Source organism: Ammospiza nelsoni, chromosome 1, assembly GCF_027579445.1.
Source record: "Ammospiza nelsoni isolate bAmmNel1 chromosome 1, bAmmNel1.pri, whole genome shotgun sequence".
Classification (NCBI taxonomy): Eukaryota; Metazoa; Chordata; class Aves; order Passeriformes; family Passerellidae; genus Ammospiza; species Ammospiza nelsoni.
Genome location: NC_080633.1, coordinates 25,070,966 through 25,192,861, shown reverse-complemented (window position 1 = coordinate 25,192,861; position 121,896 = coordinate 25,070,966). Strand labels below are relative to the sequence as shown.

The 121,896-nt window shown below is 39.5% G+C and overlaps 3 protein-coding genes and 1 non-coding gene across 10 annotated transcripts; 2 read left to right on the top strand and 2 right to left on the bottom strand.

Annotated features, from left to right (window-relative positions):
* The first annotated feature begins 1,203 nt into the window (after positions 1-1,203).
* Positions 1,204-34,059, top strand: SGCE (sarcoglycan epsilon). Of its 6 annotated transcripts, XM_059489284.1 has the most exons (13): positions 1,204-1,374; positions 9,466-9,570; positions 13,425-13,547; positions 16,203-16,360; positions 19,059-19,131; positions 19,940-20,138; positions 21,788-21,950; positions 25,136-25,347; positions 26,100-26,126; positions 26,828-27,016; positions 28,600-28,643; positions 29,465-29,499; positions 31,194-34,059. In XM_059489284.1, the coding sequence occupies exons 1-13, from the start codon at positions 1,263-1,265 to the stop codon at positions 31,242-31,244; spliced, it is 1,491 nt and encodes a 496-aa protein (XP_059345267.1). In that variant the 5' UTR covers positions 1,204-1,262; the 3' UTR covers positions 31,245-34,059. The 6 variants fall into 6 exon arrangements, with proteins under 6 accessions (XP_059345267.1, XP_059345226.1, XP_059345234.1 ...); XM_059489243.1 differs by lacking the exon at positions 13,425-13,547; XM_059489251.1 differs by lacking the exons at positions 9,466-9,570; positions 26,100-26,126 and having other exon boundaries at positions 1,263-1,374.
* Positions 34,060-35,003: 944 nt separating this feature from the next.
* On the bottom strand, positions 35,004-63,353 carry CASD1 (CAS1 domain containing 1). 2 transcript variants are annotated; one of them, XM_059489222.1, is made up of 18 exons: positions 63,135-63,353; positions 57,995-58,091; positions 57,195-57,315; positions 55,628-55,672; positions 53,437-53,499; positions 52,199-52,243; positions 49,446-49,569; positions 47,573-47,787; positions 46,197-46,622; positions 45,694-45,783; positions 45,015-45,134; positions 43,936-44,092; positions 42,410-42,489; positions 41,448-41,549; positions 40,025-40,165; positions 39,410-39,487; positions 38,326-38,418; positions 35,004-37,315 (listed from the first exon to the last, which is right to left on the bottom strand). In XM_059489222.1, exons 1-18 carry the CDS (start codon positions 63,265-63,267, stop codon positions 37,049-37,051), a joined length of 2,397 nt encoding a protein of 798 aa, XP_059345205.1. In that variant the 5' UTR covers positions 63,268-63,353; the 3' UTR covers positions 35,004-37,048. The 2 variants fall into 2 exon arrangements, with proteins under 2 accessions (XP_059345205.1, XP_059345214.1); XM_059489231.1 differs by lacking the exon at positions 63,135-63,353 and adding an exon at positions 62,352-62,376.
* Positions 63,354-68,824: 5,471 nt separating this feature from the next.
* On the top strand, positions 68,825-68,898 carry TRNAN-AUU (transfer RNA asparagine (anticodon AUU)). The gene has a single exon. It is a non-coding gene; the product is annotated as a tRNA-Asn (tRNA).
* Positions 68,899-76,800: 7,902 nt separating this feature from the next.
* Positions 76,801-114,816, bottom strand: COL1A2 (collagen type I alpha 2 chain). The gene is made up of 52 exons (XM_059481192.1): positions 114,633-114,816; positions 112,340-112,350; positions 111,713-111,730; positions 110,997-111,032; positions 109,299-109,382; positions 107,979-108,035; positions 105,833-105,877; positions 105,683-105,736; positions 105,336-105,389; positions 104,908-104,961; positions 104,350-104,403; positions 104,019-104,072; positions 102,447-102,491; positions 102,190-102,243; positions 102,040-102,084; positions 99,970-100,023; positions 98,752-98,850; positions 98,625-98,669; positions 98,421-98,519; positions 97,793-97,846; positions 97,586-97,693; positions 96,703-96,756; positions 96,501-96,599; positions 95,586-95,639; positions 95,109-95,207; positions 94,312-94,365; positions 93,632-93,685; positions 93,459-93,512; positions 93,306-93,359; positions 92,480-92,524; positions 90,674-90,772; positions 89,915-90,022; positions 89,034-89,087; positions 88,409-88,462; positions 87,788-87,841; positions 87,626-87,679; positions 87,417-87,524; positions 86,422-86,475; positions 86,275-86,328; positions 85,222-85,383; positions 84,406-84,513; positions 83,859-83,966; positions 82,851-82,904; positions 82,637-82,744; positions 82,381-82,434; positions 81,911-82,018; positions 81,191-81,244; positions 80,952-81,059; positions 80,313-80,559; positions 79,702-79,895; positions 77,807-78,049; positions 76,801-77,221 (listed from the first exon to the last, which is right to left on the bottom strand). The coding sequence occupies exons 1-52, from the start codon at positions 114,700-114,702 to the stop codon at positions 77,075-77,077; spliced, it is 4,095 nt and encodes a 1,364-aa protein (XP_059337175.1). The 5' UTR covers positions 114,703-114,816; the 3' UTR covers positions 76,801-77,074.
* Between the last annotated feature and the right edge of the window lie 7,080 nt (positions 114,817-121,896).

Genomic DNA, 121,896 nt, shown 5'->3' with positions numbered 1-121,896 from the left:
CACAGGTCAGCCTGGAGCTGGGACCCTGACCAACCCCTCCAGACACCCCACTCACAACTCCACCAGCTGCAGAACAGATGCTGAACACTGGAAAAAACAAACCAACTTTGTGTGGAGTAAGGATGTAGGCTTAAAATAGGGTAAGCTGTCAGAAAATTGCAGTTGCAAGGGCTTTTGCCGTGATGTCCTCCAAGAGCATGCCATATCTGTGTGCACTGGGTAAGCCTGCCAGGTACCCTACTGCTGGGGTCATAGAATCACAGAATTGTTAATATTGGAAGAGACCTCTGGAGATTGTCCAGTCCAACCCCCTCCCAAGACAAAGTCACCTAGGGCAGATCACATGAATGTGTCTAGGTAGGTTCTGAACCTCTCCAGAGAGGGAGAGTCCATGACCTCCTTGTACAGCCTGTTCCAGTGCTTTGCTGCCCTCAGCACAAAGTTCTTCCTCCTGTTGAGGTAGAACTTCTTGTGTTTTAATTTATGGCCATTGCTCCTCATCCTGTCACTGGGCACCACTGGGAATAGCCTGGCACCATCCTCTTGGCACCCTCCTTTGAGATATTTATATGCATTGATGAGATTCCCCTCAGTCTTCTCCAGACTGAAGAGGCCCAGTTCCTGCAGTCTCTCCTTATAAGAGATGCTGCAGACCAGTAATCACCTTTTTGACCCTCTGGTGGGCCCCCTCTAGTGTGTCAGGGTAAGGTGTTCAAAAAGCTGCTGTTGGGAGGTTTCTCCACGTTGTTTTCCAAGAGCACAGCACACTCCCGTGCACCAGGCAAGCCTGTGGGGTGTGGGACGCCGCCCTCCCCTGCTGGCTCTCCAAGGGACGGCGCGGGACAGGGCTGGGCTGGGCTGGGCAGGGCAGGGCAGGGCAGCTCAGCCTACGCCGCGCCCCTCCACCCGGGGCACCACGGCTTCGTCCCGCCACATCTGCACCGCAGGGCGAGCGGGACAGCCCAGCCTCCGCTGCGGCCACAGCCGCTCTGCCCCCGCCCTGAGGGGAGGGGAGTCCCGCGGAGCTCGCTCCCCGCGGAGCCCACATAGAGCACCTCCGCTCCCCGCGGCCACCCCGCCATGGCGGCGAGCGGCTCTTCCCGGCATGCCCGGCATCTCCCGGCCGCGCTGCCTGGAGACGGTGGCCGGGGCGGGGCGGGGCGGGGAGGAGCGGGGCGGGAAGGGGAGGATGCTGCGGCCGCCGCGGGGCGAGGCGGCGGCAGCAGCGGCGGCAGGAGAAGCGGTACTTGGCGGCGTAGAGGATGCGGCGGCGGTGGTGGTGTCGGCAGCAGCAGGCGGAGGAGCGGGGAGCGATGCGGTGCTGCGCGGCGGGGCCGTGGCCGCACAGCGCCCTCACCACGCTCCTGCTGACAGGTCGGTCACGGCGCGTCTCCCCGCGGCGAGCAGTGGCGGGCCCCGCCGGCAGCGGCCGGCCTGCGCCGCGGCGCTGCCTCTGCTCGGGCTTCGCGTCCCCTCCCGGCGGAACCACCCCCCGCCTCGCCCTCCGGCTGCTCTGGCTGCGCGCCCCATTCCCGCTGCTCCGTGCTCCCTGTCAGTGCGAGGGCCGGGCTGTCCCAGCATCTCCCCGTGCCGCGGCTCCGGCGGCTCCCGGAGGACGCTCCACAGGCGGCGCGGGGATGGCGGCCCGCGCGCCCCGGGACCGCCGCAGCCCCTCCCGGCACGGCGGGGCCCGGGCTGAGGGAGCCCGGGGGCGGTGGGTGAGGCCGGAGCGGGAGTGCCGGAGGGCGCGGGAGCCGGGCCTGGCTCGGAGCCGCTGGATGGCGCGGGAGCCTCCGCTCCCGGGGACTAGGCCGGGCCCGCTGCGCTCCTCCGGTGCCTCGACCTGGTGCCTGACGCGAGAGACGGGCTGCGGTGTGAACGGGGCTGTCTGTAGTGTTCTCCTTCTTCTCCGTTACTTCCCCTCTTGACCACTTAGTCCAACCGAGCCAAAATTAGGAATTCAGAAAAAGTCTTGATCCTGGTCCCTAAAAGCTAAATAATAGCTTTCATGCAGGTTCTTCACCTGCAGTGTCTTCACAGTGAAATACATTAAACAACCGACACTTAATAGCAGCCCAGCCACAGGGCTGCCTTTGTGAGGCTTGTTACACCAAGAGTAAGTTAACAGCAAGAGATCTGTTTGGGTTATTTTGAGTTCTGAGAGGTCAGTGGTGTGTTTTCTGCAAGCAGTCTGCTCTGTTTCCTTTTGAATAGTATCTAGGTACCCTCTTAGTACTTCTTTTACTTATGACCATACTTGTCATAGGTTATTAGCCACAGAATTGACATGAGGCACTGGATATATTAAACATATGATGAGAACTTAAGTGTGAATTTGTTCAATGTGAGGATAAAACTTCATTTGTTAGATGCAAGACAAGACTCCTTTTCCCTTACGAGGAAATTTTTCCTACCTCTTCTGCCTTCCCCTTCATGACTGATTATGGGATAGCAGCCAAGGAAGAACTAGGACAATTGAGAATAAGCTTTCAGTATCAACTGAAATAATGTATTTTACAAAGGTCAACTAAATGACCTTCTAGAAACTGAAATGTGAGCTTAATCCACAAGTCCTTTCCAGGCTACATGGTAAGGGAAGAGGTCTTTCATGATAACTTTTCCACTTAGACCTTTCTAAGGTTGGTTCAGTGAGATTTCATTAGTTAAAACAGAAGAATATGTGGTTTGAAACTGATGTAAAAAAGGAGGCATGAGCTTTAGTTCATGTTTCTTTTAGTTCAGTTACATTCTTTTAAGAGATATCTATATAAAATTTGTGGAGATCTGTCGTATGTTCGTGATCTGAACAAAGCTGTCCCAGGAGCTCACCTGAGCTCCCCTCTATTCTCCCTAAGTAAAGAAGTTCCAGCCTTGTCTGCTGCTCCAAGATGCATTGCCCAGCATGAAAATCCATTCTTTTGAATCCTGTAAACTTTACAGTACTGCAGCATTACTTAACAAGGCAAGAGATATCTGACAGACAAAATGGCATGTGAGAAGTAGCACAGGACTTGTAAATAGATTTCTTTTTGTTTTCCTCAACTAATATGGATTAGTTTTTTCCCCATTTGTGTTGCAGCACTTGATCTACCAAAGAAAGTTTACTTATGATTTTTGCATTTCTTAAAAATGCATGACAAAAGGCTTTCTGGAGGAAGATGACTGCTGTCAGAACTCAGAAGGGTTGTCTGCCTCTCACTTATCCCTATCCTCCTTGAGGCAAAACATTATTTCATCATCCAGTATTTCACAAGAATTAAGACTTTAAAGGTTGTAAGAGTGATTTCAGTTGCTCCTAGGGGTGTAGTATAGTACTCATATTGAAGCAAGCTGATGATGCTCCCCTGCTAGGAAAACATGGGACTTCATTGTGAGAAGTCATATATAGGATTAAGCATTTCTACTAGAAACTAGTCAGGTGTTCTTTGACTCTAGCTTTATATAACAGACTTCCTAGAAGTTTGCTCAGTTACACTAACAAGCTCTCTGTCATATTAGTTTGGCAGAGCAATGAGTTGCCCCCATATTGTGTATCTGCAGAGAGAGCAGTTATCAAAACTTCTTTTGAGTGACTGTGGCTGGTGGTTTTGCCCTGTATTTCTGCACTTAGAATTAATTGTCAGTGCCCATGTTGTCCCTGGAACCCCGGTTTATTTGTCGTAGAGAAATGGAATTGCATTCTCCTTTCCCTATAAAGGGGTCAAAATGAGGAAGAAGCTCATTAGTTCTCACTTTGCAAGCTGTGGTTATGTGGTCACATTAATTTGTCATAAGGCTGCACTGCTGCCAGAAAGCATTCTCCAGCCCTTGCTCAGCTAGGGATTATTTGCTGCTTTCCCTGGTGACAAATAAACTAGTACAGTGACAGTGTGGATTGGGTCACCTGGCTCAAAACTAGTTGACCCACAGGAATAGTTCACTGAAGTGTAAGTGCTGCCCAGGACTGGTTTGGGATTGTTTCCACTGGTGTGTGCTGGGTGATGCAGAATGTGCTGGGAACGCCCCTTTTGAGCAGAACTGCAGACATGCCCATTTAGAAGAGCTGTGAAATCACTGCCTGGGGCGGGACCCAGGAGGCTGAGCCCGATCCCTGCCCTGCTGTTGACGGCAGGAGTGCTGTTGGCAACGCTCCTCTGCTAAGCCGCGCCCTGTGCAAGGAGGCAGAACATCTCCCACATGCTCTGGTGTTCTCCAGCTAACAGCACAGCACACCTGCCCTTGTTCCTGTTGTGGTGCAAGCATAAGGGCAGAGAAGCAGGTTTCCTTCAGAGAGCCTCTGGAAGTCTGCCTGCCTATGAGGATGCTGCCTGCACTACTAATCTCAGCCAGGTCAATACAATCTACTGTCAATAGGTACTTACTTGAATAAGTAATTACAGGAGGGGGAAAGGTAGCTGTTCCATTAATATGCTTTTCATTACAGAAACATATTATTTATAGGCAGTACATGGAGACATCTTGGAGGTCCTAAAGCCAGACAGTAAGAAGTCAGCTTTATGGCAGGAGATGTAACTGCTCAGTGTGTAGAGAGGCTTATTTTTGCTCTTTAATGTTTTTAGATTTGGTTGGAAGTTCATTAAAATACTTCAGGAATTGCAGCCACTGAAGTAAAACCCTTTCTTTAGAAGAAAGATTATTTCCAATGAAAGAAAAAAGTTATTTAAAGCCTAGACAAGAGTATCTGTTTTTTTTCAGTATCTGAAGAGCTTTTGAATTCTTCCTGAATAGAGGGTGATAAATTTACAGTAGTCACTATGAGTGTAGAGTATCTTCATTGGCAGACTTCTAGATGAAAGAAGAGAGTTGCTACTTTTGATTACTTCCATAGGAATTTGAATCTGTATCTTGTATGTTGTTACAAACAGCCAAAATGTCTTTTAATTGTAGGTTATTTTAGTGACAGTCCAAACTATGAAAATGAGAAGTTAGAAAGAACAACCTACTGAGCAAGCAGAAATCTTAGTGTATTGAAACCAATGACTTTTCTGAATTCCTTGTCTTTCAGTACAATTGCTACCTCTGAAATCTGGAATGCAATTGCAGGGATACCCTGATAGTTCATATCAAAAGATAATAGAAATATGTGAGACATCCTGGAATAGCAGGCCACCAGGGTGGCGTGGTCATACCCCCTTGGTTACACTCAGGCTGGAACCACAGGAACTGACAATGTTTTCCTCACCTTCATGGAAATGCTAACCTAATTTTTCTCTTGTCAGGCCTGCAGTAGGAGGGAGAATGGTGATGGGTAAATGCTACTGTTAATAAATCATGAGGGTTTTGTTCTCCAAGTAGTTAATTTGTAGCATTCCCATGAATGCTAATGCTGAAGTTTTACCAGTGAGACTGATAAATGCTTTATTTCGTTACATTACTTCAGTGATTTAGGAGAAATGTTCAGATGTTGCAGTAATCAGTGGATAGCACTGGAACAGATGGAAAACCATTGCCTACTGAACAAAGATTAATAAGAATAGAGCTGAGAAACATTCCTGGGCTTGATTTGGACTTTTAAACAGTTTCAATGTAGAGGGACCTGAGCAATCTGTGGTGGAGAACTGATACAAATTAATTCCTGTTTCTTACATAGTAGCTGTTGTTGAAAAGGGTTAGAACATATCCGGTTTCAATGTGAATTTCCACTGAGAGAATCCCTTCTAATTAATAGTAAATTTCTGCCACGTTCTAGCTAGTAGGCAAGAGGACAGTGCGTGGAAGTTGGAAGAGAAGGGAGAGTAGGTGGGTGCTGCAACTTCTGCCTCCTTTAGTGGATGATGTGACCAGCTGGGCAAGTATCCAGTGGGTCCTCAGTAACTGCCTGGCTACAAGCTCTGAGTTCAGCTGTGGGCTATGCACCTTGCAGGTGGTTCTCTCTTCGCAGATGTTTCACTTCAACTTATGGTGTCATTTTCGAACTGTTCTGCTGTGTGGTTCCCAGCAGTCCTTCAGAAGAATGTGCTGTGTATGAATCTGCACTTCCAGCTCAGAATTCAGAGGAAGGAGGACTGAGCCAGATGGGATATACAGTAGAGGAGGGCAAGGGTAGCTTTTTGCAGTGGGGTTGTGCTGTAAGAGAGTGAGGGGCAGTGTAAGCGTGGCCAGAGGCCCTGGTCTGGGGCATCAAAGTAGCAAGCATGAGTTTATGTCACGTCCCAGGGCAAGGTGGAGGTGTAGGAGAGAGGGGAAGTGGCTGAGTTTGATAGCCTGAGCTGTGTGCTGCTTTAATAGTAGGAGAGATGGGCTTGAGATCCTACTTCAAAGAAGGAATAAGAGGATATGTGGAGGTGCAGGATACTGCTTGGAGGTCAGAGTGAGGTAAAGGAATGGGGAAGGTAAAATTGCTCCATGATACTTGTGTCCTTTTATGATTGTTGTGTGGTCAGAAATTGCTGTGAGTATCCACTCTGTTAAATATTTGGTTGTTAAATCTTATGCAAATATACTTTTAAAAGGGGAAGAAAAGAGCATAAATTAATACAAATGTGATTTTTATTTATAACCAACACAATTATAATTAATGTATAATTTAAAGAAAACATAATTGCAGAAAGAAGAAAAAGCTATGATATGCTTCACCTGGGCATATTCAAGTCCCAGGCACAGGGCTATGAAATGCTCCTGCTGTTGAAGGCAGTGGTGGCTTCTCCAGCAACTGTGGCAACATGTGTAACAGACTGAAGAGCCTGACACTATTAACATTCTTTTCATCGTGAGTACAAGGCTGGTTAAAATAATTCTAAACTGTCTGTTTGATAAAATGCATAGTTTGAATCCCTGCATTCTGTAGTATAAGGTCTCTTTTGTCATCTTTTAATCATATTCAGATCTTCCCAGAGCCTTCCTCATGTTGTCAGTTGCTTCTTGAAGGCTCTGCTAGACAGAGCATTTGAGCAGTGATCATATCTGTGTCAAGTACAAAAATAAAGTCTGCCTGTTCCTCCTTGATGTAGCTGTTCACATGTCAGCTGTTCTAGCCAGTGTTCTGGTGAAAGCTCTGTTCAACCTGACTTACATCTCTAGGTTGTTACCCAAGCTGAGATCCCTGAATTGTGTGCTCACAGTATGTGTTTGGCATGCTGATGCCTTAGTTCCTGCTGTGCAGTTACATTCTATTCTATTGAACTGCACATCACTGATCATCTTTTCACAGACAATGCAGACTCTTCTGTCATCTCTATTATTTGTCAGTCTCCTGGCCTTTGTTTTTACCTGCAAATTCTATCAGTATATTTGATACATACAAGTCATTCTTTTTCTCCCCATCTCTCTCCTGCCTCTCTTTCTTCCACCCCAGTTACATAAGGCTAATGCCAAAACTTTGTGATACCCACCAGAAAACTCATATAACAAATTAACTTTTTAGCAGCCCTATTCTCTTGCTTTTCACATCTGTCATTTGAAATCAATTCAGTGGTGATGTATATGAAAACATCACACTATAAACTCTAGGATCTGAAAACAAGCATACTGGTTGCTTTTCCACTTCCCCTATGAAATGCAGCATAGCATGGAGAGGTAGACAGGTGACTTCTTCAATCCACACAGCCAAACCTAGCACAACTTGGAACCCAAATGAAAGACTTACTGACCATTTATATTGAAAAACACATTGTGGAACTTGCCTTAATTTTTTTTATTTTTTTAATTGCATTTAAATGTGCTAAAATGATTTAGTATTTACTTTTCCAGTGAACTGTTAAGTGACAAGCTGTATAGCTAAGGGTAATGTTATTATTGCTGTCTTTATCAGGAAAAACTTGTGGGCTCACCAAAAGTGTCAAAAAAGATACATGAAATCCTTAGTGAGGATTAAATAAGGACTGTGATAAGTATAATAATTTTGACAACTCTAATACTATTCTCCATTTAATAATTCAGTTATCTAATCTTGTATTAATTGTTTTGTCTGGTACTGGTGCTGGTTTGTAGCTGACAAGCCTCTGATTGCCCAGCTCATCCTGTTGGAATAATGGAGCAACTTTATTTTATCTTTTTAGGAATTTCTTGAGTTTTTCAAGAATTACTAAAATTTATGCAAAGTCCTATGCAATACTAAATTTCATAGTCCCTAGGATGTGATTATATTAAGACTTGCAATATATGCAGATCAGTCCAGCAGGAAAAAAGTTGTTAGAAATGTTATTGTGTTGGTATGGCAAATATTGCATTAATCAAATTATTAAATTTAATAAATAAGTAAAATTAAAAGTGCATTAAAATTCATTTAATTACACTTCATCCTCAATTCAGTTTTAGATGTTTTGTGTGAATTATCAATAATAGATATCTGTCCTACATGTGTAGATTGAGTGTGGTGAATCTTTATTACTGCTTAAGCCAGATCTGTTTGGCCTCCTGAATTCTGTTTGAAGAATGTCTTATCACTAATTTAATAGTTGCCTGGTGTAGCAGGTCAGAAATTTCCACAGATATTTAGGCTTCTTTCATGTTCTGTGCATGTTTTCCAATAAGTGTTCATTTCTTCCTGCAGACTGGTGTATCTGTACACAGGTACTGCTCCTTTATATTTCTGGTATTGCTTTTTTTACAAGGGTATTAAGATGCTAGACCAAAACCATTTTTGATCCAGGGTTTGACATGAATTCTTACTCCCAAACTATTTCAAAACAAAAATACCTACTCATTATGGCCACTTTCCCTTTCCTAGCATCTGACTGCAGTTCCTTCCCTCTGCACTTTCAGCTGGCATGTAACTGTACAGCTGGCATACCTATTATTCATCCCAGAAGAGCAGGAACAAAAAGTGGGAAGTGAGGAGGGAGCTTTCTCAAGCACCTCTGCTGCTGGGGAGATGGAATCTTTCTGTCAGCTCCACAGCTGCTTTCTGTCTCCAGTAATCATTTGCTCCTCACTGCATTTAAAACTTCCACCTTCAGCTGCATGGATCCAGCTGATTTCAGGCTGTGTTCTAGTTGTGTGGGATGTAGGCAGCCATTTTTAATGGGTTCTCTTTTCAAAATTGATTATTGGTTGTGGCTGCAAGGCAATCAGCCCCATGTGTCTTTATATAAGCATCATTATAAAAGCAAAGCTTGCTTAGTTTAATTTTCCTACTTTAACCAAAAGATACCACTCCAGTGAAAGCTACTTTATATATTTTTGTCTGTATGTGAGGTTTTGTCTGTGCAAATAGATTTATTAGACAATGCTCTTCTTCATCTTTGTTATCAGTACAATTATGTCAGCAGAAGTGTCTGCAGAGATTTAAGTATTTAGTGTAGACTTAGCTTATTTGGAAAAATGGAGTCCAAAAGATTATTGTTAGAAATATTATTATATATTTATATACTCAACCACCTCTGTTTTTTTTTTACCTGTGGTTCCTAAACTTTGACTGAAACCAAAACATGATGTAGAAGGTGTCTGATCCCATCTGATCAGATTGTTTGTGGTAGTCTGTTGATCTGACTAATTTTTTTTTTGCATTTGTTTTATTGTGAAAAGCTATTTTGCTAAGCTCTGCTGATGGCAATAATGGAACTGTTAACTGGACGACTAAGCGAGCCCACAGTTATGTTATCAGCAGAATAAAGGCTGTTCAGAAGAATGGTGAGTTTAGGTTAAATACCCTGTTGGTTCAAGCAAACCTGCTTTTAATGTTAATCTTGCTTTTCCAGTCATGTCCTTGTTTTAGGAGTAGGGTGCTATTTTAAGGTAAGTAATTTGGAAAACTTTACATTTCTTCAATCTTCAAATATTCACAGACCTGTGTGTTCTTGTTAGTCTTCCCTGACTTTTCGTGTTCCTGTAGCTTTGCTTGAAATAATGGCTGTGTTTATACCTAATACTGCACATTTTCTTATCATGGCTGGTTGCTTGAAGATACCTCTGCAGTTTGCTTAATACAGTAACTTCTCTGTAACAATTAAAAAAAGTCTTCTCACACATGAATGTAAAAAGACTATTTTACTGTCATTATGCAAATACACATCAAATACTGTAGCTAGTGCACACTGGCTGAGGAGAAGCTTTGCACTGATTGCTCATCTTGGCAGGCAATCTGGATTGGCCTCCAAATCAAGTTATTTCTGGAATTGTTCTTCATCTGCTAAATATCGGTGGGGAGAGAACCAATTGAAATTTCTAGGAAAAAAACCCAAAAAACTTCCAGGTGAATTGTTTCCTAAGGATCATCAACATACAGGCTGCAACCAACATGGTGAAACTGCTGAAATTTCTGGAGTTAGGGGTTTTCTGCTTCTGGTAACAGGGCCAGGGCTGCAGGCTGATAAAATCCTGTCTGGATTCCTGGCTGTGCCTGTGTTCAAGATGTCTAAGGAGATCTTGGGATCTACAGAAAGTCCTCCAAGTGATCTGGAAACAAGAAAGAAGAAAGCAGTGCTGCCAAGGTAGCCAATTCTAGCAGGGATCTGATGTGATCCTGATGAAGATTTTTAATTTCCCATGATTAGTTTTACAGAAGCTTTTCACAGTCCCTGAGACTTTTATCTACCACAGGGAATTTGCCCAGACAATTCACAGCTGACAGTCTGCTGCATTAGATTAGTATCTATTTGTTAAGTGTATATGTTAAGTGTATAAGTAAGTTTTGTCCCTAGATCACCCATGATGATGATTACACGTTCATCTCCAGTCTGTCTCCTGAAAATAATAATGGGTTTTAAAAGCTCATGAAGAAAGTAGCATTTCACTTGTTTCATTATTGAAAAGCTAGTGATAGCTGTAGCAGACTGAAGACTCATCATTTTCCTTCTTTTTGAAGGTTTTGAAGAAACTTCTTGTGGGGAAAACAAGGAGGGCATCTCTGACAATGAGGGCAAGAACTTCTGAGTTTTTAATCACCATACTTGTGTCATTATGATGTGTTTGTCATTGCAAGATAGAACAGGTTTCTAAGATTTTTTCTTCTGGGAGATGTTTCTAGACTTCCACCAAGATCAGTGTTTTATAGCTGCATCAAATCCTTACTGATATACTTATTTCAGCAGCAGGGAATGTCTCATTGCTAGGAATGAGACAGGCAGGCATTTAGTGGTGGTAATAGGTTTCCTATAGCAGACAAAATAAGTGTTATATGTTTTTTTTTCAGTAACCGCTGATTCTATTATGCTTGTTTTTTTCCTGAAAGAATTGCTTACTGAGAAAAAATGCACATTTCTTTTTCACTGTTCTTCCTGTTTGAAATGGATTTGCATTGTAGAGGAAAAGCATCAGAAATGGAAAAATTATCTTTTCTAGGTATTTGATGCACCTTCAGCCAGCCACCATATTTTTGTCAGCTCTTTGTTCTATTAATGTTACTTTTTCAGCTTTTCTTGAAAATATTTTAAAGGAAATTAGTTAACTTCCTTGTGCTGTTTATGGCTCATTCACAGAATTGAGTACAGAGGTTTTTTGGATAATAATTTACTAATTTTAAGTAGGTAAATCAATGATCTTACTGTACATAAGTCTACATGATGAAAATGACACTGTTTTATTAACCACACAGAGCTGTAACAATTCTAATTTCAGGATAATTTTAATTTTGTCACTAAGATAAAATTATTAGAAAGATACTCTGTTCAGTATTGTGTTAAAAGTGGTTTTCAGAAAAGCAGATGCTGTGGAATGTGATCAGTAGTATATCCAGAGTTATCCATTCTGCAACATTAAGCTTGAAGAGTGGGGAGTATGTAAATGTGGAGTGGAGGTCTGCATTACAGATGTTTGCATCTCCTCTCAGATGCCTCTGCAGTCCATGGAGGACTAGTCAGGGTAGCCTGGAATCTAGGACATGATTCATCTCACTTTACAGGAGAAATCAAATAAATCAACCCCTAGAAGCATCTGTTTCTTCTCCACTGACTATAAAAGGAGCCTCACTAACTTAGTGGTGGATGTTGTTTCTGTAGGCATCTAAAATTAGGTGAGAGAGATTCCACTCAGAGTACGTGGTGTGAGGGCTGGAATGCCTGTGATTAATGCCTAATTAATGGTGCCTTTTTAAGCAGATCTCAAGTAAGAAAGTTGGTATAATTATAAGGCTGGAGAAGTTATACCAGGAATAAAAAATTACACCAGCATTGAAGAATTACATGGGCTTTATCCACATTTCAAATGTGTCCTGCTTATTGATCCCAAGTTGAAATTAGCACCTCTGGGACCTACAACTTTGTTCCTATCAGTTTGCTACAATGTCTCTGAAGTGTCTTTTGGAGTCTGTCTTCCAGTGACAGCACCTCCAGGCTGTATGGCCTATAATTTGCTTTTGGAGATGTGATTCCTCATGAAGTTTCTTCCAGGCTGGCAAGCAAGGCTGGTAGCTGTGTGTGGTTGTCTGTGGTTTACCATCTTTATCTTCTACATTTGTAATCTTCATCTCACTGACAAAATCTATTACCAGTGATCAATTCTTTTAGGGCATTAAATTAAAATTCAGTAGTAATAAAATTAGTAATATGAGCTACAATCAATCTTATTAGGACACCTTGAGAAATGCCTATTTAATCAGTGTTCTCTGTTTATACTTACATTTTGAGACTTGTTGATAAAGTGGCTTCTTATCCATCTAATTTATTGTAATGATTTCTTCATTCTTCTGATTCATTAAAATGTGTATGTAATCCTGCATCAAATGTGTTATACCTAAAAAGCTATGCCCTTGTCAGCAAATTTTGTACTAAATAAAAACCACCTTATTGCTTTCTCATATGCGGATTGTTCTGAATTTTCTTTAATTTTTTGATCCTCAGTCCTGTAAAACATGGATTCACTTTTTTGTTTGGAATCAGTTTCACCTGACTGGCCTATAAATCCCCTTCTCCTCTCATTTTATCCTTCAATACAAGCCCAACATCTTCAGTAAAGAGCTCTCTAACCAAAAGTTTGAGTTGTATTTTACCCTGGTGGTCTGAGAAAGTCTAGCTGTAAGAACTCATAGAAATCAGTTGAAGTGAATTGCTATGTCCTTTTCTGCACAAGAAGTGAAAAATCTGCCATTTCTGTTCAGTGGGGAATGACGACTGTTGATTGGTAAGGTTCCCGTGTGTTCCTCTGTTGCTTTCTCGATGTAAAATATTAGGAGAACATGATTGTGTAACTCATTTAATGTACTTTTATTAACGTAATATTAAAAATAAACCAACTATAAAATTACAATAGCCTTCCTCATTTTTTAAATTACTATAAAAATAAAGAGCTCGTACAAATTTTGAAATCTTGACATAGGCAGTTTTGTTTCTTGCAGTCTTGGAAAGGATCCTGTTGGGCAAAGAGAGGGTTTGCTCTGTGTTCTGTTCTTAAATCTATGTAACCTTTTAAAAATCTTATTAACAGGTGCCTAATATTTGTTGCTCTCCTTCTCCCAGATGCCTGCATTGCTGTTGAAATGCATGAAGTTACCTAGAGCATGTCTCATTTTTGCCTTTTTTCTGTCTCTTATCTCTCCTTCTGCTTTTCAGTGTACACAATTCTGTCTAAGGTGCACTCTGATCGGAATGTATACCCTTCTGCTGGAGTTCTGTTTGTTCATGTTTTGGAGAGAGAGTACTTTAAGGGGGAATTTCCTCCTTACCCAAAGCCTGGTATGAGATGCTAAGATCTTCCATATTATATGCAGATACAGAAAAAATATTGTTATAAAAAGTTGAAGTCTTATTTGGCAAACCTTGTGGTTCAACATATAAGGTTTTAGTTTCTACTGAAATATCTTAAAATTAAGTAAAATATGTAGTCCTACACTTCTAAAATATTCTAGTTTGTGATTGTTTGGGAAAAAATGCATATAATTGTATATTGTGAAAAAATGTACTTAATTTGGGAAGGTGTAGCAACCCATTATATATATCTGATATTAAGAAGTGTTTCATCGCTTTTGCATTAAATATGAAATTGTGGAAATTGACATCTGTTAAAAATGCTATTTATCTGGTTACTCTTTGAGACATAGTATGTATCAGGCTATATGAAGGAGCAATTTGAAAGCATATAGTAAATGTAAGACAAAATAGAAGATTAAATCAAATATGAGATTTCATAATACTGTTTTCTTTAATTTTTAAAAATAGTCCTTTGTCTTCAGCCTTCTTCCTATATTTAGAAACAGTTTAATTTTAATAAGCAGATTGGTTTTAGAGAAGGAGCTGTGATTTCCTAAGTATGGTTTTGCCATACACTAAAGCTAAAAGGCTGGTTGCCACAGGTTAGAATATGTGTGAGCAGTCTGGTAGGGGTGGGAAGAGAGAGTGTATTCAGCCACACATGCTTATCAACAATGAAAAGGAATAACTGTATCCAGTTTATATAAATATGACTATTTTCCTATAACAGGATAATAGGAAAAACCTATGCACAGTGCTTACATAATTAAAGCCTGTTTCACTAATAAACTTCTGAATTTTTTTGGGAGTGCTGTTACTAAGACTCACTTTAAAGAAAAAATAAGCTTCTGTTAGCATTGGTTAAATTTTGAGTAAACATGAGTAAACCCAAATGTTTTAAAAACTTCATCTCTTTGTAAAATGGGTGTTTTTCCTGACACAGATACCTGGGTCTTAATTTATGCCATGGTGACTGGCAGAGTGAAGTTTGCCTCTGTTCCAGTTTTCTCTCCATTTTGGCACATAGGTGGAAGGAACTTGGAAGTTTTACTAATGATGGCTTGTCTTACAGGTGCAGCCTCTTGACATTCATGTGATTCCAAGGCAATAGGAATCTGGTTTCAGATCCTTTGAAATTGCTGTTCCCACAGACAATTGTGATTATGTCAGAAATTCACTGTGAGGTCAGGTGTTGTCATGGTACTCTTATTTTTGTCTGCTGAGCTGGATCATTGTCATGGCTTACCTTGACAAAGGAAGGGCAAACCAGAATGTGTCACAGGTTGCTTTCAGAATTTTCCTCAAATCATTTGTGGTGCTGGGAATTTGTTTAGAGCAGGGTGCTGGTAATGCCAGGTTGTGGGTTCAAGCTGTACGTGCCATTCACTTAAGAGTTGGACTCCATGATCCTTGTGGGTCCCTTCCAACTCAGAATATTCTGTAATTCTGAATCTGTGATTCTGACTGCAATAGATTAGATTACTGGAATGTCCTGAGAGAATTGTGAGGGTAGTTGTGTTAGACCAAGTACTGGTTTGGTCTGGTTCTGGTTCATTTTACTCAACCAGATGTGGAAATGTGTACCTGGAGACTGGGTAACACATCTCAGTCTCTCTGTCCCTCTCTGGAGGAGATGAGAGCTGTTCATTCTTCACTGGGCTCGGTTTCTGCTTTCTGGGCCAGCCTGGCTGGTATCTCCTGTCATCACCTGTCCTTATGATGCTGTTGCCCTCTCAGAGGTGAGTTGGAGTGCAGGGCAGAGGTGTCTGTACAGGCTCAGAATGGATTTGTATGTAAGCATGTAAGCAAATATATTTTATTTGTATTAATTATTTGACTTGAGTTCTGTGCCTCAGCTGGACACTGCCTTGGTGGTGAGGATTTGGTAGTGTTCAGGCCTGATCTCATTTACAAAAGATAAAATAAGTAAAATACAGAAGTAAAATCCAGACATATAAGAGTATAAATAAGAACCACAAGAACCAATGTACTGGTTTGACTTGAGGGGTTTTTACAGCTGGACCACTGTACTTATTAGCCATCAGTGGCTCCAGTTCACAGGAATGTCTGATCCTTTTTTGAATTAATTTGTTCTCTAAATTAAAATGATTGCCAGGCTGTGGGTGCCAAAGACCTGTATGTGTATCCTAATGCTAACAGAAGCTTTCAGGCATTATTGATTACGGAGTACTCTCTCCAGTATGTTGAGTACCTGGATCCATCATTAAAAACATCAGTAAAAGTAAGTTGGGAGGGGAAATTAAAGGACTGAAACTTTTGTGCTTTTGTCTGTAAGGAGGTTAGATGCTTCAATTTGAGGTGGAACTGGGCTCTATAAACCAGACCCACTAGTTACTGAACATAAGCATCCAGTTAGCCAAAACTCTAGGAAGCACCTGCACATTTATGTCTGCAGTTGGTTACACTTTCCAGGTATGAATTTCTTAATACCTAGAAGTGCTAAGTAATAGTTCACTTATTTCTGATATGGTAAAGGTTAGCAATTTTTTTTTTATTTTTTTCTTCTTAGAAAGGTTCAGAAAACAAGTGAAAGCAGAATATGACGTCCTAGTTGAAAAATTAAAATCAAAGCATTTAACATTTTCTTGTAAATATTCTAATATAATTTCTCTTATCTAGGTGAAATAAGTAATGATCCTATAACGTTCAATACCAATTTAATGGGTTACCCTGACAGACCTGGATGGCTGCGCTATATCCAAAGGACACCGTACAGTGATGGAGTGCTCTATGGCTCACCAACTGTGGAAAACGTGGGCAAGCCAACCATCATTGAGGTACTTGCTTTCAAAAGTTCAAAAATACATATTTTGGTTTAGAGTGTAAGGTTCAGAACTGTCAACAATTTCCTCCTTGTTTTTTAAGAGTTAATTGCTATTTCATATTCCAGTTTTATTCAAAATACAGAGCAAAAAGAAACTTAATCATAACTTTGTAACATTCAACCTAAATGGGTTGAATGGGTCAGACTTTTCCCCACTAGATGAAAGTGTTCAGTCAATAAGCAGTTGTGGGTTTTTTTGCCTTTTAGTTTTTGTTTGCTTGATGGGAGTTTTTGGTTTGATTGTTTTGGGGCTTTTTCAATTATTATTCATCTAATGTCCCCTCGTTCATTATTAATATTTTTTTTTAATTTTATTTAGTACTTTTATGAGTTTAATTCATATGAGTGTAACAATGACAAAAGTGTATTTTTGAGAAATAGCTATTCAAATATTTTAAAGCACTAATTATTCATTGAGCAGCAATTCAAAAGGGAAAAGGGACAATGTTTTCTACCATGTATTTCATAGACAGCAGACTGAGGCAGGCACTGTCAGTGTTAAGAAATCTGCACAATAATTTGCTCCAGCCATTTTGCTGCTTCAGCAGTATATTTGTCTTAAACCCTTGATGAGTGTTTTTTTTTCTAAATTTCATTTGATGTAGTTTTTCTTCCTCAAAAATGATAGCTCTGAATATTAAATTATACTTCAGATAGTTTCACCCATGTTTAATTTTGTACCCATGATTCTGTTTTGATTTCAGCAGGACTAATACCATCTGAGAATTGATCATGTGCTGAAGTTCTTGCAGGCTTTACTTAGTTTTATTTAGAGGAAGCCATTATTTAAAATTGCCAGTTTTTAAATGGCATGTGCTTTTAGATTCTAGCATCTTTATCAAGACCTCCATTCTAAGCATGACCCCAAGCCAAATTTGAAGTAAATCTTGTCTAGCATACAAATTAATTCCTTGCAGTTCAGTCTTAGATGCGGCTTTTGAATTAATTTTGTGGTGTGTGACAAGGGCAGATGGCATTTGATCCTTTTCCTAGTGCCCTCTGAGAGGATTGATTGCATATTCCTGGCCTGAATAGAACTTCCATCATGTTATAATTCCTGAGGGGATGTCGTGGGGAGCTCACTTAACTGGAGGAGACCTCATGATGAGGAGAGCCTAGCATTATGCACAGCACTGCAGTAGAGCAGGTAACATTCTGAGCTCAAGCTCCTTTGAAAGCTGTGCAAGGACAGTTTGTGTCTGAATGAATATTCAGGACAAGGCAACCTCTGCCACGCTGGCCTGTGGTGTGTGGGCCATGCTGGAGTGCAGGCTCACAGTGGCTACTGCCCTGCTCCTGTACAGAGCTTGTATGACCAGGGCTTTGATTTTCTGGGTATTGGTGGTTCAGCTTGTGTTGAAGAAACCCTTTGAAAAATTAGCAGAATTAGAGCTAGTGAAATATCAAATTTATTTTCTGTTAATTTTATAATGAAATTGTAACGTTAAATGAGATCTGATTGTGTTGGGTAAGCTTTTCTCTCTCAACTGAAACAAACCTGCAGTAGATACTCCACAGCATTTTCCCTTTTCATTCAAATCCTTTAAAAGAAGTGCAACATCTGTTATTTTTTTTAATTATTAGCCAGTGTCACAATGGTTTGTGGTTCTGTTTGCTGAGAAGCAATATCGTTCTGTCACTATTGTCACTCCTCTGCCTCTCCTTTGCTCTTGAAATGAGTGAACTGAAGGCTAAAATTAGAAAGAAAATTAGTTTTTTTCCGTTTATTTCATGAAATATTTATCACCTTGCAGGCATAAAAAAGATAGAGAAGATAATACATAATTATACTGATAGCCAGCCTTGTTCTGTATTTCTTATGAATGATCACTTAATCATAGTACAGCCTTGGAGTAGAGTCACCACTGAGAAGTAACCACTTGCATGCATTTCAGGTATCCTAGATACTTTAGATTAGTATCTATTAGTACTAACTTTTAGATTAGTATCCTTGCTTATTTTATTCATGAAATTGTATGTTTCAAAATATTAGAGTCGCAAATTTTGCATCTACCTTCTAGTTTTCACTTCCCCTACATTTGCAGGTTCTAGAACAGGATTTTTTTTAAAACTACTTCTATTGGAGCATTATTTTGAATCCATTCGTGGAGTGAGACTTCACTGGGGCCAGAGTTAAAACTAAATAGCTGTCCCAAAGATGAGAATTCCTGGCATCACAACACTTTTTCTTCAAAAAAACCTCTCCATGTAGTTTATTTCCTAGGAGCTATCAATGAATTTAATGTTACAGTGTTGATGGAGGTGGGGATTGGAGGCTGCTTGGGGAAATGGAGAAACCAATCTGTCCTTGTGGTGGTTCTTAAAGATAACATAAGAGAAAGAATACACATGTATGGCAGACCACTTCTATCAGGACCAAAATATATTATTTTCACATATTCATTAATTTTATTTGGGTCTAGACTGGCCAAGAAAATTCCAATATCCTGACATGAGGGTAGTACTGCAATAAATAATTTGACCTTACCTTTAAATTTTATGTTAGTGAATGAATATTCACATGTTTCAAAATGAGGAGGCAAAGTACTTAAAAACTGATAAGTATTTCTAAGTTATCAATTTAACTTTCACTGATGTTTCATTTATATAATTCTCATTTTTGCATTGTTTTGTAATCTTTTTCACTCTAGATCACTGCGTATAACAGGCGTACCTTTGAAACAGCCAGACACAATTTGATCATTAATATAATGTCAGCAGAAGGTATGTACAGAATATAGCTGATTGTATTTTTAACTGAATCAGCAAAACCCTCTTATGGGCTCCTGCTTTTGAAGATAAACACTGTAAAATAGTTGTCTGGTATTCAAACTAAACATAGAGGCACAGGGGAGAAGTAAGAGAACTTTTCTTGCTTTAATTCATTTTGATTTTTTGATTCAGGTTATTTCTGTCATTCAGGACTTTTTTTTTCACTCACAGTAAAATGTTTGCATCTTTGTTTTTCATTAAAGTTCTGATTCCAATTTCCCTTGTCTTTTCAAAGAGACCTTACATGAAGGATTTCACTCTTTTTCTGTTGTTTAATTTTCTTAGTTCTATGTGTACCTTATGCAATGAACACATATGCAGGCAGAGTCAGAAAACAGCAGTTTATGGCATATATGGACATTTGGACTGTAAAATTAGTTCTCTTTGTCACATTTACATTCTGCAGTGTCATGAGCTGGAATCCATTGTTGCTGCGGATTGGTTTTGACCCCCAAATTAGCAGGAATGTAGTTATATCTGTTTAATGAAGTTTTAGCAACTGAGACTCTAGTCTGCTTCTTCCCTATTGTTTTATAAATAACTGAAGGTTTTCAGCTCAAGTAGCAGCTAATGGTACTCTCTATGGAATTTAACATAATCACAGTAGGTTCAAAATTGGCAAATTCAAACACAAGATTTTTGGGAAGGTGAATCAATCTTAAGTAGTATTACATTAATCATTACTCCAGATATTTTGAAGATTTATTTTTGGATTTATGGAGCCTTTGTTTAATGCAACACTCTTTTTCATCACGGGTAGATTTTCCTTTACCGTATCAAGCGGAATTCTTCATAAGGAACATGAATGTAGAAGAAATGCTGGCAAGTGAAGTTCTGGGGGACTTCCTTGGAGCAGTGAAAAATGTGTGGCAGCCAGAACGCTTGAATGCCATAAACATTACTTCAGCCCTTGACAGGGGAGGGAGAGTTCCACTTCCCATTAATGACATGAAGGAGGGGTAAGCATATGTCAGTATGATGGTTTTGCTTCACTTTTTTTTTTGTTACTCAGAAGCCCAATATTTTTTCAAGTTTTCTAGATACTTTGCAACTGCTGTTTTATGTTTTAGAATTAGATATGAAAAGTTTACTCATGTTTTGAGCCCCAGTTAGGAATTTATTGTGTTAGATACCACTATGACAGGGCACAGTTCCTATATATGGATGTTATAATCCAAGGAATACTAATGAATTCCATTAATTATAAATGAGTTGGTAGTAAATATGTTTTTTTTGTAATCCCAGTTTTACTTCTGAGTAGTCACTTGGCATGCTTTTCAAGCTTTTAACCTTTCCCAATTCATTAAACTCAAAATTTTGAAGGAAGTTATGATAGAGCAGAGACACTTCAATTTCTGAGAGCAGTTTGCATGTAACAGTGTAATTTTTAGCTGGTCTCACTAAGTGAGTTAGTTATTCTAGGTGTAGTGATTCAAGAGCACTGTTGACTTTCTTCTGAAAGTCGTAAGGTGTCTGGGGAGCTCAGGTTACTGAGTGCAAACTGCTGGAATGGACTGGTTCCAGTTGTGATTTGGAACCATAAATACTGTTCTGAACAGTAAGGATTCAGTTTTTTCAAATATGGTTCTGAAGGTGCTTTTCCCTGATGAAAATGAAGATGCTGGTTATTTTTAGATAATTTTAGATATTTTGGAGTTAAATAGTATCTAAGAAGGGGATGAAGGTTCAAAATACAAGATGTGTGCAGAAAATACTGGCTTTTTCAGAGCCCTTTGTATCTCTGAAGTTTTTGAGCATATTGAAAGAAGTAAAGTGACTTCTGTACTAGCCAGAGTAATAGCAGAGTCACTTAATACAAATGGCTACACTTCAAATATTTAGTTAGATAATGCCTACTGTAACAAGTGGCAACTGGGACTTAATTTCTGTTTCAGAATCCATTGGTACATTATAACCTGGTGCAGCAGCCGTATTTTATAGCAGCGTTCCATATACCTAAATATGACAATGAATAATACAATCAGTGCAGTAGCTCTTATTTTAGGTATGGTAATGCTAAAGCAAGTATTAGGTTTGCCTTCAGCTTTCAGTGTTCTGAAGCAAATTTTCTTGGCCATGCATAGCTACAGTGTGGAATGTTTCAGAAGCAGCTGGGGGTTAGCATGTTCAGATCTATATTAGGTTTAGCAGTAACTAGTCATTGTGAGTTTCTTTTGAAAGCATGGGAAGAAACTCTCTAAAAAGTCTATGATGAGTAAGATTAAAGATTTCCTTAAAACAAAATTATGTATTTTAATACAATTTTCAAAAATAGTGCTGATTTACTTACATGAGGAAGCCACACTTGGAGCTCTTTGACTTCATAGAAATTGGCACAGCTGATGGTATTGAAACATTTACATTAACAAGCAAACCAGAACATGTTGTAATAAGCTGCTAGGAAAGTTGTTTTGATTTCAATCTGTTACTTGTATGCTTAAAGAGATAAAAGTATACAGTGAAGGAAAATTATTTTAGAAAGTAACTTCAATCTTTAAATAACAGCTGAATGTTACTATGTACAGCAATAATATTTGGAAGAGTACATCATTGTCCTTTGGGGATTTGTGAGACATCCTGCTGGTCTGTCACTCATCTCTCTCTGCAGTGTGTATGTGATGGTTGGGGCGGATGTTCCTTTCTCTTCGTGTTTACGAGAAGTGGAAAACCCACAGAATCAGCTGAGGTGCAGTCAAGAAATGGAGCCTGTAATAACCTGTGATAAAAAATTTCGTACTCAATTCCATATTGACTGGTGTAAAATCTCTCTGGTGAGTTACTTTATTATTGCATAAAAGTGATGTTTGTAGAAGTACAGGTAAGAGTTTTGCCAGTCTGGTCAGACAACGTTGCCAATTCCACTTCATTGTGACTGATATTTTTTCCACCTAGCAGACACTCTTAAGATTGTGGAAGGATTTTGATATGTAGGCTAAACTCTGTTAGAGTTGAGCCCCAGTGAAACCACTGTATTTGTTCTCACTAGCAGTGAATTCTATAAATGGCCAGAGAACTCCAGGGCTTAAAAAAATAAAAGTAATGAGAGGTGTAGTTCATTCATTCAGAATGCTGCTAGTTACACTTCTCTAAAAAGTGTGTGCATACATACATGTTTTCTCAGATTCTGATTCTACACTGGCCAATTAATACTATGCTGTTAAAAAACTATTTCTGAAAAATGTCTAAAACATATTTTATGTTAAAAATTAAATAGAAAATGAATGAAAGTAATGCTGACTACTTAAATAATAAATAGGAATATTCTTCTCAGTCAAATGCAAGAAAAAAGATAACCAAACACTAGACTATTTGCCATGAAAGGGGAATAATTCCCAGAGAGGCTTTTTAAGGTTGTTTGTTTTTTAATTCCTGTAAGGAAAATCAAGAAATAATACAGTATTGGAAGATAATGTTGCAGATAAATCTGAACAATGATGGTCAAGGTATATAAAATAAACTTAGATGGTTGTTGAGCTGCTTCAGACATTACCCAGGAGGAAGCTGAAAGGGAGATATTAAGCACTGGATGGAAAAAAAACTTACTGAGTATAATGAAAGGTATTCATACACAAAACTGATTAGGTAACTTCCAGTCTTTCTACCTATACACTATAAATTAGGAAAGGTTCTAGAAGGTTGGCAAATACTTGTTTCAAAAGAATACCCAGATTATTTGCTTTTTATTGGCTTTGTGTTGAGAAAATTTAAAAGGCCCATGTTTACACACAGTACTACTTACCAGAACCTGAAAAATAGCAGAAGGCAGCTGGTCTTTGGCAAGAACAAACTATGTCTAGTCTTCAATTTTCTTCTACAAGGAAGAAGTAGAACCAAGGTAGAGCAGCAAATGTCATTTCTTCTTGGTAAGATTTTTTGATACTGTCTCACAAGCAAGCTCAGGAACATGGCCTAGGTGAAGCTAGGAAGAGCTGGTTGGTAGCCATGATCATAGCAGAATTAATAATAATTCCTGACCTATTCCTCATTAATACCTGGATGATGGAATGTGCTTAATTAGATTTGTAGTTCCCCATGAAAGTGAAAGGGTGTGCAGGTGCATTGAAGGACAGAAGGGTCTTGAGAAATTGGAGAAACAGTCTTAGAAAAAAGGATGAATTTTAAAATAAGGAGCAGAGGGATTGTGCACTAATGCAAGAACAGTCAGCTGTGCCCATGGAGAAGGAAAAGAAGCTGGTTAGGAGTACTTCTTCAGAAAAAAATGCCTGATAGTGGCAGTGGCTCATAAACTAATCAGGAAGCAGCATTGTCACGCTGGTTTGAGAGAAGCAGAGATCACCCTGGGATGTGTAACAGGAACAGGCTTTCAGAGAAATGTTATTTTCTGCAGCAGCTATAACACAACCTTCTGGAATGCAGCACTTGTTCTGGCTGTGTGCCACAGTAACTGAATTTAAACTGTCTTAGGGGTGTTTACTGTTGCCAGCAGCATTTCTGCTGGAACCTGCTGCATCAGAGGGAAAAGGGAGCCAAGCTTCCCTCTGTTTAATCAGTCTGCTTTTCACAAGGCAAGCTGAGAGACAGGAATTCTCCCCAGATCTATGGGCTGGGAGGGAGTTGAGCTCTGTTTCCTATATCCACAGTTTAAAGGAGTGATAGAAAACAGAGCCATCATATCATCATCCTGCCACTGTTGATGAGGTGGTGTTGGCAGTTAGCCCCCAGTCAAAGAGTGGATTTAAGTTTGGGGTTCCCACATTCTGCAGGGATGGGCAATGTAATAAATGCTCCACTTGAAGCTGCTCTCTGACAGCTTGTTCTCACACTGTGTATGGACTCCTGTCAGTCACATCAATAAATACATATTTTTGGTGCATTGTTAGGGTTTGAGATTCAGCTAAGCAGTCAGGTGGAACTCAGTGTACCTAACACAGAAGATACTCTGGAATTAATGAGCAGAGAATACATCAGTTTTTGTTAAACAAGCACTTACATGTATGTGTGTGTGTGTGTGCATGCACACATTTGAGGCTCAGCAGGGTTTCTGGAATTTCATAAAAATCTCTTCACCCATTGCCTAAGCTGTAATACAGCATTTTATGACTTGAAGTGTAAATAATAAAGAAGTGACCATCGTTTTCAAGATTTCTCAATGAATAGTCAGACAAAAGGTCAAGCATGTAAGCAAATATATTTTATTTGTATTAATGATCTGGAGATTAATGATCTTAAAGCTAGCACTGATAAAATTTGACAGTAACATGTAACTGAAGATTACAAAAGAAATGGATGCAGAAAATTAAGTCATCTGGGAATGGCAGTCAAAAGCAATAGGAAATTTAGCAGCAAAACAGGTTTGTATTTCTGGGATCCTTGGGTACAGACACACACACAAAAATTGTGACCAGGAACGCAGCTTTTGGAGGCTAATTGAATTTGTGTGAGGGAGACAATGAGCTGTCCTTGAAACGGCTCAGTTGATGGCTGTTGGTTTTTGAGCACTGGATGTAAAGTGTGATATGAAGGAGAAGGAGGAGGAAGAACACTCTAGCCATGTGATTTTTCATTTTTTGCCACCATTATACAAGAGAGGACAGTATTGTAATTTAGGAAGACTAGTAAGAAATGGATTAATTAATCAAAAAGAAATCAGAATCAGTTAATTAGTTTGCACTAAAGAGGTTTACCAAATCTTCACTCAAATACTGTTTGTGTGAGATATGCCTAAAATAATCTGTAAAAGACATTGTATCTCTGCTAGGCACAAAAGAGAATAGTAATATTGTAACATTACATATCACACTGATCAGAAGCTTCATAAAATGTAGGCTTCTAGTATTTTAAAAAAAGTGGTTGGATTAAATTGTCTGGAATTTGTAAAGTAAGTAATATGGATCTTTTTAGATTCTAGTTAGTTAAATACCTGCCTGTTTTTACTTTATGTTACTTTGTTATTTAATAGTCCTTTTTTCTTCTTATTTTTTTTCCTGGGTATTAGGTTGACAATACAAAGCAAGTTTCCACCTTTCAGGAAGTGGTTCGTGGAGAGGGAATATTACCTGATGGTGGAGAATACAAGCCACCTTCTGATACACTGAAAAGCAGAGACTATTACTCGGATTTCCTAATTACCCTGGCAGTGCCCTCGGCAATAGCACTGGTGCTGTTTCTAATACTTGCCTACATCATGTGCTGCCGACGGGAAGGAGTGTGAGTACTGGAACATTCTAATAAGTAACTCTTGATTTTTCTAAGATTTTAATGCATAGAAGGTTATTTGTTAGAATATCTCCATTCAGTTCATTATAAACATTTAATACAGGCCCAAAGATATCTGCTTGTAATACTGAACTATTTGACACTTAAGCACATGCACTGATTTCCAAGCAAGTGGATGTAGGGCCTTCAGTTGTTCTAGAAAGGGTTAAAATACTCAAATTATGCACAAAACTCCCCAAAATCTCCACAAGTGCACAGCTCTCCAAAATGCCTCCAGCAAATAAAATAGTAATAAAGGATCATTGCTTCAGGAGAATGTTAAGTAATTTCTAAAATGCTAACTTTCATAGTATAAACCTGGTTAAGGGAATTAACTGAATTTAGACATATTATCAAAGAAAAACACATAAAAGGAAAGCAGCAAGTAACGTGATTTCTGCCATTTCTTACACAAACTACAACTTCATTTTGTCACAGAATTTCTTTTAGCCAGAAGCTTGTTCTTTAACCTGCATTTTTCATTTCCCTGTGTGTGTGTCTGTGTGTGTCTGTCACCACTATCCCATCTCTCTACGTGCGTCCATCAAGGCCTCATCATAAACCCCGTTGCAAATGCTGCCAAGTTGCGTTTGGCAATAACCTTGTCAGCATTTCTACATCATGTACTGTTTTCATCATCAGATAGATTAATGTTCCAACTATCAATGCTATTATTTAATTCATAAATTTTGTTTTGTTTTTAGGGAAAAGAGAAACATGCAAACACCAGAGTAAGTGTCTTCTTTCCTGTTATTTTTCTTTTACCATTTAATTTTCATTCTCAGTAGCTTGCCATGCTTCATACATATGTGTCATAATCTTCTCTCATTCTCTCTAATTCATGGTTTAATTCATAAATGTGAAAGCTGCTTTTAAATCAGTCTTGGCAAGGATAGAAGACCACAATAAAAAGGGTTTGAAATTAAAGACTGTAATCCAAAATAAAATAGTGCTGTTAGAATAAATATGTTAACATGCAATTAATACTCCTGGTTATTGGGCTTTCCAGCCTGTCTCTTAAAGGCAGTGAGCAGGAGAAGAAATAGCCTGGAAGGTATCCAGTGCCTATAATATGGAGTGTTTTAAAATTAATTTACAAGCTTTTATGAATCTACCACAGGAATCAGGAGTTAACCGAAATTAAAATGAAACCAAATTGCAGCAAATAATTGCAACATCAGCCACAAACTGCACAGTCTTGAATCCTATGAAAAATATCTATTCAGACAGAAAAATCTAATGGAATAATTACTGCCTTAAAAATTAAATAAATATTTATTAATTTAACTATGTGAAGGTTGTAATTGTTGCACTGTAGTCTGTAGCATGCATTCAAAGTCCTTGTACTTTAATAATAATAATTGCAAACTTCTCTCTGTTTTGATAAAGCACTTAAAGTATGTATTCACTGTTTTATTTCCTTGTGACACAGCATCCAGCTGGTGCACCACAGTGCTATTCAGAAATCCACCAAAGAGCTCCGGGACATGTCCAAGAACAGGGAGATCGCGTGGCCGCTGTCCACGCTGCCCGTGTTCCACCCGGTGACGGGCGAGATCGTCCCGCCCCTGCACACCGACACCTACGACAACACCAGCATGCCCCTGATGCAGACACAGCAGTAAGTGTGCACACGCAGCTCTGGCTCTTAATGCCCTGCAGGACCTCACTGCAGGTCCCTGTGCTTGTCCTCCAAAATGTGTTCTTTGTGGGAGGATTCAGTAATGACTCTCCAGTTCAAGATTGCTCTGATGTTTGCATTTCCAGCAGGAAGAAAGGCCTTCTGTTAAAAGAATAAATGGCTGGCAAGAGGCTGCAGGATTGCAAGAGGCTTGGCATGGAACAGATAGATTTCTGCATGTTTTGGAGAAAAACTACTTTTGACAGAGGATTAAATTAAAACTGTTCTATTTTAGACACCCTTCGAGGTTCTGGTATAAAACTAACCACCAAATCTGTGGTAATTTTATACCAGAAAATCCAGACTTTGTAAGTGGTTAGTCATGTACCTGTCACACACGGTTTGTGTTTGAAACCTTGACATTGAACAGAAGAACATACTCCATTATTCAGATAATTCAGGCTTGCCAAGAAAATTGCTCCTAGCTCTCTCCTGTTTCCATTGTTGTCACTCACTTTCCACGACAGAAACCAGAAAAATAATTAATTCCTGTTCCTTAGAGTTCATTTATCAGTAACTTAGTGAAACTAGTGAGGCAGACCAATGCTTGCACATGTTCTAAATCAGATAACTCCATAGAGCTCTAGCAAAGAGGCATTTCTGGAAAGGTTGGGTTGAGGTACTGAGCAGATCTGAGGCAGTGGTCAGGAGTGGCTGGCATTTTCCAGTGCTGTGCTGTAACACCAGCTCCTGCTGGTGCCTCCTCTGCTGGCAGGCCTGCATGGCCCCAGTGGCACTGGTCCTGGACCAGCTCTAACTCAGCCCTGACTTGTCCTAAATCCCCTTCACAATGTAGATCCATGCTGCAGGAGTGTTTTCTTCTCCCTGTCCCAGAAGCTAAATTCTCCAGAAAGGACAGCTGTATAAATTATTCCTTGTACAAGTGCTGCAAAGTGCCCTGCCCCATCTTTTACAGCTTCTTCTCTATTCAGAATGGCAGTTTTTATGACTGGCGTGCCAAATCCTGTACCGAAAGCTTTCTTGAGTTGTACATAGGGTATTTATCTGCTTCACCTAGATTGTACCCCCTAATTCCTTTCTATAAAAACACCTCTATCTGATAGCTGTTAAAATGGACACTTAAGCAGGGCACAGAAATGCAACTTTGCCTTGATAAGTGAACTGGTCTGACACATAGAGGTGGCTGACCATTCATTCCACAGCCAGTAACTACATTGCAAATGCTGTCACCTTTGCTGTATCCATGGCATATGGAATATTCACTTACAGAAACCAAACTTTGCTGAACTTTAGAAAGCCATGGTGACTCTTGTTGCCTCTGGCATTTCACCAAGTCTGAGCCTTTGAACATGGCTGACAAGTGAAATAATAAGAACTACTTTAGCACTGATTGTCTTTATTTCATGGTCATGGCTAACCTTTGGACATCTGTATTTGCATAGTGAAAATAGATTATTGCTTCATAAGCAAAAAAAAAAAAGAAGTGTAAATACTGAGTGTTCACCATAATACACTTCAGACTTTGTATAGAAGCATTAAAGATATTAAATGGTTTTTTATAGGAACCTGCCACATCAGACTCAGATTCCACAGCAGCAGAGTGCAGGTCAGTACTCAGAAAATACTGTAATTATTAAGTGACCAGTGTGGAGGAAACACTAGTCAAAATGTATACAGTCTGTGGACAGTGGAAATAATTTTCAAATAGAGTAAAGTATTACAGAATTGTCATTCTAGAATTTTTTTGATACATCAGTGAAAATTTTGGCATGGAATTGATTAAACAAGGAAGAAATGCTATGTTAGGATTCTGCGTGAGAAGCTGAAATTTGGTTCAGCTAACTTAGAAACCTCATATAAAAAATTTTCTGTTACATGAAGCTGCAGCCAGATTCCCAAATGCAGTTACATGGTTCAGATTTTGACACTTGATAGTAAATGTAATTTTCTAATTCCCACCAATTTTAGTTAAGCTTTGAAGAAGGAGCTCTTTTCTGCAGTTACTAGACAAAGTGTTGATACTGGGGAATCTGTGGTGAGGCACATCCATGCTTCTGGTTTCCTCTGTTGTAGTCATCACATTTGTAACATTCTCACAAATGCTGGAGTACTGACTGAGGTCAGGAATTACCCATCAGACTGAGGCTGACTGTCCTCTCTACTTAGCATCTCAGGTTTGATAAAAACCTACAGCCATAGCCATGGGAGAGGGGGTAAAGACCACACAGGGAAAAAGTAGAGGCCAAGTGTAATTTTTAAATATTCAAAGAGATAGAAAAATCAAAACTCTAGAGAGATTCATATGTTTTGAACATAATATGGGAACTACAGCTCCAAGCAGATTTGTTTTAACTTAGGAGTTACATAAGCTACTCTTTCTTTTCATTGAAAATGCTTCTTCTTCATTACTGCTTTCGGGGATTAAAGGAGAATTTCGTATGACAACATTTCAAAGATTTGAGGCAAGTATATAATGGATGTTTCTCTCCATGTGGGTTTTGTTATGTGGAAATTAAAAACACAGGTATAAAAAGTCTGATAGCAGTTCTGGTAGCTTTGCCATTTGTGTTCTTCATTGTACATATGCTGGAAATAGTGGATGACTCTGGCAGTCAAACCCTTGATCCAGAGCCTCCAGCACTGGTTGGGGTGACATTTAGTACAGCTCTTCTCACTCACACTGTTTAGAAGGCAGAATCAAAGTGTTACACAAGTGCTGCTCTTCTGCTAAGACTGTTTCATTTCAAGAATTCCAGTCTGTCTTGCAGCAAATGAGATGCAAAATCACCTGGTAATACTGTACAGTGACAGCACTGAGGCTTTTTTGCAAAGGTATGAAATACAAGCTAGCACAGGTCTGTCACTTTTGAGTAGCATTGAAAAACTGCCCTAAAATTAGATCTTAAAAATTCTCCTGTGTCTGTATTTTCTGCAGTACATTATTTCTGTAGAATACAACTGTTCTTTCATATTCATCACAGATGCTGCCTGTGACAAGCTCTCAGAAATCCAGGGGGGTGGATGGTGGGATGAATTTGGGACAGAGGGCATTTCCTCCTCTTCCCTTGGTTTATAATGACACCGTGCTTTGTAGCTCAGGTGTGCAGGTGACCCTGCAAGCACTTCCATGACGTGATGGCATGTGTCTTTTGCAGCTTTTCTGAAAGGATATTCATAACTCCTGTTGCCAGAATGTTAGAATTTTAGAAAGTTATGATTTAAAACAAAATTCAGCCACTACTAAGAGTTTTTAGTGGCGTGAGTACAAACTTAGCAATTGATTTTATTGATCTGCTCAAGTAAGAAATTTAGAGAAATAGAACATCTAAGACAAAAAACCTTTAGAATAAGGCATTAATAGTTAAATTTTCTTCTTTTCCTATAGAAAACTCACAGTAATATACTTGGGGAATTTAACATACTGTCAGTCACAGTTGTGAATAAGAAATTTCTATTTTAAATCTTCAGTAGACCATATTTAGTAATTTGAAGAGCAGACCATGGATAATAACTGTTGTCCACTTCAGGAACTATTTGAATCCCCAGTAAGGAATAGTTTTATTTTAACCTTATATAAAAAGGCAGACTTAATAGCTGACATAATACTTGACTATTTCACAAAGTTAAACGTTAATTGGGAAAGAATTGTGTGAGATGTGACCACTCACATCTAATGTTTATTACAGTGATGAAAATTGCTACTGGTCTCCAGGATGAACAGATACATTAGGTTTTATAATTGTCTCTCTGTCAATAGGCAGAATTCACAAGGACTGTTTAAGGTGCTTGGATGAAAAAGCTTATAGGGTGTTCCTGTAGTATAAAAGACTAAGTACGGCGTGTACATCATGTACCTTTCTGCACGTGTACTTTTCTGTTTTGTGCATCAGCTTCCCTATGAAGTCTGTTAGATCCCAACTAGAAAGATAAATTTTAGTTTAACAATCTTTTCCCAGCCCTCTCCCTTCCCATAATAAATCTTTGTCATGTATATGTTGTCTTTTGATCCAGGTTGTACTTGCAGTGTTTCTCCAATGTGGTTGTTGATAAAGGAATAATAAATACTATTTATGTGCTGTCCTCATAGTTGACAGTTCAGTACTGTTGAAGCATCATGTGCCAGTGATGGATTATATAAATTCTCATCTCTTTGCAGGTAAATGGTATTCCTGAGGAAAGAAAACTAACAGAAGCAATGAATTTGTAATCAAAGAAGGCAGCAAATTGTCTCACTTCCTTATTTGCTCTGGTTGATGCATGAGTTTTTCTGGTGTATATTGTGCATGCCCACACTATTATGATGCTTTCAGTGCCAGGAGTACAATCACTTCCATATAACTGATGTACTGTATCCTTTTGTACTTTGGACATTTTTGACAATTTGTAAACACTGATAACTTTTTATATTTGTTACATTCAGGAAGTAATCTTTAATGTATATATATACATACATATATACATACATATATTTATATATATATATATATGTATGTATATATATATATATGTATTAATAAATATCAAGCTTTATTCTGTCTTGTGATCTCTCCTGAAAGTTTTAACAGGGAAATCAAACCTTCAAAGGATTTCAGACTGTTAATGGGATGATATACTTGCCTAACATTTGCACAGGAAAAGAAGTAGTGTACAAGCATGAAAACTTGTGCAACATGATGAGGCTCCGAAGTAGTATTGCACATATATTAGGTATTAATTTTTTAGAGATTACCAAATATAATGAGCAAAGTTATTTTTTGAAAGTAAATAAAGAAATAGCCCCCCAGAGAAAATAACTAAACTTTTCATGATAAAAATTGGGTTTCTCTTCTTTTAACAGATATTTATGCTATTTCAAAACTTGTAAGCAATAAAGCATTTAAAATCTGTCCATTCATTCACCTGGTTATGTTAGAAGAAACTGTTACAAGCTATTGAAGGCAAAAATTAATGTCTGCAAATAGCAAGGGTTTAATTTGGTACAGTAAACCTGGACTAACTCTTTAAAAACACTCTAAATTTTTTGTGGTATTCACAATAAAGAGCCCCAGTGTTGTTTATTTTTTATATCCTCCACATTTTTTTCTTTTTGGAGCACAAACTGTTGTGGGAGAATTACTTATCCAGTAAACCAGGGCTAACATTTTCACATCCTAAAAAGGACTTAATTAAAGGCATACTTTGCTGGGAGGTGGTTTCTTTGAGAGGCATTTGTCCATGCAGCTGAAGCAGCTGAAGCTTTTTATATATGGACTTTGCTAAAAGGATTTGAACTGGGGTTTCCATGTTTTTCAATAGACAACTATAATTCATCTACTGACACTTTTCACCAGCTTTTAAATGAATTTCTGATGCCTCTTTAAATCTTCAATTTAAGGACATTATACAGGACTTCAGAGTCTGCAGCTGTAACAGCTGACACCAAGAGTTTTTGGGGTTTTACCTCAAAGCATGGCATTGTTTTAAGCTGACACTTATGCTTTGTCTTTTTTCTGTAATATTTTCTCTTTCAGAAGCTGTATGCTCATCAGGACATTGCATTGTAAGCAGAAAACTGCGTCTGCTTTAAAATGGCCAAGTGCTGGCTACATTTCCTTAGCTGAGGTTCCTGAAGTCTCTGCTAAGAGAAATTTGAGTAATTTTGGAATTTAAGACTGAGGATAAAAGGAATCTCTACAATGAGGTCATTTTGTAAAAAGACCAAAGTAGTTGCTCTTGGTTTTGTGGTTTTTGGTTTGTCTTTTGTTTTTCTCTTTTTACAGTTATGACCCAGTTCTGTCAAAACACAGAACCTTGATTTACATTAATTTTTAAGCATCAATGATGTGTTTGTGGGCTCGGACCTGAATGCAGGATTTCAGCAGATAGAACAAATCCTGAGCTGCTTTTTAGACTAAATTTGAGCACCAACAATGATCACTGTGGCAGCAAAGTAGATAAGCAGTGCTCAGTACGTGGTACTATATTGTCAAACCTTCAGTATCAGTTTACAGAGCTGTTCTGCACGCTCAGCACAGCCCACAGCACGTGGCAGCAAATCCTGCTGGTGGCTGTTAGACCAGGAGAGGTAGCTCAAGCTACAGGCATTCAAGCTGAGAAATTAAAGGCAGTTCCCGAAAAAGGTGGAATAAAGAGCCATTCCTACTCACTTTTCGAGTGGCATCCATCATGCCTTCCTACCTCATCCAAAAGATACCAGGAAAGAGACTTCACCAGTAAATCAGCCTCCTCAGAGACACCCCCCTTCTTTCCAGCAGCTTGGATGGTTATCAATGAAAAGCAAATCTCAAAACTGCACACTGATGTTTATAGTAAATTAAACATTTTCATCTCTTACCCAAGCTGTAAAAAAAATTCAAGTACAATCAGCATTTGGCTTCTGTTACTTTATACTACTATTTTCAGATGTATCAGCTGTCAGGGTTTTGAAACCAAAATGAATGGAATGGATTTTAAATAATGATTTTTAATGCAATGTATGATTAAAGTTTGTAAATAATTCTGGGTGTGGATTATAGTAATTTCTGATAACTCCAGGATGAAATGACAATCAATGGATCTACCAGCTGAGCTGCTCCCACCTTATTTGTATTAATGTAACAGTGTCAATATATTTAAGGAAATAAATTGTTACATACGTGCATAAAGAATTCCTTTGTAGCAGTGCAGGCTCCACCTATTTTGGAAAGAATCTAATGGTGTAGGTCACTTGGGTATTAAGAATACCTGAACTATTTTATGATCGAAATCTTCATTTATCTGAGGTAAGTTTAATAACAAATTATTTATTTTTAATTATTAAAACAATTACTATGAAACATAGATTTATAAAGCTGGTTAAAGACACTTAATGGCTAAAGAATTAGTAATAATTTAGACAGTAAATTCACGGCCTCTTTTAACATTATATGATGGCAATATGAATGGATATTGTATTAAGTTGTAGCCAAATTAAACAGAAAGCCCTACACATCTCTTTGTACATACATGAAATGTATGATCTAATAAAGTGGAAAACACAAGTAGTGAAGTTGTTGCCTGATTATTTTACAAAAGGGTGCCTGAAAAACATTGTTCCAGCTTTTAATATTCCAGCCACAATACTGCATGGTCAGGTCTGAGACCTGGGGCAGAGCTAATGGTGCAGGGTTTGTTTAACTCGGGACTATGCCTAAACAGATATCCTAACTGGACAGGAGGGAGAGGATTTGCCACACTTAATATCAAAAGTGGACATGAACTGTGTCTCTCCCTGATGATAAAATCAGGAGCTTTCGAGAACAGAATCACAGAATATGCTGAGTTGGGAAAGGGACTCACCAAGAATCCAGCTCCCAGCCCTACACAGGACCATCCCCAGGGGTCACACCAAGTGCCTGAGAGCATTGTCCAAACACCTCTTAGACTCTGGCAGCTTTGGTGCTGTGACTGCTTCCCTGGGGAGCCTGTTCAGCCACCTCTGGGTGAAGAACTGTTTCTGATATCCAGCGTGAACCTCCTGACACAACTCCAGGCCATCTCCTTCTGTCTTGTCAACAGTCGCAAGATTAAAGAGATTGGTACTTCCTTTGCTTAAAGAACCCCTTCTACTGAGAGTGGGATTTAAGTAGCTCAGGTAGAATCCAAATTCCATAACTCAAGCAAGTCTTCAAGCTGGGCTTGGTTTCTTGATGTTGCCAGACCAAAGAGAAGCCAAGTCAGGTCCTGTGCTGTCCTGCAGAGCTCTGCTGCAGAGTTCCTGGCAGGGAAAAGTATCTGATGCCTCCACTGTGGAGTTCTGCTGAGAGCCCCTGAGCTCCATGCTGGCTTTGGCTGCTGGAGCTGGAATTTCATCAGAGCAGGGACAGGGCCACTTAGTGATGAGCAATTCCTGCACTGCATCTGCCTTAGTTTGATACAGTGAACTGCAGCACAGCGAGAGACAAGCAATAGAGTTGTTACTTAAATGATGCTGGCCCCATTACAAAAATAAGCATCCACAGCACTTTTATTTAATGTTTAAATTACTTCATATTTTTACATAACCTGAAAAGAAAATATATTTATCCCACATACAGTAATAGTAAACAAGTGCATTATTTCAAACATTAAAAATAAATCTTTTAACCAAGTCTGTACAACAGATAAATAGAGTTATATCTACAATAGTTATGTCGTGAAGAACAAAACAAAAATTATCCCTCAAGCTCACAGTTTCCTGCTGCTCATAATACTGGCATAGATGAAGGTTATGCTTGCTATTCCCCACTGTGGTGTCCACCAACACTCTTTCCTTCAGTCACTCAAATGTATTGATCAATGAGGTTAAATTCCCAAGCACTGTATATGCACAAAGCTGAGTATCTTTTCAGTATCTTGAAAACAGCTGTCAGGCTTAGTAAAATTGCTGAATTTGGGGGAAGTGAATGATTTCTCTTTTTTTTGTGATGAATGACTGCTCATTCTTTAAAAGAAACTGTTCTCCACCACACACAAAAAAAAGAAAATTGAAGTAATTATTTTCATAAATTTGTTTTGCATTCATTCATGGCTGCAAGATTGAATTCAATGTTTTACCTGGGATAAGAATAAAAACATGCATGTGACAGTGTATATGGTACAAATTAGATTCATATTGTTCAGTATCATACATAATTGCACATATGCTTGGAAAATAATATTGCTCTCATGTTTTTGACTGCTAACAAATAATCAGAAGAAGAATAAAATGAAAAAGCAACCAGAGGTCAAACTATTACTTGAACAAAACCCACAACCAACCAAGAAATGTCCATAACTTCACTGATTAGTAGAATGTAAACAACAGCTTGCCACTGCCACACTGAAGGACTGTTTCTTTCAATTTTAAGGTTTTTCTAAAGGAAGAAATTAGTAAGAAAGACTGGGCACTCCTGAAAAGGATGGGAAAAAAGTTTTCTCCAGACAGCTCCAATCTCATTTCACTTGTAATTCTGAGACTCAACCATCTTCATGCAACAAAGTGGACCACTCAATCCCTGCTCCTCATGATGCCAACAGACTGACTTGCATCCTCTAAAGTGAAAATGATATTACAGCATAGAATATGGCACTCTAGTGCTTAGTTCCCTAGCGAGACCTAATTCAAAGTCATCTACAAACACAGGGAGAGGGTCAAAGATCACCATTCCCCTAAGATCTGATGGAGTGGATATGATGGGATTTCATCTGACTGAAAAAGGTTGGAGAGTCTTCCACAAATTTCCCATCTTGAACTGAGTCTCTGAATTTTCATTTGTTTGTTCACTGGGATTGTACACAGAACTACACACAGTTAAATTAATTAGTGAAAAAATTTATGAAAAAGCAAACAATTCTAGGAAGAAAACCTAAATTCTCTTTATAAAAAAGTTTTGTTTCTGAATTCACCGTATTTGCTGAACACATCTTAAATTTCTAAAAAAACCCTCACAAAGTATTATGTAAACTTGTATATAATCTTCAACCACTGAACTGATGATTAATTTTTACTTCCACATCCCAAGGGTTTCATATAACATGTATTACTATTTCCACCCCAAACACTAATTTCTAACCAGCAAATGACCACTTTGCTCCAGCGCTGCCCCGGTGGGCTGTCTCGGCGGCGGTTCCGGCGGTTCCCGGCCGTGCTGGGCACTCCCTGCCGAGGCGGCAGCGCCTGCTCCGCGCGGCGGGCGCTGGAACAGCAGCGCCAGCGCAGCCCCCGGCCCCGGGCTCGCCCAGCCCGGCTGAGCCCCGGGACGTGCCCATGATGCTGCTCAACCACCGCACTGCCTCGCTTCAACACATATGTAAACAGAAACAAACATCCAGTAGAAAAGACTCATTTTCACATGCAATTCTGTACAGCGCACTCTTGTTTCTCAGATTATTTGCGAAGGCTATTTCCACATAAAATATGTACATTTCCACTATATACATTTTCTACACGTTTAATTTAAATGTCTTCTTGTACCTCCAGTTGAGAAGTTTTGTTCAGGCAGACACAAAGTAAACCCGAAGAAAGTTTCCAAGTTAATGCCTTGACTGATCTTGCATTGCTGAGAAGAAGTGTAGTCCAGAAAAAAATCCAGCTATGCATAGCAACCTTTTCAGCAGAGTTGAGTTATCTTTAGGAACCACAATCTGTGCTAGATCATTAGTGATCTGAGAAATCTCATGTGCCACGCACACAAATATGAAAGTGCTGACAAGAACGTTAAACATTGGATATCCAGGAATGAGCACCAAGATCCCCTTTGTGTCTGCTGCCAGCCAAATATGGTATTGGCAAATGAAGAGCTAAAAGAAAAACAAAAAGTGTTTAGCAGTACTTATACATGTAAATATTTTTACTTACCAAAACCCATAGAATTATTACTATTGCATCAACTGACACACTGCTGCTTAAGTTGAAAGCTGTTTTCCACATGACTTTGTTACAGAACAAAACCATGAACTTGTTAAACCACACAGGGTTTGCTTGGCCCTAAACCAAATACAGCCCAGGGGAGCACTGGATACATCCCATCAGAGCAGGGAGGAATCTGCCTCCCCCAGTTAGTGTCTCCCTAGTGAGGCTCTGAACTGACATGCCTGCAAGTAACAGAGAATGCTTCACCTGCTGATAAATGCACAGCTCCCTGGAGCTGATCAGCACCTAAAACCCACCAGGAAGTGGAAGAGTGAAATGTGATCCTTTAAAAAACCCACAAAATCCTGTACCCCGTACACACTGTATTGCAATGAGTTTCTCCTAGAAATATAATTTAGTAATACAATAAAATGTCACAGTTAATACCACTGAACAGCAAATAACATGGGAAGGAAGATAATTCCTACTGTTTGAAAATATACACTCAATGGAACAAGGTAAAACTTGCATTAAGAAGGAGTTTATTTGTAATGGTAAATTTATTTATTAGTCACAAAAAGCTTTCTAGGGCAAACATATTTATAAGTGTTCTTACACTAGTAAGAAAAATTCATGCAAATTTTTCCTAAATTTTTATCTTCCAACTGCACAAACCTCACAGCATACTCTAGCATTTAATCCCCACTCCCACCACCTTAAATCACCCCATCCCCTATAACAGCACAAGAATTAAGCTTGCTACTGTGAGACTGCTATTTCAGCCACGATTCTTAAGTGCAACAAAAGCTATAATGCTAAAAGAGGTCAAACATGACAGCATGGTATTTAGTAGGCCAATACATCTTTTCTTTATGTTATAGTCCATAGACAACAACCACCTAACACCACCTTACATTTCTAAGATTTAATGCACTGTATTTCTGGTGATTCTACTTACCTCTAAAGAAATTTTGCCGAACCAGGCGAAGAATGAGCTATACACAGATCGGACATATCCGGGAATGTTCCTGATGAGGATGAAAGCTAAAATCTTTGGGTTTAAAAAAAAAAAAAAAAAGGTAAAATAAAGGAAGCGACTGTGGATGACAAGCTAAACAACACATAAAAGGTGTATCCATTTTCACTGCACTAAGTGAAGGGCATCATGCATTAAAATTTCTTTAAAAGCAAATAAAAATATAAACCAAACAAAAATCCATGCAGTTTATACTTAACAAAGTAGGTGTTGAAACTAAAAATATTGTACACAAATGCTTACAGTATAGTAGGTCACATTTGCATCTCCAGTAGAATCATGGCTTTGATGCTGACAGGTGTTACTACATGCCTCCTAGGCATGGTCACAAAACATGTAACACCATGCCAGCCTAAAATAAAAGTGGCCACAAATTTGAGTTAACCCTCAATTTTTAAAGAGAGGGTGTCAAGATGGATAAAATAATATTAAAAATTAATATTATCCCTCTTGCTGCCCCTCAAGAGAGCAGGACAAAATAATGAGAGAAGAAACAGGGCACAGAATGAGACAGCTGGGGTATAGTGGGGCAGGGCGCACAGCAAGAGGAGCATCTAAATTGAAGAAAACCACATGCATGGCTCTGTGGCCCACATCTTCTCTGTCTGGAAGTGACTACAGGGTCCCATAGGCTGCTTCCTACACTAATACCTCCCAAACACTCCTGCTTTTCTACACCTTTCTTCTCTTCCACAGCTTTCTTCTTTTCCACTGCTATGTAAAATAGTCAAAAGTTGGGTTTGGACTTAAATGGTGGATATGAAACCTACCTTAAGGGCATCCAGATAAATCAAAACCACAATCACAGTGTGCAATTCCAGGGCTTAAAGGCAATGAAAAACTGACTAATGTTGTTAAACTCTTTTTCACTTTCAGACATGGGAATGAAGTTCAATATCTGACATGCCATGCAAAAGCACAAATATATTTTAAAACAACTTTTTAAAAAGCTCAAATAAGAACAGAGTAGATTCTATCACAGTACTCAAAAAGGACTAATAATTACCTGCACTACAGAAACAGAAGGATGTAGCTCATTGCACTCTGTCTTGTTTTTACAGCTACTAGCCCAAATAGAGTAGGTCTAGAAGACATTAAAAAATTAGTCTGTGTAGCAATTATATGGACATACAAAAATGAAACAAGAGTATGATATTTTGAATTGTTTTAGCATTACTAGGTTCACTAAGATGTGGGACACTAACAGAAAAAAACTACATGACTTAACCTTTGTGTTTCTCTTAAATTTTTTTTTGCAACTAATGAATACTTATCTGATGAGTAATTCTTAATACAACCTTTTTTCATCAAAATAGATGAGCAAACAAGTGTGAAGATAAGAGCTGTGTTATCTACCATGTTATTTTTTTGATCCAATTTTCTTTTAAGCTTTGAAATAAACTGAAAGAGAAATGATATTTTTGTCTACATTTGACTGAACAGAAAATATTTTAGTGAGTAGATAGGTAGGGCTGTACAAAAAAATCCAGCTAAAATATCTCCAGATAAAGATCTGATTTTTCAAGGTTTGTTAGATAATACTGACTAAACAACAACTTCAGAAAACTTATTTTTCAGATATTTACAAACCTGATTATACTAGGTTATAATAGATACTTACCAAAAAAGACACAATTGAAATAAATAATAAAACATTTGAAACTCTGTTGGAGAAAAGAGGATCTCCTTTTCCTTCTGATATCATCTGATGTTTCTGCAATGCCAGATAAATAAAAGCAAACAGCATCCCATGAAAAACCACCTATAAAAGACAAACAGAATGCAATTTATATTTCATGGCTTTTACAAGTACTTCAGGTATAAACCCTTACTAGAAATGCTACCAGATAATTTAGTAGTAGTTTTAATGCTACATTTCGAAAGGTCCTTTCCCAGATTTACTGAAGCAAATGAAACCAGACTTTCTGGTTTTATGACACAACATAGTCATAAACTGAATTTTTAACTCAACTCAAAACCTACAAATAAAGAACCTTTACTAATACTTCAGAGAGCATTAAAGACAAGACAAATTTCAAGAAGCTTTCGAGTGCCTACTATCCCCTCTGCAATCTATGTCACCACTGAAAAGGCTTTCTCTGGGGAAAAACCACAAGTCTTTGGCTTTCTCCCAAACTGGCAGGTGAAAACATTCCAGAGAAGCAGGACAAGTGCTTCCCTCTCTCACAGACACAATTCTTCAAGCGACTGTTTTAGAATCTTAAGCCACATTCTCATCAGCTGGCAACATGAGGCCATTTCAGGCCCACACAGTGCTTGTTCTCTGTACTTATTCTGAGCTCTCCTCCTCAGCAGCGCCACCCAAGCCACAGTGCTCACAGGAGCCAGCAGGGAGCACGGGCTGCCAGGCAGGGTGTGCTGCTGTGCCCGGGTGTGACAAGGCTCTGCCCCAGGGGACACACATGGGACTAATCCCGTTAAGGGTAAGTTCAGCACTTCAAGGCTTCCATCTTAGAAACTCCACTCACCTTTGCCAAGAAGGAAAGGAAAAAAGATCAATGTCTCCCTGCTCTATTCCCCCCCATTGCAGAGTCAATAACTGGAAGGAAAGCACTTTCCCAATGGAAAACAATTTAAAAATAGGTACAAGAGTAGTCCAGTTTGGGCACCAAGACCCTGATTTCAATGTTTCATATGTTACCTTAAAAGAAATATATCCTTAATTGATACAGCTTGCAAAAAGTATTATTAAAAAAGCTACCACAGTAATTTTCCTTGTCTTTCAACAGCCTGAAGTGCTACAGGTGTTACATTTTCACAGTAAAATTTTTGAGAAAAGACAGATCTAGGATACTTGATACTTAATTTTTTTAAAAATCCAGAAGCAAGTAAATAAACCTCCATCTTTTAAGCAAGGCTCAGATAGACATTTGCAGTACTAAAGTGGGTACAGCTTTGTCTTTTATTAAACACTGGGGCAAACTCCTGTTTTCTCTGGAGGGCAGGAAAACAACCCTTCCTCTTCCCACAAATTAAAACATACATTTAAAAGACAAGTAAAAATTTATGCAAATGTTACATACATAGCGATCCAGCTTCCACCTAAACCACCATTCATAGACATTCCCATTCAGTTCAAAGCACTTGGACAATGGCCAAAATGAAAATATCTTCTCAAATGCACCCTGTAAAAGATAAACATGGAGAAGCATTAACACTGACATCAACTGTATTTACTGAATTTAAATCAATAAAATGTTTAATATTATTCTACCCTTATTTCACCAGCTGCATGGCATGGCACTAGAAAAACAACAGGGTTCCTTAGAAGTCTTTCCCCCACAAAAGAAAAAGGGAAAGGAAAAGGGAAAGGGGAAAGGGAAAAACTTCACATGAGAGAGAGCTTGAGTTTTGCTTCCCCTTAAGGTATTTGCATGCCTTCCAGTTTGTACTGCTCCTCACAGAGAGAGATTCACTAACAGGTTGTGATAAGGAATATGCACTCCAAGACTACAGTTCAACAGGCTGAAAAGCAGTGAGGGATAAAAACCACACAACCCCCCTGTAAGATCCTGGAGGGACAAGCTCTACCCTGACTTCTTTCTGTCAGCTGTACTTATAGCATGCAGGGAGTTGCTAATTTAGCCTGAGAACCAATCTTTTGATGTGGTATCAAGGCCAACACAGAACTTCATTATCACTGTATCACCATATGCATCCCCATATGCTGGCAAAACTCAGTAACTAAGCACATGAAAAAACCCCACCCCAAATCCAAAGCATAGGCCCTTGTATTTACTGCATTCACAGTAGTACATTGAAAATATGTCAAACATAACAAACCAATGAGTAAGACACATAGTTGTGGGTTTTTCCAGCACCCAAACCAATTCAAATACGAGAAGAAATCAAAAGGTTCATTTTTTTTTCTTCTGTATTTATGACACTGGAGCAAATATACAAGTTATGAGCACATCAAAAAGTAAAGACAGGTAATAATATACTCTTAGGTCATTAAGGATAAATATAGCCAGGATTTACAAACCTGAGAATATGACAGAAAATATATACATGTCAGTAAGCAAATCAGTTTCAGCAGTAAACCAAAGTGCCACAGGCAGCTCCCTGAGGAAGAAATAAATTAATCATTATACTGTCATTAATTTTTCAACAGCAAGCCCCAGGACACATTAAGTAATAACTGCCAATTATTTAGTGTAGCTATGCTTTGTAATCCATTCATAAATAAATGTTCAAATATTGCCAGCAATATTTTATCACTATCTACATTTAAATTTTACTTTAAGCCATTAAAATAAACATTCACAGCAACTAAAAATCTAAAAAGTTTCGAGCCTAAACTAAGCCTCATTTCTAAGACAGGGACAAAATACATAAAGAAGAGAATTTAGGTGTTCAAACAGAAACACTGTTTTAAAACCTCTGCTTTCCCAAACACTCTGCACAGGCAGTCCTTATTCCAGGTGAGTGTAAATAAATACATACATAAAAATGCCTTCTTTTTGTTCATGTGAAATGAGTAAATATTATTAAACTTTGAGATATCAGTTTTACTCCAAAGTTCAACTGCAGCTCATTAAGGACAAGTATCTTGTTGAAACAAGCCTGAGAAACTACTCCTCAAAGCTGTCAAATAAGCTCTATCCAAACCGCAGCATTGCAACAGAGATCATTTCCCCCTCCAACCATATAAACTGGGAGCTGTAAAGAGGATCATAAACAACTGAAAGCTATCATTGAAAGATTTTCCAGTTTCACAGTACACTATTGGTCCAAAGTACACAAGAGTAATTTGAGTAATTTCTCTGTTTCTGGGAAAAGAAAAAAAAAGCAGGAAGATATTTGCCTTTGAGATAACTTGTAAAACTACTCAAGTGTATTTTTGCAGCATCTATTCCTGGTATATATTTGGTATATTTCATAGTCATATCTTCAGGCTATAAAATGAGGATATTCCTCAATAAGCATTTACCACATGGTTTGCAGCTTTTTAAGGAATTACAACACATAAACTGGGATTTCACTTCCATTTTTATTTAAAATATTTGTACCACAAGACATACTTCTGATAGCTTATTTAATCTAAGATATTAGGATAGCAAGCCCCATGTTCTTATTTGGCCAGCTAAGGCAGAACTGGTGCTCAGGATGGACAGACACCTTGGCAACACAGAAGGAGAAAGTCTAAACACTCCCTGTTCACACAGCACCCAGCGCACGACAGACACAGCCCCAGCAAGCACACACAGTGCAACCTATGGTTTTCATTTCATCCAGTAAAATTACAATTCTTGTAAAACACATTCCTGATGATCAAAACCTATTAAAAAGTATTCTAATCTGACTGTAACCAGAGGCAGAGTTTAGTCATCAGCTGTTATATTTTTCAACTGACCTAATTCACCTATGACAAACTGTATTTCTGTGAGCAGCTGTTTAGCATATTTTGACTAACAAAGAGGCTGAGATCTACTAACAATGCCATTTCTGTATGATTATCATTATAATAACATACATATTTTATAGCAGAAAGAAAAAAAGAAATCTTACCATTTGCTTTCTTCTGGACAATCTGAGGCCATACAGCTAAAGTGGCATAAATGATCATAAACCAGACAGTGACTAATGGCACAAAATAGTAGAACTGGTAAGGTCGGTCCATCACTATGCACAGTACCACAACCAAGAAATTGAGACGAAATAAAACCTGGGGGGTGTCAGAGGAGAGAAGACAGAGGATATGTAAACTGGGAAGCAAAGCTGAGAAAGATGAAGACATGTTCCTTTAGCACTGTACAAAAATATCTATGTGTTTTACATTGAAACACAGATAAAGTAGCACAGGGAACATCAGCAGGGCAAGGTAAGATTGATTATGTGGTTCTGGACCTGTACTGCCCTGACCTGCTTGGGTAAAAATTGTGATGAAAATAAGGTTAACCCTATCTGACTATTTCCCAGGCAGGGGACCAAGTGCTCTAGTTGCTGGATGCTGTTAATGTCTCTCTTTTTTCATCCTCAAAAGCTACCTAGGCTAGCTCATTTAGAGCCAGGGTACTGCCATCATCAGACTGTAAATGTACATTTACTAAGCACAATGACCTGAGTTACAGGACAATGTAAAACCTAATTGCAATAAAAGATATGCATTAGAAAAAAATTAAAGTACTACAGCATATGCTGCAAAACCTAGGAGGAAAGCTACAAAACCAGGTATGTTGTCCAGTGTTGCTATGGTGTGAAAATTACTTTTCTTTATTAATAAATGTAGGCTCCAATACACTGTCTTTGGAAGCCTACCTGGCTCTTTATTTACCTATTGCTATTTACTGTAAATTGTACTGCAATGGAATCTCCATTGCTATTTATTAGAAGATGCTTGTCTTGTAATTTCAGAGTGTACATAATTACATTTTTTACATTTTAAGTATCATTTATATGATTTAAGTTTGTATTAGATGAACACTACCAGTTAAACAGCTCAGATTACATAGACACAACAGCCATTTTTATTGTTTAAACCTTGGTTAAATGAGCTGGTATCACATTATTTAAAGAGTATGGATATATTATGGATACTTTGCTATCTGAAAAATTTATTTATAAAAATAGTAGGGAGATATTCTTACCTGACAGACTCTGTATACACCAAAGTCCCCTTTTATCCAAAAATATGAGAAATGCCCATAACCTGTTTGAAACAGATATGCAGCAACCAGAACTCGAATGTGCATGTACACAGGCAAAAACTGTTGAGAAAAATAAAGTACTTTTTATAAATGTCCAGGTAAATAGTAAATATTTTTTGCTTTCCTTTTGCTCCCTCTCCTTTATGCTATTTCTGCATTGCACTAAATCAGATTTAACCAAGAAAAGAAACACTGGGGTACCTTGCCCTGTTTCTTACTAAGCTCTTTTGGTGTCCTAACTTCTCATGTTAGGACAATTTTTTCTATTTATTGCTCTACACTTGCCATATTCCGTTACTAGTTATGAGAGACTTAAGAAGGGCTCTTTGAAAGCTCACCTTCAACAGTTTCAAGTTGCTAGTAATTAAAAATAAATTAATGCAATATTCTACACAGAGGACACTTTTTTTTTTAAACTGGTCAAGTAACATATGTTTTTGTCAGTCAAAAATACACTTAGAAAAACTAACTCTGCTAATACCATGTTTAAAACAACAGAAACAATAGCATTACTGACTCATTCTATTCAGTTCTAATGTCCATTTACACTATCTTTCTTTTGAAATACAATACTCAAGTTGCATTCCCCCTAAAAGCAAAAGAAATTCAAATCACTTACAGTGCTTGCTCCAGAGATATGATAAACCAAAATAACAAGTTGCATCCAGCCCTTCCATTCATCAGTCTGTTCTCTATTTAACACTTTAGTCTAATGCAAAACAAAACAAGAGTGTTGCTATTCCAAAAAGAACAAGGAACATCTACAAAATGAGGAGAAAAAGTTCAAACAATAAACCACTTTATGGGTAAATGGGTCTCTCCCAACTGTAAAAGTCTTGTCTAATGGGCACAGATTTAACATTATTTAAATTCTCTTTTAGCTGAGTTCTGATGAATTCCAGTTTGGAAGAGTGAGAATGACTAAAGTGGTGATATCCATATGGCTTCAAAAAGCCTTAGCCTCTGTCTAATTCTATGCAGACATTATACTGCTCAAGATGGCATTTTTTGCAGGTGAGTTATAATAACTTTGAAAACTTAACCTCGAATACTTAGAAATGGGTTATTTTACACACAAATTGGGAAACAACATTTTAAGTGGGATGTCAAGGTGATCATTACCTCTTTGGTATTTTCGGTATAAAATACCCCCAAAACCAAGATATAGACGATGGGTATGAAGAAAGATGAATGTGTGTAAAATTTATTTTCCTTCATGAAAAGATTTGCTCTGTCACACAGATAAAAATAGGTCATGATTAGACCAAGTTTGCAAAAGCAGTGTAAGAGCATCTCTAAAGTAGAAACGTTAGGTGTGCTGATGGCAGGTTTCTTCTCCTCTCCACTTTCCAAATCAGTGCATGATTTGTTCTTCCGATAATTATTCCGATGAATTAAGCTAATAATTAAATATCCAAAAATGGACAAAGTAAAGAAACAGAAAGCTATCTTCTGTATCAGAGTGAGAGGAGGCTGAGGCTGGCAGCAGGAGCCATCAATGGGCTTCATTATTTTATTGCAGTAGACATTCATAAGAATCATTGCATTCTGTAAAAAAATAAACAATTTTGGTAATTAATTTCTAATAAGAAAGTTAACATTTCCATCGAAAGAAATTTTTTTCTGCATCATGAGCTGACATCAGACATGCAATTCTCCCTTATCATTACAAAAATAAAATCTTACAGTTCCACCATATACACAGTTGTATCTAACAGTCAATCAAAACACTTCTTCCAAAAAAAAATACTTGAACTTCTACAGGTAAGCAAAAATGGCTAATCTTAGAACAGGAGGGTCCTCTCATTATTTCTGTAAATGAAAACCAGCTCACAAACTTGGGTTCTAAAGAGGCACAGTAATGCAAGTCTCTGAAACATGACAGACTGAAACATGTGGTAAGATGGCATTTAGTTCATCCAGCACTTTAAAGCAACTTAAATCTGCAAAGAAATGGAACCAAAAGTGACATAATGGGAGAGTTTTTCACAAAAAGGGCATGCTGAAAAGCTCAGAGGGGCTCACTGCATGCATATACATATTGGTTACTAAAAGAGAAGAAATAAAGCCAGAGGCACTCCATGCAACCAGGAAGATCTATACTATGTGTTTGTTAGCTTCTTCATGCTCCTTACCAAACCAAATTTTCTGGACACATAGGGGGAAATTTAAGACTTACTTCTAAGCACTGCTTTACAAGTCATTATCACCTTAACACATTCATACACATGAAAGCATGAAGTTTGCACTCAGGATCTAAAAGATCTAGTGGATTAACAGCTATTTAACAATAGTTATGCACTAATGTTTTTGCTATTATGTTTTTTAAAATGCCTATAAAACTGACTGCACTCCCACCCACTGGAATTTTCTGAACAAAATTCCCTGACAAATGCAGTCCTCATTACTTCCATACTGTTTGCAGTTTCAGAACATTCACTTCAGATCTTGTTTTACTATTAATACTTCCAATGTTGACCAGTGATAAAAACACTTACTGTATCTCTGCTTGATTCAGGGAGATGCAGGCCATCTGCAGACTTCATGATAGTTTCTTGTGCTATCAGTTTTGATACACTGAACACTTTCACTTTAGCTTTGGAATTTCGGGAGCTGCTGTTCAGAATACGAACAGCTGCTTCATTATAAGCATCTATTTTCTCATTAGTGATCATTTTCCGACTTTCACTCAGCATATCTTCGTAAACAGGATCTGAATTTCAAAGGACAAAGAATGAACACATTAATATTAGACTTATCAACGGATTTCCTTAGCTCAAGTTGCACAGGCTGCTTCCATTTAAGAGGTCACAATTGTTTAATTGTACAGAAAAAATGTACAGCAAGGAATAAATGACTGCTACAGTTACCAGAGCTGTTTATCACTAAATGTTCTTATCACCATTCCCTATTAATGCATATGTAGTTGCAGGTTAGAAATGAATGCTTGTTTAATTTCTCTGAATCCAGGAAAAGCAGATAATGCTAAAGTGCAGAGCTGCTTATGCTTTCTCCCAGCAATGGAATCACCCAAGAAAAGACTCCAAAAGGAAAAAGGGCAGAAGACAGGCAGCGGAACAGATATATGAAAAAAAAAAAAAAAAACCAAACTTTCTCAAACCCTTTTTTCTTCTGTGGAAAAAACCCCAGCTCCTCACTTCTCGTAGGCCATAAACATATTCCACTTGCTCCTCTTGATTCCAGTTCAACTTACAGCAGAATCTCAGTTTTACGGAGAAAAAGGTTGACTTGATTGCCTACAGGCTTCAGAAATTATGTAAAGCTTAAAAGAAAGTGATTCTAGATCAAAAGGTCAGCCAGAGGTCTTTAAGCTCCTGTGAAAAGCTCCTGCTGTGACACACTCTGTGAGATGCAGATTGATTTACTTTAGATACATCATGCCTATATTAGGATAACCAATGTCTTGACAACTCTGTACAGATTGCTTCTCCTCCCACTTGGGCTACTGAAGAGCTCAGAGATTATGTAAATGGACAAGGTCCTCAGCAGTACCATGGTGGGACAAGTCTGACAGCTAACTGCTTCTGGTGTCAATATCCATGGCTTTGAAAGGAATGGGAGACTGATTTGTTAATTCAGATTTACCTCTAGAACCATCTTTGACAGGAACTTGGATATGACTGTAAGGGTACAGCTGGATATATTACTAACAGGGCTCAAAATCTGCCTGTGTTTGTAACTAAGGTGATGACAATCTAAAATGGTATGTCCTGTGGCAGAGAAACCAGGAGAACATTCTACCTATGAGCTCACTGCTCACTTTCAGGGAAATATTTTAGTTTTATTGAAGAAAAGCAAAACAATGTAAGCTTGGTGCCACAATAAAAATCTCACTAATTCATTGTGAGCCATGATTTCTCATCCCAGTGTAGAGAAACAAATTTCATTCTAGGGACTTAAATTCGCTGTATTCTCAGGAGTGTGTGTAGTCATTGTAGACACACACAGAGGATGCACTTGTTCAACTTCTTCTATTATTAATATAACCTGAAAAAAAACACTGGAATACTGCTGTTGCATGCACCTGTACTCTTGACTCCCAAGAGGTATGTATGGAGCACAGCACACAGAGAACAGACCTGGCATGTTGAGTCTGAGAGTAAGCCAACAAAGAATTAAGAGCTCATAAGGCAAAAGCTTTTCATGCTACAGCTTTGAAATCTCTATCAGCAGTAGCAGCTATTTAGGTATCAGCTTAGTTATGACTGCAAGAAAGGAGAGACTGAAGCTCAACTAACACCTTTTTCAATCTGCAAGTAAGCAGTATGGATTAAGTTTTCCATAGCCTACAACAAACTAATTCAACAGACAGTAAAGTTAAAAATTGTTACCTACTGTTCATTACTTTACCTTGTAAGACCCAGTAAACATCACTACTTATTGCTAATTTTTCCAAAAGAGGTGCAATTGAAGTGATATTGATTTTATATTGTGCAAGAGCTTCATTGCTGCCATTGTGAATCTTGATAGACCACTGGAGAAAAAAAGAAATAAATTCAGAACGTGTATGTCTGAGGATCCCTAATTAATTGATTCCCTTGCTCCACTTGTAGCTACTTTTCATTACTTCAATACAGTTAGATTTCTTCAGCTTTCTATTCAAAAGCGCTAAAAAAATTCTTTTAGACCAAGCAGCTATCCAGACAGGTAATTACATTCAAACACATCATCCAAATACAAGAGTATTTAACATCCACCTTATGTGTATATTTGACTTTTCATAAATTAAATTTTAATTCAAAGTCTCCTGGCTTTATCCAACAATGAAGTAGCAAAGCCACTCTTGTTACTGAAAAATCTTGGCCAGTTCAATCAATTCCTCTCTAGACTGACTACAGCAAGAGATGCATGCAAACAAAACCTGACAGTGGTATCAAGTTCCAATATTTCCATCTGTTCTACAGATATCCACAAAGGGGAAAGAAACCTCAAAAACCAAACAAGAGCAATTTTAATTTCTGGTTTAATCTTCTATAGGAAATCCCTGGGAGAATGCTATACCCACTCATGAATTCCTCCTAACTTTTGAAAATTATTTCCCACACTGTATGAAAAATGGAGGCAGCTTTTTTTTTTTTAAGTGTTACCATATCTCTACTGACCTAGTAAAAACTAAAAAAAGCAAAACCATAACAATTAGCCTAAATGTAGCAAATCCTATTTATCTCTAAATAGCCACATAAAAATTTCATCAGAAGACAAGTACACTGATTAATGCACTTCCTGAAAATATTATTCAATATAAATTAATACTTTGTGAAGCCAAACAACATACAGCTGCTCTGAGAACTCCCACTGGAAAAAAAGAAGCAGTTTCTCCCAGCAGCTAAATACTTAATTTGAAACACCAACATATTTAACAGACAGTTAAAGCAGCATGTTCCTTGCAACAGGAAGTGAGGAATTAAGAAGCAGAGCATGGTAATGACATTCTCAGAGAAGCTCCTTTTCCCAAAATAAGAAAGCAACTGACTTTTGTATGAGCTGGAGCCCCTCCAGCTTATAGGACTTCTATTTATAAACTGTTATGCAGTTGCCATCTTAAGACAGACATGTCCAGGCTGAAGTAGCATGACCCACCCAAGAGCTAAGTTAAAGATATAGGTAAATTTCAAAATGCAACAAGTTTAATCTAGTGGCAGGTTACCACACCACTGTCAGCTATGGTGAGGTTGCAGAACTGTCTGATTTTTGAAGCTTTTATTTTTTTGGAAGTCCCTTAAAATAGAGGATGTTTATCTTTGTTCAACTCTAGATATCATATTAAATGTTTTGTACAAATATAGTAGTGTTAAAAAGAGCAGAGCCTCCCCTGCATATTGTTAGTTTCTATCTCCTGCTGTCCACAAAAGGCAACAAGCTAGAGCTAATATACACATGCAAGTAAAGGGAATTATTTAGCTAAGTGTCCTGCAGCTTTGCAACCTGACCTTCTGCATGCCAGACCATTATTCATATATAATGCCATTTTCTCTATGGAATACAATGACTCATCCTGGTAATAAATGCTACAGCCTCAGACTGAGAAATCATATTCTAGGCTTACTACAATTCCTAAAGCTCAAATATTTATGTGCATCCTACAGAGGAAGGGAACTTAGGGGTTCACCTAAAGGAAAAGGAGAATTTTTGATGCCTCAGGAAATGTGTGGAGGGTTACATACACACGACCTCCTCTTAAAAGTGAGGGAGTTCGTCCTTAAATAGGCATGTCCACAAGTTTCCAGATTGGTAGAGTGCCTCAACTGTCTCTAAAACAAACTGCTTTTGAAGGATTTTGCTTTAAATCCAACACATTTTTCTCTCTTTACATTTCAGCTCCTATGAAAATAAATTAGCTAATTCTTTCCAAATTCCAATTCCCAAATATTTGGAAGCAAGGGACATTAAACGTGGAAATAATGAGATGAGTGTTTGTTTGATTTGACTTTGTTACTAGAACAGACTAATTAAGGGGCCTGCTGAATTCCATCCCTGGAAGTTTTAAAGAATTGGTTCACTCTTGCCAAGTGTAAGATAAGTAGAAATATCCTGCCTGGTGGCAAACTGATGGGTCAGGACACCTCTTCTGGTGCTTGTCAGCCCTGTTTCCTGTGATGCTGCAATGCATATCAGTGGTGGAATCTTCCAGTGCAACAAGATTCCAGAACTCCAACCTCTTTAACTTTTGAATTATCCATGTAAAATTGTGATTTTTTCATATATATATATATATGAAATATATGTGGGGAAAGAGACCATTCCAGATTGGGCCATACTCAAAAGCAGAATTTTGTGACTGAAAAAGGTATTAAAAATACACTTCAATTAGTATGCAAATACTTTAACTTTTAAAATTAATAATCTGCTTTTAACTAAATCCATTTTATTAGCTAGGTTAAAGCAAATTAATGCTTATTAACCAGTATTGCTGACAAAAACCAAGTACTGTACATCACACTGGTATAATAAAGCATACCTGATATTTTAAAACTACTTTTAGTAACAACAAATTCACTGAGAATAGATATTTTACTCCAAACTGTGTTTAACAACTTGCTCATGTAACCAACTTGAGAACATTAAAAGTTATCCTACAAGAACTTCCTTCTTCACTAACTTACCGTGGCAGCTCCTACTACAATTATATGGGGTTTTGCCACAGAACCCTAAGAAACAAACAAAAAAAAGGAATTAGTTTTTTGAATATTTTATTCAAAATATTCTTAAATTATTTTAAGACTCATATCTACATTCACTATAACTCACTTCCCCATCAGCTAATGGTTACAAAAGAGTAGATTGCAGATACATTGCAGAGAACATACACCTGATATTTGTAAGATACAGAATAGAATTCACATAATAAAAATCTACAAAAGCATGAAGTATCAATAAGCACCTATAATCCTGATCAACTGAGCAGCATAAGCTCTCTTTAAAACATCTTCTCCTAAGGTCAAGTAAATTGTAGATCACACTACTGAACTTTTTATCTCAGTCTCAGCATTGTCAAACATCTGTTAGAGCTGCTGCATTGACCATTGTCACCCCAGAGGCGTGTGACAGTTCTGTGCAGGACAAGGACAAGGGCCAGTGTACTCAAACAAAACAGCACAAGGAAACAAACAGTCCTAACCACCCCAGAACCAGTTTTATCCCAGCACCACAATGAAAACCAGCAGTGCTCAATTTTTATAGAAACACAGAAAAAGAAAATCAAATGACAACTTCAGCTATCCTGATGGAAAGTGTCGTGCAAGAAAGATTAACAGGATAGCAAAATAATCACTGTGAGCTACTACTAAATAACTGCAGGCTATTGAAAGGTCAACAAAGGAAGAAACAAGAAGAAATGAGCTGCTAATCTGTAAATGTATTACTTGTCATCAGAGTTACACACAGAATAACAAGACAGCCTGCATCATAACTGAAACACATAAAATAATTAGGAGGCTAATTGAGGGAGATATTGAAAACAAATCAAATCAAAGAATTCTTGACTTTGCAAATTACCTTTGCCCTTCACTCTGAAACACTCATATTAACATACATATACAAAATAATAGAATATCTCAAGTTGAAATGGACTCATAAGTATCAAAACATTTGGTCACATTAAAGTGGAGTCATTGCAGCCACAGCAGAAGTAAAATACCAAACCAGACTGAAATTCCTTTAACTCTTAATAGGATTAATTAACCTGCTCCTATGAAGTAGGGTTTTTCTAGTTTGCTTAGGGGTTTTTAAGGTCCAAGTGATATCATGCTTGAAAGACCAGGAGATACCCAGAAACATATACACCAGTAAACATCCTCCTTTCACCACTCTGAAGTTAAATTATAGATCTCTTAAAACAAACCTCAGCCCAAGATTTGATACGTTGCCTCATAGAGCCATTAACTTCTGGATACCACAGAAAATCCTGTAAAAAAAAGGCAGAGTTACTCTGCAAGCTTAAAAGACAATCAGTAGACTAAAACCAAAAAATGCAAAAAACCCAAACTAATTGCCATTAATTCAATTCTAAAGGAAAAACATTTGGCTCAGTGTGATTTCCTTATAATTAGCATGAAAATCCTGATATCTTACTTCAGCATGGAAAACAGAAAGCAACGAAAAAAAAAAAAAAGAGAAGAAGCCAACAAATCCACAAAACTTTTCCCTCATAAAAAACAAATTTTTATTTGTAGTTCAGGAGTCAGAATTTCACCAAGAAGGTTTTTTTTTATGTCTGCCAAATGAGATGTCCTTGAGTTTCCACTGCAATCAGGGACCACAAAAGGTCACATCTATAACTTATTAGAACTTGCTTTTTGCTCAGTTTTCCACATCCTTACCAGCAGATTCTCTTTGTTTCAAAGTTTAAAATAATTGATAGCATGAAATCATGATTTTCAAACAAAATCAAAACCTAACAATTCTTTTAGATGCCAGGAGCAGTGCTCAGCTTTCATCTAGGACAGTGTAGACTAGTGCTTTTATGTCTCCCAGGGAAAGCCATGACTTCCTAGCATTCAGTTACTCCTCAGGACAGCACTATTGAATAGTCAAAAAATATGCATTGAAGGGAAATAGCAGAGACAACATCTGCAGAAACTATTGTGAGGAAACTTTGTAACACAATGCTGAAACACTATCAGCAGAGAGGAAAGCTCTATCACCACTCCTCTGGGTTGTTACATTTTGGTAGTTCACTTGAGAACTGTCAATTCATTATTTGGCTGTGGAACCTGTGAACAATCATGCAGTCCTCTACAGTGGCTGAAGGACAGAAGAGTTACTGTGATGACTAGAAAGGGCAAAATTAAACTCTCCACTTGTTCCCAGTAATTTTCTCTTTTGTGGTCAAGTATTTTCCACATTTGGATTATTGGGTCACAGCCAGTCTGAATACGGAAATTCAGCTATCATGCCAATAATGTCGAAGGGCAGCACTGCATCAAAACAAGGAAGCAGCAGACTGGGAATATATTAACTATGAGACATCTCCCAAAAGCCCAGACCTGCCATCTGAAATCTTTGTGGTTAAGGGGTTTTGAAGATGTGGCCCTGTCAGGCTAGCCCTATGCAAATCAGGCTGCACCAGCCTCTTCCTCCTGCCTTGTGTTCTGTCCCATCTTTTCCAGCATTCAGATAACAACATGATGAACCACATCAGACCTGACTGAAAAGGAATCCTACAAAGTAACTTTTGGGCTGAATTGACTCCTGAAACAACCCACTCCACAGCTCCCCAGTGCTAGCTACAGCACAAACACAGGAACATACTGTGAAGGCCAACAGAGCAGGTCAGCACATGCTTAAATTGCCATGGGCTTACCACCCTAAAATGTTATTCTGTACCCTAAATCTTAACCATGTACACAAACAAGTACTGAAAACCCATATTCTTAGAACTCAGCAAACACACTGCTTCTTTGGTTTTGGTGAATAGAGAATGAGTTTTCTTCAGGGCATAAATAAATACATGACTAGCACAATGCCAGCACTGCTGACAGCGGTCATGGGAAGCAAAGAAAGCTATTGATGACAGCATCTGCAGTGCCAGGGCAGAGGAGAACACAGCCCTTCAGAAAAACTAGCCTCAAGTACTTGTTTACTTTTTTTAAATATCCACATTGTAATCAGCATTGTGTTTATTTCTCCATGCAAAAACAGTGGAAGCAATACTTGTTGGGATAGCACAGAAAACTCAATGGCAATTACAATTACCAATCCAGGGAGACCCAGATATATATTTTAACAGCATGGAAAGAGTAAACTTCCTGGCAAAAGGTATGCTTGGAAAAGCCAAATTGGAAGATCTGACAAAAATTATACACAGCTCCAGAGCTTATGCCCAAAACTAAGCCACAATACAAATACTCCATGCCAAATTCTCCTAACACAGCATATTAAGAGGCACTGTGAAACATCTGTGAAATATTTATAAAGAATGTTGATGGTCTTAACCTTCTTTTAACTCTTCAGCTCTGACGGCATTTTCAATTATATTACATGAAATAATAACATGATTATGGTTTGCATTTTTACACTAGATAAAAACTTACCACTTTAATTGAAGCAGATTTATCTTCAAATGGGATATTTCCATGCTGTCAAAAAACCCCAAAACAACAAAAACAAAGTAAGAGAAACTTTCAGAATGAAAACAAAATATTTACATACCTATGCTAACTTGCTCTCACCCAATATTTATCTTCAGTGGAGAGGATTTTTCTTGCATAAACTTGTCAGTGTATTCACACAAAATATTTATGTTGCTTTCTTGATAAAACAAGCTACTAAAATAAACAGTTATTTTTCCTGGAAGCAATCTAGCCAACAAAGTCTGAAATGCTTTCTGCTCACTCTGTTACAAAGGTATCAAATGTTTTCCTAAATTTAGCTTCCCAACATAAGAAAAACTTATGACTTTTCCTCTTTTTTTTCTTACACTGCCTTATTCCAGCCTTCCTTTTCATCTGCCCATCTCCATTACACAAAACAACCAATACAGTTTTAATTAAAGAATAAAAGAAAATAGTCTGAGGCAGAAATAAAATCTATAATGCATTATTAAATTTTCTGGGTGAAAACTGTAAACCAGAAAGGAAGGAGTCAGATATGCAATCACAATACTCCTTTAAAATTATAAAACACAGTATTAATTTTGGTACTGATCCATAACAAGTGTACTTCTTCAAACTGAAATCTTGATTTCAATAAAACTTGACAAAAAACACTCTCAAGATCCATTACAGCACTCTCTCATCTCACCATTACTTTTGGGCACCAAGAGTGACCTAACCAACTGACTAAGAAAACCAGAGTTCTTGGATCAATCAAAGATCTTGTTTTGACAGGTGGAAGTGATTGCATGCTGCATGCTGGACAAGCTGCCACCTTGCACTTCTAAGTGACAGAATTACTAAATAATTGACAAATCTGATGTACTGTTGAAAGGCATATTTTCCATCACATATGTACTACATCTATGAGGACATGTGCCCAAAAAGTATCACAGAGCAAAATAAATCAGCATTTTGTTCAACAAATGATACAACTAAATCCTTTCTTCCTCCCACCTGGCTGCAATTTACATACTTAACACTATAAAATTCAGACAGCTATTCATCAGTGATCAAAAAGAAGGTAAGACTTGAAGATATTTTTAGTTTCAGCTTCAAGTTAGACCTGGAAATCTGTCATTGCCCCAAGGATTTTTATGAACAGATTAGATCAGCAATTTAACTGACATTTTAAATGACAAATTAGAAGGCATGAATTACTACTATTTAAAAACACACAAAGGAGCAATCATTTTCTCATCAAGAAACCAAATACAAAGCATAAATTGCTATGGGACAAGTCAGCTTCATTAATTTATTCCCAGGCTGCTGCAAGCTTTCTCTTGAGCTTCCAGTTCTCTTCTCAGATTCACAATTATCTCATGTGTACCCAAACAATTATTTTGGTCTAATCTTGTTCTTCTTCAAAAGATCTTTCTGTGCTTCTCCTTTCATATGGCAAGGCCAGCAAACAGTATAATTTGATTTTTTGAAGTTCAGACCAGAGTTATGAGGTAAATTGGGAAGAAAGAAACAAAAAATCAACCACAAAACCAAGCTATCTCACCTTAATTCCCTCTTCTTTGACTTGAGGATTTATCAGTTTTATGAATGAATAGAACAGCTGTCGAATTCTAGAATCTCCTATAAATACAACATGTTTGTCTATGAGGCAATTTTTTGCTTCACTGTAAAACAAAACAGCAACATTACAGAAAATACATACCTTGGAAAGAAGTATTCTCAAAATCTCCAGTTATATAGATAATTCTAAACATTATATCCAACTCTAAGGCATGATAAATTTTTTTAACATGTTGAATTAATAACCAATTTATTGCAATTTGCATAGAATTAAAAATGAACTCTCCTGCTACTGTAATTAGGCAAGAAACTAAGCAGGTTTTCCTATTATGTGTGCTACAAATACAGTTGTTTCCAAAAGGTAACATACAGCATAACTCTAAAAAAAAAAAAAAAAAAAAAAAAAGAGTTCTCTTACTATGAAGTGAAAAAAGTCATAGGTAATTTTATTTGGGATAGTTTTGTTTTCAATTTGACATGTGAGGTCAGCAATCTGAGAGTGACATATGCAGCCTCATATGGCTTTCCATAACTTGTGCCAGTACCTCCATCACCAACATTTATTTGTATTTTTATACAGAAATACAACTATGGTAAACACTGTACACAGATAAAGTACTTGGAAAAGACTTCTTTCTCATAAATGTACATTTTTGAAAGCCTAGAGAATCAGATGTAAAGTGAACAATAGATTAACTATTACTACAATTACAGCAATTACTACAGCTGCAATCAAACAATGATGCTTATTTACAGATGAACAGAATACATGAGTTTCCTTACCTATTTTTATACTTATGCATCATACAACTGTGAGGTTGCCATACTTTTTCTCCAAGAAATCTCCCACTGGACAGAAGATACTCACATGTATCACCACCTTTGAAATGTTACATTAAGATTAGAATTCATACACATGAAATGTAAAACACAGCCCTGTTGACATCATAAAAAATAATTTGACAACTTCTGAAAAACAGAAATTGAAATAATCAGTAAACAAATTTAACTGATTGTAAATACATCTTGCACAAGCTTCTGCACGTTGCCTTCTCACTCTTTATAGAATACTTGTTCTGTAAATCCCACCCCAGCCACAAAATGTTAGTGATCCCACTTCTGCTGTCAGAAAGATGCTGTGACTTAGAATGGCATTTCCTTTAAGAGACACCAATCCACTTTGCTATCTACTATCCCAAATACACTAATAAGAAATTAAAGAATACAACTGTTGAATAAAGTAACCTTCTACACAGAATCACCATGTACAGCATCTTGTATAGAACATAAAACTCATTACAAGGTTTGCAAGACATACAGTCATGTGGTCACCTTAGAACAGGTGATATGGGTTAATACACAAAAAAAAAAAAAACCCAAACATTTACACATAAATTTGCTGATGATTCTAACTGCACTTATCCCTTCCAGTCAATAAGCTTTATGCTAATTAAGATTAATCATTTTACAAGTGCTGATGTTTCAGGTCATGTTAAATTTCAAATATCTCAGTTATGAAACCAGTGACTGTTATCTTCCCAACTCCGTGTCAGATGCTGCAGTTTTATAACTGAACACAACTGAACACATTCACTGCAAGAGAAGTTGCTCTCCAACATTTTTGTCATTCTTGGCATTTCCCAGCACTGACAAACAGGGAAATGGTTGTGAATGAAGTGGTAGGAACTAGTTCTAGCTTGGGCAGGACCAATGTACCACTGCCCATACCTAACACTTTCTCTGAAACCTTCACTTCATTAAGCTCAACTCATACTTTGTTTTTCAAGCAACACAATTGCATGAGTTTGCAATTTTGAGTATCAGGGAAAACTATAATTACAAGTAAGTTGCATAAAAAATGAAACTGTCAGGAATAATAAAAAAACTATCTAATCAAAAGCAACATGAGTTTGATAATGAGGTGGTTTAGAGTTATTACTGATAGGAAGGCCTCTACTTCACAGATGATGACAGCTAGGAGATGTATGAAAGTGATGTAAGAGTGAACTTTGTAAAAGAATATCCACCACTAATCAGACTCACTCTGACATCCATTAACTTGCTGAGAAAGATGTGTAAGAAAATCAGGACAGTTATTCATGGTCAGACCAGTGGTCAGTCTAGCCTAGTGTTCCATCTTCAACAGGGGCAAAAAGCAGATGCTCACAGATTAATAAGAAGAGGGCAAATAAACATTATATCCTTGTCTAACATTCTCCCAACTATGTTCTTTCCAAGGATTTAGTGAAATGGACAAGCAGTCTTCAAGTTCCTAGCACCCACAGAATCCTTCTAGAGTTTTCTATATCCAGAGCTGATACTTGAAGAATCATCTGCCTTTATCTGAAATATGGTTTCTACTAGATTTACTTGGGGCACTCCCTGGTTCTCCAATGGACAAGGCAGTCTGGACTTATATCTGCCGTGATTTGTAGACCACTATCACCCCTTTCTCCATCAAGTTTTCAAGACTGGAGGATGTCCTTACAGAGAGGTCATGGCCCAAGCTCAGTACCCCTGTACTGCATGGCACTCCCACCACAATAATTGCCCATAAACATCCTACAGTACCTTCACTGAAGTAACATCCCAAACACTGCATACATTTCAAACAGAGAGACAGTAATGCATGTCAAGGGGTTAGGCTTCTTTCCCAACTCCAGGTACTGATTATCTTACTAATGCCCTGAGCAATACTAGAAAGCTCCTGAAACTCATTCAGGCTATTACTGAAGTTTGAGATCTTCCTTTAAACATAACTGTAGAAAATAAGGAGAGAAGATGACACAGGGGAATAAAACAAAACTGAAACAGCAGCCAAGAAATAAAGAAAGTAAAGAGGAGGTTGCAAACCAGACAGTGCCTCCAGAAAAGCTCAACTCTGGATTTAGCAAGTGAAACAGCAGCCAAAGAACTATGCTCATTTTAATACACCACAACTTCTTAGCCATCAGTGAGATCTTAAAAAAAAACCAAAAAACAACAAACCAACAACAAAAACCCAACCAAAAAAACAACCCAAAAGAAAAAGAATTTCAAGTGCCAATGTATACACAAAACACAGACCATTCTTTTTCAACTCTTTCTTTGTGTAAATTATCCTTCCAACAAATTAAGTTTTATGCTCACTTAGATACACAACATTATAGTTATACAAAGTGCATAATTTTTCTGATTTTTTTTAATGTTCATTATTCTAATTTATCATTCCTCAAAATCATGGCTATTCAATTGAAATTGTGAAATCTCAAAGTCTTCATTCAGCACCAGGGCATGCTGTTTCACAAAGCTTTCTCTAAAATACATACTCTTAAAGAGCTGGAATTTCAATTGTTCTGTATTATTCAAAGTAAAAAATGTAGTTTTAAACAGAGTGTACTACTGTTGATTTCAAGAATGTGAAATTTTAAATAAATTCTTATTTCCAAAACAGTTTACAACTGTACCTTTGAAATACAACAACTGAAAACCACAAAGCATTAACGTCACTGGATAGTATGTAAACATTGAACCCACTTAACTCTCCCCAAATTAAAGACAGCCTGTACTTTCTCTTTATTCACATTCTTTTGTAAAAAATGTAGGTGACCCCTAAATACAACAGTATTCCTAAACATAAATCTGACCTTCCACAACTGCAGTTCAGCATTTTTCCATACAAGTAAATTTTATACAGGCAAGCATGACTGGAAGTACACTGGGCTGCTCCTGTCTATAGTATGTACTTGCATGGCTGTGGTCAAAATGAGCTAAAACCTTTCCATGTAATGACAATCAGACAAAAGGGGAAGTATAAAAGCACAACAAACACAGCAATCACTTACATGACATGGCCTGGCTACTTTGAACCTGTTTGCAGCCCTACCTCCAACACCCTCTGGAAATCATAATGACCCTTTTTGGGATATTTTGATAAAAAAATATTGGTGTAAAATGTCTCACGTGTAAAAGAAAGTGCCTTCTTGAGATCATTTAAAATGCATTACCCAATTTCATTTGTCAGTTGATATTTTTGTGTTATGGCACAATAAAAATCAATTTACGTTCCCCCAGTAATTCCTGACATTTGAGAACATTAAGAAGTTACTTGGTTTCTGTTCAGGCTACCGAATTTTAGTTTATTATTTGTCATAGAGAAGCTGTTTTATTCTTTTGCCATTTATGTTGCTCTTTTGTACACACTTTCCAAGTTCTACCATACCACTACTTAGAGTGGGTGACCAACACCACTGAGAATGAGTGAGGTGCCAGTGAGCTTTAGCTGTGCACTATCAGTGAAAACCTCTGCTTTTTTCATTATTTGTCAAAAGTGGCATTAGTTGAATTTCAACTGTTTGTTATCACTGAAGGTTTGCAGAATGATCTCTTCGATTAAAGCACCTCTGATTTTATCTATCCTAAAAATTCATCTGCTGTAATTTTTCCACCTTCCTTTTCTAAACTTCTCTTTTGAACATTTTATGTTCATAGAAGCCCAAATTGGTAAGTCTCTTTTCACTATGACTCCATGTCGTCCTAAATTTTAAACACTTAGGGGAAAACCTTTCCCTTACCATTTAATTGCTTCAAGAAACTGAAAGCCTTAGGTAAAAAAACTTCAAAGGTTTGTAACAATTCATACTGAATTGTTACAGAAGATTATCACCATTTTGCAATCTAAGACTCATCCCCCTCGTTAACTCTCACAGAATATACTGAAATTATGCATATTTTATTTTCCTTGTAACCTGCTTGATATGTCAGCTCCCATTTGCTTAGTCTTGCAATCCCTCTTAAAAAATTTGCCACCCTCCTTCTGCGTAGTTTTGTGACTCTCTTGTGCCTTAAGGAACACTGCACAACAGGCAAGTTCAATTATCTCATGCTTGATCTACCCTAGAATTCAGTAAATGCTTCCAATTTAATACTAGTCAGTTTATCAGGCTTACCGACATGCCAGCTAGAGGGTGAATCTAGGGAATTGTAAACATAGAGATCCCTACCCCTTTTTCCATTTCCACTATGAACTACCTCGCTCAGCCTTGTCTCCCATGAATGCTGGCAGCCAAGCGTTAGAACACGACACCAGCTGTGCTACAACAAACAGAGCCGCGGTCATCTCCCTGCAGATCAACTTTTTCATTTACCCACAAAAACATACCGCATTTTTCAGCGTGACACAGAAACAAGTAAATATATCCTTCAGCGGCTGCATTTGCATTTACGGATCATGCCAAGTTTCTCTGCTCCAGGGCCGAACCAGCCCTAGCGAGGAGGAGCGGGCCGAGGTGCGCCGTGCGCGGCGGTCACGGCCGCAGTGACACCGGCTCGCTCCGTGCCCGGAGCTTGGCCGCGGCCACCGGCAACACGTGAAGCCAGCAGCTCTTTACTGCGCTCCATCCACCAAAGCGGCCGCTTTCGTTACGTTTGATGGTTCAAAGAGTGAAACAATATATACCAGATCTCGTACCAACTAAGACTTTAACCACTAATTGCCAGGTAATTGGCCATTAATCATGCCGTAAGGAAACCAGTGACAGGGAAGAAGTCACCCTCTACCCCTGCAGCTTCACCTGCCGCAGGCCGGGCCCCGGAGCTGCGGCGAGCTCTCAGTGCAAACACCGCACAGCTACAGCCCCGCCGGCCCCGCTCGCCCGCCTCACTCCGCGGGGCCTCGCCGGACCGCCGGGGCCTGCGGCGACCCCCAGGCCGGGCCCGCAGGGCCCCGCGGGCCGGGTCCCCGCTATCCCCCAGGGTGGCGTCCCTCGGCAACCAGCGACCCACCGCGCCACGCTGCCCGACCACCCCGGCCCGCCGCGGCTGCCCCGGGCGGAGGGAACCTCCGCCCTCCCTGCACGGCCGCGGTTCCCGAGCTCCGCCGGGCTCCGCCTCCCCTGCCCGGCAGCCGCGGTCCCCCGCGGAGCGCCCGCGGCCGCCCCCTCACCTCGGTAGCGGCGGGAGGCGGCGTGGCAGGCGGTGAGGAGCAGGACGGCGCCCAGCGCCAGCGCCTTGGCGCTCCTCACGCTGAAGTAGTAGTTGATCTCCCGCTTGCCCCCGGTGTAGGCCAGCGCCGCCATCTTGGCTCCTCCATGACAACAGCGTGCGATGGGGCGGGCGGGCGCGGCGGGGCAGCACTGGGTCCCCGCCGGCGGCCAACGCGGACCCCGCCGCTGCTGCTGCCGCCGTCCCCGCCGCCGCGGCCGACAGCAGCCCCACGCCCCCCCGGCCCACGGGGCGGAGCCGGCGCCTCTCTCGAGGCGCCGCCGCTTCCCCTCGGCCGCCAGCGGGCGGCCCCAGCGTTCACCTCCCCGCCCCGCGGCGCCGTGAGGATGCGGTGGCTCCCGGTGGATTCCACGGGATCGCACCGCACTCGGCCCGAGCCCCGCAGCTGAGGGGGCGGTGGCGAGGCGGAGACCCCCTGACGACTGTGCTCCGTGAATGAGGAGCTGGGCCAGGGTCTGTGCCCCACACGGTCCGGATCGGGCACTGGACAGTGATGGCTTCATTACAAATAATGCGGTTTTTAAACACTTGTCACTCTTCTGTTGATAATGAAATGGCCATTTCAGGCTGGGAGACGCTCACTCCCTCTGAACGCGGGTGGGTAACTGTACAAGCAAGCTGACACACAGAATCACAGAATCCCAGAATCAGTTAGGTTGGAAAAGACCTCTGGGACCATCGAGTCCAACCTGTGACCGAACACCACCCTGCCAACTGAACCATGTCACTGAGTTTAAGGAAAGACACGCAGTCTTTCCTAAACACCTAAACACCTCCAGGGATGGTGAGGAACACCTCCAGGGTTCCTAAACACCTCCAGGGATGGTGACTCCACCACCTCCCAGCAACCCATAATCCCCTTTTCTCTGAAGAAATTCTTCCCAATGTTCAACCTAAATCTCCTGGGGTGCATCTCAACACTGTGTCCTCTCATCCTATGGGTATTTGCCTGGGAGAAGAGGCCGACCCCCACAGATTTACCTGGGTTTGAGGGATGTATGAATTGACTGCTGAAATCAAACCTTGCTAAGATTTACCAAAGGGAAATTCTGCTCCTCCACAAGCAGCTATCTGAGTTGGGCAGGAAATCTGGGCTCCCAATCCAGTCCCTCATCAGCGGTGGAAGCCACCACCAAACTCTGCAGGCCCAGAGCAGGGCAGGCTGTCACAGGAAATATATTTCACACAAAATAAAGTAACCATATAAAAACCGTATAAATAAATTTAAAACTTAGAAAATGTGTGCAGTATGTAGTCACATAATGTTATGTACATACAAAATTTGAGTTCTAAGTATTATTCTGATGTGTGCTGTTACTATATACTCAATATATGTCCCATTTCTATCCAACCAATGTCTTTACTATCTGCCAACATATAGTCTATACTTCTTTTCTATTCAAGTCCGTCTGTTGAGTCATTCACCTTTTCAGTATCTTTTTTAAATAATAAAAGCACTTCACTCTTTTCTCTCAGGTTTATTCTTTTAGGGAGAGAGAAAAATGGTACCAAGTATACAGATGGGTAGTTACTTGGTTATGTTTTTCCAGAAAAACCCCAACAAAACCAAACTAAAACAATGACAACAACAAAAATCCAGACAAACCAACCCCCCAATTCTGGTTGTAGTAGGGATTCTTTTACTCCATAAATGAAAAAATATCATTGATGCATTCTTTTTTTCTCATACCTCATTCAAAAAGCCAGGAATTTTCAAAGCCTTCTTACTGTGAACAAACCTCATTGTTTGTTTAAATTGTTAAAATATTCCTGTTAGTACTTCAGTTTCTTTGTCTTAATTTCATATGCATTTTACACTTTAAGAAACAACTTAAACACTTTTAAACACATTTTCTAGCTAGAGCATTTTGTAGCTTTTTGCATTGTTGCTCATTAATGATTCTTTACAGTCTTATGAAATATATCTTTCCTGCAGTCATTGAGGACCACAGATACTCTTCTTCTTCATCTGTTTATGTAACGTTTGTTCACAAACAAGTGAGACTTCATCCAACCAAAACCATATTTACTTCAGCCTGTCTCATTCTGCAATGTAAATATGTTAAGTTTGAGGGCCATGGGACAAGGTCCATTTATGACCATGAGTGCAGCTCCTCAAAACTTACCCAAATTGCTGCTGTTACTATAAGCAGTGTAGATGCAGAAAGCACCCGGGGTTCTGCCACAGCTCCTGGGATGTTGACTCAGCTTCTCAGTTAGTGTGGGTACAATTCTTAAGCAGGGAAATTTAATTTATTATTTTATTCTCAAAATCAAAAAATGAATTCAAGTCTCCACAAAAAAGCTGTCTCCGGAGAATTTCAGGGATTTTCAACTAAATCGTCTTCTTTCTCTAAAAGAGCAGCAGGAACTAAAATGCTATCAAAACAACCATACTTCTGTTTATATATATCTCAGAAAATTGCAACCCTTAGAACTAGTAATTCTGTCCTGCAGCATTTGGAGGGCTCTTTCAGATCTGCTGCCTGCTGCTGGGAGTCCCTGGGCATTCCTCACTTGCCATGAAGACCTAACACTGATCTTAAGTAATTCCTAAAAAACTCCATGTGTGGAAATCTCCATGTGTGGATTTCGATGTGTTATTTTAGGATTGTAGCAATACATGCTGATACTGTTGCAGGTCGAGTATCTTAATTAAGATAATCCCCCTGTGAATATTAAATATTTATATGGGTGTAAACAAGACATCTGCTTTTGCTTCCATGCTTCTTTGGAGACATTGCTTAGGAGATTCATAATTGAGATCCCCTTCATTCAGTCAGAAGCTTTTGGCTGAAGTGCTGTAAGTTAGGAAGTGGTTTGCATGCATATGGTCTCCCTTCTAACACGTTCCTCCTTGTTTTTCACAAGCTAATTGAATTTGGCATCATGACATATACCTAAGTAATTCACACCAAAACCACTATGTATAAAAGGCCTGATAGAAAAGGCTAATTAGGGATTGCAAAGCACCCTATCAAACTAACTCCAGACATGAACTATTATTAGCTAGAAGCAGCTTTGTAAATTGTGTTCTTTATTTCCCTGCTGCTGATCAACTTAGTGTGCTGAAAGTAAACCAGAAGGCTGCAAGCCCTTCTGATCAGTCAAACCTCAGCTTTTGGTTTGCAAATGCTACAGCTTCCTATTGGCTTTCTGCTTGCTCTGCTGGAAGCATCAAGGGCCATCAGTGGGAGGGGAACACTTAGATCAGAGAGAAGACCCAGAGAAGAGAAAAGTATTTCCTTTGAGAGGCACAGGAGATATGACACTGCTGTGCATGTGAGATAATGTGTATGAATATTAAAAGTAAAATGCCTCTGGAAGAATTTCAAATATGTTTTTTCTACAGGGGTAGCCTTAGGTTAACTGGTTTAATTATTTTCATAAGAAGCTGTGGTGTTTTCTATGGTCAGTAATGACTGATGCTGTCATTACTGAGGTTTTTGGCTACTCTATTTCCTCTACGAATCAATCTAATAACAGTCAGGAATGAAGGTGTTCATCCCACCTAATTCCACTCACTCACAGAGAACCAATCTATTTTAAACTAATCCTCTCCCTCTGCAGAACTGAGAGAGCAAGTAAGGTGGTAATTTACTTGTAAGTTAGAATAAGGTGAATGACTTACCGTGAAGAATGGTGACTTACTGTTCAATTTGGAAAACAAATTTAAATTGGACACATGTCATTTACACAGATATAATTTAGATGGGGTAATTGTTCTTTTAATGCTTCCTGATCTTTCTTGGCAGGCTCAGCATAAATGGAAGGAGAACTTTGTGCCGTGGGTCAAATCTGGCATGCACATATGAGTTTGCTGATAAACTGAGTTGGCAGGAGATGTCCTTTTTTCCTGTTTTCAGTATTACAGCTATGTGTAGCTTCTTGATTTGGAGCTACTGTCCTCAGGCAAAGGCACAATGTAATCACAAGGACTGGGAGCATGTAAGAAGATGAAGTGGCTACTGTAGTATAAAGTCAGATGTAACAAAGACCTGACATTTAAGTATTCTCAGAGGAATAGTAGGGCATTCTCATGTGATATTTTCCCCTCTGAGTTTGTGTATAAGAGTATAATGTAGCAAGGAATATAAGCACCAGAGTTAGAAAAAAAATTTCACTTGCCTGTAATCTTGAAGTTTCATAAGGGAAATGATCACATGCTCATAAGGAACATTCTGTTTGTCATATAATAAGTAGAATACCCCCTACATTAACTTACATGTTAAGTGTTGACTAAGTAATTAGTAGGATCTGCCATACCCCAAACCATATCACTTCTTAATTTAAATGGTGCAGCATTGCCAGATTGCTCTGGTCAAATTTTAATTCCAGAAACAAAGCTGTGTTTCCAATGATTCCTGGGGGGTGTAGTGTTTTCAGTTATACAGCTTTTGCCTGGGCAGCTTTTGGGTACCTGCCAAATGATGGCATCAGACATTTTAATTGCTGGGTTTTCAACCTCATAGTGATAATCAATTTTTCCCTAAGAATCAAGTTTCCATGTGGCATGTGTATGCATGGTAGTCACCCATTGCAAATATTTGGTTGCATTAATGAAGAGGGAGTACAAAGTGTAAGAAATCTTTTTCTCAGTGAACTTGTTCAATCACCCAGTGTATGTAGCCTGAGTACTGACTTGATAGCCAAATGCTGAAACAAATATGCCCTCAAACCTGTAAGATCCTGGTACTTCTATCAGCAATTACTGCTTTTACAGAATTCTAATTTTGTAACAGTTATAAAAATGGTTTCTCAATAGTCTGTACTAAAATCAGACTGATATTAAGTGAAGTAATTATGAAATCACATGTACAAAGGCCATATTTAGCTTTATCACTAAGAGAAAAATTTCATCTGCTGTTCTATATGAGACTTAATAGTGTTTTCCTTTCAGGCTTCTGTGGGTCTGAAACAAAGATGGATCAGATGAAGACAGGGAAGGGAAATGAGCAGAAAGCAAATATTTTAGTCATCTGTCCCCTTTAATTAAGGACAGTCAGGGGGCCACACCTTTGTGCCTCATGGGGTGTGTCATTGCTGTGCAGCTACACGGTCCTGTGAAAGGGGCTGGGACCCAGCTCAGCTCATTAATACAAATTATGTTTCTTTCAGCTGCTTGCTTTTTTATCCTCAAAGATTTGTATCCATCAAAGTAATGGGTTAAGAATGTTTGGTTTTGATGAGTTTTTTGGTATGCAGGTTTAAGTTTTTTTTATTCCCTCCCCTCTCTTTTCTTGACTGCTGGTTGAGGAAAAATGGCAGTCACTGTTAGTTGCTTTCAAATTGAGTTATTCTCTTTTCATCAAGACTTTGTTTTATATTGTTTCCTTTTTCATGGTTCTCCCTTGTGCTCCCAGTTGTGCTTTCTTAAAATTCAGAATTCTTTATATTTATAGGGCAGCCTTTGGAAGCCTACACAGGCACAGTGCAGGCTTTGCTGTGTTTGTGCAGCATTATAAGCCTTTCCTTCTGGCTGCCAGCAATACAGATGCCATGTGATGACCATGTTCTCTTTTAGCATCTCTGTACTAAATCCCTGCTACTTGAAATTGATGTTTTTAGGAACATAAATTTATTTTGGATAGAGAAATTATTTTTTCTTATGAAGATTTGAGCACCCAGGGAGTCTCTGTGGCGCAATTGGTAAGCGTGTTCAGCTATTAACTGAAAGGCTGGTGGTTCAAGCCCACCCAGGGACGTGTTCCTGATTTTCCTTTGCCATGGCTGGGGGTTGGAACCAGATGACCTCAAGGTCCCTTCCTAAACCTAGCCATTCAATGAAATTTTAGAAATTTGGAATTCTCTCTTAAGCCTCAGGTTCACCGAAACCCTTGTTTGCTGAAGTACGAAGCAATGGATTAACAGACTAAAATATTTCCATGCATCATTATTTCAAAATGAAATTGCATAGAAATAGTTTCATTTTAGCTGAACATTGCAACATTCCCTATTCTGTCAAATTTGTTTGTCTGGAGCTCTTTGTATGGAGCTCCGTTGTGTTATTTGTGAGCTGTAAAGGATCTATGTTATTTTATGATGTTGAAATGTAAACACAGATATACAAAATATCAACATGGGCTACTGTGCACCTCAGGCTTAGCAAAGATTTGTCATTTAGGAATTAACAGGAAATTGAATAGTTGTGCCACTTCCAGCAGTTTTGTGTGACTGGTGAGTTGGAATCTACAGGAGAGCTATTGTTTTTTGCCCCTAGCTTTAAGTCTCCTGTGGATAGCACACTTTAATTATTGCTAGATGTCTGGCAGGTAGATGTAATTCTTTGCTGTGTTGTTTTTTCTTATGCTTTAAAAATACTCGAACAGAAAGGTTTAATTAACAGTGTGTGGCTTTATCTAAAGCCCAAAACCAGAACAAATCCATATGCAGTGAATCCACTGGAGCCCATTATTCTTCAGCAACTTTCTTGTGGACTCTTTTTCAGGAGCAGTAGTTATAGGACAAGGAATAAGGGGTATAAATTGAAAGAGGGAGAATTTAAGTTAGATATTAGGAAGAAATATTCTACTGTGAGGGTAGTTAGACACTGGAACATGTTGCTTGTTACCAGGCTCACAAGGGTCTTTCAGGGGTGAAGAGGGAAAGTCTCAGAAGCTTGCTATGCTAAGAATAGAAAAGGAAGGAATCAACAAAGGAGCTCCCTCTGATTCTGTCCCAGAGAGCTCGGCCTTTGAATGGCCCTTAATTGTAAACATCCAACATGGGCCAATCACAGCTGCACCTTTTGCATTCCACAGCAGCAGACAACCACTGTTTACATTCTTTTTCTGGGGCGTCAGCTTCCCAGAAGGAAAAATCCCAAAGAAGGGATTTTTCGCAAAAGATTTCTGTGACAGTTGCTTAGGAAGATTGTGGGTATCCCAACTCTGGCTATGTTCAAGGCCTGGATAAGGCCCTGAGCAATCTGGTGTAGTGGGAGGAGCCCCTGCCAGGCGTGGTCAAGACTTGATTGCTGGGGTACCTGTTGCCAATTCCCTGACTTCTGGGACTCAGGCTGGTCCCTCCCTGGGGGCTCCCCTGTTGGGGGAGACCCTCCTGGAGCAGTCTTGTGACAGGAAAGAGAGATGCTCTTGATTTTTTTGGTCTTCAGGTTCTTTATTATCTTATCTAAGGTTTTGCACACTGTCCACACCAGGCTCAGCACACTGGAAAAGCACCTCAAAAATGGCTAACAATCTTTAGTTACGAGGTCTTTTAAAGCTGAAATATCCAATTAAGAGCTGGCACCTAGATTATCTCCCCTTTTAACCCAATAACTGATCCCACAGAGCCCTCAATGTGGATTTTTCTGCCCAATTACAAAATGCCACCCAAACCCATGAAGAAGAAGGAAGATGAAGCATGAAGAAGAAGCCCAGGATGACACCCTGTGCCCTCCATCTTGATTCCATCCACAACATACTAAAAATCTCAAAACCTAAATTTCTCACCTAAGTGATACACCTTCACTACTCTCTATAATCTACTTCACACTTAGTGGATTCTGGTCTATCTTGAAATTTACAAAACTTTCTCCATGAATGAGGGTCAAAGTCAGTGCTCCCCTGGGGCTGAGGCACCCCAGAGCAGACAGAGAAATATTCCCAGTGCCCTGGTTTCCACACTAGAGGAACTTTCAGGTCCACTCCCACCCTTTACAATTCAATGATTCTATGATTCTATTTTATAAGCCTACCTTTCTCTCACAGAGCTCTCTTTCCTCAGACCTGTTTTTCTGGTACATGAAAAGCAACTTAGAAATGAAATGCAAATCCCAGTTAGTTTTCAACACACTAGATCCAGATCATATGAAATAATGAATTTAAAATTTATATATTTTTAGGAGCCATGCTGTCCTAAATTTCAGACTTTCAGGGTGTGAGTTTAACAAAAAAAACCCAAACAAAACCAAAACTATTAGACTTTGTAAACATGCTAAGAAACAGATGAAGGAGTCAGTAGAAATCAATTGAAGTAGTCTCCATAGTGTGTCTGAGCAGTGCATTTTCATGTGAGAGGAAAAGAGGTAAAGGAGTTTTCACACAAGGCCCACAGAAAACAGCTACTGAGTTGTTACATATTAAATTTCCACAGTATTTATGAAAAGTTAACATAGAGAATGGATTTTTAGACTAAGCTTCTGCAGCAGAGAATAAGTAGAATGTAAGAACATTGCTATGGACCAAGAAAGAAGGTGTGAGAGAAACTCAGTTAATCCATAGGTCAGTCCTTGGCCCATAATTTTATTATCAGGGTGTCATACCTGGAATGGATACCCAAGTCTTATTACAACATAGAGATCTATAAGATCCTGATGTACAGACAACATTAAAAGCTATAGCACTGGTAATATTGTATATAGAGAAACACCAGAGAAACACCACCTTAAAGAGGAGCAAGGTGTTAGAATCAGTATTTTTCATTCTTGGATGTGCTTTCAAAATACATATTTAATGATTAACTTGTGGGAGGTGGGTGAGTGGGGGTAGGAATGTAGTTCCTGAATCTCCCGGACAATCAAAGTGCTCATACTCCCAAAGCAGCTGAGGGCATCCCAACACTGGAGGAGGGAGATGAAATGCTTGTTCCTCTCACCTGGAGCCAGACAAGGACACTGTCATACTTAGGCACAAACCACCAGCTCATCCTGCACAGGGCTAATTCTCAACCTTGGCTCTTAATCTCTCCAGAAAAATTGGAGCGTTCTAACTGAGAGTTATAGGAACAATATGAAATAAAGTATTTGAAACTGTACTCCAGAATCACATAGGGAACTGATAAAGTTCAAAGGACCTCTTGTACCTGTCTGTGTCTATTGTACCTAATGCATCTCTTGTATCCATATGAGAATTAAAGTAGATTAGAGAAGTGAATAAAACTGTAATTCTGCTTTTTTCTACTGTGAGGCAAGTGCTCTTCATGGGTGTGGTTTTCTCTTTGCTGTTCCTGAGAAGAATAGGCAAAGGTCCTTTGGATCTCATTGCAGAATCTGGGGAACAAATAATTTCTTATTCCCTGTTAAATGCTGAAAAATGAAAATAAATGAGAAGATAGCTCATTATTAACTGGAAAGAGTAATGAAAAGCATTTTCTCCAAATTAAGGCAGACTGTGTTTGGGTAGAGACTATACTGGGATATATTGGGAGTAGAGACTTACACCCTGAGATGTTAAATACCTCAACCAAAAAGTAGTGTTAAATCCCTTTGGATTAAATTGAAAAACAGATAAACTGACAGTCATTATGGAGGAAAGATTTCATTAAGAAAAACCCCTGTCCTTTATACTGCTATATAGAGAAGATAATTTCAGATTGACAGAACCTAACAACTAAAAGAGTAAATTTAATTATTGCCTTTTTTTTTGTGCCCTGAGTGAACCTGCAGTTTGCTCCAAGAGCTTTCCTGTTTGGATGAATGTTCTTCTCATACGTTAGTGCATATTTAGGATGAGTTCTGAAGCTGATGTTCTGAAGAAATAGCCTGTAGGATAGGTTTGGCACAGAAGATTTAGATAGCAACAGCCCTGAGATTAGCTTGTTGCTTAGAGCATGGTGCCAATAACCTCATGGTTGTGGGTTTGATACCTCTATGGGCTGTTTACTTGATACTTGGAGTAGGTGATCCTTGTAGATCCCTTCCAAGTCAGAATGTTTTGTGATTCTGTGAATGACAGTGAATTTGGGAATAAAAGCCCTAAAATACAGTCCTCAGGGGCTGGTAATCACTATGTGAGGCAGTAGGTGGTGCACAATGCCTGGGAAAATGCTGGAGAATTGCTGTGCTATTTGACTGGTCTTCAGAATTGGCATTTGGGAAAGCTTTCATTTCATCTGAAGGTCCAATTTCTGTAGCATGAACATAGTAAGATATTGATATTAATTATTGGAATTTATTTTATGTATTTCAAATGCTTGTGTTCAAAATAATATTCAAATTATCTATTTCTTTGTTTTGATAGTTATATTTGCCTTAATGAGAATCATCATTTCCTGAGTAGTTGGAGTGTATGCATATGCATGGATTCATGTGTAGGAAAATTTGCTCATGTAATATCCAACCACACGTTTTCCAGGAAAGGACAAATGTATTCCAGCCTTAGAATATAGACATGCAGTAATTTCTTTGTTTATGCACCGTAGATTGCATTCATTATGCATCTGACATTCATGGGGGAGCCCTATAGAAAAACAGTGGATTTCCAATAAGCTCAGAATGAGACACGAGTAAAGCCAAATGATTAGGGGTTACTTCTGTTTGCATGACTTTATTTAAGCGTGTTAATATGTCATTGGAATTGGATACATGATTCTAATACTGTAAAACACTGCATCAAGAGGGTGGTAGGAAGGCAGATTCTAGGAGATCCTGTCTGAAACTACTACAAGAAAACAAATCAAAAGTCACGTCAAAAGCTTCAACTTAAACCTGAATGGTGGAAGTGTAGATATGTTGTCTGTTAATGTTGTTTTGTCGCTCACCTGTATTAAAGGATATTTGTCTGTAGCACAGTATTCATATTTTAGACTGACGATCTCAGATACTGAAGATAATTGCTAGTGGCTAGCCCCTACTGGGCTGTACAGTTACAACTGCCCCTGCTAGAACCGTGCTACATGGTTTGAGTTTCTTTTTGCTCAGTGTTGGTCCCTTTGATGGTGTTCTCCTCTCCTCTAGTTTTTACTTACTTAGGTCATATTAATGCAAAAGCACATGCTACAGGGAGCCCAATGTGCTTCCAGTTGAGCCTGCTGTAATAGGAAACCGTGGATACAAAAAGGAATATTTGCACTGGAGACATCAGAAGTCAGCTTAGATACAATTTGAAGCACATACTGACAGGAGATGTTTAATCTCTGTCCATCTCCTGGGAGGATAGTGTAAGAGAAGCTGATAGACAGAACATATTTATTGATCACATAGGTGAGGGTTATTAATCCTGCATGTTCCAGGGAGGAAAATGGTCTGAATGCTGCAGGACTTCGGTTTGCACAGTTGTGTCACAACCGAGGACTACACGTCAGTTTTCTCTCCACCCAGCTCTACAGAGCTTCCCCAGCAATTCTGTTCTGGCACAGTACAGCCAGGGCTTGCTGCAAACTTTGCCTTTCACTTAGTTACTCCAGCTGTTTTCCTTTCCTTCTCTCTTGTTACAAATGTAAACATTAATCTATTATTTCAGCTAATTTATGCTAATGCTCTAGAAGTATTGCTGCTGATAATGAAATTCTCCAAAGATAATGCTTATAGGAAAGCAGAGTACTCTGAAAAATAATTAAGATCATTTTACCGGAAGTTTATTCAACATCTTATATTCCCAAAACTAGACAATATTAAAGCTCTCTGCCCTGTCTGACCTTTATCTCTTATTTACGGCTATGATCTTTGAAAGATAGTTTCTTCAATATTGTACGTAGCATAAGCAAAATAGTTGATCATGCAATATGTTCTGATAAGCTGAAAACCTGCAAAGCAGACTGAATATCTGTCCAGTGCTAATGGGGCTGGAATTTGTGAGGTAAACACTATGTATTTTTTCAGGTTTAATTTCCAAATGAGGCTGTTTTGGGAGCAAAGATCTGAAAACATGTAATTTGGATGTTATCAGCGAGCGGATAGAAAGAAGGTGTGCTCTACCTAGCAGCACATGCCATGGAATAGATCACAGAGAGCAAAGGAGGAATCAGAAGACAACAAAAGGGGACAGTGTTTGCTAGGTGTAGTTTCCTTTCCAAGCTCAAGTGTTCCTTTAGTTGTGCTTTGGGTTTTTTTTTCTCTCCAGGCAGCAAAGGTCCTCCTCCCTATCCTAGCAATAACCTTTGCATACCTTCCAGTGAATTGCAACACCCGAGGGATGAAATTTTAGCTTTTCAGTCCTTGTAGAAACTTCCTGTCTTGTAGTCAATCTATACAAAGAAAAAAATTCTTTAATGTTTTCAAATCTAGAATTACTGGTTTTACAACAACAAACTTAATTTGAAACGGTAAAAAATGCTTATAATAATATTTTAAGAATCATCATGGTCTAGTGAGTAAATGCAGGTATTTACCTACAGTATGTTTTACTCAGTGAAGAAAAAATGAGTTATATTTCATAATGGAAATTCCCATTTTTACTAATTCAGCACACAGCTGCAGGCACATAGCAGCTGTACCCAAGATCATGTTTTGATATTTGCCCTATTTTCCTTAATCAGTTCATTGCAAGCAGAAACAAAAAAAGAATCCTTAGAAACAGATTTTAGTGCTTATTCCCCCTTGCACCATTTGGAGCTGCCTTCAGACTCTTAGCTGCTAATCTTTGGAGTGGTGCTTCCTGCAGGTTACAGGGACTTTACTCTGGTTATTTCCTTCATGCCACTCTTCGGGGGTTCTGTCTGGCCATCTCACCTCTTGCCTTACATGCTTTTGCTGTTGTCTTCATGGTCCTCTCTGGGTTCTCTCAAGCACCTTCCCAATTACAAAAACATGGCTGTTGGAATTTCAGTTCATTTAGGATTTTCAGCAGTCTTCTAAATGGTCTCAGAGAAGAAGTCTTTGCTTCTCATGGTGGTTTGTGTGACAGTAAATTATTAAGGATAGCAAAAGCATATGGTTCTGTGTCCCATACACAACTGAACAAGCTGTAAGGGCCTAATACTGACCTTCCTGACAAAACAACTCAATTTGAAATTTTTGGCATAGGTGTTTGCACATCCTTCTAAAGTGCACAGGTACAGTTCTGCTGGTTACAGCCCAGCATCAGCCAGCTCAGCTCTATCAACAGCCAGGAGCTTTCTGTCCTCAAGTGAAAGAGGGAAGCTTCAGTTTCCTTCCACCTTCAAATCAGATGATGATCCTTCTGCACCCAATAATCCTACTTAGTAGTTGGAAAAAAGGATGGAATTATTTCTGCTCCTGAACTTCTCATACTATGAGGCACAGAGTTACTGAGTTTCTTGAGAACTTCTCGGAAGTTAGTGTTGAAATGAAGAGTCAAGTAGACAATTACACCCTTAAGAGAGTTGTAGGCAACCTTTTGAGGCTTTAACAAAATGTTTTATAGCAATGTGCTAAAATCTTGGTCTGAGATTCTCCAATGCATCTAAGCAAGTAATTTATTAAATAGTTTCTTTTGGAACACGGGACATGCTTTATTTCATTTTTTCACAATTTATTTAAACATCTCACATATACAAAATACATTTTCTTTCTTTTTTTGAGAAATGATGACTTTTTTTTTTACCCATAGTAGAAGATTGAAATGAAATTTGAAAGTGGGAACACCTGATTTTGGAGGAAGAAGACAAAGAGGAAGAAAAATTATCCACATGCTTAAGCTGTGGGTGAGACAGGGCATCCTAAGTTTTAAGACAGACTTCAAAGAAACAGAGAAGCAATACTTTAAATGCTACTAGCACCATCAAAGTTCAAGTATTGGAAAGATACTCTGTAATTATGCAATTAGCACCACTGTATTTTGAGTGGAATTGAAAGTACCTCAGATCATATGGAGAAGTTCCTAAAAAAGATGTGGATCACTCTTCATTTAGTGTATGAGGTAGTTTAAACCTTTGGAAGTCATGGATTTAAACTTCCTCTGTGGAAGATATTCAAAGGCCACAAATGGTGCAAACTTTCATGACTTTTTATTTTGTTTTTTTTTTCTTTACAAAGGCTGACATTTCCCAAAACAAGGTGTTAAATCTTGAAAGACTTCCAAGTCCATTTGGGGCTGTATTAAATTTCATTGCACAATGCTCCAATCAATTCTTCTCCTTCTCTTTCGCCCAGAGTTTAAGCAAGTAGATGAACAGAGGAAATGGAAGGAGTCAGCTTTCATTATAAAAGAAATGACAAGAGAATAATTTGGGAGAGGCTTTAAGTTAATTTTAGTTCATTCATTTAAAACAGACTGGGCCAATGTCCAAACCGAATTCTTGGTCAGCGCCGCCAATATCCAAAGGTGCAATGTCAAGGATGGGCAAGCGGGATGGCTTATTTGTTCTGTATTCAATGATTGTTTTGCCCCATTCGTTGTTCTTTCTCTGTAAGAGAAGATTCATTGCAGTTGTTATCGCATTGTTCACAGTATTAAGAATTATTTCACCTGAATGGATAATTCCTGAAATAATTTCATAATAATTTTGCTTGTATTGTTTGCAAATCAGATACCCACATCCAACTATTTAGATCTCCAATATAGAAAAATTATTTACTTGAATCTTCTGTAGTCTGATGTGATGCTGTATACAAGCTACCATATTATTCAAAATGGTATTAGATCCTAAGAGAACTCTGCCTGATTGTTTCAGGACTTAAAGATCCTGCCCCTTCTATAGCACGTGCATTGTTTTCTTATCAATCTTCTGTTTACACAGAACTTGGATCTGGTCCCTCTGAAAACTGTTTTTTTGGCCACACGTACAGTACAAGGTATAATTTTTTTGTAACCTCTTCCTTCCCACTTGTTAAGGATCTGCCATGGTTGGGTTTTTAGGCTATGTATCTTCACCAGGCAAAATTTTGCTGGTTTGACCAATAATCTAATTATAAATTAAAGCACAACTCTATCCCTAATCACATGCTTAGGCCTGGGCAGTCACCATGCCCGTGGTTTCTGTGTTACTTACAGAGCAGCCATCCTCAAGAACACTGAAAGTGAATCTGCTGTTGCCTTCAGCTCGTAGCTCGACGTCATTGGATCCCTGCAGCACAACAGCCTTCTTAAGGTTGCCAGTTTCTGCATCCATGTAGGCAATGCTGTTCTTGCAGTGGTAGGTGATGTTCTGGGAGGCATGGTTGGCCAGCAGACGCATGAAGGCGAGTTGGGTGGCCATATCCTTGGAGGTCACTCCTTCACTGTTGTACTCAAACTGAAAAACAGAGAGGAACCCAGTCAGCTGTATTGTGGGGGAAAGGAGGATGTTGGTAATGAAAATGTGTGATAGCTGCTCTAGTCTCCTGATTTTAGCTAGAGTAGAGTTAATTTCATCTCAGTTGCTGATACAGTGCTGTGTTCTGGATTTGGAATGAGAATGGTGTTGAAAACTCACTGATGTTTCAGATTTTTGCTAAGTCAAGAATACTTATCTTTTTTTTTCTGTCTCAGGCTCTGCCAGTGAGGAAGTGTGCAAAAGAAACTGGCAGGGAGCATAGCTGGGACAGGTGAGCTGGGCTGACCAAAGGGATATTCAACAGCATAAAAAATAATGCTCAGTATATAAACTGGGATGAAGTAACCCAAAAAGGCAGCTAGTCTGGGTTCAGGAAGCAAAAGGGTCTGGCACAAGTCAGCAGGTGGTTAGCAATGACATTTTGCATCACCTATTGTTTTCCTTTTTATTATCATTATTATTTTCCATTGTTACCATATTTTATTTTCAAATATTAAACTATTTTTATCTTAAGATGCCAGTTTTACTTTGATTCTCCTCCCCCTTCTACTAGGGTGTATTGGGGGGAAGAAAGAGGGAGTTGAGCAAGTGGCAATGGTACCTAATTTCTATCTGAGCTTAAACCATGACAGCTAGGAGCTTTAAAAAGACAAAAAACTAATCACAAGTCTGCAATCACTTTTCTATTGCCATTCCAGAGCTAAAGAGCACAAAATAAAAGTAGTAGGAGCTAGACTGACAACCAGACAGAAGTGGATGTAGTTGAACTGTAGAGTTCTGTTCCAAGGTATGGTGTTAACAGTTTATATGGATTCAGAGACAAGATCAGATAAATTCAAGGAAGACAATCTACTGTTCCCACAGCTACACATGAAAAATGTCTGTCTCAATAAAACTGTGAAATCTTTTTTGATAGAGTTTTGAAACTTTTTTTAATACACTAGTGTCTGTGGATAGTACCAATGTTTTCTTCACTCTTATATTCTTTCTACAACATGTACTTTTAGCCACTCTAAGAAACAGGACCCTAGACTGTTGTGATCCAATGTGATTAAATCTCATCTTAGACACTTCACCACAATATAACTCAATTTCATTTAAGAATTAGGTAATTAAATCTCCTTAGCTGTACGAAAGTGATATATTTGCAATTTGCTGGGAAAGTGTCTAACATGCAAGTAGTAGCTCTTGTTTTCACTTACACCTAAAATTCTGAATGTCATCATGGCATACACTCAGAATCTGTGATGTGTAATATAGATATCTGTCCAGGAACAGTGTTGTACAAAAATATTGATAAAAAGATTGATGTTTTTAATTGTTCAGACATTTTCTGGACTGTCTTTATATGTACCATATTACAGTACAGGCTTCCCTTAACAATAACCATTAGTCAAGCTGAATTGATCACTTGCAGACATCAAGAAGAGTTAGAACAATACTGAGAAGTACTTTTAACAAACTGACCTAAATCAGAATCAGAGCTCTTTGCCCTTCAGATAAAAGGTAGCTGGCTTTTTCATATTTCTCCCCTAAGAACTTAATTTATCTGCTTGCTTCTGAGTGTCAGCGAATTGAGAACTCTTCAGACAGTGCTGAAGGAAATAATCACCCTGCCATACATCACTTACCTGGCTGCCACCATTGATAGTTTCACCAAACCATATGTGCTGCTTCTTGTCCTTGGGATTCTTGTTGATATACCAGTTCTTAGCAGGAATATTGTCGGGGTTGGCATAGATGCATGTCTCACCAGTAGAAAAATCACAGTATGCTCTAATGGCATCTGCAGTGCAGCCTTGGTTGGGGTCAATCCAGTAGAAGCCTGCCATTGAGGGAAGAAACGTAAATCATGGTTCACTCAGCATAAACTCTCCATGCAGTTCATATTCACTCATCTGATATACGAACCCAGGCCATAAATATCACAGCTAGGGGCAATATTAAGGTGATAAGTGGGAAACAGGTATTTTGGATTGTTAGTGTATAAGAAACTGTATTTAAAAGCAAGGGTTAAATATTTTTGTGTTATTTTGGAAAATTAGTGCAATAATGTGTGACAATATCTACAAAGAGCCTTTCAGGTTGTAACTGTATCTATTTTCAGTGGAGGCAGAAAGAACTTCTTCATTGCTCATTTAGTATTTTTGCCACGTGGCCAAGGATACCTTTCACTGAAGAAAGCTAATGCCCTGGAAATGCTCCCAGAGCCAGAAGGGGCAAACATCTGGCATTAACATACCGCTGCTCCATTCTGGGTGGCTAAGTCTGAGGTCACGGCAGGTGCGAGCTGGGTTCTTTTTGGAGCCTTCTGGGGTCAGCAGGGTCTCAATTTGGTTGTTCAGTGTTTTCAGAGTGGCATCAACTTCATAATCCTTGGGTCTGAGAGAAGGCTGATCAGCCCGGTAGTATTCTGCATCAAAGCCAACTTCATATCCACCACCATTGGGACCAGGGGGCCCAGGGGGACCAGGAGGGCCAGGAGGGCCCTGAAGTTTTTTAAAAGCAGAAGACAAAAAGATTCTGTTAGAGATATGCTTTTAAAGAAATGCTTCCACACATGCATACTCCTAGTTAACTCCTGGCACTCTCAGCTCTAATTGGAGGCAGCACACATGGTGACTGCTATGGCTTGAAGCAGTGGAAGACGCACAGTGCAGGACTACCACATCTCCTTTGTGCGTTTGCACTCTGGCCATAAGGAGCAAAGAAAACCTTTAAGTTCAGGTCTATTAAACATTTCCCTAATTTTAAATATCTTTTTTAAGAAATAAAACCATGCGCATTATTAAACTGCTAGGCTTCTGAAGTGATGTGATTACTAGGCTTATAGTGTAACATAAATGTGTTGAATCAACAACAACAAAAAGTTTATACTCACAGCAGGACCTTGGTGACCGTGAGAGCCACGCACACCAGCAGGGCCAATAGGTCCAGGGAGACCATTGCGACCATCTTTACCAGGAGGACCAGAAGGACCAGGTGGACCCTAAAAGGAAATTTGAACAGTTTACTCGACAGTAAAAATGCTACAAATAGGGATTCATATGGATGGGAGCATACATATATATTGCACAATGAGAATGAGAGTTATTTGAATATATCCTGAAATTCACTTACCCTTGGGCCAGCAGGGCCAATGTTACCAGGAGGACCTTGATCACCATGTTGGCCCTATTGGGAAAGATACACCGTCATCAAAAAAAGAGCAGTGGAACACGTTTGTGCTTGCTTGATTCAAGAGGGAAATGTATGTAATGTGTATCTGGGTTCAGAGAATGGGAATCTAGGGCTTATGACATTTATGAGAGGAGTTAGGGTATAAAATGCTTGTTTTGGGAAGAGAGGAGAGAGGCAGTCAAGATATATTTAAGAGGATAACCTACAAAATTCTTTATATTGTTTCTTCTGATCCTCAGAGAAGGTTTTAAAAGAAAAGTCAGAATCCTTAAAATTGATAGACAGTTGATAGTTTAGAGGGAAGAAAATCCACAAATTACTTAGGCTTTTCTGAGATAAAAGTTGTACAATTTCTGGTCAAAATAAGAAACAATATTAAAACAAAGGCAGAAGATTTTTTAATTCTTCATTAGCCAAATGCAATTGAGCTTCAAGGGAACTAATGGTAGTCACAGTCTAATGCCAATACCAGAATCTTCAATTTTGTACAAAAACCAGTGAATGTTAAAGAGACTATTTATGGCTCTTCATTTTGAAGTTGCTGCAGAGTGGAGTAGTGGTATTAACATACCATGTTGTGCATATGTAATTCCTTGCTAGTGTGACAATTTTTGGTTTTTTTGCTCATTATACTCAAAACCCAGAAAATCATTTACTTACAGCAAGACCAGGAAGACCCTGCAATCCATTGTGTCCCTTCAAGCCAGGCAGACCTCTTGGCCCCTTATCACCAGGCACACCTTTCTCACCACGGGGACCTTGTGGGCCCTAGGAAGGGATATAGGTGTCAAAGGAATAAATTAGAAAGCTTCAAGAACATACTCCTGTCAAAGCCAGAATTAAGTGTAAATATTCTACATTAAGTCACATCCCAATGTATATAATGGACATCTCCCTAACACATCCAGGAAGAGTGCAAATCCTAAAAGCTTCAGCATTTATCCTACAAAAGAGAATGCTAACTGAGATTCTAAGTTCCTAAATATTTTCAGATCCTTAAGCATTATTGTTTGGGCCCCTTGATCGCAGTTATGGGTCCTTATTGATAAAGCATGTTTTCTCTTCTTGCATCAAGAAGAGAAATGTAATGTATTCGGTAATGTGGTAATGTATTTAAAAATCAGACTTACAGCAAGACCTCTTGGACCAAAAGCACCAGCAGGACCGACAGCACCAGCAGGGCCCTGAAACAAGAACACAGAATAAATGTCACTGCTGTATATTGTTCTAATGAAGGTTCCATGGTCAACACATCTCTGGAGAAAGTGAAGTAGTTATCTATGCATAGTAGAGGTGGGTTGTACTTTTTATATAGGATAGACAAGTCTTAGTCCTCTTAGACCTTAATACAGAAAGTTAAAGTATAGCATAATCTCATTGACTTACAGGTTCACCACGGTTTCCAGGCTTTCCAGAAGGACCAACTTGGCCATGAGGACCAGGGGCACCCAGAGCACCGCTGGGACCAGGATTACCAGGAGCACCACGCTCACCCTGGGAACAAAGGAATGCAACAGAGACACATTGTGTTATTACTGACTTACATATATTGGAATATTTCTTCCATGACAATGAAATACAAGAAAAAGAAACAAGTTACCTTGAAGCCAGGAGCACCATCACGGCCTGGAGGACCATCATTACCAGGATTGCCCTATTAAAATACCATGAAAAAAATTAATAAATTCCATCACCTTTCATCTCACACAGAACACTGTCTCAGTCTAATTGCTTACAGTGAGAGTAAGAAGATACTGAGATAGGATAGTATAAATCTTAAAGAGAAAAAACCTCTTCCTTATACACGTCATTCTCAAATGCCTAACGTTCTCAGGAAACTAAAATTATCTTCAAATGTTTTAGGTTCAGTAAAGGAAAAAATTGCTGGGCTTTGCAACATTTCTCTAAATGAAAAGGCTAAGACAATAGTGGTCTTCACTAGCTTGCAATTTTTAAAACTTTTAAAAGTCTTAAAATATTTTTCATCATTCTTTTTAGAAGAAAAATGCCAGTGGAGGGAAAAGACCTGAAACAACAGCCACAACTAAATTACTTTGCTGTGGTACTTCAGAAGGTTAAATGGTTTCCTTTGTGAATATTTATTTCACTTCAGCACTTAGGCTGTGTCCAAAACCCCCCATTTTCATTCAGAAAATTCCAATGAAACAAAAGTTTGGGATTTGAAAATTACTATTCTCTGTTCTCCTTCAAATTCTGCAGTCTCTACAAGATTTTTATTCATACTGTATTAACTATGTTTCAGGTTATCATATAAGCTTCCCTGATATGGCTGCAGGCTGCAGTTTTTATACTTTCATGAAAGATATGTATGTTCCCCACTCTATCTTTCTTGGCATTTAAGTAAAAAGTGAAAATATTCTGAGAGTGCCTTCAGGACGTACTTCAGACACAACTTTTGCTTTAAAAATTCTGTCACCTAGCTGGGCATAGGAATCCATGTCTATAAAGATCCTGATATAATTTTCTCTTAAGACATTCTACAAGTTTGCTAGCAGAACAGCCTCCAGTTCCGTCTACTTTTTATGAGTATTGATATTTGGATCAGAATGAAGAAAAAGAAACCTGAAGAGGATAAAAGACAGCTTACATCACGTCCAGCTTCACCAGGAGCACCATTTGGACCAGGAGAACCCACAGGACCAGAGGGACCACGGGCACCAGGAGGACCAGAAACACCCAGGGGACCAGGTTCACCCTAATACAGGAACAGTTGTAACAAAATGTGACATTATAATACAACACAAACCAGTCTAACAGAACTTTTAGCCTTTATCTAAGAGCAACATTTTTCTGCAATGAGTTTGGGAAGGAAAAAAGAATCAGGACACAAGAAACATACCTATCTATATCAAATGTTATCTACATTCTAAATGTTATTACCAGAAACTTATTAACATTTCTGACATTCAGAAATTTGCTCACTTGCAGATAATACTGGCTTGGCTGCAATAAGCCATAATTTCTTCCATTGATCTACGTCGGGTAGGTCCACATCCTATGTTTCCAACAGCAAAGGAAACAGCGTAATCTGCATCTCCCTGGTTTCCCATAAGACAGGACCTCAAGTGTGTGTGGGTTTTTTCTTTTTCCTTACATGTTATCTGTTTAAAGCAGTTTACTAATCATATACTCACTGTTGCTCCAGAGATGCCTGGAAGACCACGTTCTCCCCGAGAGCCAGGCAGACCAAGGATACCAGGAGCACCAAGAATACCCTGAGGACCTGGGGTACCAGGAGGACCCTGTGACATGAAGGGAATAATATTTATATTAATAGACAAAAATAAATGTAACATACGCATCAGTGATACTGAAAATTGCGTTCTCAGATACAATTTTTGCAGATCACAGAAGAAATTTCTATAATTTTTTTTGTTGAGTAACAATTGTGGTATTGCACACAAGTGCTTACTTCAATATGTATGACTTTTAAAAAAAGACAGTAATTCTGGATGTGAAAGCTTAAAGATAGTCAAAAGTAATTAATTTATTTACATAATTCTACGTCAACATGTGCGGAGACAACTTTAACCTTGTGATCCCCACAAATCAGAGTTTATGGTGCAGCTATGAATTGAGATTGCTCTAAATGGACATTCACAGGTTCTTTCTTTTTCTATACATGAGGATCAATTTCAGAGCAGAAGATGTACTTCCATTTCTCAGACTAAATATCTATTTCTTCTGTAGTTAGAGAAAGATACAATTCAGCACAAGAGAAAAAGAGAAAGAAAACTCTGACGCAGGGATCAGGCTCACTTTTTATGGCATATTTGTCAAGCATGCATATGAACAATTTCTTGCATCTCAGTGGAGCTTCTACTTAAAGGCTTTGCTAAATTTGTGGAAAAAGTAGAAAAGCCCTTCACAAACACCAGAAGTATCTCAGAAGCCATAACATTCACATGAAGAGAAACATTTTTAATGAGATGTGATACTCAGTAACTTACAGCAGCACCAGCCTCTCCAGATGGACCTTTCTCACCAGCAAAACCAGGTGGGCCAGCAATACCTTGTTCACCAGTGCGGCCAACTGGCCCAACATCACCACGCAGACCTCGAGGACCATCCTTGCCAGCTGGGCCAGGAGGACCAGGGGGACCAGTGATGCCCTAGGATTGAGTATGAATATGATACCATTACAATATAGACCTGGGGATAAAATTTCATTTTAAGTCCATGTGAAAAAAATAGTCCCTTGCAACAAACAGGTCATCAGCTGCTCCAAAGCAGCAATTCCTATTGCTTTGTTAGCAGTGGAGAGCTGGAAGCAGTAGAATAATTTCACTGCCTTTTTTTTTTTTTAAAACTCTGGGCAGGCAAAAGCAGCAAAATTTGGTGGGAAAATATAGACCTGTTTCTTTTTGCATTAATTGCAATGAGAAAAAAATACCTAGTATCTCCCGATTCAAGAGGATTATTTGCTTTGGATAATGGGATTTAAAATTTATTTAAATCTAGACTATCTAAGAAAAGAAGTGCCTTTTGGTAAAGGTTGGAAACACCTTTGAAAAGGAAAGACTACAAATGTCAGTCTAGAATGAGAATTTCTTGCTGAAAAATAAAAAATATTCACATTCCAAAACAGAGTGAGTTTGCCCTGCTCAAGAATGGGACTAGAACTGCAGGTACTTTAGAAAATGTAGACATACAATAACTTTAACATTCTGCAGATTGGACATGACCTTCTTATTTCACTCCATTATGAGTAATTGTATAGCCATTTGTTTGAACAAAAGCAAATAAACACTGATTTTTGGAAATGGTTGGGTACTTCAAGAGGCATAGGGATGATTTATGGCTTATAAAAACTCACAAATTAAATGCATAGGTTGTACTCTGAGAGTTTGAACAATTGGATTTTTTTCTCATCCAGTTCTATTAGGATCTGAGGTTATTCCAGTGCAATTATGATCCACATCAATGAAACAAAAGTTAGGACTGTCACTAAGCAAAGCAGCTTCTGACTTATCCCCCATTACATTTCTTCACTAGTTACTTACAGCAGGGCCAGGAGGACCAACTCTTCCAGCAGCACCAGGGAAACCAGTCATGCCCTAAAAACAAATTTGAAAATGAAGATTAGGTTTAAAGGAAACAATAACTTCCTGAAAAGCAACAATGTCAGTTCTAAAAGCCTGAAGACTTACAGGAGGACCAGCATCACCGCGAGGGCCAGCAGGACCAGCAGCACCAGCGGGACCCTAAGCAGGAAGGATTGAAAAAGAGAGAGGGATCAAGCAAAGGCAATTAATGCTCCCTGCTTAGAATAAGGGCTCAGTCTCACTATTGTGAAAACTAAAGTGACTTTTACACCACGCCTATCCCAACAATAGGGTATTAAATTCTCACACACATTTTAAATCGGTATCATAAAGCCCGAGAAAAGTTGCATAAGGCATTTATGGTTCAGATTAATTTCCTTGCAAATGTTACATGCATCTAAACAAATCTGTAAGTCAAAATGTGAAAGCAGGGTAAAATCATCAAATCCTCTGTTTGCACTGTGTGACTAATACAGTCACGTAGTGCAAGAGCCTGGTATTGGTATTAAAATCATACAATAAGTAACCCAAGCCACGATATCCTGCAACACTCTGTGGTATTTGAAGTACATGGGTCTGACTTTCTGCATCATTTCAACCAGTTCTCCAGTAATATGCATGTGAGGCAGTATACAACTTTGGGCTATAAAGGTGCCAGCACATGAAAAGCCTGTGTGCAAATGGGTGCACAGACAAATTTGCACACATGCTTCTGGATGACTGAGTCTGAAAATTCGACTTTGACAGCTCATCCCATCTTTGAGAGAAAAGTGTCAACATCCTCAGCTCAGAACTTACCCACAATCACCCCCTGAATGGTCCAAGATAGAGTGATTTTGCTGATCTTCAGTGCAAGTTGAAAATTAGTTATTATTTTCTCTTCACTTCAGTTCCAGACTCACGATCTGAGCCCACATAAATAGATTGATAAAATTTTACATAACGTGTGAAAATCAGCAGTTTAACTTTTCTCACAGCCTAGCTTGAAGTTTTGTTTCTTTCTTTCATTACCTTTTCAGAATTCAAGGCTTTCAGGGTAATGTATTGCTTGCATGGCAGAGTTGGGAACGATGCATTTCACAAAGACACAATTCACTTACTGGTGGTCCAGAAGCACCGATTGGGCCAATGGCACCAGTTGGTCCAGTTTCACCCTTAGGTCCTTTGGGCCCGCGCTCGCCTTTAGCACCAGGCTGACCAGCTGCACCCTGTGGGCAGAAAAACAGGCAAAATGAGGAACTGAAAACCTTGCAGGGGAAATAGAGGAAGGTTATGGCATCAATATGAGGAAAGTGCAAACAAAACTTACAGGGGGTCCAGCAAATCCACTGGGACCTACAGGACCAGGCTCACCACGTTCACCCTAGAGAGAGGACAAAGTAGAGACGACTGGTTAGAATGATCTTTAAAAGAGCAGTTTTCTGAACATCATGTCTTTGACACAGAAATAATTATAGAAATTGCAACTTACAGGGATACCACGGGCACCAGCAGGACCAGCAGGACCAGCAGGACCTCCTTCTCCCTAAAAGATACACAAAACACTTTGACACTGGGAAATGTCAGAGCCAAATGTCTGCAGCCAGAACAGGAATGCTCCTGTGGTACAGATACAAATAGTGAGTCTCCTTGGAGCTCCACTACAGAGGATGTTACTGAAAATGCTTCTGGTTTTGATCCACCCTGTATTAATAGTATCGAATGATTCTCAGACAGCATAACGTATCATTCTGAGCTGATGTGGGTTATTCATCATTGTATCAAAATCTCCTCTCACAGTGCAAGTAGGATTGTGGAGTTTAACCTCAGTTGGGAAAAATTCAGCCCAAGGCTGATTCAGAATCCTCTCCAGATACAACCCACTGCCATGGAGATGTGCATTCCCTTCCCTGCCCTTTTAGAAAAAGTTTTGAGGTTCTATGGCAAGCTTCACTGAATATTCCCAAAAGCCCTTGCTTCCTGAATCTGAAAAACTTAAAGAACTGGTGTAAACTAGAAAGATGGAATTGTTTTTTATGGAACTCATCTTTAATATTCATGTGTGAGTAAACTGTAGCAAAAAGGCATTTTTTCATTCAAAGAGTAGACTTACCCGATCACCAGCACCACCAGCAGGGCCAGGAGCACCAATAGCACCAGGCAGACCCTATGGGCCAGGAGACAGGACATGGTTTCAAACAAAATGTAAGTAGGACCAACTACTTTAAATAGGCTTTCCCTTTCCCCCTGAAGAAAGATGTGTAACTAACTTTCTTTCAGATGTTCTCAATATAAAGGATACATGACTTTATAAAACAAAACCTATTCTGCTATTTTCCTTCCCAGAGTATGAATCCTAAGAAAGACACCTGAAATCTCAAATTAAGGATCGTTTTGTGTAACTTTGTAGGCTGCCTTTAAAATTAGCTGCCTGGGCTGAGCCCATGAAATTAAAGTTCACTATCACACTGAACATCTGTGCAATGTCTGTAAAATACTCTGCTCATGTAATTTCTCTGCTTGGATGCATGAGAAGTGATCGCTTTTCTCTCTCTCTCCTCCTGAATTCAATCATCCTTGGACAAGGGGCAACAAAATTACATTGATTTGTATCAAAAATGAGCAGCTACAAACAGTAAGGCAACACAATGGGAAATGCGTGTTCTGAACATTCTTCTCAGTTATTTAATTTCTGAGGTGTAGCAAGGTAACGTGGAGTAGAACCAGAAGATACTTACACGAGCACCATCTCTTCCTGTTGCACCCGTATCACCTCTCAGACCTGGGGCACCCTGGAACACACAGTGGCAAAAATTGTATAAATTGTATTGGTAATGAACACAACAGTTTGTATGAAAGAAGTCTTGAGCTGTTTGCTATCTGTGCATTACTTAGACATCATACAAAAACCTTATGCTAGGTTTCCTGGAGAAATGAGTGTTGATTATTTTATTCTTATTGCTGAGTAGGTACTGACTGAGTAGGCAAAGCGAATGTTTGGAAAGGGGACTGACATGCTTTTCAGAATAAACCTGCTTCTGTCATGGGAAGCCTTTTTGGCTCCTCTCAGGTACCAAGAATTTTGAATGGAATTAGAAATTGAAAACTACATCTATGTATATTACAAATGATGAATATAAATCCCCCTCAAAATCTCTTTTCTTTTAGTCAAGAGATAGCCATCTGTAAAAGTTCTTCTAGCTATTAACATTATACCTTCTATATGAAGCAAGAAAACAGCTATTAAAATGATGTCGTATAGGCAGACACATAAAATGCCACATGTTTCATATAACAAAAAGTTATTTTCAGACCATCACTAAAGTCAAGAAACCAGATCAGCACTCTGTTCTCTCTGTTTTTTTTTTCTTAATACAGTCTAGTGCTCGTCATTATTCTGCATGTCAATACATAGCGTTTTTAAAAAAGTTTTAGGATAGCACCTTGGAAATGACAGTCAGTCCCTTAGACCAACAAAACCTCTACTTGCGGACCATTGAGTAATACAGTTTCACAGTAAATAAAAGTCACATTGGGGTAACACGCAGGTTTTTCCAAGTAATGAAATTTAGTCATCTCAAACCTGTGCATGCAGTAACAAGCCAGTTGTCCATCTTACCTTTTCACCCTTGCCTCCTGGAACACCAGCAACACCTCTCTCTCCTGGGATTCCACCAGGGCCAGCAGGACCGGGAGCACCAGCAGCACCAACATTGCCAGGCTCACCCTAGCAGCAACAGCATATCATGCAAGTCAGGGTCAAGTCACTCACACAATTTGGAACAAAATCATCATTACTATTCTGCCCACCATTCTACTTGGTTGTAAACAGTGTGAGTAGTAACATTTTTGTCTCGAGCTATTGTACATGTTTTACTTTTCCAGCTAGTGAAGATGCTAGATGCGAATGCTCTCACTGATTCTGTGGGCTCCTGTGGTTTTAGGTCCATTTTCCAAACTAAACTTCTGTAGAAAGACTAGCCATGGAAATCTAGAAAACTAAGACCCAGATTCATTTAGCATCAAGCCAACATCATCATTTACTAGATGATCACTTATTATTGACCTAATATCTGGGGGAAAATATTACTAACTAGAGACAAGAGCTTCCTGTGTAAAGTAGGTGTGGATATAAACAGAAGTCAGCATGAATTTTGGTCAGAATCTCAGATCCTATCTCCAAACAGAAAACCAGCATCTCCAGCTGACAACCTGTATTCAAACTGACTTCCCCTCCCATCATCCATATTACTAAATATAAACCCATTTAATATTAGTGTGGATGAGCTGGGATGAAACTTCACCACTTGGAGAGAGGTTTTGGACAGTATTGATCAGGAATTCAGCAGTAAGGCAATGGCAGCTGGAGAAGTCATACCTTGTTACCATCGGGGCCTGGGGGGCCAGAGGGACCACGGCTGCCAATGGGACCAGCGGGACCAACAGCGCCGCTCTCGCCAGGAGGACCACGCTCACCCTAAGGAGACAGACTGATCTGAGGGCTTCCTTGGATTGCTCTCTGCTGAAACCACTGGCTGGGAGCAGTGACAGCATGGCACATTTTTATCTGAACAAACCTTTAATTAGGATTGTGCAGCTATTAAATAAATTGGTCATAAGAACTGGCTCTAGCTTTTGACAAAAAAGTATCAGAATGGAGTAATGAATTCTTGCATCATGACAATGGCTGACAACAAAGTATCGATACTTCTTGAACATGGATTTTGGCTACTGTGCTTGTTCTGTTAACAGGCATCCTACTGTCAAATGGAGATTCTGTTTTAGGACAAATAATGAATTCTAATGAAATTAAAGGGATAGTAATTGGCAAACAATTATTTTTACAGTGGCAAGCGCCTGGTGATAGGAGAATAATAAAGGTAACACCTAAAGCCTGCTAATGTGACCTGTACATTATAACAGGTATAAGGTCAAATTCTGAATCATAGATCTGGACACATGGAAGTAGCCAGAAACTCAATTTAAATGCACAATAGATCTATCAAAGATAGAAACACTAGTTTTACTAAAGATATCTCAAATTATCTCGGTGTGATCAAACTGGATATCAGTGAATAATCTAATAAGGTATAAGGGTGTTTTTAGTATGCTGGAGAATTTGGAATTTGTGTAAGAACTATAACGTGGTTAAAGAACTGACTTAAGGGGAGTTAGCTCACCAGTAAAAAGTACTAATGAGCAACAGATTAATTTATATTGTAGAGATGTTCCTAAATTAATTTTTTTTCATACATTTTGTTAATTACAAAGAGGCAGAAAAAGAAGAAATATGCAGATATCACAAAGGAAGGATTTGTCAACAGGAAGAAGGACTGGCAGACTACACAGGAAGAAGTGAACAACCTGCTAGATAGCTATCACAGCAAAGAGATAAAAATCAAGAGTGCAAGTACCGGGACATTTATTTAGGCATCAAAACTGCAAATTTTGCTGTAAATGGAGGCTTCAATGGTGAAAATGACTGAAAGGGAAAGGTAATAGCTAACTATATGATGCACACATGTAAAAGGAAAATATGATCTGGCACAAGCAGTGGGTTACTATTAGGAAGTGTTAGTTTTGTGTATAAAGCATCAGTAAGGCCTAATTTGGAATACTGGATGAAATACACTGGGAGCTCAATATGTGATGCTTAGGGCAAGCTAGAGTAGAGGAAAATACCTGCTACTGCTAAGACAAAGGGAACTTGGCTTGAATGAAATGGAAAAATTAGTGTTTAGAGCATGTGGTTTTTGATACAGACTCAGGGCACTGAAACATAGGGAGCAAAATTGCTGTTTAAGCTGATTGGAGTAACTTTTAAGAGTGAATGGGAATATTTGTCACTGGATACATTTAATCTGCAAGTCAGAAGAAAAGAAGAAGAAACAGAAGTAGGTTAAATATCAATCTCTTTAGAGGCAGATTTGGAAAGCAAATACTTAATTGAGTCCTTTATAAACTACTCATTGCTCTACATAAATGGGATCCTCCTGTCAGGCAGGAAGGCATCCACACAAAGCTCTTGGAGGATGTCAATTGAAAGTTCAGAATTAAAGGGAAGTGGGAGGCAATACCTTCTAATGACTATTCTGGTTTCTGATTTCAGAAATGTACATAGTTATTATTATTACTGATCACATTAATAAGACAGTCTGTACCAGATTTCAAATGAGTTACTCACTCTTGGGCCAGCAGGACCAGGGACACCAAATTCACCATGAAGACCCTAGAAGAAAGTAGATATAGAGGTAAAGTTTATTTTACTTGCTTAAATTGTTCTTTGTTTCTTAGCAACAAATGGAAATTCTCAAATTGCAACAGCATATTGGAAAGTTTCAGACAATCTATTCCATACATGGAAATAAGCCCTTTTCCTCCAGCTACACAGTATCTCAAGGTAGACATTAGATAATATTTTTTCATCTGAAGAGTTAGTTATTAAATTGAAAGCTCTTTTTTCAGGTATATGCAATGTAAACTCTTTTACGGGGACAGATGTAACTATAAATGTTAAAGGTGATTATGACGCAAAGAATACACAACTTGCAGAGTACATCTCACACTAACGGTGCAGCAGCTAGAGCATGAATTACAACTGAACCACCTCAGCTGGATACCATTGTACATTCCCTGAAATCAGCTGAGGTGCAAAAACATAAATGGAATAGTGCAAGTTAGACTGAACCTTGCAGATTTTGAAAGAAATGTGAAGTAAATTATTTTTCATGTACTCTCTCTTCTGGGGAAGAAGCATAGTTTATTACTGCTTAAGGTCCCAAAAGCAAAGGGCTATCTTTGCTCTGTTTCAAACCAAAACTTTAAAAAAGGAAGTATGATGCAAGCTCCAAGGCAAAAGGGACTTTTGCAAATTAAAGTTTGCATGTTACCCTGATTGCTTTGTTTTGGCAAACAGATTCACCAGGCTCTTGCTCCTGCACGTGTGCCATTGCAAACCCAGCCCTCATGCAATGCCTCCCCATGCATGGAGTGCTGTGTCTGTCACTCACCCTCTCGCCTGGTTTACCAGCCTCCCCAGCAGGACCCGAGGGACCTGGCAGACCCTGAGTGTAAAGAGAGAAGAACACAAATACAGTTAAGGCAGAAGCTCTTCATGCTTTGGGAACCATGGATAAGATGGAGCAGAGCACACAGTTACTCACCTGGAAGCCAGGAGGGCCAGCAGGACCGGTTTCACCCTTTGCACCTTGGTTGCCCTGGGTGGAAAGAAAAACAAGTGATTAACTTGAAATACAGGGAAATGGATTTTAAAATGGGAATTCCCATTAATGAAAAATAAATCACAAATTGGATTTGTGTGGAAGCTGTTACTTACAGTGACTCCAGGAGGACCTTGAGCACCGTTGTTTCCCTCTGGACCAGGAGCACCCTGTATATGTTCAAGTAGAAAGCTATTATCAAAGTGTTAATTTGATATGAGTAATATCTCTAAATTATTATTTGCCAAAACCAAATGTCTCTCACAGTTTATTTTGAACTTAACCATTTACTTGCAAGAACTTCACAGCCAGAGGTACTAAAGGTGCTTAAAATTTTAAATTATCATAATTTTAGTTATTGCAGCACATTCATACTTAAGAAAACTTCTTTTGGAATTACGAACTATAGAAATCTTGCTGATAGCATTTTTCCCAGACAAGATTGTTTTTGGTTCCCTTAAATGGGAGAATTACTAAGTTTCAACTATGAGTTAAAAGGTGGAAATTTACAGGATTAATTAGAAACCATACACTGTGCTATAAGATTTAAGGATAGGGAGTGCTATTTTTTTCTGTTCATAGGATAATGCCACTAATACCCAAGAAGGGAAGTTTTCATTTATCCATTAAGTCATAGCTCCCACTGACATGAGGCTAAAAATAATGCATTCCTAAGGGCTTTTCTAATTTCATCATCTAGTCATACTTGCACAAACCAATGCTATCTTATTACAGAGGTTTGGAAAATCTACCTTTTTTCTCTCTGGAAGGTGATAAAGAAAATATAACCACGTACCCGTGGGCCAGCAAGACCAACATTGCCTTTATCACCAGGTTTGCCAGGTTCACCCTGAAGTTGAAAGAAAAAGATATAAAAGTTAACCAACACTTCATATTAGATTCAGTTTAAACTGCTAAGCAGAGACTTCTCATTGCCAGAAGATTTACTGTAACATTTCTTTAACCCAAATTAAAACATACACAAGCTCCATCTGTCTTTTTGGATCACTTAGATTAGCTCAAAAATATATGTCTTTTCAAAACTTGATGCCTTTATGTTTTGAGATTGTAATTCATGGCAGTCCATGTAGTATCCTAACACTATATTTGCCTGTGTGTGTACAGCAACACCCAGTCCGGGACATGATTGTTATCTGTGGCCTCTGTGGGACATGTAAAGAACTCCACTGAAGTCACTGGTAGCTGTTCTTCTAAATTGAGTGAGCTTTGGATAGTGCTCCATAAATAACAGTACTCTGGAACTGATTTAATGGCCAAACTTGACAGAACTTTTACAGATGTGAATACAGAGAAATTATAAAATGGACATGCTGAAATAATATAATAGACATATATTATTCTAATCACTTCAATTTCAAAATATCCCTAAGCTAATTAAACTGTTTTTTTTATTTCTATAATCATATTTTGGATAACTAGAAAATAATTTGAAACAAAACTCTTGAATGTAAGTGGATGCCATCTGAGGAGGAGGATACTGGGAAATGTGTTAGATTACTGATAGAGTTGGGACCCTACAGATTAGTCTGGAAATACTTTCATAGTAATAGAAAGTTTCTGTATTGTACTTACAGTGGGACCTTTTGGTCCAGGGAATCCAATGTTACCAGGCTCACCTCTATTACCAGCTGGACCAATTGGCCCAACTCTACCATCTGCTCCAGGGAAACCCTAGAAAAAGAAATCATACTCTTAAATGGCTGAGGTAATTTAATTAGAGTTCAGCTTTAGGAGAAGTATGTACTGACAGGAAGCAAATGTCATTTAACTTTTCACCACTGTTGATACATCACATGCTCATGCATCCCTCCCTTTTCATCCTTTTTGTAGAACTCTGTATTTCTTCTTCCCTTTTCAGGACACAGGCCTAATCTGAGACCCACAGAAATGAAAGGAAATCTTCACACTGATCTTGTGAGTAATACAATAGAAAATCTTGCTGGTTTTACACAGTTGTGTTGGAGCTCAGTGCTGAGATGTCTGCTTTGTACTATTTATGTCAATCTTTCCCATGCAACGGTGTAACAGAATAAAAAGCAAGGTACTTACAACAGGACCTTCCTTGCCAGCAGGGCCTGGGCTTCCAGGCTGACCTGGGAGACCCTGAGAAAGGAAAAGTTTCATGATTTAGAAGGAAACCTACTCACCCAACACATAGCCACCAGTTTTTCTACATGCATGCATGCACACACAGATGTGCCAAGATATCAATGTACACTGTTTAAACAGGACTGTAGGTGCTATCACATTTCCACCTGAAGCACACTGACTCTTAATTTGGTGGTGTGTGCTCCCATGCCAGTTGAATATCAGTACAGGGAAGTACCTGTTTTACTCAAAGGAACTGATTTAGGCTCTGCTTTGGAGGATAGTGTGTTTCCATGTTTTCAGATGCCTAATACTCATATGTGCATTGCAAACTTTCTTTTCACAGGGTAGGGTAGGAAGAGAAAGAATAAGGAGTGTAAATGTTATGAGATGATCATAATCTGGCTGCAGCCCACACCACTAAAAGTAAATGGCTGTTTTCAGTGAAATAATTTGCAAAATAAAAAAGAAATAATTGAGATCAGCCATTTCACATCATTTTAGTAGGGTCTGGTTTCCTTTGAGTTCATTAAAGAGAACACACACACCTTAATTGTGACCATAATGATCACATTCTGTAAATAATCACAAGTGGAAACCCCTTACAGAAGTCAATGCAGTATCCAGTACAAGAAAACTGCTCCATCCCAAGGCCATCAAGTGCTATGTTAACAAAACTAACTAATTTCAATAAACATTTTGACGCTTCTTTATCATTCCTAATAGGGTTTTTTTCAGTTGAATGGTGGAAGTGCCCTAACCGTGGTTAACACATGCTGAAGTTTTGCAGTGGGATTTCTGAATAATTTTGTCCATTAACTGTAAGTAATTTTCTTCCTATGTAGTTCAAACTTAATCCACAGAGTTCGAACTTACTCTTGGACCCATAAGACCAGGCTCACCAGGACGGCCAGCATCACCATTAGGACCCTTAGCACCAACAGGACCACTAGCACCACGGTTACCAGCAGGTCCCTACCAAAAGAAAGAAATAAAATTAGGCAGAGGTAGCAAAAAAGCATTGCAGATCTGTATATAAAAGGTGGTTCAAAAATAGTGACCCAGACAAAAGTCTTACCATGACACCAGCTCTGCCATCAGCTCCAGGGAGCCCACGAGATCCAGGTACACCCTGCAAGTCAACACAAAACAAATCAAGAAAGGGAAAGAAATAAATCTGTTCCTGTGAGGTGTATCATGCCTGCTGGATTTCAGCCTTCCAAGCAGGTCTGCGGAATTTGAGGTAAGTGCAGCTTTAAGCACACACACCTCAGTGTAAATAGCTATTGTGAAAGAAATCCCTCTCATTTCCTCTAGATTTCTTTAAATTCTAATTTGTGTAATTTTCAGTGTTCATTGTAACTAACAATGGCTCTAGCCAGCAGCTAGGATCCCACAACCTGCCCCACAAAGTCCCACGTTCTCTGTAGAGAGTTACTGACTCTGAAATCTTTATCTCTGGAAAAAAAAAAAACTGGGGGAAGAGCTGCCATTTTTTCTTATTATTTTCCTGTGAATTCTCTTCCTTCATGAAGCTACATGCTTCCTGAAGTTCATGGAGTAGCTTCCTCACCCAGTGAAAAGTTTACTAGGCATCCTTGAAGACACTGAATTGAAAGCTTTTCCCCCCATGATGTGTGAGCCTATTACCACTTTAAGCAGTTAAAACCTATCACAAACTTTTAAGAATAATCAAAAAATAATTCACTAAATATTACGCAGTGGATAAATCAAAGCCATTTCTAAATATTTCAGGGATAAGAGAGTAAACAAGAATTAATGCAAAGTGAAAATGGGTTTGGTCCCAACTAATCAAAAGGTTCAGAATTGAAAATTATCACTGCTTAGCAGCATTAATGTCAATTTAATTACTCATAATTATTTAATTTGCCTGTGGGACTCTAGATTGATTTCCACTTTCCTTTTTGCTTCTAAGTGTGGAACATGAAAAGAAAACTTACTCTCAGACCAGCAGGGCCTGGGGGACCAGCAGAGCCAGGTTCACCAGGGCTGCCTCTCTTGCCTTCCTCACCACTGGGGCCAGGAGGGCCAGCAGGTCCAGCAGCACCCTATTTTGAACAAACAGGGAAAAAGAAGGTATCAAACACTGTGTTGCAGATATTATCAGGCTTTTGATTGAAAAAGCCTTCACATTTTGCCATACTTACAGGCTCACCCTTCATTCCACTTTCTCCCTTGGCACCAGCGGGGCCTGGTTCACCCTAGAGTCCAAAACAAAAAGAGATTACAGAATTAAGCATCATTCCAAAAATCTCTCTTCTACCTGGAGAGCTTACTCATGAATCAAAAAATTCTTTTATCACCTAATGGCATGTCTCCTTCTATTGTGAAAATGGCCAATGAGCATGACTGTATTTTTGACTTAAAAGGCACAAAACCAAACATTTAAAGGTGCTTAGAAATGACATAATTGAACAATGACACATTTAGGGCTGGTTCCTCTACTGAGGATACCCACCGAGGGCCTAGTTGGGAGATTGCTGCCACATTTCTCTCAGTGCTATCAACATGGTCAGAGCTTCACAGTCACACAATATTCTGCATTGAAAGGGACCCTCAAGGATCAACTACTCCTTGCACTCATAGGGAGTGCAAAGTGAACCTTTTCAGCCTCAGCATCTAAAGCAAGTAATGAGACACAGAAATTAACTACAATGTTAATTATAGTGCATCAAGAAAAGATGTCTGCACTATAACAAAAATGTATCCAGAGATCTTTTACAACTGTGGACACTGTGTCTGGTTTTCAAATACATGGAGGAGGAGGTCACTTACAACAAGTCCTCTAGCACCACTAGGACCAGCAGGGCCAGGAGGACCAAGAATACCACGGGGACCAGGCAGACCAGGAGCACCAGCAACACCAGGAAGACCCTGTCCAACAGAGGGGAAAAAGGTATTGTGAACCCATTGTCTTTTCTGCTGCATTAGCCGAATTGGGGTTTTTTAGAGGAAACGTGTGAGTGTAGTTGTACTTACAGCTGCACCCTTAGCCCCTGGAAGACCATTAGCACCAGGGTTGCCCTGTTAAGAAAGGTAACAATACTGGTTAATTCAGAATCAAAAGTGCACACATCTCACAGATAGAGCCTGGCAAGTTACTCACTGGAGGGCCAACAGGACCACTAGAACCAGGAAGTCCAATCTCTCCTCTTGGGCCAGCAGGACCAGTAGGACCAACATTGCCAGCAGGTCCAATTTCACCCTGTTGGAGAGAAGGACAGAACCCTCCATCAGTGTACACAGCCTTATGGCAAGAGTGAAGCAATCCCCTATCAGCCTCTATCATACTTGAGTATTTCCGCTTCAGACAGCAGGAAACCAAGCAGCTGAGAGCTTTTAATGGATTTTAAAGGCACTCAAGTTGGAATGTCTATTTAGGCTCTGTCTAAGGTAATGGCTAAGACAGGAAAACCAGATGCTTACAGAGAAGGTTGACCAAAAAATTAGAATTAGAATTCCAGTCTCATTTGCATCCATGTGCCTCCAGAATTGGCCTGAGGTGCCACAGTGCATGAGACCTAATTGGCCATTATCTTGCACTTTTGGATGCCATTTGCATAGATGCAAAATGCAAAATTATGCCTGACCAGAAAGCACACAATAGTGTTCACAATGGAGTAAATGACAAAAAAAAGGATCTTGCTTTTATTTTCAGAAGGTTGTGTTCTGTAAGTTTACTACAAGAACCTGAATATAATGACATGGATTTTGTGACAAATGGTCAGCAAAATTTGTAAATGAAATATATGTAATATTCTTTCCTCAAATGCTCTGTCCTTCCTTGGTCACTCAAAATATTGAGGCTCTTACCCTCAGGTAAAAAATGCTAAGATTTGAGCAATAAAGTGAATAATTTAAATTATAGTCTGCAAGAGCAAAATGGTACTGCCCTAAACCTGAAAAATTTTAATGCAATTTCTGTAATTTCAGGGACTCAGAAGTAGTCCAATACTCAAATGCTGCTTCTTTGTCCTCCACTATTTCTGTAAAGTGATTTAACTGCTGCCTCACTTATTGATTATGATTCATGTCACCCTTGGAAAGTGTATATAAGTGCACCAACTAGCAAGCAGTAAAAGGGTTCTGTTTTCCTGAACCTGCCCAGCTTCAATCTTCAGCTGTGAAGTAAGTGCTGACTTTAAATTAGCATTCATATATGATGTTCTCCAAATACAGATCAGGATGAGGATGAATCCCTAGAGTAACTACTAAGAAAGCACTCCTAGTTCATTGAGGATGGGGTTTTTCTGCTGCCTAGAAACTCTGGTTAGCATATTTCATCTTCACTAACAAATGCACCAGCAGAAGCAGATGTTCATACCTTAGCACCAGGAGCACCTGGGAAGCCTGGAGGACCAGCAGCACCAATAGGGCCCTGGGAAGTGAAAGGGAAAAATGTTGTGTAAAGGCATTCAGTGACAACAGAAACATCTTGCTTGTTGAAGTAAGCAGATTAAAAAAATGCACGTTTACTTATTCCACACATCATCCCCTCAGCACACTGGTTGCCTTTTGCAGTTCAAAACTGACAGACTTGGTTCACTACAAACAGAAAGAGCCAGGTGAATGCTTAAACAACATTTGCAGTGCAAATTAAGCAAGAATTGGTAAAACCTTGCCTTGAGGCCAAACACCTGAGAAAGAACAAACAGAGGATGAGCAGAGGCAGGCATCTGCAAAGCAAGATGACTGATTCTCCTATGTTTACCTGTTGCTGTGAGATTTATAATTATATTGGGACAAAGTTCCAACGTACCAGACATTACAAGAGAAGATACACTGATGGATTCATAGCCTTAATTTTTAAAGTCATACAAATAAACAGGGATAGTTTCTCTTCAATTATTAATTTAAAAATCCAACTCATATTGGGAATTGATATCCATCTTTTGCGAGCTAATATCTTTCAATTAGAAATATTTATAATAACACTGCCTCACAAAGCCAAGGTAATAAATGTCAGCTGCTATGAGAAAGAGTTGGCTTCAGACATTCTATAATTTACTCTGTTATAAAGGGGATACCTGGAATTGTCACTAGTTTTGCATAACTAAAAAAAAAATACCAAATTCCCTTTAGGATATGTTTGAAAGCATAGACTTCCAGAATTTTCATTGCAATGACTTATTTACCTTTTACATTTCAAGCGGAAAGAAGGATAAAACACTATTTCTGTTTTAGTTTTTAAAAATGAGTGTTAGTAACTGCTGTGCAGAATATTTAAGGTATCATAACCTAAATATGTGACAAATAACTTCAGTCTGGGACAGACACTGGGACATAATGCAACACTCTGCCCATTTTGAATAACAATCCCTGCAACCGACAGCTTCAGAAGACTTCTCCTATAGCAACTCAACTGCCTTAATTCAAAATGTCTTCAGCTAAAATGTTTCGGTTCTACTACATCAGATCTTAGCTGTAATATTTTTATTTGCCTGCAATTTAACTGCCCAATAACATATTTTTTAAATACACCACATGGGAGAACATAAGAGATATTCACAGTTATGTGCACATTCTACTCTGTTAAAGCACAGCAGGTATTTGAAATGACAAGGGGTTTTAAAATCAACTTTGGCAAAATGGAACCAAGTACAGCTTCATCATAGACTATTGAGGTTTTAAAGGTAGGAAGAAAAAAAGCTTATTAATTGTTATTACTATTGTTCTGATGCATTCCAGATTTTTTTCACAGTTTCAAAACTATATCCTTGTACTCATATTTATGTGGCTGAGATAAATGAGATTAATGAAGTCAGGGGTAAATTATGGAAACACTAACTCCTTTTAAACAGACAAATCTGCACTGGATTAGCTCTTAATAGAATAGTTACAGTCAGATTAGGAGAGTTGGATCTTGTTGGCCTTTCACAACAGCTCACAACTCAGGTATTAGTAGTGAATGAAAAAGGTTAGTGCCTGCAGGTGCAAAGCTATGTCCTGTTGTGCATTTATAATTTACAGGATGTATATAATTATAGCCATCTGTAACACATGCATAGTATGCATCAGTTAAAAAGCAGAAAGTCTCTTTAGCTTTTGGATGGGAATTATTCTGTTAGACTGTTGGAAACAGGAATTCTGTGCACTGAGTATTTCCCAGTGAGATATGCTGGAAAACCTTCTCATGAAATCACCAGGGCAAACAAGAGAATATTTGGTTCCTTATATATGGATGTGTTTAATATAAATCCTGAGAATGTCATGATTTTATCTGCAAAGGGCTTATCACTAATTCTCTTTGTGATGTTCTGATAAGCAGCAGAGAACTATGTTAAATACATCAATACAATCAACTTCTCAAAAGACCAAGAAATCCTCTAAAAACGGGAAAAGAAGCACAAAGCCTAATGGAACCAGGCTGGCAAAAAGGAAGACTGAAACTTACAGCAGGTCCAGTGGGGCCAGCGCTGCCATCACTTCCACGAGCCCCCTGTGAGGAAGAATATGATAAACAGTTAAAAAAGAGAATTGAATATCAGAGGAAGCCACAGCAAGTGGCTGGTTCATGATGACAGACAGATGGGAAGCCACTTACAGCTGGTCCAGGGGCACCTACTCTTCCTCTCTCACCAGGGAGACCACGAGCACCCTTGAAAGAAAAATCAAAAGAACTCATTTATATCTTTTCACTGAATATAGATATGTGGAGATCTTTCCCTCTGCTAGGTCATATTACTATTACATTAGAGTATCTGGGTATCTGGAGTGTTAATAATGACAAATATTGAAGAAAATGCTGGCTGAACTAATTCTATCAGATTATACTTTCCCACAGAAGCAGTGAGTACTTACAGGTTGTCCTGGGGTACCATTTTCACCAGGGGCACCAGGCTCTCCCTATGAAGAAGAAAGTTTGGAGACATGAGTTACTTAAAGGATGCTTTGGACAGAGTGTCTAACACTATCAGAGAGATCTTCAGCTACGGGATCCCACTTTCCGTGTCCTCTGTAGCATTTTATAACACAGCACTGTCCATGTTCCTGCATCACACTATGCAATAATAGCACATCAAGTCCTGAGGGTGCAGAGACTGCAACTGTCCCTGCATACACTGGAACACAGCCAGATGGAATCCTTTTAGAAGAGGAGGGGCAGAAAAAGTTGTGCCACTTGCTCTGCTTTCTTCACCCCCTTTCTTTATGCTGACATTTACTCTGTAGTACACATTTAAGAGACTGGATCTGGATAGTCAACTACAAATCCAGATCAATCAGCAGCTGTTTTTAGCTGGAGCAGAAGCAGAATGATGCTTTTTCTTGCCTTATTGTAAGTTGACAAAATTCTCTCAAATGGCTTAAAATAAGGATCTGCCTCAGGTATTTTTAACCTAAGAACAATAATACTGAGTATTTGAGCAATAGCCATGAATACCTGGCTCCTCTCCCTTCAGTACTGTGTTCTCAACAGCCTTCTCAACAGAAGGTCTACAGTGGTCTACAGTGTCAAGATTTGTCATTCAGGTACATTCAGGATACAAGTGCTTGTATCCTGAACATACCTTAATGCACCTAGTCTTAAATGCTGCAAAGAGAGAAAGTTTTTGCCTTCATTGCTGCTTTCAGCGCGGTTATATAATGAACAAACTTGATTTAATATGCTGGTGTTTTCTTGCACTCTTACTAGTAACTGTTCTGTCCTTTACTTATATGCTCTTTCTGCTTTTAATCTCCAATGACTGGACAGACTTTGCCAGCTAAACTTTTTCTGAAGGTTAACAACTTGCAAATTAACAAATTGTTATGTTACAACTAAAAACCCTTTAATCAAGGCTACTAAATGCTAAGCTCTTAGAAAAAAGCAAGATGGAGAATTAGTATTTGAGTTTTTCACTGTTATATTAGGAGTCTGTGAATACAAATTATTAAGGGTTTGTTTAAGGTTAGTGTTCAAATGTGCTCTAATTTAAAGATGATAAGAACTGCATGTATCCAAATTTTTAGAAGGAAGGCTTACACTGATCACACGTCTCACACAGTAGGGTTTTATAAAAAATGAGATGTTTTCATTTTAGTATGCTTTAAAAAAATAGCCAAATGTAGAATACAATCCAGAGAAGAGCAGGGATAGCAAAATCTGCCTGAAGTGCTGCTAAATAGCCAATCATTAAGAGCCGAATTCTACAGCCTTTATTCACTGAAAGCACTAACTTGCTTATGACTTGATTGAGGGCTCAAGACTAAGGCCCCAGGAATGTTTTCTCATGACAAGGTGCATGCATTTGTTCTACATGGATCCACTGACTCCTAGATTACTGCAGCTGGGCAATGTTTAATGGCAACATGGAAGACTGATTGGACCTCTACACATCTCTTTTGCTAGGAAGAGCTACAAATGCATCCTACATTTTTAGATTTTTTCCTTACCTTAGTGCCAGGAGTACCAGGTTGTCCCTTTTGACCATCCAGACCATTATGTCCCTATATTGAGTAGAAAAATAAATATTGATACATGTTTTCTCTCAAATAGCTTTATGCAAATTCTTAGTTTTATAACACAAAACCTTCCTCCCACACAAAATTATTTCCTAATATAATCTTAAGATTTTTCAAAAAAAATTAGCCTTTTATATCAGGCAATATTAAAAACTTTGAAGAGGTTAATGCACTCTTCACTTTCAGAGGATTTCCAGGGTTTTTCAATATGCTGCAGTGATGTTAGTCTCAAATATTCAGGCAAAAGTGTATATGTACTCACCCTAATTCCCTTAAAGCCAGGCAGACCAGGAGTTCCAGGGAATCCACGAGCACCCTAAAACACACAGTGCATGAATATTATACAGTGCAGTTAAGAGGAAAGATGATGACAAAGCCTTTCAATAAAATTAACAAGTAGATTTTGGTCATTATCATTCAAGTAAGGAATAGAATCCAGACCCTAACCTCTCAGGACCAGACTTGCTTCAAGACTAACAGTAATCAACCTGATTTTTCTAGCTCTGAATCTCAGAAATTTCATGCATTACCATGTGACACCACAGCTTTTTTAACTTCCTATGCCAAGGTGGCTGGTTACCTTTTCCTCACACTTCTCTTACTGTTATGCCACTTCTCTTACTCATAGCTTTAGTGGGAATGGGGTAGGGGAACAAAATAAGAACATAACTATATGACATCCCTGCAGGTAAGGGCTGAAATTGTATTAATCCATATAAGGAATATTACTAGACTGTTAATGTGGTGGAATTCAGAAAGACTGTTAGGTTTGATGGATTAGTGAACTGGTTTGTATTGTACCCAGGGGATCACTACACACCTGAGGGCCAGCAACACCCCTCTCACCAGGTCTTCCAGGTTTGCCAGGGTGACCCTAAAAAATGCAATAAAGATGTGCTAAGAAGGAAAGCTCTTATAAAACAGCAACATAAACCACTAAAAAAAAGAAAGTACTTTGGCAATGCTTCTCTTTTTCTATAAATACAGGGAGATTATTAACTTTCAAGTTTTCTTCTCCCTGTATTCAGGAAATTAAATAATGCATTTGGAGTGGTTTGGAAGCTATCCAATTTTCTATGCATTTCCAGTATACTGCACCTCTTGTACCATGAAATAATTATTTCAGGGGTTTATTTATGTAACAATGTAAAAAATATGGCCAATAGAATGCTTAGCTTAACAATTATCTGGTTGTTAGGGCTGAACCACCACCACAAAAGAGATGAGTAACATTTAATAACCACTTACATCTTCACCAGCCTTTCCTGGAGGACCAGGGGGACCACGAGGACCCTGGGGACCCTGTCAAAAACAGATTGAGAATTACTTGAAGCATCAGTCTTCATATACATCTTCCCATTGTTTTCTGATTCGTGTTGGGCCATAGTTGGAGCCTAATTGACTTTGCACTTTATGATTCCAAATGGAGAGAGCCTGAATCTGAGTTCAGCTCTGTTTCTGTAACAGGATCAAGCAGGAGTATCCAAACATTCAGAGAAGTGCATGTGGGTAGGAGGAATGGGCCTAAGCATTACAAGCCTACTTTGGGGTGCTGTTCCTAATGCCAGCAGTGTCTGTGTGTGATCTGTACTTACTGTTTGACCAGGTTCACCAGGCTCACCAGGAAGACCTTGGAAACCAGGAGGACCCTAGAAAATGAGGGAGATATTATTGGTTTCCAAACAAGATAATTTGTAATTTTACAGGTATGTCAATGTCAGTAGGAGAGAGAAGACTGTACTCACAGGGGGTCCAGATGCTCCAGGTGGGCCTCTGGGTCCCATTAAACCCTAGGGAAGGAAAAACACAAGATCTTTTTAAAAACATCAATTATATAAACTCATCTATGACAAAAATTCCCAGCATTCCTAAAACATGGTTAGCATCACAGTCTCCATTGTGCAATGTTCTAATGAAATTAGAGGAAGTTAAGAGTTCTGCATGAATTTGCCCAGGCAGACCAAGTGCAAACATCTAATGGCAACAAAGCAGCACAGAATCCAGTGGGATGATTAGAAATGTACCATTATGGCTGTGAGCTTCAGGATTCATCTTCTTAACTTATTCTGGCCTGTTAGAAAGTGAACTGCTTCATTCTTTTTTTAATTCTTCCCTCTACTCTTCCTGTGCAGAAGCGTTTAAAGATGAGGGTCATAGCACATCATGAAAGGCTCTTACACATATTGTATGTTGTGTGTACATCTATTTCCAATAATTATCTACTTCTATTTAAATATTTCATTGTTTTCTGGTGTGGATTAAATTCTTTTCATATCACTTGCAAAAGAAGTCACTAATACACTCTCCTTGACATTATTTACAATTTATATAAATCTTGAAAACACAGGGTGAGACAAATCACTTCTAAAAAGGAAATTTCCATAGACTGGTGCACTCTCTTAACAGTTATCTTAAGGTTTATTAAGCAAGAAAACAATTTGCAAATTGAAATTTTAACTTGGACTTCTATAGTCCAAACAAATTATTTAGGAAACATTTCAACAGAAATAATTATGTTTTAAATTGGTTATAAATCTTTCTTGGAAAATCTTTTAGATTTTCTCATTACAACATTAAAATCATATGCCAACTTTTCAGTGGTTTATGTAGGTTTTCCATAAGACTGAAAACCTTTTATTAAGAGGAATAAATGCACATTAATTACAAGCATTTATTCATGGAAGTTAAAGCAATGTTGTAGATATGAAAATATGCAGTAATTCTAGGAAAAAGAATGGTTCCTAGACAATCTGAATCAAATGTGCTGCATAAACCCTGTGAGTTTCTTCTCAAATTAGATTCTGTAACTACTTTCCCCTTCCTGAATTCTACATATTATTTCTGAAAGAAATATGTGAAACTTAAAACTTCCTCACAATAGGTAGATTCTACTGCTGTTTCTATCAAATGAACCTAACTGACTCAAAAATTGGAGTATAGAAATGGTGACACTTCAGATAAATTCTCATCTATGTTTTCTGACTAATCGTCAGACACTGAGGGCAGAACTTGATTAAAGGCTATTTTTATATTTCTTAACTAAATGGATGCCAAAGTATTTTCTGAAGTCCATTTAATATTTGAGTGTTTTTGGAAGTAGAAGCAAGCACTTGACCCAGAATAATCCTGGTCATTCTTCATCCTGCTGCTCACCCATCAGATGCACTGTGACATCAGAGTGTGTGGTGAATTTAACCCATATTCTGCTACCTATGTATACTGAAAATATTTGCTAATGTAAGGAAGGGTTAGAAATTCATATGGAGTGGCAATAGACCCCTAAATTCCATTTGTATATAGTATACAGTGAATTATAAAGAATCCTCCTCAGAACAGCCTTACAATACCAACATTACTAACATTCAGATGATGAGAACCAAATGTGGTGGCCAATTTCCTAAAAAACCTATGCAATCTAAGGGTATCAAAAGAGTTTACAGCCATGGAGAAAAAATCATCACCAACTGGAGCCAAGATGCTGAGTTACTTTTTAGGCCTGTGCCTGCTTTAGAGAGCAGCTTTACAGTTAAAACACAATCTTCTGTCTCAGTATGGGTAAAGTAGTACTACCTCAAAGTAAATGTGTTATCTAGCATCAGATCATGAGATTAATTGATTCATAAAAGTGTGGTCAACAAACAGAGTTAAAGCACAAGATCCAGCAGTGTTATATTCAAGATAAGTATATAGATACAAGATCATATTTCAAGCCCTCAGACTATTTAAAACACTTATCATCATCCTATATTAAAGGATCAGTTTCCAGTCTGAGTCAATATACGATCAAACCACTAATTTTAATGCTATGCTTTTCATTAATGCAGCTGAATTAAAGGAAAGTCCCAAACACATTATTCATGTGAGTTATTAAGTGATGTGTCATATACCTACCATAGGTCCTGGGCCAAAATCTGCTGCTTTAGATGGATCATACTGGGCAGCAAAGTTCTGCAGATAATAAAAAGGTTGAAATTAAAATTCTAAAAACTCTACTTTAAAAACTATTTATAATCAACATTCTATATTAAATGTCATCTGATTTGTTATACTTGCTATGAGGTTTGTTAAAGCAGCATACATATAACTCAGTAAATACTGCCTTATTATAAATACATTTCTATTTATTTGTTTCCAAAAAGACTTAATTTTACTGGGAAGGCCCTTTCAAACCTAAATATCTCTGCAGACATGATAGAGAGGCATTCAATAGTGTGAACAGAAAATTAGGAATGTAAATTGAGTGCTCATTTAAAATTGAGAACTTTCTTGAAACTCTCAAATTATTCTGCCTAATTTCCAGTGAGGGAAGTTAAGCAAAGTAGTGAAAAAATATGCATAAGTAAAATTAATGTACTGGCCCTGAGTAGCTATTGGATGAGGTGGGGCCTTCAGTTTCAGGAATATCTGAGGAGCATGCAGCCTCAGACACACTGCAATGGATTTCTGATATTTATCAAAATAGGAAAAGATTCTCTACAACACAATCAAATCCCCTTTTCTTGCTTGTTTCATTAACATAATTAAATTAAAACACCAATTAAAGCAGTTTGATATTTGCAACCAGCAAAATAAAGTATTGAAATAAGAATGAGTATTCTTCCATGCAAAACGACTTACTAAACTTGATCAGTACAAGACTGTCTATGGCTTCATGCTGCCTATGAAGCTAATGTCAAGCAAAGAGTTAAATTCAGCATTCTGCAGAGAGTACATGATGGACATCGGTGCACAAAGTGTGCAAGCACAGCCCATTTACAGGTCTGCAGTATGAATACAGATAAAAAAAAATTCCAAAGGAAAATAATTTTATAGCACTTTTAATTGATTTTTAGCTTAAGGAGTCATCTTCTTTGCTGTCTCCTGAATCCAACCCCAAAGGCTTCTTTTCCCCCTCTACTTAACGGCACTGGTTTCATTTAGTTGATGCTTAACCCATAGACATTATTGCTGTGTAAATTTAATGCTAAATAACAGGGTTGATTTGCTCTTCTTCCTAAGTCCCTGTTGAATAGAGAATCCAAATTTTCCATGGAATATATACGCTCCAAGGAGGGTTTCATTGGAACCGGGCCATCAATTTCTTATGGCTCGCAAAAGAATGTTTCTTCCACTCCTCAATTCAACAACAGTGCTTTCCAGCAGATATAAATTCCATCTTGGTTGCAAAGCACAGCTTAGGAGTTCTGGTAATAGAAAGTTTGGATGCCTTACTCCGCCAAGACCTGGAGGACCAGGGGGCCCTGGAGGACCTGGTAGACCATCTTCACCATCCCTGCCTGGTGGACCTGGGGGACCCTAGAGTTAAAAAGAGAATTATACGGTGAAAATTGGAAGTGGCTGAAGAAGTCTCTGATGTGGTAACTTCACTAACAACCAGGCACACCCTACAGCAGTGCTATACATTTCAATAAATAGTTTAAATAAATGCTTAACTTGAGAAAATATATAGTCTGATTTTGTGTTACCTTGCTACACCTTGTATCGGACAAGTGCTGGAGCTTTGTATTTGAAAAGATTTACAGGGGCAATATTGGATTTACACTACCAAAGCATAACGTCCAAACTGGTAAGATTCATCTTAGGTGACAAACTTTAGACCTGGAACCCCAAGTGACCCTTGTGGACCCACACAGCCCAGCAGATGCTAATAGTGAGAGCCTGAAGTTTTACCAGCTGAGGATTAGAAAGGTCAGCTCTACTGATGTGAGTTACCATGGATCCAGAGTAAATGCAAAGCCACTTTTTTAATCAGTAGAGACAATTGACTGGTGTAATTCCAAATCAAATTAAAGTTTAGCAGTGCTCTTTTACAGATTTTTTTATACCATCCATCTGCTACCACTGTGACAACTTCTTTTATGACCGGTTGAAATTACCTTTGTTCAGTCCAGTAACATTTGTCCTTACATTCTTTCATACCCAGTACACAAAGCTGGTGAAGTTTTGGCATCATGGCAATTGATGTGAGGTATTTAATTAGTTGAGTTTTTTGGACCCAGTTCAGTACTCAATGAAATCAATAATAAATGGATTTCTAAAGGAGCAAAATAAGGCTTGTTGCCTTCAGAACAAAGAAAGCATCTCTTTTCATTAAACAAATTTAGTTAGTGGCAGCCTAAAGCAAATATCCAGCTGATCACACTGATATAGTCTTCCTAATAGTTTCCATTACATTTGTCAGCACACTATGATCTCAGAAATCTTTAAGAGCTCCCTCATCAGTACTATGGCATTTTCATTTTCAGATGATAGAAAAAAAATACATATAACTACACACAAACCAGATAAGTATGTGAAGTTCAGAACACCACTTTACAAAAAGCAGCAATGATGCAGAAGCAAATCAGAAAAGCAGATATGAGCAATATGAATGAACATTACAAATTATTCAACTGTCCTTATTACTTTGGTTACTTTTATGGTGTAACATCCTCTTTTACTAGCAGAAGGTAGATAACAAATGCCCAGCTGCCAAGAAAAGAGCTTTTTCAAAACATCATTGGAGGCACAGATAATGAATTACCCTCAAAACTGGCTTAGTCTATTCGGGTTTTATGTAGAGAGCTAACCCATATGCCATATTATTCAAAGATTACATGTCAACTTTTCCGTCTGCATTTCCATGTGTTAATTCCACTGTGAACAGCTGGAAAAACACTTTTCAAATCATCACTTGAAGAGCTAGGCTGCCCTGTGATCTCAACCATATCTGCTCAGGCACAATGACCATAATTAGGCTGGATTTGGTACATATGTAACTTGGTTTCTTTGTTAAATAAAATTGCACATACAAGCTTCTACAGGTACAATCATTTGATCTCACAGAATGCTTAAACTTAGTTTTTTCCAAATGGTCTTCCAACAACTACCATTCAAAGATCACAAGTAAATGTCACTCTAATTCCTTACCCTTTCTCCCTGTGGCCCTTTGTCTCCTCTAGGGCCCTGCCGGAAGAAAATAACACTCAATGAGTTACTGTGGAAATTTTCCAGGACAATGCAGGGAAACAGATACATTAAGAAAAATTACTGTATATTAAAAAGGAAAAGAGGGCTGCAAATTCAGCTATTTTCCACAGACAGTGTATTTTTGTCCACAATATTCTACGGGAAATAGATTAGCCACTGACACTACTGTGTGTTAAAAGTGTCACTGCACAGACCACAGAAGTGCTTGCAAAATTGGGGTTTGTTTCTACTGAATAACTACTTCTAATTTTACAAAAGTGACTTTTAGAAATAATATCTAAACAATTTAGCTTTTTGTACCTACATGGATATTGCTGTACCATTCAATCCACATAAATCTTTACAAAGAAAGGAACTCTGTTTAAATAAGATTGACACTTGGATGCCATTTAGGTCTTGGTAGGTTTAGTTCTGCTCACAGGTGAAGCACCTTTGATTCAGTACTTGAATTTACCCTGTTAAAATGCTGCATTGATAATTTCTCCCTTTTTTCCTACCTATTCATCTCAGCACTACTGAGATGCTGTTTTCAGACAACACTGAAAATAAGCAGAGTAGCCAATTTTCTTTTCATTCAATATTCAACAAAATATTAATCTGCTGAAGACTACCTGATATCATCTTTATTTCCACCCAAGAAAAAGAAAAATGCTTACCTTGCGCCCGGCAGGTGGCTGGAAAAAATAAGGAAGACAATTAAAAAAAGAAGTTACAATTTCTGCCAGTATTTTGAACTAAAATAATGCTTAGACTTATTTTCTTACATAATTATACTTTTTCTCATTCCAATATATTTAACTATGCCCTGTGATTTAAAATTACTTTGAAAGCTAGGTTATATACAGCAAAGATGCATGTAACTAAATTAAAATGTTGTGTTGAAGACTGACAATCTTATAGCTATTACAGCCTAAAATATTAGAATTTAAAAAAGAGTCACACCTGAGTTCTTTCATAATCCTACTGTGCAATGAAACTTAGACTGTAAAACTGGCTTTAAAGTAGAGTCAAATCCAATGCAAACTGCCAGGTACAGTGTCCAAAGAGCTCTGCTCCGTTACTTTCTCCTCATGCTCTCCACACCTATGAAGGCAGTCTCTTAAAAAGCCCATCCCACTTGTGAAATTGGGGTGGGTACCTTTCCAGGCAGTGCCTTCAGGATTTAATCACCACTTTCCCATTACCATCTTGGGAATGAATGTAACAAAATAACACTGCCACAAGAAGAGAAGCCTAGCCTGTTAATTGGAGTGTTATATATTAGATAAAAAATTTATACTGACCTGATTCACATCTGCAAAGAGAAGGGGAAGGAAAAAAGAGATAATTAGAGCAGGGACTCAAATATTTTACAAGTTTTAAATTTTAAACTTGCTTTCAATTTAAAATTAAATTTGCTGCTTTTAATGCAAAATGCAATTTAGTTGATTTCCTTAATGCAATAAACATTTTCCTAATGTAATTTCTTCCTGTTAAGATGATTAACTTATACTGGAAAAACTCAAGGGTGAAATTGCCATGTATTTCAGATTCAAAATGGACTTGCTAATTAAATCAAAACAACTAATATGGCTGATACAGTAAAAAGGCAGATATCAACTATAAACCTGCTCTAAATATGTTCAACATACCTCCATTGGAAGCCCCCCACACCTCTGTATTTCCAGATATGTGTTCATGCAAGAGATTAATAAACCCAGGCAGACTGGAACATGTGAAGATACTATATTGTAGGAGTTATCTGAAATTTTCAGATAAATGGTCCAATCCGACTTTTTATGGGGAAAGGTTCTAGCCAAACATCCATTTCCATCTCTTTCCACATTTCCCTGTAAAACTGTGTAGCAGGGAACAGTTTGAAGCTATTAAACATAGCAAATATATTGCAATATATTGCAAATAACCATCTCTGTATGTTATGCACTGCTAAGTGTGAGTATGCACTTTTTTCATTAGTTGGAGAAACAAATTTTCTGATTTTCTTAATTTCAAGGACTTAAAAATCTATTTTGACCTAAACTCACCCTACAAAAAGAGTCTCACATCACCCTTGAACGCCTGCAATTTAACATCACCACTAACTAAAAGGTTGTTGGATGTTTTTCCACAACGTGTCACTTTGGCAGCGCATGACCACACACACTAAATTCGGATGATTCGTGCACTCCAGAAAAAGGTAACAGTGCTGAAATGATGAAAGCACTGGAATTCCGCGGCAGTACACAGAGCCAGCCTAACTCAGTGCTAACTCAACACAGAACTAAAGCCATTACTGCCCGCGGGTGACGGTGACAACGGTGCCTGCCCAAATTCCCTGCGGGAAGCGCGGGGTGATCGGTTCGGGGACCCCCACAAGAACCCCCCACAAGAAGCGCTCCCTCTCCTTTGCGAAGGGGCAGCTGCCTCCCGTCACCGGGGTTGGGGGAATGTCCTCAGAATGTCCCTCAGAACGGCCCCGCCGCTGCCCCCCGCCCGGCGAGGGCGACCCGGGGAGCATCATCCCGGGAGACATCACCCCGTGGGACATCCCCCCCGGGACACCATCCCGTGGGACACCATCCCGTGGGACACCATCCCGTGGGACATCACCCTGGGGGGCACCACCATCCCGCATCACCCCGGGGGTTCCCAGCGCCAGGAGCGGGCAGCGCACGGCTGCTCTCTCCCTCCTCCGCCCTGGAACGCGGCCAAACCCGGGTCAAAGCCAGGCGGCCCGGGGCTCGGGGGGCCCTTCACAGGGCGCTGCCCTGCAGGGAGGCTGCGCTTCGCCTCCGCGCGAATGGCGGGGTGCGTTTCCCCCCCATCTCAGTGTGCGGGGTGTGTGTGTGCGTTTGTGTGTGTGTGTGAGGGGGCACCACATCCTCATCCAGCGAGAGGCGGAGAGCGGCGCTGCGCCCTCGGGGAGCCGCGCTCCCCTCTGGCACTGGAGCGGAGCCCTGCTCCTTCCCTCCCCTCCCCGCAGCCCCCGGGCCGCGGCAGCTCCGCCCGCCGCGCTGCCCCAAGCGGCCCGCAGGGGGCGCCCCGCGCGCGGAGCCGGCGGAGCGAGGGACGGACGGAGGGACGGATGGACGGATGGATGGAGGGACGGAGGGACGGATGGATGAGCCGCCGCTCCCCCGCTCCCTGCTTCGGAAAGCGCGCCTCAAGCCTCACTAAAGTGCAGCCTGGGTGCCTCCGCTCGCCGCAAGCACTCTCCTCCCAGCCCGCATCTGTATCTCCTCGCAGCATCTGCGCCGGAGGTTTGTGTCTTCCTCTAGGTACAAGCCCGGCTGGAGAGGAGGTGGTCCCTTTTCTTTTACTTTTTTTCTTTCTTTTTTTTTTTCTTTTTTTTTTTTTTCTCCCCCCCGCAGAGGGGGATCTCGTTGGCCATGTGCCATATTTTTCTGGGAGAAAGAAAGAATCTAGAGTCTGATCTGGGACGGAGGTGGCAGTTTTGAGCTGGTTTCTATCGTTTGGGAAGCAGCGACTCCCCGCAGACTGCCGTAGTGGGGCGGGCGTCGGGACAAAGCACGGAGCGCAGAGCCGGACAGCCACCCCTGCCACCACCCCTGCCACAAACAAGCGGAAAGCACTTACGTTGGCCTGTTGCTAGGTATGAAGTTACTGCGAGCAGCAACCAAATCCGTGTATCCACAAAGCTGAGCATGTCTAGTTGCAAGACATGCAGACTCCTTGTGGTGCCGAGTCGGTTGGTTGGCTATCGCCTGTGGGACGCAGGCATACAGTCTCGAGGAGTAACTCCAACCTTAGCAGAAACCTGCTGCCAGGGACGCTAAATTAACCCAGCCCCGGTCCGCCCTACTTATACCGCAGGAGGGTCCCGGCGCCGCCCCGGCCATCACGTGCCCCGTGTCTCCAGCCCTCCGCAGCAGCCTTGGCAGCGGCAGCGCCGGGGGGGCGGCGACGCTAAATTGGTTCCATGCTTTGAGGACGTGGACACTGAGGCTTTCGGAAGGAAAATCTGACTCGTCGTCTCTCTTTTTTTTTCCCCCTTTTCTTTCTTTTTTTTTTTTTTTTTTTTTTTTTTTTTTTTTTGTTCCCCTCAGCCGTCCCACGCCCCTCTCGCCCCGCTTTTCTGGGAGTGCGGCCGGAGCCTGGCCGGGCAGCGGCTGGCAGCGCCCCGACGGCGTTCAAAGCGGGAGCTGTCCAGGGCCTGCGGCGCCTCCCGCCCCGCGGGGAAGCGGCCGGGGAGCCGGGAGGAGGCTGGATCCCAGCTCAACCAACCTCTCTCCGCAGTCCCACTGCAACCAAAGGCATCCCCAGACCCTCTAACACGACCCCTCTAGCACGGTCACTCCGGACCCCCGCCCCTGGCCTTTCCCCGCGGACAGCGGGTGCCGGGGACACCGGCAGCCCCTCAGCCCGCCCGCAGCCGCGTTCGCGTCCCGGCTGTTTGCTCTCTCTGGGGAAGCATCTCCGTCCAGGGCGCGGGCAGAGCCCTGTCCGTGTCCCCTCCCGGCTGTGCGGCCGCTCGGGCAGTGTGTGTGTGTGTGTGTGTGTGTGTGTGTGTGTGTGCGAGGGGAGCCCGGCGTGCCCGCAGCTTCCTGGCCGGCGGAGCGGGGCTCTCCGGGCGCAGGGAGGAGGAGGAGGAGGATGGGCATTCCCGCAGCTCCCCTTCGCGACGGCCACCCGCCCACCCAGCCGAGGGAAAGCTGGCGGCCTTGTTTGCCACGTCTGCTCGGCAGACGGCTTCTCCCTTCGCGGGGGAGGGGGCCGCGGTGGGCGTGAGAGGAGAGAAGAGGAGCTGCCCGCGCTGCGCCCCCGAGGGCCGCCCGCCCCATCGTGCCCCGGCACCGCGCTGGGGGCTGCAGTCACTTGGGGTCGCGCACCGCGGCCCCCGCGGCTGCCGGCGGCTGACGTGGTGCCCCGGCCGGGCCAAGCCAAGCGGCAGCCGCGGCCCCTCCCCGCACAGGGCTCCTCCAGGGCGGGCAGCCGCCCCCGCCCAGGCCCCTCCGCTCGCCGAAGGGAGTCCCGGGCAGAGGGAGCGGCGAAGGCAAACTGGAGCCCCGCCTCAGGCTGGGGGGCTCCTCTCCGGGGCGGAAAAGGCGAGGCGGGCGCCCGTCCTCTCCCCCTTCCCTCCCCCAGCCGCGGGTCGCGGAGCAGGCGGATCCTGCCCAGGCATGGCGGAGAGCCGGGACAGCCTCCGGGAGAGCTCCCGGCAGCGGCTCGGCACCGCCTCCTGACCGCCCCCCAGCCGAGAGGGTCCTCTCGCCCTCAGCCTGGCTTGGGGGAGGTGCCGGGGGGTATCCAGCCCCTGCTCATCAGCTGCCGTCGGGGGCACGCGTACAGAAAGAACGGGAAGGATGGGGCATGGATGTGCCCTGAGCGGGGACCCCACAGGCGCTGTGTCTCACGGGCACTGCCAGCACAGAAATCAGCATTCCTGTGCCCCGCACACCCAAAGCGGCATTGCTGTGCCCCGCACACCGAAAGCGGCATTCCTGTGCCCCGCACACCGAAAGCGGCATTCCTGTGCCCGCACACCCAAAGCGGCATTGCTGTGCCCCGCACACCAAAAGGGGCATTGCTGTGCCCGCACACCGAAAGGGGCATTGCTGTGCCCGCACACCCAAAGCGGCATTGCTGTGCCCGCACACCGAAAGCGGCATTGCTGTGCCACGCACACCGAAAGCGGCATTGCTGTGCCCGCACACCCAAAGCGGCATTGCTGTGCCCCGCACACCGAAAGGGGCATTGCTGTGCCCGCACACCCAAAGCGGCATTGCTGTGCCCCGCACACCCAAAGCGGCATTGCTGTGCCCCGCACACCGAAAGGGGCATTGCTGTGCCCGCACACCGAAAGGGGCATTGCTGTGCCCGCACACCCAAAGCGGCATTGCTGTGCCACGCACACCCAAAGCGGCATTGCTGTGCCCGCACACCGAAAGGGGCATTGCTGTGCCCGCACACCCAAAGCGGCATTGCTGTGCCACGCACACCCAAAGCGGCATTGCTGTGCCCGCACACCGAAAGGGGCATTGCTGTGCCCGCACACCCAAAGCGGCATTGCTGTGCCCGCACACCCAAAGCGGCATTGCTGTGCCCGCACACCCAAAGCGGCATTGCTGTGCCCTGCATCCACGCGTGTCCGGCGAGCCGGCCGTTCCCGGTACAGCCTGCCTGGAGCTGCCTCCACCGTCGGGACAGTTCATCGCTATCAAGGGTGCTGACGAAATGGAAAAGCCTGCAGTTGGGATAGGAAAATCCACAGCATTAGGAAAAGGTGATCCAACGAAGTGTGTCTGATCCCAAAATGGTAGCACAACAAATGATGTGATTGAAACATTGTAATAAAAGTATATGGCGTAAAAGGTACATGAGTATTCTTTCAGGTTATCTTTCATGTGAATGGTATCAATTTAGAACAAGAAGGATTTTAAGTTAACCTGGACAGTGAAGATAACTACTTGAAAGTTTGTACCAGCATAAACCTTAAGTAGCTCTGTGAGCTTCAAACAAGTTAAAATGATAAATACATTATCAATATTATTATAGACCCAAAGCACTGTGGCTCAAGTCCAAGTATTTCCTGATATCACTTTCAGTGAACTGTTTTGGTTTTTTTTTCCCAACTTGTTCCTTGAAATCAATCATTGACTCTGTGGCCAGTTTGTTTTGACTCTGATGCATCAGCAGAATAGTTATTGACTGATTATAATAGTAATTAGACACTTCTGAGACTAACCTATTCTAATTGCATACGTATAAACTTATTTTATGCACATTTTCAATAAGTGATAGCCCTTTTCTATTAAAGAAATACGTGGAAGGAGGCAGGCACATGTATCCTGACCAAATCAAGCTAAGCCACTATTCCCATCCATCCTACCCATGAAGTTTCACACAGGAAGGACAAGATCCCAGCCAAAGAACAGAAAATTCCTGCAAAGATGTGGATTTTCAATCACCCTGTCTCCCATAACGCAGGTGGCTGAGGGAGATGTGAAGCCAGAAGCTCAGCAACACAAAAAACCAGTTGAGATGGTATGAGACTCCTCAGGCTTCCTAAGAGATGAATTCTTGGTATGCTCCAGCCATTTCAGGGTGGCTGCACATGGATAGGGAAAAAAGAGATGCAGAAGAATAAATCATTGATATGGCTCTTTTCCCATGTCAGTCTCTTTTCAGCCATCCATCCAGCCATATAGTTATGGATTTTTCAGCATGGTGGATGGCTGGAAAGAGGTGGCTAAGTTCTCTAGGACTGACAGCTTTGCCACAACAGTCTCAGATTCGTACCTGACCTTTGGAACCGATGGCGTCCTTGGCTATTTTTTCACTTTCAGTCATCCATTGTCTTCATATTTCGAGGAAAGATGAGGAAGGAAAGACAGGAATCTCTTCTCCCTCTTGCATCAGCAGTTATTCAAGCCACACAAAATGATTTTAGGGTAAGTGATGGAGGCCTATTAGGCTGATCTTCCTACAAGGTATCTGTGTCATACAGGCACTGTCACAGTTTCTGTTGTGATGACAGACTACAGCGCTTATCTCCTCTACCTAAGCATGCAAAAATAATCTTAGAAACTTGGGGGAAAGAAAAAAAGTATTTCTTTAAACAAGTAGTGCCTACTTTGCAACTTTGATTCTATTGTGTGAATTCAGAAATACTTTTTCCATAAAATACAGTTATGGCAAATGTTTGCTTGTGTGCAATTTCATTGCTAGTACAAGTATTTCTGAAGTAACAGAAGTAACATGAAAGCTTTTGGAGCCATTAGCATACCAGAATTGATTTGATCAACCAGCTTCAACAAGTAAGGATCTGAGTTCTTTTTCCCTTTGGATCATACCTGTTTAAAGGAACTATTTCACATTAAAGCCAGTAATGCCTATGGCACAATTAAAATTGAAACTCTCACGATAACAAAAAAATACCCTCTGCAAGATTTGCTGTTAGGGCAGACTTTGAAAGAGAGGAGTTTCCAGGTGATGTCAACCTGGATTTATTTCTCATTATTTAAAAAAATCTAAAATACAGATAAAAATTATGAAAATGGTAAATTTTTGATACGTACACTGGGAAACATTTTCCCTTCATGCTATTTCAAAACTTCCCAGCCAACCACTGGGTCCTTATCACAGAATCATAGAGTGGTTTGGGTTGGAAGGGACCTTAAAGACTATCTTGTTCCAATCTACTTGCTATGGAATGTCTTTCATTAGATCATGGCCAACCTGGTCTTGAACTCTTCCAAAGATGGGGCATCCATAGCTCTGGACCTGTTCCAGTGCCCCACCGATCTCACAGTGAAGAATTTTTTTTCTGAGCATGTAATATAAACCTACTCTCTTTCAGTTTGAAACCATTTCCCCTTGTCCTGTCACTACATGCCCTTGTAAATACTCTCTCCTTCTTTCTTGTAGGCTCCCTTCAGATACTGGATGGCAACAATTAGGTCACCCCAAAGTCTTCTCCTTCACAGGCTGAGCAAACCCAAAGTGCTTCATCTTTCCCTACAGGAAAGCTGCTCCATTCCTCCAATAAACTTGGCAGCCCTGCTCTGGACTCACTCCAGCAAGTTGATGTCCTTCCTGGGCTGGGCACCCCACAGCTGGATACAATAGTCAAGGTGGGATCCCAACAGAGGGGAGTAGAGGCACCGAACAATTACCCAGCCAAGCAATTTAATACTGTCTGGCCAGCACCATACTATGAGAAGACACAGAATAATGCTAGAATTTGGAGAAAGATCTGTATCCTTTTAGTCTGTCCCCAAACCTCATACCCCAGGGTGGATAACTGCATTTGGTGTGCTCCCAGATCCAAGTTCTCCTCCAGCTGATGTGAATGGGAGCCCAACAGTGTTTGTGGTTGGCACAAGTAAGTTATTAATTGATTTTCATCTGTTCCAACACAAACTTTCACGCATTTGTTCAGATGATGGGTGCATTCCCCACCACACAGCAGCAGTGGGTGACCAACAAAGGTGCCCAAGGGAAGCAGTTTCCCAGTGGGATGAGTACTGGGGCTGGTTCAGTGACATGATCTGGCTTCAGCCTTCCTTTTGCAGAATATACATCCTTTGTATGGGTATATGAGGGTCTCCATGATTTCATGCAGCACTAAGCAGAACCTTGGGTAGTTTTTGCTTGATGTCTGCTGTGTAGCCATATCTGCTTCCCTAGAGATATCTTTAATGGAATTGTTTATGATTCTGGACTTCACACTTTAGCTTGGTTAGTCAATATTTTGCATGAACAAAGAGACTAGTACATTGTCAGTGGAGAAAATATGGAAGTGGTACCATGTATCTTCCTCACTGCAACTCATTGTGTCATGCATGCCGGTTTTTTCTTGACTGCTTAGTTAAAAAAAAAAAAGAGAAAAAACAAACAAAAAAAAAAAAAAAAAGAAAAAAAAGAAAAAAGGGAAAAAGGTTGTGCTATGCTCTTACAGACAAATCCTACAGAGAGACAAGATTCTACAAGGAACTTCCAGGAGTCCTCTGTGTTGAAGGGCTGGGTGTGCTAAGGCTGCAATCCTCCTGTTCCTACATAGCACTAAAGGTACACATAGGTGTAAGAGCATGGCACAGATACACAGAGTCATGACTTGGCTGCTGCAGGGATCATAATTTAGAGGGAGACCAAGGGGTGCCAGTAAATATTAAGGAAGCAGGAACATTGTGCAAACAGCTCATTGCCATTAACCTCTAATACTTTGGTATTTTAAGACAGTTCTTTTAGAATAATTCAAAGTGGCTTTTGAATAGTAGTCCAGCAAACTGACTTTTAATGGGAAATAAACAGGTTCTGTGTGAACAGCTATGGCTGCTGCTTCATTTATTTTCTGTTCCCCAGTGGCTGTCTCATGTCTGAAAGAAATCATCCTCCATTATCCTCAGCAAGATAAATGGTCATGGATTCTCAAAAAGGAGCTACTGATAGGCAGCCCTTGTGGGAGTGCTGTTAGAGGGATCAGTAGACAAATTTAATGGAAAATTTTCCTCAATTATGCTTCAGTAAAAGCAAACAAGAGAATGACTCAAGGCTGCTTTCTTAAAACTGAGATGTCTATTTATTCTCCTCAAAAGGGGTAATACTCCACAGCAGCAGTCAGTGAGCTTTCTGGGTGGTGTTTAAGCTATTCAAGGTATATATTTTTTTTTCCTCCTTTTCTTTTCTTTTCTTTTCTTTTCTTTTCTTTTCTTTTCTTTTCTTTTCTTTTCTTTTCTTTTCTTTTCTTTTCTTTTCTTTTCTTTTCTTTTCTTTTCTTTTCTTTTCTTTTTTTCTTTTCTTTTCTTTTTTCTTTTCTTTTCTCAAAGAATACACAATTAGGGATTGAGGAGGTTAAAAAAAAGGCCTAGTTCACCTATTCTTAGAAAGCATAGTTGGTTTTTACTGGAGCCAAACCAATTTATGGTGTTTAAATAAATTCAGGACGTATTGACCTCTTTTCATGTTGTTATCAACTCAGTCTATTGCTTTGTGATACTGAAAGTCATCCAATAAAATAATGAAAATATTGATATGCCAACTTACTTTACATCTGAAAGATAATTAAAAAACTTTATTTTTTAAGATCATTTGGACTTCACATCTAATTCATTTAATAAAGCCATAAGCCTGCATGTCTGTTATAAATATCCTTCCACACTGGCTCTGACTGTGTTCTCACTCTGGTAATACAATGAAAACTCACACTGACTTCAGTAATAGCAGAGGCAGGCCAATATTCTCTACAGTTGTATGTCTCACAAGTATTTAGTCCATATCACAGAATTTTTACCTTTTTTTTTTTCCTTTTTTTTTATTTTATTTTTTTTATTTTTTTTATTTCAGCTTTAAACATCTAGTTGTTTTTTGGGTTTTTTTCCCCTGTTTTATTTCCCAGCCT

Coding starts and splice junctions, on each gene's coding strand:
- SGCE (XM_059489284.1), top strand. CDS start 1,263: ATGCGGCGGCGGTGGTGGTGTCGGCAGCAGCAGGCGGAGGAGCGGGGA. Junction 19,132..19,939: donor TAATATAATGTCAGCAGAAG/GTATGTACAGAA, acceptor CATCACGGGTAG/ATTTTCCTTTACCGTATCAA. Junction 28,644..29,464: donor TCCACAGCAGCAGAGTGCAG/GTCAGTACTCAG, acceptor CGGGGATTAAAG/GAGAATTTCGTATGACAACA.
- CASD1 (XM_059489222.1), bottom strand. CDS start 63,267: ATGGCGGCGCTGGCCTACACCGGGGGCAAGCGGGAGATCAACTACTAC. Junction 52,244..53,436: donor GTATCAAATCTTGGGCTGAG/GTTTGTTTTAAG, acceptor TTTGTTTCTTAG/GGTTCTGTGGCAAAACCCCA. Junction 47,788..49,445: donor TGTTTACTGGGTCTTACAAG/GTAAAGTAATGA, acceptor TTTGAAATTCAG/ATCCTGTTTACGAAGATATG.
- COL1A2 (XM_059481192.1), bottom strand. CDS start 114,702: ATGCTCAGCTTTGTGGATACACGGATTTGGTTGCTGCTCGCAGTAACT. Junction 105,878..107,978: donor ATTTTGGCCCAGGACCTATG/GTAGGTATATGA, acceptor TTCCTTCCCTAG/GGTTTAATGGGACCCAGAGG. Junction 87,842..88,408: donor CTGGTGGTGCTGGTGATCGG/GTAAGTCTACTC, acceptor TGTATCTTTTAG/GGAGAAGGAGGTCCTGCTGG.